Consider the following 140,794-nt stretch of genomic DNA (forward strand, 5'->3'; position numbering starts at 1 on the left):
GTACAAAGGCCAGCAAAACAAATGCGGTAAAAACTGTATCGGCATACAGTATTACAACGATGTTTCCTATTATTAAAGGATAGAAAATAACACATAAGCACACTGTTGCATCTCTGCCATGACACATGACAAGCTTAGAACAAGATCACATTCAGCATAAAGCATTATTGAACAATCCAGATGAGATGGCCGGACCCTCTGCGATCGAGCCGGTCCATGCGAGGTAATTTTAACAAAGAAAAACAAGACACATTTGATAACCCTTGTTTCCGAATGAGATTTTTAAAAGCAAGTTTTAAACTTGGATTCAGAAAATCTCTCGTGACACAGTTATGCTAGATATATTCTAACTCAATCAAACACAATGTCAACTAGCTAGAAAACAAATCGGTTGTCTGTTGCATTTTTTTCTGTGTAACAAAGCATAATGTTTACATAATTGAAAGGATACAGCTTCCATAGCTTACAGTTTAATGAGTGCGGATTGTAGATGTGTGAGGGAATTGTGGGTGGCGTGGGTTTTTATAAAGACATTCATGAGCTGTTTCATTTGTTAACTTCAAAGTCACATGCTGCTCCAACAAAAACAAAGCACTTTCCCTCAGATTTTTTTTTAAGACAAGAGACAGCACAACATTCGTGCTTTCTAATCTACGTGATGAAAAAAAAATGAAAAAAAGATAAATACTGCATATCATCTAGTTTGTCATTCTTATTCACATTCAGATGAGTGATATGTTTTCAGAGAAGATGCGTAGTGAGACAGTATGAGGAGGTGAATGTGTGTTTACATAAAACGGTCAGTTCACCCACAAATGAAAATTCGATAACACTTTATTTCGATAGTCCACTTTAGACATTCTACTAACAGTAAGTAAGTTCAACTACATGTCAACTGCTTAATATCGTCTAACACTTTATTTGGATGGGTCCACAACATACAACATACTGAGTATGAGAAACTTTACAAGTATATGTCAGCTTATTCTACTGACCCTAAACCTCCCCCCACTGAGAGTTAGTAGACATGTAACTACTAATCAATGAGAATTAGCTGACATGTAGTTACAAAGTTACTTATAGCTAGTAGAAAGTCTAAAGTGGACTATCGAAATAAAGTAACCGAAAATTCTGTCATCATTTACCTTTTTGAGACTTAAGCAATATACAAATCTCATGTCATTCCAAAACCGTTTGATGTATTTCCCTCCATGGAACACAAAACGATTTATCGGAATGTTCATGCTGAAAATTCTATGGCCTTGAAATGACATGAGGACGAGTAAATAGCAGATTTTTCATTTTTGGTGAACTGTCCCTTTAAGAACAAGAGTAAACAAAGACTTATCTGACCCTACGGGAATAAATGATTAGATACATGATTACAGTTTAGTTCCGAGTTATAATTTACAAAATTACACAAAATTATCCACCCATTCAAGGAACATAAATGTAAAATAAGGATAGCAATTCATGAAAAATAATATGACAGTAACATCTGTCTCCTGTACTCTCAGGAGGGCAGTTTATAAGTGCAATGAGAGTTTAAAAACTAAAACGTCTTTATGCAGACAAGCTGCTTTACAAGCAGACAAACAGCCGGCACCTGAAGCCTTTATATTTCACTTTAGCATTGGATTTGATCATTGATCAGCCAAAGACAGTGTCCCGTTGTAAAGACGGTAATCCAGCGACACTTGTGTTTCAGTAAGAGGTATTTTACAAACTCAGGATCAGTTTAAACGAAGCTCTTCAGAGCTACAGCTTACTGATCAGAGCTGAAGGCCATCATATCACCCTGTCTGAGAAAAAAACTTGTTTCAGTTGAAAAAAAAACAAACAAACAAAAATCTTTACACAAAAACAAGGTTCCCTAATGAGTGCACACAGAGATGAATGTACAATGTGCTCGCTGCAGCGCAACTGGCTTGTCAGTCGCTCTGTAAAAAATTGCAAAGTCCCGTTGAGTTACTGCAAAAAAGATGCAATATGTTTGATAATTCTGGTCACTTGGCCCTGAATCAATGTGCGTTTGAGTGAACCAGACTCTGCCATTCTCACTGAGCTCAAATCAGCATATGACTATCAATTTGACCCAGATAGTTTTACTGCATTAAATTCTCTTCAAATGAAAGGTTTGTCGTTTTTACTCTTCCTCATGTCATTTAAACCTACTTGTTGCTCTGTTCTATACAGTGAACAGGGACTGAGGCTGCAAAAGATCGCCGTAAATGTAGCACAGAAGTAGTTCATATGACTTGGGTGCTATTTTCCAAGTCTTCTGATGATAGCTTTGTGATAGAAACGGAATGAAACCAGAGTGCTGCAGGGATAATGTCATTTTGTAAGATAAGTATTACCAAATGAGCATTATGATTTTTTCCATTGGCTTTTGGATTACTGCAGCAAAAAGCTCAAACGTTGATTCATGTTTGGTTTTCATGCTTCATGTTTTATCAAAATAACCTTCACAAATGAACACATCTTGCATGAATTTTGACTAAATATAATCGCCTGAAGTCGTTACATAAAATATCAACGTGACCACCACTGAGTTTTAACTTGACGTTTAATCACTTGTAAGCAACTGCCTTTTTAAAGATATGCAAAAGCCTAGGTTTTAAGCCTGATATATTTCATGCAGTGGAATAAAACTGAAAATATCTTGATCTTATTTCAGGCAGTTAAACCATTTTAAGCCATTCAAAAAACCTACTGATTTTGGGATTATGAAAGCAGAAGCATTCAAAAACATGTAACTTTTCCCCCTGCAGCATTCTGTTGACCGCCGTTCAAAAGTTTGGTATCAGTAAGATTTTTAATGTTTTATGCTCAACAAGGCTGTATTTATTTAATCAAAATATTGTGAAATATTATTGCAATTTCTAATATTGGTTTCTTATTTTAATATACTTTAAAATGTAATTTATTCCTGTGATCAAAGCTGATTTTTCAGCATCATTGCTCCAGTCTTCAGTGTCACACGATCCTTCAGAAATCATTCTAATATGCTGATTTATTAATATTTTTTGGAACCTGTGATACTTTTTTCTTTGATTGTTTGATGAATACAAAGTGAAAAGGACAGCATTTATTCAAAATATAATTTTTTTCTAACAATATGTCTTTACAATCACTTTTAACATCCTTGCTGAAAAAAAAAAAAAAAAATTTACTGTCCCCAAAATTTAGAATTTTTTATTTTATCAAAGGACCCTGAAGAAAGTATCACAGGTTCCCAAAAACAACAGTTTTAACTGATAATAAACCAGCATATTAGAATGATTTCTGAAGGATCATTCTAAAAATTCAGCTTTGATCACAGGAATAATTTATATTTTAAAGTATATTAAAACTAACTGTTATTTTAAATTGCAACAATATTTCACAAATTTATTTTTTCACAAATAGATACAGCCTTGATGAGCATAAGAAACTTCTTTAAAAAACATATATACTGATCCCAAACTTTTGAACGGCAGTGTATATATGGAGTTTGACAACTGAGCATACAGTTTTAGAGCAACATGAGGGTGAGTATGACAGAGAGTGGTTGAAGTCAATTACTAAAGCCTTCTTCCGTATGAAGGCCTGAAATCAGATTACTGATCACCACATAGAGTAGTGAACATAGAGACTGATTTAAAAAAATCTGAATTGAAACAGCTTTAAATATACAAACCAATGTAAAATATTAGAGTTCCATACAGTCTATATGCAAAAACATTCTATATAAGTGTATTTTAAAGGACCTCGGCTCCTTTATAAATGAGCATGTTAGACAATGTAAAAAGCACCAACAAATGCATCATAGAAACATACAATGATATGTACAATGAATGCATCAGCTTGAATGAAAGAGAAAGTGTGGAAATCAATTAATAAAAAGCAACAGCTTTTCATGCACATGAAGAAATCCATACAGGAGACCTGAGGAGCTTCACATCTGTCACAGGTGGGACACACACACACATACGAACTGCAGGGTGTGTGTGATTCTTCCAAGCTGTTTTGATTATACACCAGCCGTCGTCTGTTCTTAAAGCAGAAATCCAGCTCACTGGAGAGGTCCAGTCTCTCAGTCTGAGGTTTCCTGAGCCGCTTGGGCTCTAGGGCTCCTCGCTGGAAGAGGTGGCCCCGTCTGTGGGCTCCGGGGAGGGGGCCGAGGCTTTGGGCTCCGTGGAGCTGCTGCTGTTTTTGTCCGAGCCGCTCCGCTCTGAGGAGCTCTGTCCATCCTGACCCTCCGAGTTCTCCAGCATCTCCTGGATGAGAGGAGGCATTGATCCAGGGATCTCCATCTTCAGAGAGATCACTCGCTCTGCACCTGCAGGAGACAGTCACTGTCAGCTCCATCTGTTTTGCTGTAGGCATCTCACTTGATTTTTTTTTTTTTTTACAAATTTAAATTTCATTCTCTAACATGCATTTATGTAGGATCCCAGCAATTTTCTGTTCAATCCGTCTTTGCTGTAATATTAGTTTAAAAAAATGTTAGCAAATAGGTGCCAACACTTATGCTTTTCTTACTTAGATTTTTTGTCTTGTTTCCAGCCAAAATGTCTAGAAATTCTTGTCTTGTTTTCAGAAAAAACATGTCAAAATTAAGTGAGTTTTTGCTTGAAACAAGCAAAATAATCTTATTTCAAACAGAAAACAACATTATTACATTCCAAAGTCAGAAAGACAATAAAGAATAAAGAGGAGCTTCAGAAGGAATAATGATCAGTTTTATAATGGCTACGATTCTGAAATTAATTATCCTGCGGCTGACTCTGGAGGGCGAAGACTTTGAAATGAGACACAGCTTCAGTCTTTATCATTAAGTAATTATGTTTACACACACTGGCTTGAAAAAAATAATAATTATAATTATAAAAGAATTATAAAATTATAACTGCCACATGAAAAAAAATACAGATTTTAGCACAAAGAAAAACAGCATTTTCAACTTTGATATATTTTGAATGCAAAAATTTGGAAATATAAATGCTATTGCATAATATTTTTTAATTATAAAAAATATCACCCATTATTATATTATTGCAAGGCACCCCAAAACGTATATGTAAATGAATTGCAAACTAACTGTGAAAGGTTGAAATAATAGGTTACAGATTACAAGTTACCCTATTTAAAATGTAATAAGTTGTGTAGCTATTTCAATTACTTTATTAAAGTAATGTAACTGATTAACTTATCTAAAATTCTAATGTTTTCAACTGTTAATCATTTTGAAACAAATAAAGCAGGAAGGTTTAACATTACAGTAGGACTCAACACTTATTACTGTCAGACTTTCAAAATCCTTCCTCACTTGAATTAAGATTATAACAATTTAATCTTAAAGCACAGACATTATTAAATAAATCAATCAAATCTGTATATGGGTGGGTGTGGAAAAAAATTCAGAAGTAACTCCCTTTGTATTCTTTAACGTTCCATAAGTAACTGTAATTTAATTACACATTTTTTTCTCAGTAACTGTAACTGATTACAATTACATTTGTTTTGTAATGAAATTACGTAATATTGTTACATGTAACTAGTTACTTCCCAATGCTGGAGACAACTATACTGTCACAACATATTTAGGACTGGGGGTCACCCCAATTAAGAATCACCCCAATTTTAATCAGCCATTCACCCGTATTTTATAAAACACATCTTAGGATTGGAGGGATGCTGGTCCTCTAATGTCTATGCCAGTCATAGTACTTTGAAAGTTCAGTTACTACGCCTCAGTGTTGACCTGATGAAGAATCAGCGTTCATGCTGACCTTTAGCACTGATACTGCGCAGGTCTGTGATCTTCATCAGGGTCTTGGGGAACATGTGTGGTTTGCTGGGTCTGCGCTTTCGCACGTAGATCTTCAGAGCCTCTAGCAGCGGTTCCTGGAGCTGGTCCACTTTTGACGGCTCTTCCAAATCCTGACGATCTACAGAGACAGCATATGATCGGAGACATTATAAATTAATAAGATATCACAAACAGTCCAGCCCTCAGAGTGCTGTTGAACAGAATATGAACCCTCTAAATGTGCCATGCTCAGTGATAAAGTGATGAAGGGCAGTGTTATCACTCTCACTTTCTGTTAGGGGGGTAACGCTAACGCTACACAAACATGATGGTTTGGGACTTCACGGTTCGGTACAGCAGGGGAAAAAACTAAATATAAAATTGCTATTTTTTTGTTGTTGTCGAGTAAATTAAACAGTGGTTTACCGAACAAATTGCTCTCTCTTTAAATAAAATAAATTACAATCAAACTTTTCTTATGGATAAAAATCTACCCCTCAGCTATGCTCTAAACTATAGGGAGCCCTTTTACATTACAAGGTTACAATTAACAACCCCAAACATGCAAACAATGCAGTTTTTAAATTAACTTCTAAATTATACAGTTTTTATTTGTTGTTGAAATCTATTCATTTACACAGTGGCTGTCATAACTTGTTTCATAAAATATTTATTTAAACACATTAATTAATGAAGACATCACTAACAGTAGTCTAATATCTAATACAGCCCAGCTGTGATGACTTCTGCTGCTGAGATCTATGAGCTCAACCCACCCTTTCTCTTAGCTTCTCCCAATTCCTCAGTAAAAGTTGCTCTCAGCCGCTTTGTGAATACGTTTTAAGAGGAAACTTTTACTGCTATTTAGGAGAATGTTTAGTGCTAAGATAAAATGTTTTGTGAATACGGTCCCTATTATTCAATGATTTAAACCTGAGCTTTAACGATTTTGGCACAGTGGGTGACAGCGATTCACTATAAAAATTAAAAACGCCACTTCATGACAAAAAGGTTGCCAACTAGGCCTGCCACGATAACAACTTTTTGTTGTGTAATATATCACCCCAGAAATAGCTGCGTTAAGTGATATTATTGTCGTTTTAAAGACCATTTTATACCGCTGAATATATAATCATAATGTAACAGCTTAATAATGCAAGAAGGCCTACACACTTCCAACTGACAACAGTCAGTAGCTGTCAAACGATTAATAACGATTAATCGCATCCAAAATAAAAGTTTTTGTTTACATAATATATGTATATGTAATATACTGTGTATATTTATTATGTATATAAAAATACACACACATACAGTATATATTTTGAAAATATTAACATGTATATACATTTATATATAATCTTATATTATATATAAATACATATAACATTTTTCTTAAATATATACATGCATGTGTGTGTATTTATATATACATAATAAATATACACAGTACATATATGTACATATTATGTAAACAAAAACGTTTATTTTGATGAGATTAATTGTTTGACAGCACTAAAAATATTAGATACCTTAACAAACTTGAATAAATAGTAAATAAATATTTTCTAACAAAAAGTGCAAACAAGTAGAAAGAAAAAAGAAAAATGCACAAAGAACTTGTATGGAGATTTTTCCATCTACATATTTTTCCCTGACCTTCTTTTCTCTGTAAATTAAGGGTGCACACTATTGCTGAAAAACACAATGCCTACTTAGCAGTCAGATGTCTGTATGCACAAAGATCCCTAAACAAGGCCATATCTGCAGATGAAACTTTTTTTGTAGAAGCATTTTTTAAATTTGAACTAGGACTGCACCACGTTATGTACGAGCAGCTGCAAAAGACACAGGCGCAAGTGGAATGCAAAAATCATGGTGACATATATAACGACCGATATACTGCGTCACCAAAAATGATTGAGGTCATGTACATATGAAGAGTTTATTTGCAAAAACAGATAACTCCGTTTTTTAAAATGCTGAAAAATTATGTTTTTTAATATGTTATCATGTTTTTATTGTGTTAGTTAGCTGTATTTTTAGTTATTTTTAACCTAATCAAAATAACCCAACTGCAGTTAGATTGAGATTAACTGGAATGCACAATGAAAAAACATGATTTTTGAAAATTGTTAAAAACGGAGTTATCTGTTTTTGCAAATGAACTCTTCGTGTATTGTGCGATTAGTCGATATATTGATCATTGCGACAGGCCGATCTGTTGTGGTGTGTGTGCAGGAGCATCACCTCCGGAGATGAGGCAGATGGCAGACAGCAGTCCCGTCTCCGTGTCGTCCATCTCGATGGGCAGGAGCTGGTTGGCGAAGGTGAACACCAGGTCTGTCAGCGGGCCGAAGCCAGCGTTGTGCATCTGTGTGCGGTTCAGCGTGAGACCGTCAGAGAACGTCATTGTGTCCTGGTCAGGGGTGTAACGTGTGCAGATACGCAGTATCTAGAGAGTAAGCATCACATCACTGTAACAATAGACCAGATTGTGTACTATAGATCAGCTTCACTTCTCTGTGTGACAAATAGTTAGGAAACTGACCCAAGATGAGCATCACCTTTCTGAGACACTGAAAGCTGAAAGTGTGTATATAGACTCGAGTATAAGAGATGGAAATGTTTGTAATGAAAAGTAATGGCCACAAATCAAAAATAAGATCTATGGCTGGACGAAATGGATCGAAAATGTTGGATTTTTTTAGGCTGAATGCTAATACATGATATACATCTCTGCTTTTTTTATATAGTGGGCTAAATGTTTCTTTGTCTTTTTATAAGTCACACCATAGGTTTGATGTTTGACATTTTAAAGTCTTTGCAGCGGGGTTGAAGCAGCAGCACAAAGTTGAACACACGATGCAGTTTGGTGCTGCTGGAAATGTAAATCTGTAGTACTTCCACTTGTGGATGCAACCTGTTCATGAAATAATTTGTTGATTATTTCGTCAATGAATCAATTAATATAATAATAATAACAAATATCATGCCACATCCTGCCCAAATGTTGTGCTCCAAACAATATTCAAATGGAAAGCATTTGCACAGGAATCTGTGTTTTTGTGGCGAATAGCCAATGATATAGTGCTTGCTTGCTGTGTGGCATCAATGGATATTCTCCATTTTTAAGTCAACTAACTGCTAAGAAATCTGGACCTAATGAAAAACATTTACATTTATGTCTGGAGGAGGACCATTTACATCAAAATTTTATTCAATTCACATACTTTTTAGAGCATAAAATGCTTAATCATCCATTTTGAGTGAGATTATAGTGTTATAGTGCATTTAACTACAATAATGCCCAACAGATGTCTGTGGGTGAGTAATTCACTTCTTGATTTGCTTTGTAAAAATTACTTTGATTAAATATTTTTATGGTGCATTATTATCAATGTGTTTATCGCTAAGTTTAGCATGGCAAAAACAGACATAGGGCAGCGCTTACAAGTAATTCATGACAACCTCACAGAGTCTCAACAATGTCAAAAGTCTGTAAAAGTCAGAGAACTCAATATGAACTCAAACAATTGACTTTTTATTGTTCTTAAGGAATTGTACGAGAAACATCTGACATAAAGTTACAAGAAACATAACTGAGAACTCCATTAAATAACCTCGGCTGTGAAACAACAGCACCTGAGCAATACAATTTAGTTCTGTGTGTGTATATGGTATGTGTGCGTGTGTGTGTGTGTGTGTGTGTGTGGTGCTACAGCACAAACTGTGGCTTGCTGACAGTGATTGGCAGAACTGTCAAGAAGATGAAACAGAATAAAACATGACTGCTGCTGACAGCAGGCTGCTCTCTCTCTATACACTACACACACACACACACACACACACACACACACACACAGAGGCACGTTTGATCCTCCTCCTCAACACAAACTCTATATAACATAACGGTGAGTTGCTATCACAGGACACACACTCTGACCTTTGGAGCTGGAAACTGTGTGTGTGTGTGTGTGTGTGTGTGTGTGTGTGTGTGCGTGTGTGTGTGTGTTTGAGACAGACAGACAGACAAAGTAAAAGACTTCACTGTCTTTAAAGGGGTCGTACTGTATAAATTTGTTTTTCACTGATGTTCACCTATAATGTCAGTCAAGGTTTTATGCACCTTTATAAAACAATTTATACAGATATTTGTTCAGTCTGTTTCATTTCCACAACAGTTATTGCATGGCTACTTATCAAATAAATAAATAAAAAAGGACAGGACATATTTAGTTGGAATTATTTAGAGTATGTTACTGTATATGCGTTGTAATGTATTGTGTGAGATAAAGAGAATGAAAGGCAAAACTGCAGTGTTTATATGTATGTTTTGTTTTCCTAGTACATCAAACTCCTATTTCAAGAAAATCCTGTTTTCTGTGACACATGTGGGGACTAATTGTGTGTTAGATGAAGGTCTATCAAGCAGTTGTTGGTCTATCTATTTTCTCTCTCTCTCGTTGTCTCTGTCATCTCCTGCTCGCCGAGTGTCGACCGCTCTCGTTCTGTCTCATTACTCTGGCTCTCACACAAACAAACAAACAAACAAACAAACAAATGTCTGGAACTCTACACAGTAAATACAAAGTACAGTGTAACCGTGGAAGTTTACTGAGAAACCAAGAGCTGAAATACTACTGCACATCATTTTATTACAGCAGACTGACCTACTGAAACACTGCATCAGCAAACCTATGAGAATCATGATCTGAGCTCAAACTGTACCACTCATTTATGAATTAGCCTAATAGAAAACAATTCAACAAACAGTCTGACATCACTAATTCATCTAAACTAATCTTACAAGACAACCAGTGACAACAAACTCTTCACAAGAAGGTTCATCCTCAAACTTGCTAAATATTCATTAGATAAGTCAAATTTTTGCAACCCACTATTTTCAATAGGAGTCATCCATTGCCTACATGCAAATTAATAGTTCAGTCTATTCCTGCTTTTTGTTTTCATTGCAGTAACTGAAGGAAGTCCTGATTGTTTTGCTAAACAGCAAAAGAAATGAATAAATAGGAAGTCTTTGTAGTAGAAGCAGTTTCTGACTGCATGCTTTCTTTCAAAAAAAGGATGCATTTTTTTAACATAATTTTGAGTCACACAAGAACAGGCACATGCAGCAAAGCTATGTAAATAGAGTCTGCAAAAAGAGGCCTTTGATTGGACAGATTGGACATTAACAAGATTTGACGATAGAGGTCACTGTTGTCTCAAGCATTGCAAATGTACAGTTCTAATTAGCAATTTGTATTCAAGACAGAAAAGGTCTAGCAGTTGAGAAATCCTGCGTTAGATGACAAATGCTACAGTAGTTCTGTTCATGTTCAGTTTGCCACCTTGACAAAAGTATAAATAATTTTCGAAGCCTTTTCTCCAATATGACAGAAAAAAAAAACCACAAATCAAAATTGCAGGCGTTTACTGTATTCATTAAATTCTGATAAACTTTTCTTTAATTACTTCCTTGTAAAATGAAAATGTAATCAAGAAATGAGTATTCAAGAAAAAAAAAAAAAAAAAAGCAAATATTTACATTTTCATTTTACAAGGAAGTAATTAAAGAAATGTTTATCAATATAAATATATATATATATATATATATATATATATGCATTCAAACTAGCAAGCCCCTGCTGAGTGACAACTAAAATTAAATAAAGAGCAAAAAATGAAGAATGTGTAACAGGATCTGGCCTAATTTAAGCTATTTATTTTTACGAAACAGCTTGTAAATATTAATTCATAAATAACACACTTAAAATGTAAATATAGTATTTAATATGTATTATATTTAAAATAAACAGTCAAGTTCTGTTTCATGCCATAGTTGAAAACTGAAACTGTTTGGCTGCATGATAGTCATGATAGTCGAGCACACACACACACACACACACACACAAATATATGCACATACCAATATGTCGAGGCAGGCGGCTTTGAGCAGTGTGATCTGATCGGCGATTGTGAGTCCAGTGAAACCAGGAACTCGTTTGGCAAACTCCACGATTTTAATAATGCACTTAGTGGCCAGTTCACTGAACTTGTCCCAGAGACCCAGATCCAGACGCACGCGGTGATCCGCACTGGAGTTCTGCAGAAGACAGACACACACACACACACACACACAGTAATAGAGTTAAAACTAAATCTTCTGTCTAAACATGCATCACTTCAAAACATACATGTTTATGGGTTGTGCTTGTCAGTGTCTTTGGCTAAGACCTAAAATACTCAAAAAATAATCAATATTCTAAGATGAGTTACAGAACAAGTGAGGCACGACTGACTCTGAGGACTCTGCTTTGAGAGCAGCTGATGCTAATGTGTTTGTTTTCCAAGAGTTTACATTAAACAGCCCATCTGTTTCAAATCAGCAGTCTCACTCCTCCAGACCTCCCATGTTCACACAGCAGTAACATCAACAGAAAGAGAGACAGAGGAATAATGCTCTTGTATTCTATATGAGCACTTAAACACTTATTGCTTGCAATGTTATTATTACTTACAATTGTTACAGTAGAGAGAAAAAAAAAAAACATTTTATGCAATAACAATAATGAGAATTGTGGTGAGAAATGTCCCATGCTGCAATATAAATTATTATTATTTTTTATTTTTGTGACCAAAATTAAATATATTGTTGAAATAGAAAATATTTAGTTTAAATATTTAGTTTCAACCCTCATATATCAACATTTTTTTTCAGGGGCAATAAAATACATTTCCAATCTTACAGTAGCCTACATTTAGAGTAAATGTTATTTTAATTGAATTTTATTTAAATGTGTTATAAGTTCATGCATGGCACAGACAACAAACAAAGTTTTTCTTCAAATGTGACATACGTGAATATATTTTCTTGGATTGAAATATATAGCACAAAATATATTTTTAAATGTAAAAAAAATATATATATATTTACATTTTCAAAAATATGAATGAATGAGGAATTTATATAGCAATTTCACTATACACCCTTTACAGTCATATGAGCGGATATTCAAAAATATACAAAAAATTACCAAAAAAGATACTGGTAGAACAAATATATTTTGAAGCATATTTTAAATATATTTAAAATCATATATATTATTTTTAAAATTAAATATTAGTATATTTATGTACTATATATTATATTATATTATATTATTTAGTATAGTATTATAAATATTAAATATATATGTTTTCTTTTGCCATACAGGGTGCTTCATTGTCTTCACTGGCTTTTTTTCTTTTGATTTTGGCATGAAATATTTTTGTGAGATTCAACCTAACGTATAATCAAAATGCTGACCATGTGCCATATTAAACTGCACATAAACTAACATTCTAAACACATTTGAAAAATCACGTGATGTTTAAAAGTATCACTTTCTGTCAATTCTGAGATATCCCAAAAAGAAATAGCCAGGATCACTCCCGCTGGCCCCGGGTTCGATTCTGTCACTAGCCTTATTCATCAAAGAGAATGGTTTCCTGTGCTCTGGACTGAAAGCCGCAGGCTGTGAGATGCACTGCGTGGATCTATTGTCTCGGGCTCAGATCAGTAAATATGATCTCTGCTTCAGAGAGAAGCATATCACAGCTGCCATTAAATCACTCTAAGAGAGTGGCGGCACATTTCGCTGAGAGACCTCACCAATGATTGGCAAACTAACCGCAGAAAGACAAGCGGCCATACTTTGATATTAAACCTACTTGTCTTCTTCCTCCCCGGGGCAAAGACGACGCTGTTTGATTTCCCTTCCAATCTCAGTCAATTACCACACGGTCATAATTCAATAGAGCCGAACAAGGAAGTAGCCAGGGAATTCTAATTTCATTTAGCAACATTTATCCTAACAAATTAGACAACTTGCGACATTAGAAAATAATCTGGCGATGTTAGAACGAGCGTAGCGGCATCGATCACACAAACAGTGCTAACAATGATGTAAAAGAGCACATGCTGCCTATGCAGCTAATATCCAGTCATCTCAAAACCACCTCCTTGAACCGAAGGCCACATATCAGCACTGTTTTATTTGATCTTTAAAGCTGCCAGGGTCATTTCTCATAACCATCACTGTCAATAAAGCATTATTCATTGTAGGACGGAAGCGCAGCTATATCTCTCTCACCCGCCTGTGAACTCCTCAATCACTGAAGGACGAGATTTGAATATTTTACGGCATAATTGGAGCTTTAACCTAATCTGAGAGAGCGCGGCTTCTTTTCTGTTGCTTACTAAAAGCATGTCGGGAACCAATCGTGTGTAATAATGAGGAACTTCTCTCAGGCTGAGAGCGAAGATAATTAGCCCCGATCCAGATTAAAGCCGTGTTTAAACACTCCTCGCTGCTGTTCAGGCAAACATCACCGCTAAGCGTTGCATATCTGTGCATTTTTGGGAGTAGGGGAGACAAGGAAAGATATAAACATCTTTAGCTTTTATCAATGCAAAATGACAGAAAATCATGCCAGCAGAAATGACTTCCTAAGCTAACATACACAGGCTTGACATTAACTTTTTTTTAAATTTTTTTTATTTACTTTTTTTTTTTTTGATTTCCAGGTTATTTTTTGTTTATATAAATTGCAGTTTTATTCCTAATCTTATTAAATGTATGTGTCATCTTTCATATCAAATTCTTACATTTTATTAATAATTTCAGTTATTATAATTAGACACTATAGGTTAATGGCATTTAGATGCATTTACACAGTTTAATGATGCTGAAATGCATTAACAATGCAAAGTTACATCTGCATAAATGTTATGAGCCTGTTGTTAATGTTAATAAGTTGTAAATGTTAATAAGTCTTTTTTTTCCTTCTAAATATACAAATAAGAAATGTTAGAGAAAAGAATGCAATGATAGGCTACTTTTACATTTGAAAATAAACCGCCAGTAGGTGGCACGTGTCTGTTTTAATGAGTGAGTCATTGAGCCATTCATTTAAACAATTAGTTCACAAATCTTAATGTTTAAGCATATAATGATATTTTAGGGAATTGTGTGCTTCTAATTTTATAGCAACAGTTTGGACAGGACCCTTTTCTATTCTAACATGACAATGCCTCTGTGTATAAGGCAAGGTTCAACAAGAAATGATTGATTTAGTCAGTGTGGAAGAACTTGACTGGTCTGCAGAAACCCAGATGAACACATCTGCTGCGACTTTAAATGTAGACCTTGAGCCAAAAACTCATCACCAAACACCAATGACTTGTACATGCACTATATGGACAAACGTATTGGGACACACCCTTCTTTAGAACAGAAAAAGGCACTTCCAAAACTGTGACAACAAAGATGGAAACATAATTCATGTATTTAAAAATTGTATTTCCACCTCTGTTGCAACAGTTTTGGAAGTGTCTAAAATGACTACCCATATGTTCAATTTCATAAGAGTGGTGCTGGACTGCACAAAACACATCACCACAATTCTAGGATGGTTGCTAAAGTATTTTAAGTGGCCTTTATTCCACTGCTATGGAGTTCTGATCGGGTCCCTCTCCCATAATTTAAAGAAAGAGTGTCCCTTTTTTTAATTAAACATCATTGATATGCTCTGAAAGTGTAAACCCATTGAGCACAATACAATCAATCAATTTTTGCATGATGCTATGGACAGAAAATCCTATAGACTAATAGGATTTTCTGTCCACAGCATCATGCAAAAATTGCAAGCGCTAAAGTCGGGTGAATTCAGGTAAAGTGGGCCATTTAAGCTTGATTGTATTGTGCTCAATGGGTTTACACTTTCAGAGCATATCAATGACGTTTAATTAAAAAAAGGGACACTCTTTCTTTAAATTATGAAATAGTTTTGGATGATGCTATATGACCCTGGTGATTGTGGCTACACCTCAGAGGACTCCCTCATCATGAAAGTTGGTAGCAAGTCCTTACATGTTCAGATTTTCATTTCTAATTCATAAGCTTGCTCACTAAATGTAAACAAATATTATTCTGACAATAGTAGTACTTGTTACTGCAGTTAACATGGATTATAATGCAAATTTTTTTCTCGTTTTAAATATTAATGAATGTGCTAGATAAAGTGGAACGGTGGGATAGAAAGGAAGGCGAGGCATGAAGTTGAATCTGGAGTTAAAAAGGACACATGAGATAAGCATCCAATTCAAAAATTGCTTTATTGATATGACTGTAAAGAGAATACAATATTGCCATCCTGTTAATTGCAAGTTTGGGATTAGTATGATTTTTAATATTTTTTTAAATAAGTCTCTTCTGCTCATTAGTGCTGTATTTATTGGATCAAAAATACAGAAAAAAACAGTGATACTGTATTCTTATTTTCTATTTTAATATACTTTAAAATGTAATTTATTCCTGTGATCAAAGCTGTATTTTCAGCATCATTACTCCAGTCTTCAGTGTCACATGATCCTTCAGAAATCATTCTAATATGCTGATTTATTATCAATGTTGGAAACAGTTGGAATGCTTTATATTTTTTTGGAACCTGTGATACTTTTTCAGGATTTTGTTTTGATGAATAAATAGTTAAAAAGAACAGCATTTATTCAAAATATAAATCTTTTCTAACAATATAAGTCTTTATTATCACTTTGTATCAATTTAACACATCCTTGCTGAATAAAAGTATTCACTACTTTTAAAAAAAGAAAGAAAAAAATGACTGATCCCAAACTTTTGAACAGTAGTGTATAGTGTTACAAAAGGCTTTTATTTTAAATAAATGATGAGCAGAAGAAACTACTTTAAAAGACATTACAAACCTTACCGATCCCAAACTTTGAACGGCAGTGTATATATTTATATACACATTTATCTGGAGTGCATGATCTCAGAATGTTTATTGGTATATACCTTCCAAATAAAACATTATATGAACATAATTCAAATGAAAATATTACAGCTGGACCTTAAAGTTAACAATGGTAATAAAGAAAAGAACATACGGATATCTCAATTACACATTTAACAAAAAGTGGCCCACTTCACCCAATATATACCCTGCAGTTAAGATGCCACCAGAAAGTTCTCTGGAATCATTGTTAGAGAACATTGTCAGTCAGAGGGCTGGGTTTTATTCAGCTTTTATTCAGATATGCGTTCCAAAAATGGATAGAGATTTTCTCCCCATGCTTGTATGCAAATGTATACAATGTTACATTTACATTACATTTTACATTTAGTCATTTAGCAGATGATTTTATGCAAAGCGACTTACAAATGAGGACAATGGAAGCAATCAAAATCAACAAAAAGAGCAATGATATGCAAGTGCTATAATAAGTCTCAGTTCGCTTAACGCAGTACATGTAGAAAGATTTATTTATTTATTTTTTTAATTATATAATAAAAATAAAACAGATATAATAGAAAAAGAGTAGAGCAAGCTAGTGTTAGAGACCTTTTTTGCTTTTGTTAATTGTATAATAAATGTGGCCCTGGACCACAAAACCAGTCTTAAGTCGCTGGAGTATATTTGTAGCAATAGCCAAAAATACATTGTATGGGTCAAAATGATAAATTTTTATTTTATGTCAAAAATCATTAAGATGATTAATTAAGAAATCCCTAAAGACCATGTTCCATGAAGATATTTAGTGAATTTCCTACCGTAAACATATCAAAACGTAATTTGTGATTAGTAATATGCATTGCAAAGAAATTCATTTAGACAACTTTAAAGGTGATTTTCTCAGTATTTTGAGTTTTTTGCACCCTCAGATTCCAGATTTTCAAATAGTTGTATCTCGGCCAAATATTGTCCTATCATAACAAACCATACATCAATGGAAAGCTTATTCATTCAGCTTTCAGATCAATTCAATTCAGTCAATTTGAAAAATTGACACTTATTTTGTGGTCCAGGGTCACAAATAAAAAGAAAACAAATAGATATAATACAAAAAGATTAGAAAAGCTAGTGTTAGTTTTTTTTTAAAGAATATAATTAGAATAGTGAGAACTAGAGTTAGAGGGTCAAATAAAGATGGAAGAGATGTGTTTTTAGCCAATTCATGAAGATGGCTAAGGACTCAGCTGCTCGGATTGAGTTGGGCAGGTCATATCACCAGGAGGGAACATTTAATGTAAAAGTCTGTGAAAGTGATTTTGTGCCTCTTTGGGATGAACAATAAAGTGACTTTCACTTGCAGAACGTAAGCTTCTAGAGGCACATAAGTCTGAAGTAATGAATTTAGGTAAAGGGGTGCAGAGCCAGTGGTGGTTTTGTAGGCAGACATTAATGCCTTGAATTTTATGCGAGCAGCTATTGGTAGCCAGTGCAAATTGATAAACAGAGGTGTGACATGCATTCTTTTTGGCTCATTAAAAATTAATCTTGCTGCCGCGTTTGGATAGAACTGGCTGTAAAACCTGCCAAGAGAGCATTGCAATACTCCAGTCTGGACAGAACAAGAGTTTAAACAAGGAGTTGTGAAGCATGTTCCAAAAGAAAGGGCCTGATCTTCTTGATGCTGAATAAAGCAAATCTGCAGAACCGGGCACTTTTAGCAATGTGGTCTGAGAAAGTCAGCTGATCATCAATCATAACTCCAAGGTTTCTGGCTGTTTTTGAAGGAGTGATGGTTGATGTGTCTAACTGGATGGTGAAATTGTGATGAAACGATGGGTTTGCTGGAACCACAAGCAGTTCTGTCTTGGCAAGGTTGAGTTGAAGGTGATGGTCTTCATCCAGCAATAAATGTCTGTTAGACAAGCTTAGATGCGAGCAGCTATTGTCGGATCATCAGGATAGAATGAGAGGTCATCAGCATAGCAGTAATATGAAAAGCCATGTTTCTGAATGACAGAACCTAGTGATGCCATGTAGACAGAGAAGAGAAGTGGTCCAAGAACTTAGCCCTGAGGCACCCCAGTAGTTAGATGTTGCGACTTAGATACCTCACCTCTCCAAGATACCTTGAAGGACCTATCTGAGAGGTAAGACTCAAACCACTGGAGTGCGGTTCCTGAGATGCCCTTTGCCAATAGGGTTGACGAGGATCTGTTGGTTAACTGTGTCAAAAGCAGCGGACAGATCCAGCAAGATAAGTATTGAAGATTTGGAATCCGCTCTTGCAAGTCTCAGGGCCGAGTCAGTGTAGCTGCGTCTCGTTCACTGCGGTAGCTGTATTACTGAAGTCTGCGAATTATGTACGGTTGTCAGAGTTTTCTGTCATCCAGAATGCTCAAGAGAAGAAAAAGGCTGAGTGCCGAGCCACTGTGGTGTGTATTTATCATAATTTGCCCACCATTACTGCTTGACTTTGTTTTTATATGCTCTCAGCATACCAGACTGAAGTAGCAAACATTCATTATAACTATCCATATCCATGCTAAGACCTGCCTGCAGAATTCAGTTAACTACATAACCAGCGTTTTTATTCTTGGACCAACAGTATTCACTCTTTTGCTTGTGTGTGTATTTGTACATCTCTCTCTTCACCTGACTGTACAACCAAAACTCATCACTCCAGTCACAGTCCTGCTATTCTGTGATGTTTCACCACTGAACTTTTTGCTCAGATTCAAATCCCTCCTGACAGCAGTTCGGCTTCAACATTTCTCACCATATCTTCATAACTATATCACACACTAAGGGTGTGTAGTGAAGCCAATATCTGTGTCTGTAGCAATGGCAATTTTATTTGTATCTGTGTCTGTATTCAAAGAAAAACAGATATGGGCGGGGCTTTAAACGAAAGTTTGTCAAAACTACAGTCAATTTGAAAAAGAAATGTAAAATGTTCCATTCATAGTTAGCAAATATGTATGCCTTGTATAATTCATAAAATTATTATGTTTTATTATACAACTTCTGTAAATGTTTTACAGAATGCTTTACTAATACTGAATTGTAAATACAAGGAAAAAGTTTTTTAGTAGAGTACATGGGTGTCATTTGTATGTCACCACCACTTTTTGTCAAATTGCAGAGAAAAGCATCCCCAATCCCTCATGCTTCATAACTTAAATCATACATGTATTATGAAATACATTTGTGCCAGACTTGTTCTGTTATGCACAGGACAGGACATCTAATTACTGTACATATTTTGGTTGGTATAGATGTATGTTTTTAGGTTTATTAAGCAATATTAAATAATATTTTGACTTGATTAAAATCAGTTAGATGTTAAGTTGCTATCAATCCATGTGCTTTTGGATAACGTTGACAGCAGGATATTTTACTGTAGATAAATATCTAAAATCACAATGCGACAGTGAGTGTAAAGTGAATGAGTGTAAACTCTATGAATTAAAATGAGAGCCGCGTTGCAGTTTCTGATGTGCAGCAGCAAGTGTGTGAATTTTTCAAGGCAACCCACATTGCATGCTGATTTCCTATAAGGGCTGTGCAGAAAAGCTAACTTGAAACTTCACTTGAAATCAGGTAGAAATAGCTCTCTGAGGTAACAATCGCAGGTCACACTTTTTGTGGTGTGTGTAGAGTGAAATCAGGGGCGTTTCCTCCGAGGAGGCAAGAAAGGCAGTCTCCTCAAAAAATTGGATGAGAAAATAATAGATATTACAAAAATAAAACAATGCAAATATTACTAAATATGACATTACAATTATAAACGTCGCTCGTTTTTATAAAGTAAGACTGTCCAACAGCGACACCCACAGCTAAAGTTACAGCGGAGGCTTGGCTCCCCTCATCCCATTCACTTTAAACAGAGACTCCTTAGCGTGACGCAACTTTACTGGGGGGTAATTGAGAATGAATGGGGGAAAGTCACGTCAAAATAAAACTTGAAATGGCCTGAAAACGTGATGACTGCGTTTTAGTAAGCATTCAGCTTGATGAAATGAAAGATGTATCTTCGTGTCTGTAACTGTTTTGATGACGATGACCCGAAAATAAGATGACTATTAAAAAGAACAGCTGAACATCAGTTCACAAATAAAAAATATTGTTAACATTGTGAACAAACAATGACATTAGCATTAACATTAACATTAGCTACAGTATTTATTAAACTTTGTTAACGTTAGGTAATAAAAATACAGTTGTTCATTGTTAGTTAATGTTAATTCACAGTGCATTAACTAATGTTAACAAACACAACTTTGGATTTTAATAATGCATTAGTAAATGTTGAAATTAATATTAACCAAGAGTACTAACGTTAAATGCTGTAGAAGTATTGTTCATTCTTAGTTTATGTAACTAAAGTAGTTATCTAATGTTAACTAATGAAACCTTATTGTAAAGTGTTTCCAAAATATTGTTCAAATTGTTACCGCCTTTAGTTATTATTTTGGAATAAATGTAAAAAAAAATGCACAAAAACACTACAAAATTAATAATAATAATAATATATACATAAACTGCCTCTTCATTTTAAAACACCACCACACGCCACTGAGAGAAATTGTTTCCTATTATTTGTCATAATTTTCAAGTTATGAGATTGTGTATTCATTAGAGGTTACTGGACCTACACTATTATTGGATAGATTTGACTGTTAATGTAACATATTTTCAAGTTGTATTTAATGCACTAAGAAGTGTCTAACAGCGCTCTGAAGATATACGTTTTGTCAATATGTATGTTAGGAATCGAACCCATGACTTTGGTGTTGGCAGAACCATACTCTACAAGTTGAGCTGCACTAAAATGTATGTGTACCGTAAATAATGTGTTTAGGGATTAGACATTTTTGCACTGACTTTCAACTGATTTATTACAAAACAATCCTAAATTAAAATTTCATAAGAATCACAGCTAATAGAAAAGTACTCTAGCACAAATAGTGCCCTTTCCTGAGAATTAAGTCAACAACGAAAGCCACACCAGCATTCAGAACAAGACACAGCCTGTTATTAAAAGATGAGTGTTTGTGTATGTGAACACAAACCATGATTACCCACAATCCATTGCAGCCGCTGAACTCCCGTTCAGAGCTCAGTTAATGGAGCAGTCACGTCAATCTGAGCCACCTCACACTGAACTAATGCTATATTTACACACACTGCAGCTGTCAGCTATCTCTACATGGAGCATACACTCGCTGTCAATAAAATCATAATAAAACCTCATCTGGAGCGGCTGTCATTCAGACAACACTCCCGTACATCTAGTGTTTACATGTCAGGGACTTTGCAGAGCTTTCTGAGACAGGATCTACATGTCAGTGTGAATTACAATACAAAGTTCCCACAAGTGTAATGAGAGATTAATGATGTTTTTTTTTTTTTTTTTAATAATACAAGATCTAAATCATAGTGAAATGGGGTGGGGGTGGGGAAATAACCCCATGACATTTCTCTATCAAAACAACATTTGAAAAATTCCCTGGTGGAAGACTGTACAAAATACTGGCACCAATAGTTATTGTAAAACATTTCTATGTTGTGCTGCTCAAAGTGTATTTGTTGTATGTGGTCAATGCTGAGTCAGAATATTTGTAAATGCTATATTTTTATAAATATTTGTTGACAGTGTTTCTTCTCCTTACATACTCCTATTTTTCTTCGCATTATTATGTCAATTCCAGCACCCCTCTGCACTATTCATAATAAAAGCATTATTGTATATGAGACCCGTGTGTGCTTATCACATCCCCTTTGACACCGACCCACACTGAAATACGTCTCGGGGCCGCTGTACGAGTTCTTTAAGTGAGTGAGTGAGAGTGACTCACCGTGGTGTACTTGCCCAGCTGGCAGAGAGAGGGAAACGTCTCTTGGTGAGCCTTCCGTATCTTCTCGATGATGGTCTCTAGTTCTGCTGTCAGCTCATAACTCTCGGCCAACTCCTGCTTTGGAATCTCCTTTTTCTTCTTATTCCTGTCATTTCGGACAGCTGAGAATGCAAAACAAAATCCAGGGTCACTCATACTTTGTGGTCTGTTTATATTTCAGTGATAATATTCATTCATATATATATATATATATATATATATATATATATATATAAATTTGAGTTGGTGCGGGACACTATAGTTAGTTTATGTAAGAGAGGATAGCAAAATAAAGTAAACTGTGACATGTTATACCAAAAAGTTCTTCATACACTTTGACCTGACCATGTTTTGCTTAAGTGTTTTTTTCTTTAATTGCTAATGCGAACTTTTTGCACCACAGACTGAACAAAATTAAGCATTGCTTGGTAATTGGCTGACCTAAAGTGTTATTATCTAATTGTGTACTTAAATTTATCAGCTAACAACTATTCAATCGAATTCATCACATACCTTTCTATCAAAGTTATCTGACATTATCAAGATGAATTTGTTCTGACACAGTTTAACTCTGAGTTCTTGTCATATTTTATTACCATTTTTTTAAACTATAACAAATAAACTGTGATAATGTGAGAAATTTTGGTTTGACTAATGACTATATGTACTGTATATACTGTATATAAATAAATTCTACAACCAACTAACTTGATTTCTTCAGATTTGGCCATAATGAGGTATCATAACTATGCTGCCTACTGCATATTTTGCCCATATGTCTTTATGTCAGGAGTATACTTATGATACCTTATTAAAATGCTGCCTAGGATGCATTTTTGGAAAAGAGCTAAAATGTATAAAATAAGATGCACAGTACACAAATGATTTTATTAATATGCCTCACCTTTATTAATAGTGTAAAACTTTCAGCAAAAGTTTTGTTTTATTTAGTTATTTATTGAAGATACAATGAAAATCTACACCTACTGTACATGGGAAATTACAGTATATGAAACATGAGCAATACAGGGATTTAAAAGAGAAAAAGAAACTCTTCAGTAATAGTTCCTCACTATTGTTATACTGTGTCAGCACTTAGTCAAACAATATCCGCAATGGAAAATTCTTGCAGAATCGAACAGAAATGGTCTTTGCAGTTATAAATATGCTTCAATCCACAGACTTCAGTAGGCTGATCCCCACTTCAAAAGAAGCATCTCTGTCAATGAAAGTGCAGCATTTGGTCACGTCACATCATATTAGAGGCGTGTTATGAGACAGCCTTGATCTAGCCGGGGCGTTACAAACACTGAAGCTTCTATCTGTTAACACTGCGTATGAATTCAATGCCACGCCAGAAACAGTGCAAGCGAATGTTGCTGGACTGTAGCGGGATCTTTACAGTCAGTGTTGGGAAAGTTACTTTGGAAATGTAATAGGTTACAGATTACAAGTTACCCTATTTAGAATATAATAGGTAGTGCAACTATTTCAATTACTCTATTAATGTAACTTATTACATTTGATTACTTTTCTAAATTTCTAATGAATGTTTTCAACTGTTAATCATTTTGAAACATTTAAAGCAGGCAGGGTAACATTACAGTAGGACTCAACACTGATTACTGTCAGACTTTCAAAATCCTTGAGAAGATTATAATAATTTAATTTTAAAGCACAGCCACCATGAAATCAGAAACCATTCTGAAATTAAATACAGATTTAAAATCAAAACAAGAAATAGTTTGATAGCTATGATACTATTTTAAATCAAATCTTTGCATAGCTATGACAGGAAACACTGGCATCTAACAATGCCTTGGGGAACAGTTAATCTTAAAAAATAAAGCATATACATAAACCCTATTCTGTCCTATTCTCTGTCTTAAACTCCTGAAACATTGGTGTCTCATATTTTAAAGCAGTCAATAAAATTTGGGAAAGAAATCAATCCAATCTGTATATTATATTCATATTTAACACCCTTTGTATTCTTTAACATTTTCATAAGCAACTGTAATTTAATTACACATTTTTTCTCAGTAACTGTAACCGATTACAGTTACATTTATTTTGTAATTAAATTACATAATTCTGTTACATGTAACTAGTTACTCCCCAACACTGTTTACAGTGATGTTGCCCAGATTTCCTTAAATTAGAACTGGGCCAAAATCAAGGTCAATAATTAAACATTGGTGAACTGATGTACCCCTAATGTGCATAACAATTATGACCCTTAAACAATTTTTACAAAAATGATACCTTTTTTGAAGAACAAATGGCTTTTAATATTGTATTTGAACTCAAACATATCCAATACTGTAGCTTTCTTTTGCACTAAATCAAAGACTCCTACAGCACCATGCTAATGTCCCACAATATGGGAACGTAACAAATACTGTGGCTTCCATCCCGTCGGCACAGCATCAAACTGCATCTGTAGACGTATGTCAAGGTCGATGAAGCACACTGCTCTATTATTCAGCTACAAGCTGGAGCCCAGTCATCGGCCAGCATTATTAATACAGAAGAGGCTGATGAAGTTCGCACTGCTGCATGAGATCATTAAGGAGAGAACACCTGGTGTTATGGAGGGCCGTCTGGGGACCGTCCTGTTTCATTAAGCCTCGGAGGGGCTCATCTTTGAAGCTGCTCTCTGCAGGAGAGGAGTCTCAGACAATACCCCCAAACAAGGCAAAGATCTTTCTCAACAACGCCAACCCTAAATCAGACCTCCGCAAACAATCCTGATGAAATTCAAAGCAAGTTCGGTCGGCCGCTGTTGTTAGTGCAGTCCCCCAGAGAGACTGTAGCAGCCATGGCTGATAATGAAACTGATACCAATTTTCTCATACATATGCCCTAGTAAAATGTACACCCTCTTCATATTTAAAAAGCAGAGGTCCTTAAAAAGATTTATATTAGATGAGATTTATTTATAAGGGCTCTAAAAAGTACTGACCTAATTACAACAAATTATTCATATGATCCTTTAAGTAGGAAGATCGTTGCATTGTTAAAAGTATAAAAAAGTGCAGACTCATATAATTATATACAGTGGATTCAGAAAGTATTCAGACTCTTCATTTTTTGGTTATATTGCAGCCTTCTGCTAAAATGCTTTCAATTATTATTATTTATTTTTTTATATATATTTTTTTATATCTGTCTACACTCCATATACACCATAATGTCAAAGCAAAAACCAGACTTATGATAGCTTTGAAATTTATTCTTTCTTTCTTTAAGAAAGAAACTGAAATATCACATTGACACATGCACTAAACTTCTTTGCAATGACATTTTAACATTTAGCTCAAGTGGATCCACTGATCTATAACAGAGAACTTGATTGCTCATAACATCATAACAAGTGAAGATCATCTGATTTTAATTAGTAAACTTGGTCACACTTTATTTTAAGGTCCAATTCTTGCAATTAACAAACTATGAATTTTGCTTCAATAAACTCCTAATTTGCTTCTACACACACACAAACATTTGTTTTTGTGAAAAGTGGGGACATCCCACAGGCGTAATGGTTTTTATACTGTACTTACTGTATGTGCTATTGCCCTACACCAACCCTACACCTAACCCTACCCCTTACAGGAATATTTGTGCTATTTCAGATTTTCAATACACTCCATTCTGTGGGATTTATAAGCGTTTTGAAAAGAGGGGACATGGGGTAATGTCCTGAAAAGTCACCTTCTCCTTGTAATACCTGTCATACCCTTGTCATTATACAAATGTATGTCCTCATTTGTCACAAAATCGCACACACACACACACTCACACACACACACACACACACACAAGTCAAGTCAAGTCACCTTTATTTATATAGCGCTTTTACAATGCAGATTGTGTCAAAGCACTTAACAGTATCAAATTGGAGGATAGAGTGTCAGTAATGTATAATGATAAGATTAAACACTCAATTTTCAGTTAAAGGCATTTCATTATTGAATTCAGAGATGTCATTGTCTAGCTCAGTTTAGTTTAAATAGTAGCTGTGCAATCAAATCGGCGATAATCGCTAGAAATTAAGTGTCCCCAACACACACACACACACACACACACACGCATTTAACACTTAGGAAACTAAAATGCCATAGAATTTGTGCTGTTGTATATGTCTGGAAATAAAATACACACATCATAACTTATTCTGAGAAATAACACTGACTGTGTAAAAAAGACATGAAGCTTTATGGGGTGAATCCCATTTCTCTGAATCATATTTGAGATATAAATCTGGGAGTAAATCTGAGTAAATTGTTTGGACATGATTTGGAAAGATATAAACCTGTAAGAGCTGAAAATGTCTATCAGAGCAAAAAACAAGCCATAAGGCCAAAAGAAGTCTCTGCAGAGCTCAGAAACAGGACTGTGTCAAGGCACAGATCTGGGGAAAGCTACAAAAAATCTGGAGTAAGAATGAAACAATCAGGAGTCTTTCTAGAGTTGGATGCCCAGTCAAACTGAGCAATCAGAGAAGAAGTGCCTTGAAAAGAGAGGTGCCCAACAACAGGATGGCCACTGTGTGGAGATCAGAAGCGTCTCCTCAGTGCATGACACATGAAAGCCTGCTTGGAAGTTGCAAAATTGCACCTCAAGAACCTCCAAGTGTCATATCTACAGAAAACCAGGTGCCACTCATCACCTGCATAATACCATCCCAACAGTGAGGTACGGTGGAGGTAGCAGGGGTGTTTTTCAGTGGCAGGGTCAGGGAAACTGGTCGTGGTAGATGGAAGTTATTTAGGGACAACTCTGTGAATGTCCTTGAGTGGCCCGGCCAGAGCCTGGACCTGAACTGAGACCGACAGTACATCCAACCTGACAGAGCTTGAGAGGATCTGCCGAGAAGAAAGGCAGAAAATCCCCAAATACAGGATTGTTGCATTATACCCAAAAAGACTTCAAGCTGTAATTGCTGCCAATGGTGCTTCAACTATGTACAGCTAATAATAATAATGCAATTGCCTCCTTGAGAAAGAAATTCCAGAAAGCAAGGTTAACTTACCATCTGCTAAACCCTGAACTCTCGGTTGATTAACCCAAACCTTGCTCACTCGACAGTTCAGTCAACACAGAGTATGTTCCTGGTTAACACACAAGACATTCTCAACAGAGCGACGAATCGACGATTCACTATGGAAACGGACACTAAGAAAAAACGCGCCATACTACTTCTCTCCTCTTCTTCTGTTCAAAGACCATTTGCATACCTAATTGTTGGTTGTACAATCATTTTTCATTAATTTTTTCGTTTGATCTTTAATCCTTGAGAATAAGAATTATATTGTTAGTTTGATACTAATTATATAATAAGTCATATCAGATATGTAATTTTATTATAGAAATATATTATAGAAAATACAGATCCATGATGTGTGAGATGATAATAAAATATAATAAATACATATAATATAATACAGTTTTTTCCAACTGCTTACACACAAAATCTTTTCATGTCACACGATTTCTGAAACCTCTCACACAAAGTGCAAAACTACACACCAAATCTCCAAAACCATAAGCTATTTCTCAGCCTTTGACTCAGTTTTCAATTGCATAAAACACTTTTTTCAAAACACTACACACAATCCTCAACCTAAAACACAAAAATCTAACAGAAAGTGACTTGCTTTCCTTTTCCAAACACAACCAATCAAAATGCTACACTTATTCACCAGGTCACACACACACACTCCTCACATGTGCAAACACTACTTGCTTAACTGATCACTAACCAATCACTGCTTTACTGCCATCTCTGATGAGATTAGGGCAACACTTGTTGATCATGTGACCAACCACGGTTTGACCTTGAGAGAGGCTAGACTGAGAGTCCAGCCCAACTTGAGTCGATTTACAGTGGCATCCATAATTAGAACCTTCAGAAATGAGAACAGGTATGCAACTATCTAATGACTGTTTTAATATTACAGTAATGTACAGTAAAATACGTATGACTGCATAGTATTGCATAAACATTTGTAACTCTAAGCCATCCATTTACTGCACTGCATTGAATGAATGAGGTTCGTTATCATGCTGTACTACATTTTTTTGTAAATTGGTAGTTTTCACCAGGCTGTTCTGGTCCAAAACTGGTTTGCCACCCATCCACAATTTGTAGTTTTGTACCTACCCTCATATTCATCTTTTCTAAATCCCATAGAGGAATTCTTCTCAGCCTGGCGCTGGAAAGTGTATGATCGCCAACCCTATGCCCGCATGTCACTTCTCCAGGCAATGGAGGACGCATGTGGGGACATAGAGGTTGCCTCTGTCCATGCTAGGAGATACTTCCCTCGATGTTTGGCAAGAGAAAACGTATCTTGTGATGTGGACGAAGTATTGTGGCAGACCCAGCCCGGAGAAGAGATGAAGCATAGCTTGGCACTGGTGACTAATGATACGCAAGTGCTATAACAAGTCTCAGTTAGCTTAACGTAGTACACGTAGCAAGGTTTGCTACAAAATTGTATAATAAATAAAAAGAAAAGAAAAGAAATAGATAGAATAAAAAAAGAAAAGAGAAGGTAGTGTTATTATTATTTTTTTTAAGAAAACAAGCAGTTAGTAAATGAAGAGAGTTCAAGTCTAAAAGGGCCAAGTATTTTTTATTTTTTTTAAAGAATAGAATTAGAACAGAGAGTGCTAGAGTTAGAGGGTTAAATAAAGATGGAAGAGATGTGTTTTTAGCCGGTTCTTGAAGATGGCTAAAGATTCAGATGTTCGGATTGAGTTGGGCAGGTCATATCACCAGGAGGGAACATTTAATTTAAAAGTCAGTGAAAGTGATTTTGTGCCTCTTTGGGATGGCACAATAAAGCAACGTTCACTTGCAGAATGAATTTAGGTAAAGGGGTGCAGAGCCAGTGGTGGTTTTGTAAGCAAACATTAATGCCTTGCATTTTTTGGTAGCCAGTGCAAATGAATAAACAGAGGTGTGACATGCATTCTTTTCGGCTCATTAAAAATTAATCTTGCTGCCACGTTCTGGATTAATTGTAAAGGTTTGATAGAATTGGCTGGAAGACCTGCCAAGAGAGCATTGCAATAGTCCAGCCTGGACAGAACAAGAGCCTGAACAAGGAGTTGTGAAGCATGTTCCGAAAGAAAGGGCCTGATCTTCTTGATGCTGAATAAAGCAAATCTGCAGGCCCGGGCAGTTTTAGCAATGTGGTCTGAAAAAGTCAGCTGATCATCAATCATAACTCCAAGGTTTCTGGCTGTTTTTGAAGGAGTGATGGTTGATGTGTCTAACTGGATGGTGAAATTGTGATGAAACGATGGGTTTGCTGGAACCACAAGCAATTCTGTCTTGGCAAGGTTGAGTTGAAGGTGATGGTCCTTCATCCAGTAAGAAATGTCTGTTAGACAAGCGAGATGCGAGCTTCTAGGATGGAATGAGAGGTAGAGTTTAGTGTCATCAGCATAGCAGTGATATGAAAAGCCATGTTTCTGAATGACAGAGCCTAGTAATGCCATGTAGACAGAGAAGAGAAGTGGTCAAAGAATTGAGCCCTGAGGCACTCCAGTAGTTAGATATTGTGACTTGGACACCTCACCTCTCCAAGACACTTTGAAGGACCTATCTGAGAGGTAGGACTCAAACCACTGCAGTGCAGTTCCTGAGATGCCCTTTGCCAATAGGGTTGACAGGAGAATCTGGTGGTTAACCGTGTCAAAAGCAGTGGAGAGATCCAGCAAGATAAGTATTGAAGATTTGGAATCCGCTCTTGCCAGTCTTAGGGCTTCAACAACTGAGAGCAAGGCAGTCTCAGTTGAATGTCCACTTCTGAAAACAGACTGGTTGCTGTCAAGGAGGTTGTTCTGTGTGAGAAGAACTTGGTTGAACACAGCTCGTTCAAGTGTTTTTGCAACGAAAGGAAGAAGGGAAACCGGTCTGTAGTTCTCTAAAAGAGATGGGTTAAGGGTGGGTTTCTTAAGTAGTGGGGTTATACGAGCCTGTCTAAATGTTGAGGGAAAAACACCAGTGTGAAGGGATGTGTTAATGATGTGAGTGAGTGCAGGTACAACTGCAGGAGAAATGGCTTGAAGGAGATGAGATGGAACAGGATCAAGCGGAGAAGTATTAGGATGATTAGAAAGGATGAGTTTGGAGACTTCTGCCTCAGAGAGTGAAGAGAGGGATGTGAACGAGTCTATGTTTGCTGGTAAGATGTGCTTGATAGATTGTGGAGTGGAAAATTGTGCACTGATGGTTTTAATTTTATTAATGAAGAACGTGGCAAAGTCGTCAGCTGTTAGAGTTGATGAAGGATGGGGAGTAGGAGGACAAAGGAGGGAGGAAAATGTTTTAAAGAGCATATGAAAGTTAGACGAATTGTTAATTTTATTATGATAGTATGTCCTTTTAGCAGAAGGGGTGGTACGGGCTGGCCTGGAAGACAAGGGGCTAAATAGTGTCTAAACAAGATGTAAGAGTGGAGCAGAAAGTATCAGTAGCACTGTTAGCATCAAGAGATGCTAACTGTTTAGGGGGAGGAAGCGAAGATGAAACCATAGCAGATAGCCGGGAGGGTGAGAGTGAGTGGAGGTTACGTCGAAAGATGGCATGTGGAGGGGTATGTGTTGTGTCAGGAACCATTTTGAGGTTAAAAGTAGAGATGTTCCGATACCTAGGCTCAGGGTATCGGCCGATACCGAGTACTGATTCAATACCTGGGTGTGTATCTGGTTATACAGCTGTATGTACTACTAGCCCTGTATGAATTGATACAATTATTTTATGGTGTGCTTCACCATATACTGTGAGATAGATAGATAGATAGATTGATAGATAGATAGATAGATAGATAGTCTGGCGAGTAAACAAAAAAATATAATATATAAAGTTTGGAAAATGGCACATCTTTTTACATATCTAAAAGTACACTCTTAACATCAGTCAGTCAAGCATTATAAATATATTACGATAATCAAGTATTATTTAATGATATAACTTTAGCAATTAGAATTAAAACTTGGTAACCATGTATGAATACATATTAGTCATTTTAACTGAACTTAAGACTGGTGGTGGTGCTTTTTTGGTTATTCAGTGTTTCTGTAAAAAAGGGGGGAACTATCAGTAATACTGATAAGATAATAATCATACTATGAATTCTACTAAGAACAATATAAAACGCACGAGCTGCTGGATTCATGAATATTAATCAGGTTGTGTGCGTTCGCTCAAAATGATTTGCTGAAATCAAAACAGGAACGATAATAGGTGAGTGCCAGTCAATGAGATTGTCGTTTGCGCATTAGTTCTGCCTACTACCGGAGAACCCGGCAGTTCTTAAAAGCTGAAGAATTCCAAAGGAACTCCGTTATTTTGACAGGAAAATACAACAAAGAATATCGTTTATATACCATGCAGAATTGATGCGCTACATGTAAGACTCTCTCTTTGTGTGTGAGGAAAAAAGCAAAGCGACGGCGAGTCATGCACTTCACACTAGAGCTTACGGTACGTCAAATACAGATGCGCTGCGCATCCATTCAGATGATCTGAAAAATAGTGAAGAAGAATTGATTTCCGATTTGCAGTGTTACGCAAAGCTAGTGCGCATAACTCTAGGTCTTGTTTAAGAAAATGGTATCGGATCGTACATGGGTTCAAGTACTCGCTGATACCGATGCCAGAATTTTTTGTGGTATCGGTGGAATTTCCGATACTAGTATCGGAATCTGAACAACCCTAGTTAAAAGTGAGGAAGAAGTGATCCGAGGTGTGCAGTGGAGTAACCAGCACATGATCAGTGGAGCAGTGTCGTGTGTAAATAAGGTCCAGTTGGTTGCCTGACTTGTGAGTAGCCGCAGTTAACACTCTCTTGAGATCAAAAGAGGCAAGCAGAGTGTAGAAGTCTGCAGCCTGAGGTTTATCTAGGTGGATGTGTAAGTCTCCAAGCATAACTAGGGGAGTACCATCCTCAGGAAAGAGAGCAGCACATCTAATTCATTGAAGAAGTTACCTTGTGGTCCTGGGGTGTATTCCAGAAAGCAGGTTATGTGACATACCCGGGTATGTTTGAGGATAAGTGAGCAGATAACCTCAGCTTTCGGTTCCAAAATCGGCGGTTACTTTCAGGGTATGTAAGTAACCATAGCAACTTGCTCTCTGAAGATAACCATTTATCTATCTTTATTCTTGGGTTGATGTTTGTTTATTTGTTTGATCTTGAATTTTGTAATGTTATATGCTAGGTGTGAAGTGTTTGTCTCCCCTCTTGTGTTATGATGGGCCTGTCCTTTCCTTTAAAAGCTGATATTTGTTCCCTGTGTTAGGTCAGTTTGGTTCTGTTAGTTTGCTTTGAATGTTTGTTGTTTTGACCTCATTATTCCCCTTATGTTAATTTATGTTAACTGATCCTTTGTTTGGGTTCAATTAAACCTTAATTTGGAACCTTCAGATCCAACAAGTCGAGATCTTTAACCACCTTACCACAGCATTTCCTCTAGGTTCAGCTGTTCTTTCTGGTTATTCTGATACTTGTCTTTTTCTTTCACCTGGTGTCATGGTGTCCTTCAGAGCACAATCGTGTGTGTTGTGGTATTATTAATGAGACATGACCAGCACACTCACTCACTCTAGAAGTGCGGCTGACCATCTGTGCATGTCCAGTATTGTGGTGACCTAACAGATGCAGCAGGAAATAAATGCAATATTTCTGAAACCCAGAATGCATTGCTGTGGAGAGTTGAGTGTCATGTTTATGTTCTGTTCCATATGACTCTTATTTTGGTATGTAATAGAGTTTTATCATTTATACAGATAACTATTATATATGGCAATACAATAAATATAATAACCATATTAGAATAATATTACGCCCACTGGAATCTCGTCAGTAGGCCATGCATGTGCTGATAGGTCTGAAGTGAACTAACCCTGAAACAGAACGTACTCCGGAGCAGGTTATGTTTAGAGAATAAGTTGCTATGGCCACTTACATACCCTAAAGGCTCTGGGTTTCCATTGTTTAGTCCCCTGTTTCGCTCACTTGCTTAGTTGACTCATTTTCCTGCGTATTTAATTCCTTGTGTTTTCAGTTCAGTTTGTTGGTTCTCATTGCATTTTGGTGTGTTTTTTTTGTTGTTGTTGTTCTTTCGCATGGTTCCTGTATTTCTGTGAGTTTTGTTTTCCCTTTATAAGAGTTAAACGGCTGCAGACAGATCCTTTTCTCACCTGGTTTGAACCCGCTGTGACACTGAGGTCCATGCAAGGTTATTACATTTTTTAATTAGTTTTATTTTAATACCATTTCAGGATTACTCTACATTGGAATGTAGCTTTAGTCAGTTTCAGTTGTGGTAATTATAGTGAAGAAGTCAGTCTAGGATTGCATGCAGTCAGTGCGACCGATCAAACAGCGGTGTAATGATGATGGTGGTCTGGGGAAGATAAAGTGCTGGCAATCTCCTCATGGATCTAAACATGGACAGCTGGAGTTCTGCTGCTCAAGCGCTCTGAGTATCTGTCTATCTTTCAGCTGTGAAATGCTACAGATAATCTCAGTGAGGTCATTACAGGCTCTTGACGGCTGCTAATACTAGCGGTGTAAATCTGCAGCCTGTCTCCGAGACAGAGAGAGTAAAATAACAAGGTGGGAGGAAGATTATGAGCTAATGGCTTGACTGTTACTCAGTTTCAGAAGTGTCTCGCTCCTTGACAGTGATACAGTCTTACAGACCTATTCACATCAAGAGAGGTGCAGCAATGTGAATCTCCAATGAAAAGTCTGATGTTTAATTCAACTGAATTAATGAAAAACATTACTACATAATTTATAACAAGTCAACTACATAATGTAACTATATGGATGTGCCTGAAGCTGAATACAGTACCTTATTCAGAAAGGCACGGAGAATGATTTCAAAATGATTTCATACTAATGAACAGAAAACCAACGAGCCATGGTTTGAATGCAATGAATATATTCTGTTTATAATCTCTTCAAAATGTGTTATTCATGCTGCAATAAGAGCAATGTGTTGTTGACCATTTAGACACTATGAGTCTTGATTTACTGATGTATAAAACAGCAAAGTAGTTCAGAAATACCATGTTTAGCTTGTTTTAAAATGTATAGCTACAAATTCAGTGTTGCTTCACCCAAAATACATTAATCAAAATAAATAACCATGATTACAATTTCAAGGGAAAATTATTGATAATTTAGGTGAAGTTTTGGTGCAATAATTTGGTGCTTTAAATATTCAATTTGAATGAACTTAATACATCTGCTCAGATCGACTTAAACATTACTTTACACGCTTTTTTATTCTCTTTTCCAATACACAGCAAACAAAACTTGCTAACCGATAAGAGTCATGTTTAGGTCATGTGCCAGTATGCTGTTGCATACGACTTGGTGGCACTATTTTGCTAAGTGACAGTGAATAGCAGAGGAATAAGAACAAACATGAGAATAAAATACAAAAACAAAAAAACCTGGTATATCACCATCCTGATATGCAAATAGATTATTATACCACTGACTTTGTGTATGTGCTCTGTCTACTTTTTCATAAGTGCCATTTTTTACTGTCAAAGTGTGAAATTGTATTTTTGTTCGGCCAGTCTGACATATTTTTGCATGCAAAAATTTGAATTTTCGTATCCAACCTTTGTGTTGGTACGACCAGGCCTTAAATACAACTGAGGTCCTCCATCTACATCAATGACTAAGACAGCTGCCACACACGTCTCTAGCTTCACTGAGACAACTACACACGGTAAGTTAAAGAGCAAGAAATGGAGGGCCGACTGTGATATTGCTTCATTTGTCGCTCTTTTGTTCAGAAGAAGAGCGTGAAAAAGAATCACCTCTATTCCTGCGGCAAATGGAGTGTGAAGTCGACTTGAACCATAAGCGCTGATGCAATCAAACAATGGTAATAATGTGTAAAATGCAAACAGCTTCAGATGGCTTGAACGGCAGTGTTTGGAATCTAAAGCAATGATGCGTACAACATGCCACGTTGGTACATTTGCAGTGCGACTCCTGAAAGAAGTAAATCACTGAAGTCCTGCTGAGCTGCAACATTTTTATCATGTTTTTACCCATTTTTCAATTGAACACATACAGATTTAATGAAATACCCAATCAATGGGACAATGATGCATCTTTAAGAAATCATCACAGACAGATTCCTTTGAGGAACTCACTGCATGGAGGGAATTATTCAGGTTCAAATAATCACTTTTATTTATTTTTTCATTACATTAGAGCAACATTATTGAACAAATTTTGCACTTTTGTTATGTTCTTAGTTATGTTAAATGGTTAAATGATTGGAGGGATATATTTTAAATTGAACTAATCTATTGACTTGTTGCAATGATTTTGAGTGGGACCTTGAGCTTTGCTTCAAACCAACCGTCAGAGATGAGTAGGGCAGCCCTACAAAACTGCTGTGACTCCACATTAGTTGATTTATACTGAGTATAAAAAGGCCAAACAATTAAAGCCCTAATTCTCAAAGGCATGGGGCAAAAAAATTGTGATTCAATGACCAAAAATAATTTACACAATTTAAAGGGATAGAACACCCAAAAATGACAGTTCTGTCTCACCCTCATGTCGTTTCAAACCTTTAAGACCTTCGTTCATCTTCAGAACACAAATTATTGATGAAATCCAAGAGCTTTCTGACCCTCCATAGACAGCAACGCAACTGAAACTCTACTTTTGTGAACATGAGGCAGAGACACGGAAGAGAAGAATTTGTTGAATAAAATCGTTATTTTTGTTTTCTTTGGAGCCTGTCCTCCAACAAAAAACGACTCTATAGGTCGTTTGTGCAAGCCCTTATTACGACCTATATTTACGTTTTAAAGTTAAGCGCCCTCTAGCGCGCGTAAAAATAATAAGTCTGGTGTTGCGTCTGTCGTCATGAAATGACGTATGACTGTCATTACCAATCAAAATGCCTGTTTATTTAAATGTGTGGACTTTTTTACACCGATCTCACAATATTCGTACATATTTTACTAGGTGGCTAATTCGTACGAATGACCACACCTAACCCTACCCCTAAACCTACCGCTTACAGGAATCACATTTTATGAGCACGTGCATTCTCTGGGATCGAACCCATGATCGCATGATCACGTAATTACATATCATCGTATAACGCAATGCTCTACCAACCGAGCTACACGAAACCCGAACTATGACGCAGATAAAACAGTACAAAACATTAATATGAAAATGTCCTGTTGCCGATAGGGGTACAATTGTAGTATACGCTCTGATGGGTCGTATTTCAGGGATTTGGACAAACGACCTATACGGGCGTATTGGTTGGAGGACAGGTTGTTTCTTTGCGCACAAACAGTATTCTTGTAGCTTCGTAAAATTACGGTTGAACCGCTGGTGTCACATGGGCTATTTTAACAACGTCCTTACTACCTTTTTGACCCTTGAACAGGTTGTGTTGCTGTCTATGGAGGATCAGAAAGCTCTCGGTTTTCATCAAAAATATCTTAATTTGTGTTCCGAAGATGAATGAAGGTCTTACAGGTTTGGAACAACATGAGGGTGAGTAATTAATGACAGAATTTTCAGTTTTGGGTGAACTATCCCTTTAAAAGCTGATAGATAAGCATGTAAAGATGTATCTGTTCACAGGACAACACACAGTGTGTGTGTAGGATGAAGGTTTTTAACACTCACACTCTTTGGACATCCCCACAGCGAAGCACTTCTGCAGCCGGCAGTATTGACAGCGATTCCGAGTCACCTTGTTGATAATGCAGTTCTTCTCCCTGTGGCATGTGTACACCATGTTCTTCTGGATACTTCTGCGGAAAAAACCCTGTGGAGAGAGATAATCTTGATTTAGCGATCCAGAACTTGTTATGGGTCTCCCCTTTTGAAAAGCTGGTTGATTAAGGAAGCTAGTTAGGATGCACACCAGCATTCAGCATTCAGTGGTTACCAGCACTGCTGGTCTTTTTAGCAGCGCAGGTCTCACAATGTAAAGTATTTTACATTGGCTGTAGCTTTCAACTTATGGTTTTAGAGTATTTCCAATGAACTGGTCTCCATTTTTCTCCATTTCCAGATGTTGTGAATCAGATTAAATTCATGCTAGTCAGACAAAGTCTGAACATTGAAAGAGACACAAATAAGATTATTCAATAAACCCTGTTCTTTGTTACAATTGTTTTGACTCATGCTTTCAACTCTTTCCCGGCTTCCTCTGCCAACCTTTTGGCTGACAATCCTGTATATCAGACAAAATACAGTATGTACTTATTTTGGATGCAAGACAAAATGGCAGTGGGATCTCGTAAAGTGACCAGATCCAACAGGTCATTGTATCACTTCAGAACATCCAGGTTAAACTAGTCGATTACTTTTATGCTACTTTACTCCACATTTTGGAATTTAAAACTTTTGGACCCCATCGACTATTACTATATGGATAAAAAACACCTAAAAGGTTCATCAAATATGTTCTTTGTGTTTCATAGAGGAAAGAAAAGTATAAATATTCAGAAAGGCATGAGGGTGAATAAATGATGCCAAAATTTTCATTTATGAAAGACCTATTTGTTGAAGAACACCTTTCTTATGTGATAAGTTTAAGTGTTAGACTAGCTGTACCCTACATGCATAATCGCAGAAGATTACAGATTGAAACAACGCTTTCAAAAATAACTCATATGGCCTAATTAAAATAACTAATTAAAAATGGTTTGATGATTTTGGCAAAGCAATTTGTAGCAGGTCCCTCTTATCGGTCTTGACACAATAAAATGAGAACCTAGAGAATTAAACATTAGGAAGTATTTTAAGTGTTTAGTGAAAATTAATTTGTCATTGCTCTGTGATCAGTACTATTCAGAAGATGATCAGTCATGAGATATGTGCACACAAACCCTGTGACTGATGTGTACGCATGTGTGTGCTTCTACGCAAGATATAATTTCCATTTGCCTTACTGATGGGGCCTTGCACGTTCATTAGGGTAGAAAGAACGATGGGTAATATATTAAACTCTGGAGAATATCGATGCTACAGGGGTCCCCTGCTTTACTTCATATAGCAATACTGACATAATCTCCCATCTCTCTGCATTATTCAGCTGGCTAAGAGAATCAGTTATTTATGGTGATGTCAGCTCAAAGCATTCCCATGCATGGATCTGTATCTCATTGATGGATGAGATGATTGGTTGTTTATTGTGATGTTCAGCTGGCGTGCTGAGCCCAAGGCTGCTGTGACTTTACCCCTGTGCACTCAGTTGGTTTCTAAGGTCAAACAGCCTGTGTGTGTTGCACGGCCCTTGAAACAAAGAAAATGTGGCAGTGAGCATGTATTTGTGTGTATTAGATTTCCCTGAGAGACAAAACTGCACAAGATAATATACTTAAAAAAAAAAAAAAATTAATCTTGAGCCTAAAGTAAATATATACTGGCGTATTTGTTCACATATAAGCATGAAGCTCATTATTAGTATTGTTTGTTAAGGCATGTGTCACTATTTACATGTTTAACTAGTTACATGTAACGAAATTACACCATTTAATTTAAAAAAAATAAAAAAAAATAAAAAAAAGAACTGTAATCTGTTACAGTTACTGGGAAAAATGTGTAATTAAATTACAGTTACTTATGAAAATTTTATTGATTTCTTTCCAAAATTGCACTGACTTGCAATTCAAGTGATGAAAGATTTTGAGAAGTCGGTCCCACTTTATATTAGGTGGCCTTAACTACTGTGTACTTACCATAATAAATTAATCATTTGGTACAATGCACTTATTATGTACATAAATGTTTTTACATTGTACTTATATTTCTTAAAAATACCTTTATGTAAGTACATCTGTAATTAATTTCTGTAATTACATTTATAATTACACTGTTGACCCATCCCTTACACCTTAACCCACCCTTAAACCTACCCATACTACCAAACCTGTCCCTAACCTTACCCGTATCCCACCGCAATAGCAGAAAAAGTGTTTTGCAATACAATGTGACCACAATAAATACATTGTACTTATTTTTTGATGCAAGTACATAGTAGGCCACCTAATATAAAGTGTGACCGAGAAGTCTGACAGTAATCAGTGTTGAGTACTACTGTAAGGTTAACCCTGAAATGTTTCAAAATGATTAACAGTTGAAAACATTTGTTACAAATTTAGAAAAGTAATCAAAAAGTAATAAAATGTAATGTTACATTAATAAAGTAATTGAAATATTTACTCTACTTATTACATTTTAAATAGAGTAACTTGTAATCTGTAACCTATTACATTTCCAGAGTAACCTTCCAAACGCCGACTATTACTTTTGCTTATTTAATTTAAAATTCTAATCTTCAGTATCCAATTAATCTTGGACCACTTGTGCTACATACTGTACATGAATGATACCTCAAAGGGGGCAGAATATTATTCGGGTGGACTCTTTTGACTTGAGCCTGTAAACAATTAAGTAGCAACCCGCCCACAATACCAGAGCAGCTATGCAGCAATGCTGTGGCAACTAAGGCTGGGTAAAATATGTTCCCTATCTGTCAGTCACTCAACATTATTTTGATGTAGTGACACAAGGGGGTTGCCCTTGTGAGCCCCAAACACCAGTGATGGTACCTTCTGCGGCACCATCCTATTCCTCAGCATGCTCCTTTCTGCCGGCTGAGTTCTCCAATGATAAAGGCAGTTCGATAAAGGTAAAGGATAAATGATAAAGGAATTTAATTCCCAGGATGCCCAGGCCATCCTCCAGGTACATGATGCCAAGGTACTGAAAACATGCACAAGGAAAGTTCCGACCCAGCTCTTATGCAGGAGCTGTGTGCAGTGACCGATCTCACCCTATGCCCAATGAAGGTCACAGTGCAGGCACTCGGTTGGGTGATGTCCACTCTGGTGGTCCAGGAACACCATTTATTGCTCAGCCTTGGGAAAATAAGGGATGCCATTCCCATGTGGGCCTATTTGGTGACACTCTGGAGGACTTTGCCCAGCAGTTCTCAGTGGTGAAGAAACAGACGGTGACAATAAAACATATCCTGCCCTGGCGTGACTTGGCCACAAGCTTCAGTGAATGACGATCCCCACAGGAAGGTGACGATTCCTTGACTGCCAGCCCTTTAAAGCATTCCTGGGTCACACACAAAATCAGTACTTATGCCTCTTATTCTCATGACAGCTCACGAGCACTCAGCTGTGGCGCACACACTGCACTCACAGTCAGATAAGTGTGATGCATCACGCCTCAACCGTCACAAACCCATCCCATTGCAGGCTCAGAGCAAGGTATGTGTCTCAAAGCCTTTACGCCCACAAAGACAAGATCTTCCTGACCCGGTGGCACCTGCTCTGCCTCACTGTGATGCACCGTAATCCAACACTGGTAAGTCACACAAACAAAAACGGTTGTTCCCTTGGTGCCCCTCATGCAAAGTTTGGGTGTGTGGTTAACGCTTTCCAATCCATCAACCTGGTTCATCAGAACAATTTGACTCTTCTACGTGATTCAGTTCACCAGGAGCCCACCCAGGCGAAGACATGTCTGCCCTGCATACGAAGATCACAGTTTTTCTGGCAAAGGATGGGATAGAGCTTGTCCCACTTCCCTGTATGGCATTCCCTGACCGAAGCTCGACACAGATGCCCTGGCACACAGCTGGTCCCAGGGACTGCGCAAATACACATTTCACCCAGTGAGCCTGATTGCACAGACGCTATTGCAAGATCTTGAAGGTTGCATCTTACTGGTCAACCCAGACTTGGTTTTCAGAACTCATGCTCTTCTCCACAGCCTCACCTTGGCGAATCCCCCTCAGGAACAATCTTCTTTCTCACGGGCAGGGCACAATCTGGCACCCTCACACAGACATCTGGAACCTCCACATCTGGTCCACCTAAGTGGGCTATCACCAGCAGTGATAGACACCATCACTCAAGCCAAAGCAATCTCTATGAGGTAGCTGTATGCTTTGAAGTTAATTGGTGCTCTTCCCAAGGCAAAGACCCACAGAGATGCACTATCAGTATGGTGATTTCTTTTCTGAAGGAAGGGCCGCAGGTGTGGTCATCCCCCTCCACCTTGAAGGTGTATATGGCCGCTAAATGCTGCACATCACCATGCAATCAGGAAGCACACCTGATTTTTAGGTTCCTCAGAGGTGCGATGAGATTCAATCTTCTCATGCCTTATTCCCTTCTTGGGAGCTCTCTTTGGTGCTGATCTGGAGGGTTGGAGACCTACGAGTGCTCTCTGTTAGCGAAGTGTGCCTTGAGTTCAACTCCAAATATTCTCATTTTGTCCAGAGAACCTTGGCCAGCTATGTGCCCAAAGTCCCCACCTTTTTAGGAATCAAGTGGTGAACTTGCGAGTACTTGCTCGTGACAAGGCATACCCAGCCCTATCCTTAGTATGTCCAGTGTGTGCTTGCTCACTTGGAGTGCAAGCATGCTCCACTATGGGGTTTGCATCTTCCTGGGCACTAGCAAATGGTGCCTTTCTACACCCAATAATTTCACAAGACTTTCACAAGATCTGAAGTGCTCCATTCTTTCTTGAGTATTAATGGGTGCAAATAGGTAAATTTCAGGCAACTGGTTGGGAGTTTCCCTTGCATTCAGTGCCTTTCCCCTCTCTGATATGATCAATGTACGCTTTTCTCATGTGAGTTCTCCATGTCCAACAAACCCTGGACCCCTTTCCATTCTCCAGCACTCATCAGTAGCCAATTTGGCAGAGGAATTTTGCTACCAGCCCACTACTCATGTTATTCCCTTTTTCAGATGAGCCGTTGTCCTTGAGTTAATTTCTTCATATGTGCTGACCTAACAGTCAGCATATTACTTCCCTAACAGTAATCTCAAATGATGTATTTTCCACTGTTTGGTTCCCCTGCAGGTAAACTCTCTGTCTTCCCCTGGGCAGAGCCTTGCTCTCCCACCACTCACTGTGGCTGCAGTGCTTCCCCCTTCTCAGGCAGGCCTCCACAGTGTTCTTTTTTCCGCATAGGAAAATGAAAAACCTTTCCTGTGGTGGTGGGACTATGCCAACTTGCTTGGTGTGGTGGGAGCTGTTACGACATGGGTGTTGTGCATTTGTTATTAGACATGCAGTGGCCTGCCTGCATCTGCATTGCCAAACCTCATAACAGTTATGGTTATGGCGGTTAGTATAGCGACCCCTAGTGTCATTCCATCGATACAACGTTGAGTGAGTGACAGATAAGTAACATCTTTGGTTACTATTGTATCCTCCTTTCCCTAATGGAGGGAATGAAACCTCCTTCAACAACATTGAACTACCCACTGGGGGCTTCTCACCACAAAACCGAACGAGTGGAGCAAGCTGCCTCCTTTTAAACACATATGTCCAATTCTCATTAGGCTTTTCTGAATCATTAGTGGTGTTTGGGGCTCCTAAGGGCAACCTCTAGTGCAGGGCTATTCAATTAACTTCATTTGAGGGCCGGATTATGGAATTGAACATTTGAAGGGGGCCAAGGGGGTGGGGGGGCCATCCCGATCTTTTTCTGGGGGGCTTATAAAATTGGAAATTATATTTAAATGCATATTCAGCAGTAAAATTCACTAATATTACCAACAGTAACATCTATAAAAGGTTAACATTAGTGCTGTCTGCCATTCAATTAAAAAAAATAATCACACATTTTTTTCTGTAATTAATTCAAAAAATGTGACGAAACGAATATTAATATATTTGTGTTGTCATATTTTCACACTGAACTTCCAAATTAATATAGAAACAATATAAAGATGGTATATTTTAAATATGTGTTTAATGGCAACATTTTTACTAGCCTGTAAAATTATATTAAATCATAAATAAAAATTTTTTCCTTTAATTTTAGCCATTAATTATAGCCATTTAATATTACAGTATAATTGAAATGTTATATTATTTTTAACATTTAATAGGCTTTGAAAAATGTAACTTTTTATAAGTGAACTTAAAACAATCTTCACATAAACTATAAATTGTATGCATAAGCTATATTGATTATTCTTTATTCGAGCTACAAAAGTTAATCAGCAAGCAGAGCAGTCAAGTGATTTCTCTTTTTCTTTAGTTCTTTGATTTACATCAATCACAATCTGCAGCAGGTTTCACTTTAAAGCAGCGCTGTTTCTTTAATAAAACCTGACGCACATGAAGCGGATGTGACACATATCCAATTTTCTGCCAGTGTTGTCACCTTGTGGACAAACTAATTAGTGCAAGAACAATTCAAAGCAAACGTGCAACCTGCGTATTCTTCTTCGGGCCGAATGAAGATGATTGGCGGGCCGGATTGGGCCTGCGTGCCGCCAATTGAATAGCCCAGCTCTAGTGTCACTACATCGACACAACGTCTCACTCCATCCATCAGGGAATGGAAGCTGCAATAGTAACCAAGAAGTTTTTTTTTTTTTTTTTTGATAAATCAAGATCATTTTAAATATCTCAATATAGATTCTTAAAATCCTGGGATGAATCTTTTATTCTATGACAGTATTTATTTATTTTTTTTAGATGTGATGCTGAATCTATGCCACTCAATTTTTTTTTACTTGGTTCTAAAGTCCAAACTGAATTGAATGAAAAAGGTGTGCACTGTTAAAAAAAAAAAAGAAAAGAAAAGAAAAGATTACTACACTAATCCCTCAAGGCTACAGGGATCCCCCTGCTGTAGAGAAGATGTCAGATTATGTTGAACTGTGTGTCCTGCTTCTTTGATAACTGGCTGCTCACCTGGCTGAGGTCCCTTCTGTAGACTTTTCTGTTCTCAGATGACTTACAACAGGTGGCATGTAAACGGCACAGATTAATGGACAAGATAATGCCAGATCTGTCTGTGTGTGAGAGGGTCTTTGATGATTGTCCAGCTCTCTGTAGTGATATGGAGATAAGTGCTGGTTCACTTCACATGGTTTATCCATCCTTAACAAAAGCGGCTAACAAAAACTGAGTGCTATACCTGAGGAGCTCTCTCAATGTAAACTGTGTCTTAACTAGGATCATTATCTTCCATCTTGTTATCTTAATGGGATACAGATAGTGTGTCTGGGCTTCTCATTTACAGATTAAAAAACGAAAGTGCCGCTCATCAATTATTTACCTCCCACCCCACCCCAGTTCTCTTCTCCATTCCGTCCCGCTTGCTCTGGCGTTTTGTGTTGTCTGAGCATTCAGTACGGGCCCAGGACAGGATCACCTTTCACTCCTAATCGCACAGACATCTTATCATGGGTAACGAAAATAGAGAGGACACAGGAGACCAGAGAGGGAGAGAGAGAGACACCGAGAAAAAAGAAAACAGAAGGAAACAATAACGTTTGAACATATTTTCATGTTCAATAGAAAATGAAAATATGAGTGGTGCAAAATTCTCGGCTGTTTTGAATCAGTGCCAGGGCATTGCTAAGAGAGGTTTGTTTGTGTGTTGCTACAGTGTAAGAAAAAAAATCTGTAGAAAACTGAAAAGGTCCTGGTATTGGTAATTTTCTGTCAGGACATTTTCTGTTAAGTTCACGTAAATTTTCTTTAACCCTTAAACGCAACACAATACAATGCGTAATTAAAAAAAAAAAAACAAAAAAAAAAACAACAACAAAAAAACATTCCTGTCATTTTGAGTACTTTCAAAGTATTTTGGCAATGTAAGGCTGGTCAGGCCCCTTTGCTGCTCTGGGCCCCTCCCTCTCTCTGAACCCTTAGAGCTTCCTAACTCTTCCTCGCCCCCCAAAAAGCACACTTCCAGGTCTCTGTGATATTCAGATGCAGTTGTTTGACTGAAGCATGTTGCTAGGTTATCTGGGTGGTTTAGTACAATACTAATAAGGCTCTTACGTTGTTCTGGGTAGTTTGCTAGGGCATTATTAGGTGGCTTTTAGGGTGTTCTTAGGTCTCTTCATATGGCTCTAGTTCCTCCTTCTGTAGAATTCAGTCAGTGTGGATTCCATACTAAATTTTACTCAAATTAAAATGACGCTGTAAGGGAAAGATTTACAGTTTTTCTAAACGGTTTAGATCACTTGTGTTATTAGCTGTCTATATCAGCAGCTATCAATAGTATATATTCATCATTCAAAAGGAGAAACCGAAACAAGGATATATGAGATATACACAGATATACAGTGCTTGCTTACCATTTTGAATATCAGATTTGTTGTTAACTTTCATTATTTTAAGCTGCTCAAGTTGTTATGAAAATATGTGCATATCTTTAAGGCCCCAAAATAATTACATCTCAGAAGTAAAAAGAATTTCGAGATTCCTGAGCAATGATACACTGTTTTCAAACATTTTGTGGCTGAGTGTTTGGATAAATATTTAAATATGAGCTGCACGTTATCATCACAGACCAATTGTAGTTTGAAGGTATTTACTAGCTGGAGAGAAGTTTACCAGAACGTTCACTTTGGTGAGCTTCAATTTTGCTTTAAGTACATCTGGGCCTTTAGTTTCAGAGGAGATGCTAAAGAGGGCTCATGTTTTGTCATTGTGAGTGGCAGTAGCAGAGTGGTGGAGTTTGTGGGATTTGTGTCTGTTTCATGTAAGAAAAGGATGTCATGGTCAGGTCCAGGGGCGTAGCCATCATTTCAAATGTGGAGGGACAGAAATGTCAAATAATACCTTTTTTTGTCTAATTGTCAGGATTTATTTTTTCTTATCTCTTACTTTTAATACGCAAAAAAATCAAATACACTGCTGAACAATAACCAATCACTTTTATTCTATAATATGTTTCCCCTGTATTTTCCTAATGACAATTTTATTATTGGTTTATATACTACAAACACTTTTCCCCATTTTTTACCACAGAACAAGGCAGAAAATATATTTTATAGTTTCTGTAATAAACGATATGTCAATTGGCACTGCATCATTCATACACTATTTATTTATTACCTGGAGATGCCTTGAAAAACATATATTAATAAACATATATAAAACCATATATTGTCGCAATCATGTGTTTATTGTCTTCATGTTTCATCAGTCAAAATGTTTCTGTTTTTTATTCAGCTTACCTACAGCGATAGCTGGCCGCTTTTGTCTATATCAGGGCTTTCCTGGCACGTCATAAGTTATTATCTCGTATGAGTTCGTTTTGGACTTTCTGCGCGAGGGCGCCCTCTGGCTTCGAGTATGAATGAAGCATACACTGCAGAATAAAACATCAGGCCATGCATAGACTATATTGTCTCTTAGAATTTAATTGTAGATGTATTCACACTGGCCTCTGAAAAGTGAGCGCACTTGCCTGTTTTATTAAAAGTGTGTGGGAGGGCATGTCCCCCGCATCCCCCGTGTATTCTACGCCCATGGTCAGGTCTTGTCACAGCTAGCAAGACAGCAAGAGTCTTGAGCAAATGAAGCCTTTTTGCCTTTGCCCCTCCAAGAACATAAAACCACAAAAGATAACAAGAGTAAGAACTGGATAGCTGTAGTCGAACAGAACCATTTTAATGGCCTAACAGACAAGAGACTGTAGGTTACACCTCCCTTGTGCTCAACGTCTCTTGCTCTGTAGGTCTCTAAGCAGCAAACCACTGAGCTCTTATCTCATTCTTGGAGAGGGTGAGCAACACAGATGGCTTGAGTAATTCTACACCCCTCACAGCTCTTAAAAAAATGCTAATGCACTGTGGCAGCCTCATGTGCCAGTCTATTAGCATAAGATAACTGTCTCATTTTAACTTGTCAACATTTAACCTTAACTGAGAATTAAATTGAGTCTCCTTAGCTATAAAATAGTAACCTCTTAGTAGTAACATTTCCCTTGTTTCCATAAATGAGCATTAGCCTGATTAAATGGCAGGTCTACAAGGGTCTAAACCTCACATCCTAGGCGGGAGATATCAGTGACAGACCCTAAAGACCTCCAGTGTCCCTCACTGTAAGAAAGGTTCACAAACAGCCCTGTCAGACTGAATTACACACCAGAAAGAACCAAAATCTCTGGACATTTTAAAGAAGCCATTTACTGCTGAAGTTCAGGGAACAATGGCGTAACATGAAACCACTTTATACTGAGTCCGTACGGCTGGATGACATGGCATTAAAGTTTGATGAAACTGAAGCGGATCGGTGGGAAAGCCTGGGTCGTAAGTGTGTGTAAGGCTTGGCACTTAATAAAGAGAGATATGGATCTGAAACAGTGCCAAATGTCTGGTCTCACATACACAGACATGATCACACAAACAGTCAGCCACACGATCATTATCATTACTGATAATAATAACTATCACTTACAATTACAGGGCATGACCTATATAATATTCGAAGCTAATTCACTGTTTTAGTCTGACAAACAAGTTCAAACAAGACAGACTTGTAAGTAAGGATAATGTTAACTCACACCGCTAATTAGTACTGTTTTAAAATCTTACCTGCATATTTTCTTAAAGTATTCTTAAAGTATAAAGTACACTAGAGAACTAATAATCCAAATAATCCAACAATGTACAAAACAACTGTATACAGTACAAAATGAAAGTAGCATAAATACTGTAATTCTCTGATTTTATTTTACATGTAATTGAAAATTGAGCTGCATGATGCAAAGAACCAATTATATTTGTAAGAAACAAGAAGTGTGTGTGTGATTCAAGGGGCGTGAAAGTATAGTGCTAGTAGCGGGTATGCTATGATTGACCAGTCAGAATCAGGTATTCCAGAGAACCGTTTCTTGCAAATATAATTGTGACTTTGTGACACTGGCCTATTTTTTTGGCCTGCTTTCTCTTTAATTGAATAGGAAATAGGAATCAAAGGGAAATTACCTGAGCTGGATTCACATTTAAGTGAACTTAATGCATGCACACTACCTGCTGAGCCACTTCTTAAATAAATATTCCTGATTTAATAATCTTATAATAGCCCGCCTGTCATCACCTCACATTTTTTCAAGTACTCCTTTTACTCTCAGATTACACGAGATATAACATAATGGATTTCCAAAACAAAACAACAAAACCAGAGGGAGCACCTCAAATAAAGGCCTGCACTCCACAACTGTGTGAAGAAGATAGCGTCTAGGAAGTAGCTACACTCTTCGAATCCAGTCTTTCAACCCACATGCTATTTCTTTCTTCATCAGCATGAGCTGTTTCTCTCTCAAATCTACAGCAAATAGTATGTTAATTAAGCTACTTCTCTCATCCCATCTTTTCTTGTAAAAAAGAAGTTTATGCAAGTTTGCCATTAGTATACATATTTTAAAATAAAAATAAGTATATTTTCAGTCTTCATTTTATACACTTATCAGAGAGTATACATATTTACAAATAAACTGTACTTGCAAAGATTTTTTTTTTTAACAATCAGTTTTTAAAAAGTATGCTAGCTTGCATATATAAGTACTGCTTAAATATAAGTACAATGTAAAAACATGTATGTACACAATAAGTGCATTGTATCAAATGATTAATTCAAATGTAAGTACATAGTAGTTAAGGCTACCTAATATAAAGTTGGACCGAAATATATATTTACAGACCTAAAGGCCTGAACAGTCCTACAGTGTCTTATTATTCTAACTGAATTTGTTGATTAAATGTCAGTATTTGACAAAAAAGATGATGCATCTAATAGGCATAAATAATAGGCATAATAAATGTAAAAAAAATGCCTGCTGATATCAATTTAAGGAGGCAAATATTGCCGTATTGCAGTGGCCTCTATAGTTTGGTGCTAATTCCACTCTGTGGGAACAATAACATGCCCTTTTTACACTTACAGTATCTGATGCTTTTAGAAGGAGGCTGCTATTGATGCTTTCATTACATGACATATTTGAGGCTCTTAATTGAATAAGGTAATGCATAAATTCTCCACGCACATTAGCTAATGAAGGTCAAGGAGAACAGTGTATAAAATTCCGTAAAGTATATTAAAGTGTAATGCAGAATTTTAATGGCCACATCAGTAAGATAATTAAAAGTGTAAGCATTATAATGCAGACCTTGCTTCTACGATGAGGCAAAACTTATAGTCAACATTTTCCTGAAAGCTGCACAGTTTAAGTTACACTGCAATTTTATTAAAAAAAAATGCTGTTTGCTGGTTGGTATTACAAATAAATTAAAAGGCATATTTCTCTGAACTATACAATTCCTTGTGAAAAAGAAGTACACTTTATACTTTTTTTTTTTTAAAGAGTACTGAATGTAATGTTTTTGGACGCATAATTGCATGTTATTTGAAATTAAATGAAAATATATGATAGTTTACATTCATTATGCAGCTAGTTGGGCTTTTTAAAGTGGGACTTAAGCACATCATTATATGAAATTTCAAAAGAACAATAGACCTTTGTCAAAGTAGCGCCATATTTAATTTTATACAGGAATGAAAATGAGGCTGTGAGGGATAGAAGTACAGTGTGTTCAGTGGATTGTACTGTTGTTTAACAACATGCCAATTGAGAAAAAAGCAACAGCAAACTTTTAGTAAACAAAAACTCCATAAACTCCATTTTGAAAGTTGTTACTTTGACTTCAGTCAATATTAGGGAGTTACCATACTATTCACATTAGAATGCTGAGCCAAATAATTAGTAAATGCTTTTGAAGGGTTTGGTAATACTTGCGTCATTACTGGTTGGTTACCATGACCCTCACTTTAGAATTAATTAGAAATTATGCATTATTCACATTAATTATGAACCTGTGTGTAGTACCTCTTAGTAGTTCTCCGGGAGATATGAAAAAAAATAGTAGTTACTGATTAGCTAATGATGAACTACCACTTTCAACTGAGTGCTATTACTTATTAGTAGTATTACTTAATAATACTTGGTAACGCTTTAGATTACAACCCGCAACGTACTGCGTAAGTAAACAGAATTTAGAGTGTAACTTTTTTTGTAATTATAGTGTACCTATTCAGTACCTCCGTGTAAGTATAAGGGAATAATATGTGAAGTTTGGGGAATAAAGGGGTAATAACCTGTAAAATTACAAATTATTTCTACTGTAAGTATTTTGAAACTAAGTGCTACCTATTCTAATATTACGTGGTATGTAAGCTATACAACAATCATATATTTGCAAGCGATTTAGCAAAAACATACACTGTGTAGGCCTACTTTTTAAACATGCTAGGTTATAGTTTCAATCCACACAATCGGTTGCGACTGTTGCGTTAGGAAGCTGATTTGACCCAATTTGGGTTGATCTCAGTAATAAAAGTAACCTGGCGGTCCTGGGTTAGGAACAGTTACCAAGTCCACGGTTTTCCCGGGGAATTTTTACCAGGGAACCCCCCTCGAAACGCGATTGGGCTAGTTTTGAGTAGCAATTGGGTGGGTTTTGTTGTGAAAACTTGGCAACCCTGGTTAGGAATGTGGAGGTTCAAACGCAAACGGTTCTGTGTGCGACGAAATCCATGTCTGCAGTGCTGAAGATGGAAACGTGGAAAATAGGAAAAAAAATAATCGAAGCGCAGACGAGGGACATTGAAACTGTGTTCGTTTAAAACTGGAGCAGTGAATGTGCTGATCAGGAACTGGAAACAGCTTGCATGGCGCTTGAGACGAGTCTATCCGTGTTTGCGGTGCTCATGACAGGAATATGTGTCGAAAATACAAGAAAACTAATCGAAGCAAAGAGGAGAGAGATTTTTGAAACTGACTGGAATGTGTTCTTTTAAAACTGGAGGGTTTTGTCCGAGTATGTTCTCACAACATTGAGCAGTAAAGCCGGGAACTGAAGTAGTCAAAATGGTGCTTGAGGACGTGGATCAAAACGGTAAAATCAAAGACGGTAAAATCCTGTCAGTTCGCCATAATACATAGTTTAATATTGACTGCGTGTTTATTGACGTGATGGTTTGGCCATAATAATTTAACTTCGTCAGTGGGTGAAGAACATGAACAAATTGTACAAAATCTTAATTTTGTTCTTAAACTTTTCAAAAGAATTTGGTTTAACTGTATAAGCTGTATAAGTATGGAGTTGCTTTGCTTTTTCTGAACTGGTGTGATAAATGTTGCCTGTTGTTACTGTTGTCATATTGTGTGTGATTTTCATTTAAAAACCCAAATTTCAAATAATATTTGAATTAAATAAAACAGTCACCATGTTTATTGATATATTACCTGATATATAATGTATGACCTACTTATAAACAATTGTTTTAGAGCAATTTGTTGTAGCTACTTACCCTGTAACTACATGGAATAAGGGGGGAACAAGCAGCACTTTAAATTTACAGCCAGCAAATGTTGTAATTACCCTGTAACTACATGTAATAAGGGAGGAACAAGTTGGTCTTAAACACAGAACAAGTGTATATTTGCACAGTAATTACAGAGAAAAATATTGCACTAGTTTTAATTTAATTGTTTGATGGCCAAACTAAATCCTTTTTTTTTTGCTATAAAAACATCACAGTATACATCCACTGAAATACAAATGTTGTATCATGCATTTTTTTCTGCGAACAGCTGGAAAGAGGTAAGCTTGTTTTAAGCTGCTTTGATGGTATATCATGCAAAGATATTTGGTGATAGTGGTGTTGTGAAGTTGCTGGTGTGACTCGACGAATAAGCTTTCATAAGGTAAGCTGAATTATAAATCATAGCAGAAACTCATTAACTCATTTCACTAGACGTCCAGTTTTGTTGTTCAGTAATCTCCATCATTTTTCCTTTAATAATAGAATGGTTAAAAATACCTAGGCCTATAATAAATTACCAGTATAAAATTATACAAAGAATATGTCTTTCTAAAGCACTCCTAAACATAAGTTTATTGTTTAGGCCATACCACGTAATATTAGAATAGGTACCCCTTAGTTTCAAAATACTTACAGTATAATGATTTGTAATTTTACAGGTTGTTACCCCTTTATTCCCCAAACGTTGCATATTATTCCTCAATACCTACACTATAATTACAAAAACGTTACGCTGCAACTTCAGTTTACTTACGCAGTTCTTTGCAGGTTGCATATCTGGTTGTTACCCCCTCATTACCCAAACGTAACATATTGTTCCCTTATACCTACACGTACATTCTTTGTAGGTACACTATAATTACAGAAATGTACACTGTAAATGCAGTATACTTACGTAGTTCTTTGCGGGTTGTAATCTAAAGCGTTACCTAATACTTACTAATTCAGTATTTTCTAATAGTACTATTCTACTATTTCTAGCATTCTAATACTAGAGTGTTAAAAGTGCATTAGTCATTTGTCCCTGTGTAGTTATTGGTTAATGATGTTAACCAAGTATCCCCCGGCATCCCCCGCGATACGGTTCTCATTCGCACTTGAATATGAATCGCCCATGAGTGAACGTCATGATTCAGAGATTCATTTTTGAGAAGACAAAAATGCCAAAGACCTCAGCTGTGTGGGAGCACTTTAAATTGAGTGAGGACAAGACAAAGGCAGTGTGCCAAATATATTTGAAACTGGCCTGTCACAGCAGTACATCAAGTTTGAAAAATTCTGTAAGTAGATTGTTGGTGTAAAAAAATTAGCTGCTTCTATCCACCATGTTAATCAGTAATTTTACACATGATAAAAACATGCACTTAATTTGCTTGGAAAATACTTGCGAATGTAAGGCAGTCAGAAAAAAAATATTTTATTTAAACTGTTCGTTAATTAAATGTGTGATGCTGTTATTGAAAGTATGCTACCGTGTTCTTTATTTATTACAGTTCGTTGAACTTCGTTAATTTGAAATAGCCTACCCATTGCAGTGTAATTACTGTGCTGCTAATTTCTGATTCGGGAGTGATTTGTTTATTAGAAAAATGTTAGGCTACCTTATTAAAATTATTGCTGTTAACAGACCTGTGTGTTTTGTATCACTAGTGCAGTGTCCGTTCTCGGAGCATATAAACCCTACCCGCGTGAGGCGCGCCACTTCCGGCTCGTGCTGTTCTGTAGTTTATTAAAAGTTTATTAATTCTGAACGTGTCGCGTGTCCATATTGCACCAAAATGCCACACTGCACTCCCTTGGGTCCGCCATGTGTGAAGTCGATTGGATGAACGGTTCTCGACATAATAAAAATGCAAACAGACACAAAGAGATTCCTGCCTTTATTGGAGAGAAAAATATGCTCAGCCATTCAGCCCCCTCCCTCCGAAGCTTCGAATATTCGGTATCGATTACTACCGAAGCTTCGAAGCTCAAAAAATGGTATTCGGAACAGCCCTAATTTCTACTGAAACCTGTTTGACATGTATTTGGAATTATACATTTGTAATGAAGTTGCAATTTAGTACATTTAACATATATTAGCTTTACATGTAATTTTGACACACAATAGTTGAAATTGCAAACATGTACTTTACATGTGCTTTAGTATGCTAGTCAACATACTAACAACATACTTGTTTTATTAAAACATAATGACTTTAAAATGTACTTTAATTTAAATCTAATTTAACAGCAACGCAAAGAGCATTTTTCAAAGGTGTACTTAAATGTGGCCAGTAATATTATATGTGACTCTGGACCACAAAACCAGTCTTAAGTGTCAATTTTTCGAAATTGAGATTTATACATCATCTGAATAAATAAGCTTTCCATTGACGTATGGTTTGTTAGGATCGGACAATATTTGGCCGAGATTAAACTATTTGAAAATCTGGAATCTGAGGGTGCAAAAAAAATCTAAATATTGAGAAAATCGCCTTTAAAGTTGTCCAAATGAAGTTCTTAGCAATGCATATTACTAATCAAAAATTAAGTTTTGATATATTTACGGTAATAAATTTACAAAATATCTTCATGGAACATGATCTTTACTTAATATCCCAATGATTTTTGGCATGAAAGAAAAATTAATAATTTTGAACCATACAATGTATTTTTGGCTATTGCTACAAATATACCTGTGCTGCTTATGACTGGTTTTGTGGTCCAGGGTCACATATTATCTGCAAGTAGTTTTCAACTACAAGTGTACATTCAATACAATTAAGCACACTTAAGCATTTGACTATGTTTTGTCAATGCATTACAAAATTATCTGAAAACATGGAAATAAAGGTACATTTCAAGTTAATCATTAATTCAAAGTAGTTTGAAAGTAAGGCTGTAAAAAAAAAATCCTCACAATTATGCATATGGCCTTGTTGTCATAAAAGCAATGATTAATAAACTGCAAAGGCTGTGATTTAATTGAATAAATATGGAAACTGCAGTTTCAAAGTGAATGAGCTGTGCTCTCTTCTGTCCTATACCCACAAATACAGTGTTTTCAGTATGTGCTCAATTCACACAAACTCCAGAAGGTATGTTTTGCTTTAAAACCACAGTATGGTTTGCCTATAACTTGCACTGTGAACACAACACACATCCAGGTAACAGAAAAGGAAGAGATGCCAGCGATTCATCCTCAATTCAAAGTGCTCTTAATCTCTCAAAGTTTTTGAAAACTTGTGAGGGACAGCAAGTTTAAAGCAAGAGAAAGACAGAGGACACATGTCAGAAAGATGCCAATGTCAAAAAGGATTACAGAGTCAAAGCAACCAGACCGCAGCAAGTCTGGCGCCTTTACTTGGCTTAGCTTGAGATGTGTCTTTTCTGTATGCATATGCATACACGTATGCTCAGCCATATGTTTCCTCACTATGTTACCAATTCAAATCAGATCTCCAACCCAATATCAAACAAAGCATGCTCATGGCAAATGATGCAAATGAGCAGAAGAGAGCCACATGCATCAGTTGTGTCTTTGGGCTCACAATCTTCTTGGCTTTATGTGTGTGAATCACCAGGCAGAGAATTAGAAATCAGATACATTATGGGGCAAAGATTTGAGTAGTTAAAAAATAATAGACACAATTTGCCACAATGACAACAGTTTACAGCAAGAACACTTAGTTGACTTACAGAGCAATCAAAATGACAAAAATGCACATCCCTCTTTTAAAAAAAGACACTTATATTAAAAAGACTTATGCCATGGTCTGTCTGAATACTGGATTCTGATTGGCCGGCAGGTGTTGATTAAATTAGTTTAACTGCACAGGTAGTTCCAGGTCAGTTTAATCAGGTTCTATATTAATGCGTTTCCTATAAACAAATCCTCTGCGCGTCAGGTGGTTCTTCGCCTCCACGTCAGGCATTCAAATCATTTAATGCACAGCTAGCCGTTGATTATCCCTTACATGCTGCATAGTGTGCAGTGTCTCATAAAACAGAAGTACATGGTATGTTTAACACTTCCTTTATTTATTTAGAATTTATTGAAAACAGTAACCTCGGAGAGTGACATTATATCTTATTGTCTATATATTCGCTGCAGGCTTCAAATCTGGTGTATCCACTCCATTATGTAGTAGTGTCTGTGATATTCACGTATGGTTATATATTTCTGTGTCTTTGTGACTGTATATCCAGGCCACACCAGCATCCAGATGCAACCAAAAGTTTCCCATGTGAGACACACATTCATACATGGCTCAATTACCTTTTTTTTTTTTTTTTCTCGACAGCATGTAGGGGTAGGGTTACAGGATACAGTTAGTACAGTATAAACTCATTTTGAATATGGAAAGTCACCATAAAACATAAAATTATGAGGTGGGGTGATTTTAGACCCTGTGGCTATAGAGCACCCTTGACTGCCTATTATTCCATGAAGTTCATCCTCAGAACAAGTTCCTTACAATGGCGCAGTTCCCAGAGGGACGTATACTGTACATGACACTAAAAGATCCTATAATCCTTATTCTAATCCTTTGAAGCTGTTAATGTCACCCATTCAAAGGCAATATGGCCTAGATATGCTTTTTATCTTCTGCTTCTTTCTTGTCACATGGCACAGAATGACTGTGAATATGGATATGTAGTCTAATAAGTCTAATAACTGCTTATATTAATCATTTTCTCAAGTAACTAACAATTATTTTGATAAATCGGTAACACTTTATAATAACTGCACGCTATGAATCATTAGTTAAGCATTAGTAAATAGTCAGTTCATCCTTTATAAAGCATTGTCCCAACATTAATAGTCATTAGTAAGCAGTTTATAAATACGGCTATAAATGCCTTGTTCTTGATTTATGAGCATATTTAAAGGCTCAGTTATCTTCCTAACAGAAAAAATAAACACACACAACACAGAGGGATACAGAATGCAAAAATAAATAAATAAATAAAAAAATTGGCATAAATGCTAATTGGCATGCATGTTAATAGAATATTAGCCATTTATTAGTAGTAATTAAGCACATACAGATGGCATCAAAGCAGCTTCACAGTGTTAAACAGGAAAATAAAAGTTCAATTCTGCTTCAAAGCAGTTCAACAGTCTGCTTTAAAGGAGCTCAACAGTCAATTTTCCAGTTAAAGTCGGTTTAAAAATGGTCATGATCAGATTACGGTAACTTTTTTTTTACGGATTGCATGATCACCAAACAATTTTGGGTGCAATGCACAGTTTGTCCTGTAAACTGTAAAAAAGAAAAACATCACCAGCTGCTAAATTCAAATCTGCGTTCGCTGGCTGGTGCTGAGCCAGAGACAGATGTGTTTTTACAGCGCTGCGCATTATAACCAATCACACACGATTCTGTTGCGCTTATGAATGCAATAACCAATCAGAAGCGTTCAGATGAGTCATCGCTGAAACACCGCTGTTTTGATCACCGCACGCCCACTGACTGAGTTCTCTGGCAAATTCTCTAATCAGAAACTGCAAAGTGCAGATGTGCATACAAATGTAAGTAAGAGATTCATTTCACAGTGTAAACAGCTTCAGTGAATAATGGGAGTTTTTGAGAGTGCTTGAACTCGCTGGACTGAAGTGAAAATGTTCTTTGTTTTCCTTCTGTACAATGAAAGTGTTATAATTAGCAACTTATAATGTTTTTATTAAATTAAATACATATTAAAATATGTATATATTACATATTAATATGTTAAATACATATTAAAATATTTTATGGCATGACACCCATATCTGGTACTTAAGTAATTAATAGATTACACATAATCTATATAAAGATGCAAAATGCATTTACTTACACGTATTTAAGAATCAAGATATTTCATGATATAGTTTGGGAATATTTCAAATAAAAAGGAAAAAATAAATAAACATAAGCCTATATCAATTATACAGTGGCATCGTGGCTGCTGTGTGTGACATGACAAGCATGACGAACTGCCCCCCTTTCACTTGTGCCCCCTGAAAAAAAAAAAAAAAAGTGCAAGACGCCGCTGATACTACAATACAAAATTATTTGTCAAATAAATGAAACATGATGAAACATTCATATCAGTTGAAATTGTTATAGCTAACTTCTAGAGATTGGAGTGATACATGAATAATGAATAATACTGAAATTAGATTATGATGAATTTTAAAAGTGTGCCCTCCAAAAGCACAAGCCAAATTATTCATATTTTTTTATTCTTTGAATTTTTCTTTTCTAAAAAATTCTATGTGTGTTATACTATTTAACTATATTTACTACATAGAATGGCCATGCAAATAAATTTGTGATCAATGCTTCTAGATTCTAGCACCTCAGTCAATTAAGATCATGTATGAGAGAGGCAGAGTCTCTCAGAAGTAAAGATGGGCAGAGGCTCTCCAATCTGTGAAAGAGTGCGTAAAAAGATTGTGGAATACTTTAAAAACAACGTTCCTCAACGTCAAATTGCAAAGGCTTTGCAAATCTCATCATCTACAGTGCATAACATCATCAAAACATTCAGAGATATTGGAGAAATCTCTGTGTGTAAGGGACAAGGCCGAAAACCTTTGTTGGATGCCTGTGGTCTTCGGGCCCTCATCACTCATCGGCATTATTCTGTCATTGACATTACTAAATGGGCCCAGGAATACTTCCAGAAACCACTGTTGGTAAACACAATCAGCCGTGCCATCTGCAGATGCTAACTAACTCTGTCATGCAAAAAGGAAGCCATATGTGAACATGGTCCAGAAGCACCGTCATGTTCTGTAGGCCAAGGCTCATTTAAAATGGACATTTTATTCAAATTTAAAAAATGTCCCAACATTTCTGGAATTCGGTTGTATAAACAGGCTACTTTTCAAAACAATTACTTATTTAAAATAAGTGTTCTTTACGAATCCAGACAATAGTTATGGGTTTTTCTTTTTTCCTCAGCATTATACAGTGGCAGCTTTAACAGGCTGCATTCACACTAATGCACAGATCTATTTCGATATATCAAATGTTTTGTCCTGCTCTGAAAACATAACTGACTGTGTCTACATCAATTTCGTATAAACGTATTCAAAAATGCAAATGCATTTAACCGCAGCCGCGATTGAGCTTATTCAAAAATGCAAATGCATTTAACCGCAGCTGCGATTGAGCTTCAGGACAAAAACAAAGCGCACGTGAAAGTCTGTCAGTACGTGAATTTTGTGCATTTAATACATACTGCATTCCAAACGGCAGAAATGAAAGCATATCTAAAGTAAAACACTGAAATAACAGCAGGTGGAAGCACACACTGTCAAGCAATGCTCGCGTGTCTCACAGCGCAAATTCTGTGCAATGAAGCCCGCCACGATTCTCTCTAGCATGCACACGTGCCATTTGTGGGCAAAAAAATACCAAGCTCAGAATCAATTCTGAAATGTTCAGAATCGTTGAAGAGAGAATCTTTATATTAGGTGGCCTTAACTACTATGTACTTACATTTAAATGAATCATTTGGTACAATGCACTTATTGTGTACATACATGTTTTTACATTGTACTTATATTTTTAAAAATACCTATACGTAGTTACATCTGTAATTAATTTCAGGATAACATTTATAATTACACTGTTGACCCATCCCTTACACCTTAACCCACTCTTAAACCTACCCATATCACCAAAACTGTCCCTAACCTACCTGTATCCCACCTCAAAGCAGCAAAAGTGTTTTACAATACAATGTGACCACAATAAGGTACATTGCACTTATTTTTTCATATAAGTACATAGCAGTTAAGGCCACCTAATATAAAGTGTGACCGCCTCTATTTTAAGCTGCTGTGTGAGAAGGGAAATATTGAGATTCACACCTGTCAATCCCAATCACTGACTCTGAATGTGTGAATATGAATATGAATGCATTGAGATATCTGCAAGAACCCGTGAAACCCGAATTAATCCTCCAGACCGGCAGATGACATTAAAGAAGATCATTTAGCTTAGGCTGAAATTCTACAGCACTAACTGTAAATAATTCAACACAAATGGGTTTGAACCTTGTTTTGTTTAGAAGGCAGACCTGGGGACAGGGGACTAGAAGGGACAGGGGAGAAAACCTGAATATTTATTGAATGGCTTTCATTTGGTGGGATGAAGGGATGAATAGCATGTTTACCTTGCAGCCTTCACAGGCACTGACACCATAGTGGTACCCCGAGGACTTGTCCTGGCAGACGAAGCAGGGTTTGTAGACACGAGGAGGGGGTAGAGGTGATGGAGGACTGGGGACCAATTCCTCTGAACTGGTGCTCTGAGTCTCAATGGCTGTTGGGGCAGAAAGAGACGACAAACATAACCGATGATTATTGAGATGAAAGCTCCATTCTGAGGAAAACACTGACTTCAGATGAACTTAAGACTTGTGAAAAGTTGTCTTGAGACTTGATTTAGCTGTTAAAAGCAATGAATACATTACAATGAAAACAGCAGGAATACAACAAGAAAAGTGCTCAACCTCTACGTAACCCATACCTGTTTGTCTTTTGGAAGTACAGTATAGCAAGTATGTAAATGCTAAATTTATTGTAGGCATACAGTTGACTAGGATCTGAAAAGAAGAAAAAACAAAAAGCCCGAAGACCTGGTTTAAACTCTGCCTTGAAAGACTTTAGTCTAATAAACAGCTCTAGTCCAAGTGAAAACCCAGTGAGCAACATCAACCTACCTGCTTTCTAAGGCAGCATGCTAACTTAAAGGGGTGGTTTACTGTTTTTTTTCTAGGCTTGATTGTGTTTATGGGGTGCAGTCTAACATGTGTTCATGCTTCGTTTTTTAAAAAACGCATTATTTTTCATATAATTTACCTTTATTCCACATCTTCTCTGACAAACGCCTCGATTATTTCCTGGTTTTATGAAGCCCCTCCCTCAGAAATACGTGATGGGCTCTGATTGGTTAGCTGGCTCAGTGTGTCGTGATTCACTAAACCGCCGAGCGTGCGTCTAAATGTCCCGCCCCTCAGCTCAGCGGCATGTGCTCCGGTTGTATTGTAAACAATGGCTTCGTCTATATTGCTTATCAATTTGAGCCCGATTGAGACGCAGAGGATATTAGTGAAGAGGATCGCGCAGAACCTGTGCAAGCACGGCTCTTAATGGTATGTTTGTTTGTTTGTTGTCTCATACTTTTAGATACGCTGTTATTATGCTACTGCTTCTGTTAGCTTTTAATATACGGTTTTATTCTGATTAAAGCTTTAATACAGTACCGCAACCGCACACCATGTATAACGCTTCTCATTGCTATGTGAAAATGTATAATTGGAACAGTTTGTTGGAGCTGATCTGACGATCTGAATGAGAGAGAGAGATGCAGAGAGAGAGAGAGAGATGCAGAGCAGGGCGACGCAAGGAATTGAGAACCGCTGTTTTAGAACATTGATTTTGAAACTTGTGAATCCATTAGAATCGTTAGAAGACAGAATCGCGATTCATATATGAATAGATTTTTACGTGCAACCCTAGTTTTCTCTTCCTCTTCTCTAAAGCAGCGCAGCATGGCCTCGCCCCCTTCCTTACATGTTCCCGAGGGCGGGGTTTATCTGGGTCCGTGATGTAACAGACCCGGGAAGTAGTTCGTTGTAGTCCCTTACCAGCCGTTTTTGTAGGCATTAAACTTCCAGAATTTTAAAAGACGATATCTCTGTTTAAATTGAACTTTCAGCGCTGCAACTTTGCAGATATTGTTTATGCTCAAACAGCAACATTACACACTAACTAACGTTAAAAAAGTGAAATTGCAATAAACCACCCCTTTAAATAATTATGCTGACAATTAAGTGACTGACTTGGAATGATCTCCACAGACACTCAATCTTGCCTTCAACATAAAGGATACATACAATGCAGCCTGAGAATTTGGCCAAAATGAAGCATTTTAGAATGACATGAATTCATTTCCAAAAGATAGACAGGCTTTCAATTTTAAACTGGCTGCATAATGATCTAAAATTCATGCATTTGGGTCTTGTCTTTCTGTTTGGCTTTTGTCTTTCCGTTTTTGCCAGGTCTTGTCTACATTTCATCAGATGGTTAACAGGGCTCTCAAGTCTCACGCATTCAGTGTGAGACTCACGCATTTCAACCAGTTCACACGCTCTCACGCCACACCTTGTATTTCTCACGCTGAGAAGGGATAACTTGTCCCGCTACAATTAATAGATGAGGGAATACGGAGGTAAGTTTTCTGCCGAGTTCATAGCTCTCTCGACTCTTGAGTTATACAGAGTTAAATGCCACCTACCAGCCAATCAGAAATTAGGATGTTGTTGTTTCCGTTTAAATTACGCGATTCTGCCGCAAGCGGGTTCGTTACTAAGCAACATGGATGCGTGCGCACATGGAGTGTAAGTTGGAAGAAAAAGATCCGATGAATGCTGTAGGTAACCCCTTCATTGATTTTTCTTTTTCAATTTTAAGATTCCTCTACGAAATCACCTGCCTGTGAAAAGATAGTGAGAGCTGATGTTGGGGAATATAGCCAATTTCATGCTAAAGTATTATTGATGCAGACAAAAAAATTTAAACCCTCTCCGACTGCTTTGCAACCAGAAGCTTTAACTTAGCTTTGGCTTACTGAAAGGAAAGTACTAGAGATGTTATAACAGTTGGTGAATCTGATAAAAGACAGACATATTTAAAAAAAGGATCAAAAATACAAAGAAATTTGGCCCCAACATGCCAACTGAACAGCAGTGCTCAATGTACATACTGTACACACACAGTAGGATTACAGAACTGGTCCTGAACATGTATGTCAAGCTCTCTGTGTGTGTGTGAGAGAGAGAGAGAGAGAGAGTGAGAGAACACATTTCAGCTTATGAATTTTTTTTTTCTTTTGTGTTTGTTGCACATCTTGATGCCTTGGTGACAGGGGTAGGGGGCTCCCATATAAAGCACTGAGGCTTCCCCAAATTCAAATTCAGATGCAGTGTGTTTTCCATGGTGGGTTTGAACAAAACCAAAACTAGAAACAGTTTGGCTCTGGATGGAACGCTATTATCATGACAGTGCTTTATGTGGGAGTCCTCTACCCCTGTCATCAGGCATCAAAATGTGCAACAAACATTTACAACAGAAAAAAAGAAACATAAGCTGAAATGTGTTCTCTCTCTGTCTCTCTCTCTCTCACACACACACACAGTTTGACATACATGCTCAGGGTAAGTACTGTAATGTATATGTGTACAGTATGTACATTGAGTACTGCTGTTCAGTTGGCTCGTTTGAGGCAAAATGTATTTTTATTTTTGATACATTTGTATTTTTAAATACATAAATCTTTTTATTTTATTAAAATTAATTTGTCTTTCATCAGATTTACCAAATGTTCTATTTGTGCTGGTCAATTATGAACAATAGGTAAAATTGAACTGCTAGCAAAAACTTGGGTGCTGCAAATATTTGAGTTTCTCCTCCCCTTTGACTTGCCCCTCCCATAACTTGCGAGCGCTGAGTTAATCACAAAATTAGATCATGCTGGCTTAACTGAATTGAGTTGGCTTACTGAATGTGCACTAGTAATGTACGTCAAGTTTTACAAGTATATTTTAAAAAAACTACTTTTAGATAATATAATATTAATAAAGTAAAAGGCCACTGAAGTGCACTTAAGAGTACATTTTCAAGACTGTTTCTGAACACACTTAAGTATTCTTTAAAAAATGCAATTACCTGAACTACCTGATTGTAATTTTGACTGTAGTGTTATATTAGTATGTTGATATTACATTTAAAGTCTTTTTACATGTAATCAACTGCAACTTAATCATTACAAATGTGTAATAACAAACATACATAGTTAAACATGCAGTTTTCAACAGAAATGACATGGAAGTACATTTTAGTTTAAAATTAATGTTTACCAAATGTTTGACAATGCAATAAATTAAGTATATTTATTTAAATGTTTATTAAAATATTTTACAGCAATTCATACCAACTTATTTGTTATTGTTGCTACAGCACATGCAAAAAGTATTCAGACCCCTTCAGTTTTGTTCAGATTGTATTTTGTAATCTTATATTTTGACTCAACTAAGATGTACTTAAGTGGGTCAAAAAACTCACTCTAAAATTCAGCTAAAGTCATATATTTTAATTCAATTTGCATTTAAGTGCCTGAAAACATTACATTCAGTTTGCACTTAAGTATGTACTTTAGTATTTCTGTAATAAAATACTAGTTTACGTATGCTAAAGTGTACTTCTTTTTCACGAGGGTAGACTCATAGTCTTCAAGTATCTTGAGTCAACCACACACCAGCAGTCCATGTAGTCAGTATCAATGGATCAGCCGGCAGCGTCAGTAGTCATGTACTGTGCTTCACTACATGCAGATTTGCTGATCAGATTACAGCACTTCACCACAGTCAAATCAATTAACTTTGTTATCTCATTCACTTGCTTCTATCCATCAGAAATTATATTTCCCCCTGCATGTTTCTAACCCAAATCATCCCAATTCAAAATCCCTTAACAAATAAATTCCTTATGACAGAAATCTGTGATTTTTGGCTGAAAGTATGGCGGAGTGGTACATAGCAGAAAATGATATACAGCTAAAAAATGTATCTCAATATTTTTCAGCCTTTTGACAATATCTGATAGATATCTTAATATTCATGTATTTGCTCAGAAATGGGTTTTCAGTCATAGATACTACAGTATGACAATAGCCTGAGCTAAATTTCAAAAGTCTTGCATTTATTTATCCTGCATTAAATTTTTTGAGCATTATTAATATAGCTCAAAATATTACAGCATAAGTTTGCAACATTAAGCTTAACAAAAAAGAAGGGGTTAGAATATGTTTTGAGTGAACAAATAAGCTAAGTATTGCTACTAAAACATTTTAATAAACATATAACAAATAGTCCTCGCCCCCCACAATGATTCAAAATGATTTATACATTTATAAGCAACAAAATCATTGCAAATTCACTGTAAATATTTAATATATTGGCCAGCCGTAGCTGACAGATATGTTTCTGAATTATTAAAGTTGGTTTATAGGAAAAGATAGACTGGTTTTGACCTGTCGTAACTTCATGGAATCATAGCTCACGGTTGATAGCCACAAATCAAACAGCAGGCTTCTAAACAGCGCTCTGTCTTTATGATCCAAAGCAACAAGACTTGCTCGAATTGATTTTTTAACGCACTTCTGAGCACATCAGTTTAGTAAACAACATTACTGAGGACAAACGACTGTCTTGTTTGAGAGAGTAACAGGATAAAGAGACTACGCTTATTGTCAGTGGATGAGATTGATTCCTCAAGCAAAGAACGCTGTGTTGTGTAGTTGTGTTTGTGAGTGCAGAATAACAAGGGCACGCTATTGAAGCTAAATTAGCCTCAGGCTTAAGATGGTTAATTTTCTGAGAGACCTTGACCAGGTATGTGTTTGCATTTGATTCAGCAGTTTAGGGGTATGAAGCTCTTTTATTTTAAAATGCCCTTTATACTTGACAACCTGCAAAACAAAGAGATCGGTTTTCTTCTTTGGGAAAACAGATGCCTTTGGAGATAATAAAAAGTCTTTTATAAGTCTTTGTTTGAATGTCTTTTTACAGGTTTCAAACTCAAATAAAACTTTCTAAAGTTTAGGGATGTCAGCTGTTGACAGGAGTGGTCTGGACCCTTCAAATAATCTCCAAAAACACAGCAGATACTTTTAGTTTGTCCAGGACTATTGTGTAGACCAGTAGACCAAACCCATAGCCCATACTGTTGTGTTTATTTAGTATAATTCTTTATAAACTATATATATATATATATATATATATATTATGTTTATGATGTAAGTTTCCCCACTCAATGAGCAATAGCTGTACTGAAGTCAGATAACTTCTTACTTTTTCTTTAGAAGTATTTGCTGTATTTTTTAGCTATTTTAAGCACAAACAAACATAAACAGCTATAAATTGCATAAAATAACTAAAAAATAGTTCATATTACTTAATTTCATAGGTAATTGGTTGTAGATTGACAAATGTTAGGTAGAATTGACCAAATTTCTCTTAGTATGTCATAAACTGTTAAATCTAGGTAGTCTTTACTCAGCACATGGGATGAAATCTACCCCATCAAATTCAGTGAATTTATGTGATTGCTTTCTAATTCCAAGACTTTCTATGCATGTAGCTGAATATTCAGAATACATAAGAGGAAGGTGATGAATCTCCATTCTAGGCTAGTTCTCTATCTATCATGACACACCAAGTTTGAAAGTGCAGAAGATTTTCTAGGGACAATTACTTTTACATGACTTCAGAAGGTTTGTTCATACAAAGTACTGTCATGAAAGATGCCTCTAGATGGTGCAGTTCTAACTCATAATCATATTATTATTCATGTCACAGCTGATTGGTTTCTTTTGGTATCAGCAGCTAATGAGCTCGCTGCTCAACATTCAAATACTTGGCTGGTGCCTGCTGTAGCAGTTGCAACGCACTTCAGAAACCCTCCACCTTCCTCAGCTCCACCTGTATAGATCTGCTAGGGGGTGATTTTATGTATGTTATATATGGGGGTTATTTCATATATGTTATATGTGCAGCAGCAGTATTTCTTACATGCTCACAGCAGCATGTTGAGGAAGTACTGGCAGTAGCAAGTCTCAGTACTTGCTCTGCAGCAGCAGCAGCAACGGTGCAGCAGATCTATTCCTCCAAAACCAAACACATTAAAGTCCTCATGAAATCAAAATGTACACATTCCTAGTCTTGAGGCGAACAATTAATGCAAGTTAATCCACTTAAAAAAAAAAAAAAGTTTGTCTTGGTAATCTTTATTCAAAATCTGAACATTTACTTCCGCTCTGGAATGGCATTCCATCTCTCTGATGGTTTGATGGCTTGGGCAAAATATCCTTAACCACGCACCTCCAACCATTGGTTTGTTACGAGCGAGAGATGGAGAGAGGAGTGATAAAATAAAACCTGCCCTCTACTCAATATACGTCACAATACTGAAATAAAGTCTGCAGCAACTTCAGTTTCACGTGGACTTTAACATCGCCATGTATATTAACATGCTAAACTCTCCGAGAGTTGACATGACAGAGATATAGTCATATGAACTTCTTTTATGATGATATTTTAATTTATTTACTAATTGGTCATTTTTTAAGGTTAACAACTCTGTTTGTATGCCTGTATATATGCTCATAGAAGAATTTTTTTTAATAAAAATAAAATTATAGTAGAGGACTTTTGATACAAGAATTCCATTATTTTCCATTATTACATCAAACTCCAGCAACACAATTCCAGACTTTTCACAAGTCCAGATGAACAGGATAGATAAATCCGGCTACAGTCTCTGTTTAAGCACACATTGATTGTGTGCAGCTGAAGTCTCTCTCTGAGTGCTTGATCTGGTCGTTTGGACAGACGAACGACTCTTATGGATCTCACATCTCACTCGTGCACCTCCCCAGTGTGAGGGAAGCCTGATTAAATTAATGAGGGCAGCTTGACATTTGTTTTCATTTGAGTCAAGACTATTAGTGCCGCGGCTTGTGGTAGAAAACAATGGTTTCCATCTGGAGAAGAGAGTCACTGGTAGTATCAATGTCAGTGCTCGCAATATTTGCTAATCTGCTTTAATCATTGAAGACCACCTCAACCATTGATGTGTCATCTACTATTAATAAGCAGCAAATTAGGAATTTATTAAGGGAAAAGCGTAGTTAATAGTGAATAAATGTTCCCTATTCTAAAGTGTCATTGCATCATTGCATGTCACACTGCACGACATAGATCTAATAAAGTTGGCTACGACATGTGTGTAGACCAGTGGTTTTCAAACCCTGGGTTGCGACCCGAGACTTAAAAAATGGGTCGCCAGGATGATTTAAAGAAAACGTATTTAACCAAGTTCAAGACTCAGTAAAGAAGCAACTAAATAACATAAACAACAAAACGAAAGTAACCGGCAGCCGCCTCAGGTCAGAATCAAATGTGTATTTGTGTTTGTGCTCTGTTTTTGCAGCGTTGTACATTGTAGCAAATCAGAGACATATCTGTTGTTCCCCTATCAAAAGCTACTCTCGATGCTGCGCTGAAAGCGCTATGGGAACATTCTTTGTTCGACCGGTTGTTGAAGCACGTGTGCCAAACACGCCAAACTTGGCTTAAATAACCTCGGTTAGGTGACGTCACTCGATTACGAACACCTGGAGGTTATAAATAGATGTGACGCGGAAACATCCTCAGGTCTTTTGTCTTCAAGGACCGCATTGTTGTGTGCGTGTGTGTGTGAGAAAAAAGCACGATAAAAAGAGAAAAAAAAAGGCAAAGCAGGAAGCGAGTAGTTATAGATATAGATATTTATTTATATATATAAAGATAGCTGCTCACTATGGCAGATCAGCAGAGGAGATGTTTACCTCCTTGTCAGAGGCAGCTCTCTGACGATGATCTCCATGCTTTCTGCTTTGAGTGTTTGGGGGAAGAGCACGCGATCCTCGGGCTCGAGGGCGAGTGCGAGCACTGCGATCTCCTCTCGTTCAAAGTGCTTCGCGCGCGGCTCGCCTTCTTTAAAAGCTCGTGGGGATCGCGTGCCGATCTGACCGAGGCGCGTGAGACGGACTTGCCCCTTTCTCTCGCGCTCTCGCCAGATCATGAAGCTCGCGTCCGTTTCTCAAGCGCCGCCGGCGCTTCTTCTGAACGGGCCGAGGAGACTTCATCTCTTGCTTCTGGGGAGGTGGAGAGTGCCACCTCAGAGCACTCCTCTCGTGATGAGAAAGCATATGAGGAGTTACTCGAGGTGGTTACTCGGGCAGTCGATTGGTTACACCTAGACTGGCCGCAGGAGCAAGAGTTCCCCAAGCGCCAGTTAGACGACAGATATCTGTCGGGTGGTCGGGGAGGGGCCTCAGCGACGGTCTCTCCCTTTCGGTGACCTCCATGACGAGTTAACTCGTTCATGGAACAAGCCATATTTGTCCCGTGTTTTTGTGCCTTCGACGCCGATCTACTCAACTATCGTTGATGGAAAGGCACGGGCTATATGATGATGCCCCAGATTGAAGAGACGCCGCGGGCTATCTCTCTCCTGGGACATCATCATCACTGAAAAGCAACTCTCCCACCAAGCCATGCAGAGTAACATCTTCATTGGTGGGGAAAGCCTTTCAGGCAGCGGGTCAGGCTGGTACTGCTTTGCACACTATGGCAGTTTTGCAGGCATACCAGGCTGACCTGCTGAAAGACTTGAGCACTGGCGGGTCAACTGACGAGAAGGCGTTTTTAGAACTTCGCCGGGCCACAGATTTGTCTCTTCGTGCGACCAAGCAGACGGCCCGTGCTATCGGCCGTTCTATGGCTGCAATGGTTTCCACGGAGAGACATCTGTGGCTCAACCTCACGGGCATCAAGGACAAAGACCGTGCTTTCCTCCTTGATGCCCCCATCTTGCCTTCCGGCCTATTTGGCGACGCCGTCAACACCGTCGTCACTAGGTTTCGGGAGGCGAAGCGCTATGAGGAAGCGTTTGTGAGGTTTCTTCCCTGCCGTGCTCAAGAGTCGGGACCGTCGACCACCCGGTCCCGACCAGGTCCGGTTCCTTTGAGGCGTGAAGCGCAGAAAGAGAGTGTGGCGAGCCGAGCACCCCCTCGTAGAGACTGGGGTGCAGCTCGCCGCGCATCACAGCCCGCCCCAGGGAGACCGGACCTGCGGAGCATCATCTCCGCCAAAAAGAAGTCCTGAGGCTGGTGCGCCCAGGACCGTGGGGGTGTGTCCCCCCAGGGAGGGGCGCGTACAGTTCCAACAGAGAGTAGAGGCTCCTTCCTGGCACCCTCAGGGGGCCGCTGTCCAATCTCCGCCGCCACTGGCGTTTCGGGGACCAGCGGTCTCCAGCGAAATGTTAGGTGTTCGGTTTCCTCCTGCCACATTTCAGGATGCCAGACATCTAACATCCCCCCATCAAAGCGAAGTGTCAAAACTAGTGCCCCTTTCAGAGAAGCTGGCAGCGTGGAAGCTACTGCCAAATATCTCTCCGTGGGTAGAAAGGACTGTAGAGAGGCTACAGGGTTCAGTTTACGTATCGGCCTCCACGTTTCAACGGCGTGGTCTCCACTTCCGTGAAACCGAACGAGCGCTTTGTTGACACAGGAGTTGCAAACTCTGCTGGACAAAGGGGCCATAGAACGTGTTCCCCTGCCAGACAGACAGTCAGGCTATTACAGCGGTATTTTCTTGTTCCCAAGAAAGATGGGGGTTGCGTCCGATTTTAGATCTTCGCGGGTTGAACCGCTACCTCAGAACATACAAGTTCAAAATGCTGACAATCAAGATGATTGTTTCTTACATCAATCAGAGGATTGGTTTGTGACTATCGATCTAAAGGACGCTTATTTTCATATAGAAATATTGCCACAACACAGGAAGTTCCTGAGGTTCGCTGGGGCGAAGCCTACCAGTATCGGGTTCTTCCGTTCGGCCTAGCCTTGTCACCCGCACTTACACCAAATGCATGGATGCAGCTCTGGCTCCTCTCGACTCCAGGGCATCCGCATTTTAAACTACATAGACGACTGGCTGATTCTGGCTCAGTCTCAGGAGCTAGCGCTCGACATCGGGATGTCGTCCTAGCTCATCTCGAATCTCTGGGGTTGAGACTCAACGCCAAGAAAAGCGTTCTCTCCTGCTCAGAGGACAACGTATTTGGGGTCGTATGGGATTCGATCACGATGCGGGCACATCTGTCTCCTGCACGCGTCGAATCCATTCTAAACGCCCTAAAGAACATCAAGCTAGGCCAGAAGATTACTGTTCATTACCTTCAGAGGGTTCTAGGTCTCATGGCAGCTGCATCACGGTGATACCCTTGGGTCTCCTGCACATGAGATCGTTTCAGTTGTGGCTCAGAGCCAGGATTTCATCAAGGGCCAATCCCCAGAGGCAAATAAGGGTTACGCGCCAGGGCTTGCCCTTTCTATGTGGTTCAGACCCGGTTTCTGACTTTGGGTCCCACTCTAGGTCCGTGCTGTCGCCGCAAGATGCTAACGACAGACGCATCCCTCACGGGCTGGGGAGCGGTCTTAGATGGCCGTCCAGCCCAAGGGATCTGGAGAGGTCATCTTCTCGAATGGCACATCAATTGCCTCGAAATGAAGGCTGTATTTCTGGCCCTGAAATACTTCCTCCAGCAGTTAAGAGGCTACCATGTCCTAGTGCGGGTGGACAACACGGCGGTAGTCTCTTACATAAATCGTCAGGGTGGACTGCGGTCGCGCCGCTTGAACGAGCTAGCGCACCAAGTTCTGCTTTGGGCACAGGAAAAGTTCCTGTCCCTCAGGGCGATTTACATCCCGGACATATGAATGTGGGAGCAGACTTGCTGTCCAGACAAGCTGTGATACACGGGGAATGGAAACTCCACCCCGAAGTAGTCAGTCAAATCTGGGAAAGGTTTTACGAAGCAGAGGTGGACCTCTTTGCTTCACAGGAGACAGCACAATGTCCCCTCTACTTCTCTCTGACTCATCCAGCTCCCCTGGGTCTGGACGCGATGGCCCATGTGTGGCCCAGACTGCGTCTTTACGCATTTCCCACGGTCGCTCTGCTCCCAGGAGTCCTGGCCAAGGTCCGTCAAGAGGGGTCTCGCCTACTGATAGCGCCCGTTGGCCGACCAGAATATGGTTCTCAGATCTAATATCTCTCCTCGACGGCTCGCCGTTGGCGATTCCGGTGAGGAGGGACCTTCTCTCTCAGGCACAGGGGACAATATTTCATCCCCGGCCCGAGCTCTGGAACCTTCATGTCTGGCCCCTGAGGGGGACCAACTGAGACATGCTGGCCTTCCAGCCGATGTAATAGAGACTATTCTGAGCGCTAGGGCTCCCTCCACTAGAAGAACTTATGCCAGTAAATGGCGCGTTTTCGAAAGTTGGTGTACGACACACCATGCAGACCCAGCTCACTGCCAGATTGTTTCAGTACTGGAGTTTCTGCAAGAGAAACTGTCCTCAGGAACATGTCCTAATACTCTCAGAACTTACGTGGCCGCCATCTCGGCTTGCCATGCTCTGATTGATGGGGTTTCGTGGGAAACACCCTCTAGTTGCCCGCTTCATTCGAGGAGCTAAGCGGTTGAGGCCGCCCACTAGAGCGACAGTTCCTTCATGGGACCTAGCTATAGTGCTTGAGGGCTTAGTGGACACCCCTTTCGAACCACTAGAGTCAGCGCCTGTCAGGCTTCTGACCCTAAAGATGGTTTTTCTAACAGCTATTACTTCTCTGAAGAGAATTGGGGATTTGCAGGCTCTGTCAGTCTCGTCATCCTGCCTAGATTTTGCCCCTGGGCTGGTCAAAGCTATTTTGCATCCTCACCCTAGTTATCTTCCGAAGGTTCCATTCTCGACCATAAATCCGGTCGTTCTCGAGGCCTTCTGCCCTCCGCCGTTCACGACACCGGAGCAGGAGAAACTTCACTTACTTTGTCCAGTACGTGCTCTCCAGATTTACGTCCACCGCACTAGCCAGTGGCGTAAGTCGGAGCAGCCAGTATGTTTTGGAGGCCGCAACCGGGGGGCGGCTGCCACTCGACAGACTATGTCACATTGGGTGAGGGATGCTATTGCCCTAGCCTATGAGGCGCGTGGTCAAGCTTCGCCTCTAGGTGTAAGGGCCCATTCAACCAGGGGGATTGCATCTTCCATGGCTTTGGCAAGAGGTGTCCCCTTGCAGCAAGTTTGTGATGCGGCAGGTTGGTCCTCTCCGCACACATTTGTTAGATTCTATAGTTTGGATGTTCATGTTACTCCGGCTCGCATGTCCTTGAGTCGACATCCCAGAGTCATGTCTGAGACCTCTTTCATGTTTGTGCGCACACTACACAACATTGGGGGTCCAGACACTTCCAGTGCGGCGGCGTTGGTATTCTCGTTCCCATAGCGCTTTCAGCGCAGCATCGAGTAGCTTTTGATAGGGGAACGTCCCGGGTTACTTGACTGTAACCCTGTTCCCCGAAAAAGCGGGAACGAGATGCTGCGCCTCAATGCCGCACTGTAAGCGTGACTGGACGTCCTTTCAGACAAAATTTTGACCTGAGGATGTTTCCGCGTCACATCTATTTATAACCTCCAGGTGTTCGTAATCGAGTGACGTCACCTAACCGAGGTTATTTAAGCCAAGTTTGGCGTGTTTGGCACACGTGCTTCAACAACCGGTCGAACAAAGAATGTTCCCATAGCGCTTTCAGCGCAGCATCTCGTTCCCGCTTTTTCGGGGAACAGGGTTACAGTCAAGTAACCCGGGACGATTTCTATAACGCAATGGCCAATCAGAGGAGTTTTAGTGAGTCAGAATCCACTCACCGTATAATGAATTTGTAAATTTGTATAATGAACAAAGTGTAGGTGATGTAGATAAGAGATTAATTGTGCTGTGTTGACGGATTGATTATAGCGGAATTAGAGATCACGATAAACTGAAATGAGTGACAGCTTTTTAAGGAAGCGCACTATGCACGCTTTCTTTGCTGTATATAGCCTATTCTCCATTCAGAATTTGAATAAAAGTTTTGTTTTGCATGCTGCTAAGAGGACCAATGTGTCGTACTTGCAACAAATGTTCGAAAGTGACATCCGCATATTCTCTCGAAACTGCAATGACATTTTGATAATCATAACTATGGACTGGACAACATATGATATGTCAGAATAGATGTGCATGAAGGCAAGCACCCTCACTAATTTCAGAGGCACCGACAGCGATTTGATTTTGGAACAGAGCATCCTTCCGGAGCTCTACGGTGGGACTCGAGACCGGTTTGTAGTGCAGTTGTCTTTCCTTCCTTCCTTCTTTCTTTCTTTCTATATATGTATATATTGTCGCTGTCGGGCGGAAACCTCCTATGTCCAAATTTTGTCAATTTCATATTTTTTCACAAATCGATGCTATTGGTCAGTCTCCACGTAGGTCTGTTATTTTTACAAATTATTAACCAATCTAAAGTGTTGAAAATAGCTTGAGAGCAAATCTCTCAACTCCATTGGACACTTCAACTGTCTGAGAAGTCTCGTAACTCCACCTCTTCTTCACTCCGTGGTTTTTATTTATGGGAGAAAAAAGGGCCGTCTACTGGCGCCAAGTAAGCCTAACTCTGTCTGTTTTTTAGACAATAACGAGTGAAAATAGTTAGGTTAGATACATTTGAGTAGGCCTGTTTTGTTAAAAATCGATAGCTGTAATGCTTCGGTGCAGAAGGAAGCCCGTGAGCCACGAAGGTAAATTTGCGAGCAGATTAGGCTAATTTCCGCCTAAGGCTAAGATTACTTTCCGCCTATTAGACAGCCTCAGTTTATCGTTTTATTTTGGTATTGCATCACTCATAGCTCTAACGTTTAAAACAGAATTTAGGAAGATGTATGTAACCACAATCATTAGCTTTGATTAGCTCTTAAAGCCTTGTCTCTTGTCAAAAGGCTCAAAGCGACCGCAGACTTTGATGAACACTGCTGGCAGCAGCGACGTCTGTGTCCGTACCATTCTTATCAATGACAGCGTAAGCTCATATCTCCCTGCTCCCAAGTCATAAATCTTGTATCTCCGATTAAACATGATTTTGGGGAAATGTTGTGTTAATGTTGATACACAACAGTATATGATAGCAATATAAGGTATAATACAAACTTTAACGATACAATGTTTAATTTTTTACTAAAAAAATATGTTTTTTTTAATTTCCTGAAAAATAATGATTTTGGAGATGCGAGGATTCCGCCCCACAGCGACAATATATATATATATATATATATATATATATACAGTATTGGTTGGTCAGTAAACGTGGATCGTAGCAGCAGACGCACTGTGCGATGATCATGCCGTATCGTAGGTTATCTGTGGTTGTCTTTAAACCTCTCTCACTGTACGACACAGGAACACCGATTAGGAGTCACGATCACAGAAACTGCCACGATTGTTTCATGAAGCCAATCTTTCGTCTGGGACAGCCGAAAACCGTGCAATGTGTTTCGGGCTTTATGTGCACACACAGAAAGGCCTATAGACTCCACACAGAAAGGCCTCAGCCAAGACTCAAACTAAGGACCTTCCTGCTGTGAGACGACTAGACATGTGCTGGTATTCGGTAATGCGATATATCATGATAATGAATGCACAAAATTGTTATCGTGTGCACTTCAAAATACAGAGAATAATTATTTATTACAAATTATTCAGAATTTTGAATGCTTTTTAAGAATGCTTTTCCAATCAACTGGTCACAATGCACAACACCGCTGTAAGCTGCGTCAAAGGCATGTGCACACTCTGATGTAAACAAGCACAGATGAGAAGTGCATGGTGGAGCACTTGAGAGATGCCGAAAGCACACTCACTCTCTGACAGCAGATGGCGCTAAACAGCAGAAATGCAGCCGTTACCCTGGAAACCCCATAAACAAAGCTGTTTCTGTTTCTGAAAGGCATTTAAATGATTTAAATAGCCATTCAGATTTCTGTATTCATCACAGTGCCAAATACTTAAATATTTAGACATAATAAGATATTTATTTTCAAACTTTTCAGGGCTTTCAGGGCTTCATTAGTTAACATAAATTGCCAATGAAAAATTATTCTAAACATTCATTAATCTTAGGTAATTCCAATATTCAATAACACTTGTTAAAATCAAAAGTTGCAATTGTGTTATTTAATGAGCTAACATGAACTAAGAGTTTTTTAAAGCTGCAGTCTGTAACTTTTTTTTGTTAAAAATGATCCAAAATCAATATTTGAGCAAGTACATAACCAGCCAGTGTTCAAAACTATCACCTTACTTTAGCCCGATTCACAACGGTTAGCTTATAATAATGTTTTCTAATTTGAGTGGTACGGGTATGTTTTCGCGAGAAATTCGAGCATGGCACTGCGTCATTACGTCACGTCTGTAAACATAAAGAAGTTGTCCCGGCTACTAGGCTATAGCACGTGTGGATCCTGCAGGTAGCGCATCGTTTATAGCCTTTTCTCACAGCAGCTGGAATAATTAAATCTCTCATTTTGATGGTGGATTGTAATCCAGAAAGGATTATTTGTTTATGAAACACATGTGAATGAAATTAAATTATATTCCAGTTTTAAATGTGCTTCTGATTACAGATAGCCTGAATTTACACAAGATTTGTATTTTAAAGAAAACCAGTTCGAAGTGAGCATAGTTTACTTTTTGGGTTAAAATAATTTCTTAATATGAAAGTCGAATGATATAACAATTAGATTAAACTGTACAGAAATTGAATTCTACACGCTAATACACACAATAGTGACGCAATGCTGATGTTGTTAATCTGAGAATAAAGTATAACAATAATAATAATTTGCATGGTTTGATGTGACATGAGCTAACCGATCTTTAGATTAAATCACCATTGGTAGCGCGATTTATGGTAATGCTTTTTTCCTCAGTTGGTCAGAACAAACGTGGCAGACTTGTTTCTTACTTGTTCAGATGACAATATACGGTGAAAATTCTTATTTGGGTCATATATTCCAAGACGTAGGCTAGAATCTGTGATTGTGAAGTACAGTAAACATCCACACCGGTGCGGTGACTGACAGCTACATATACTCCTCAAAACATTACATTCATCTGCGCTGGAGCTGTGCCAGAGTACAACCCATGCAAGCAAGATAATTCCGCAAGTAACTGCAATTCCAGGTTTTCAAACATAGATGGCGACAAAGAGGCAAAACTTACGGACTGCAGCTTTAACAAAGACTAATAACTTCTGTAGCAAATGTAGGTATTGCTCATTGTTAATGTTAATGCATTAACTAAGGTTAACTAATGAGATCTTATTGTAAAGTGATACCTATTGGTCTTTATAATTCTTTTGCACTTTAATCTGTGTAAAATGGTTAACTTTATAATTTTTTTGTGTATTGCTTTATTGTATTTAAATGTTCAGTTATTTTTGTTATAAGAAAAAAGTAATTAACCCTGTTATACTCTATTATGACAACACTTTTTTGCAACTAAATTTCAATATCGTGATAATACCGTATACCGTGATAAAAGCATTAGCAATTAATCACAACATGAAAATTTGATACCAGCATATCCCTAGAGACAACACTTATGGCAGCACATTTATAACAAAATCATAATTGTAACACTGTAGGCAAAAACACCATTTTTCCATTATAACACTGGGTTATTACACCAGAGAGAAGAAGAAAGATGACATCCGCAGAATATAAATAATCATTCTTACATTTCACTCATTACTGTTTATTTGAAATGCAATGCAGAGACGAGAGGTTCAGGCCACCTGCGGACACATGAGGCACATAAAGGCTTTTCCATTTACTCTTTCTGGTGGCAGGCTGCATTCACCACATGAGGTGCATAGGAACCTCTCTCCATTTTCTGGGCGATTAAATCTCATCGAAGTGGCTAGGCGACTTCCCGCATGCTAACATGCACAGAGCAGCCAGTAGATGAGTAAAGGACAATGACAGACAGGCCAGAAAGAGGGCAGCAGAAACGGTGAGCTGTGCTGTTAGAGAAAGTCTCATGGCTTGTCTCACTGAACTCTTACCCTCTGGCTGAACCCACCGCAGGGTCAAACAGGAAACTCTCACACCCATTCCAGACTATTCACTCAATGGGGGGAAAACAAACTGAAAACAGCACTGCTGATGCACACAGTCAACCCAGAGACAGGTTTGACTGGTCGACCGCCACGAAAAGAGAAAGAGAGAGAATGGGAATGAGAACATCAGTTCTGAAGGAATGTGCACAGGATCCTACCAATCCTGAAGGATCCAAATGGGAATTACGACATAAAACAAAACAAAAACTTTGAAAAAAAAATTCAGTTCAACCCTGAAAGGATTTCTGGTACAATTCCCAGTAGGATAAAATGATTCTGCAGGACATCGAAAGGAATTAAAAAACTTAAAACTACCATAGTTAAAGCAAGTTATGTTAATGCTATCGGCTACATTTAGTTTTACGGTGTCCATGTTACACATTACATGTACTTACGATCATAATAACAATTAAGTATGCATAATTACATGCAAGTAACCCTAAAGCCCTCATCCTGACCCTAACCTAACCATATAGTAAGTACATGTAGTTAATTAATATTACTCAGTACTTAAAGCTGCAGTCCTTAACTTTTTTGTGTTCAAAATTTATATAATAAGTGAGTACACCATGAATCCATTTTCCAAACCGTGTTTTTGGCTTGTCCTGAATCACTACGGTACACCTATAGTAAGTGTTCGTATTCGGACTATTTAGACTGGTTCGGGTAGGTACCGCTGCGGAGGAGGCCAGTACCTGCGTGATTCGTCATAGACATGAACAGAGAGAAGTAGCTCTGGCTACAACGTTCTTCCGCAACACACACGCAGTTCTGTTTATTAACTGCTAGAGCACCAAAAGTTACAGACTGCAGCTTTAAATGTATAATTACACTGTAACAAGTACACATTAAAATAAAGTACAACCATGCCATGTATTATATTTATATTTTATCTTTTAATACTATTTACTATCTTTTTAAAAATAGTATTATGGTACTATTTCTAATCTATTACTATTGTACTAGTATACTACTACTAGTATTGTACTAGTAAAATAAGATTTATTAACTACCAATAAGTGTGTCCAGATTAATAAGTGTTAATTTTATTCTTATACTTTTATTAAGTAATTTATTATTTTCAATTTGCATGTATCAAGAAATTAGGGGGTAAAATGCGACTAAAAGTAACATAGTAACATGTATTAAAAAAACAAAAAAAACAATTACAGTTTGCCAGTAAACTTTCATTCCACATTAATCTGGTAACAATGCATTAAAAATAGGAGATGAACAATTAGCACCAAAAGTGTAAATAAGTCTAGGAACAATCACAGTGTTTGTTAGTACATCTTTGTGTGTCTTCTGAAATGTGCCTCTGTAATTATGCCTCTTTTGTTCTGTATGCCAAACAAACAAAAGCAAATGCTTCCTTAGTGGTAACTCACCAGAGAACATGAGCTACTTAACAAAACTGAATGCAAAAAACAAAACAAAAAAACACACAGTATAACCACATGTAAAAAAAGAAACAGGGGGAGAGAGAGAGAGAGAGAGAGAGAGATAGAGACGATGAGAGGAGCGACAGGCATTTCCTGTTCGTCCCTGAGAGAATGTTCCTAAAGTCTGAACTCTTTATACAATTATGTGATCATAGCTTGAACAACGCAGCTATTCTCCCAAATATATTTAGTAGTGTTTGTTCAATATTTGAACTAATTGAAAATAAAGTACAGTTTGTGTTATCAGGTGTCTAGTGAGGGTGTGCTGTGACTTCTCTAAGTGATTAGACCTTTTATCTGGCAAACAATAAGACCACAGATTGAACTGAAGGAAGGTCTAAGCTATATCTAGAGACCAGAATATCATAGAGACTTTATGGTGGACTCTGATGTCCTGGGCCATCAGTAACGCTCTTGAATCTGCCCACAACAAGCATTTTGTTTATCATGGGCAAACAAAAAATCTAGTTTTTGATGACAGTCCTGTATATATTTAAACTCTACTTTAGAACGTTTAACCACATACATACAAACACATGCACTAGAAATATTTAACCCTGGGTCATTCTAAACCCTGGGTAAACGTAATCCTGGGTTATCTTGCTTCACATCTCAGACTGCTGTTTACCCAGGGTTAACAATTAATCCTGGTATTCATAAGCTGGTGTTTCACACTGTACATTCCTAAACCCTGGGTTAATGATCTTATTTGCATGTTTGTCAGTGTCATTGATTGGACAAATGCAGCATGCAACCTTTTTGTGGCTCTAGCACTGTGCATCCTCGTATAATATAGGCTATTGCTGACTGTAATAAATGGACTTTTCAGTGGACTACAAAGGTAAGAATGAAACAGGCTCTTCTTCACTCCTGACATGATTTCCTTCACCATTTAACGTTTCCACTGAAACAACATGCAGTGTTTCCATGATTGTCCACAGCATGGTGTGACACAAGCACACAAAGATGGATCTTGCTAAAACAAAAAGAAAGATGGAAAAAAATGATGAATGATGCAAACAGAGAGATGTGGAAGGTTTCAATTTAATCCTTTAAAAGCTGTTTGAAACAATGTGCAGCTAGGCTGCATAGAGCAGAGAAAGATGATATTGGCTTACTATAATTAAGATACAACAAAATGGTTTCACCTTGCAGGATTATTCTGCATATAGGTAGTTGACATTTTCATAACTCTGGTATATGAATATTTGTATAAAAAAAATACAGGTGCTGGTCATATAATTAGAATATCATCAAAAAGTTGATTTATTTCACTAATTCCATTCAAAAAGTGAAACTTGTATATTATATTCATTCATTACACACAGACTGATATATTTTAAATGTTTATTTCTTTTAATTTTGATGATTAGAGCTTACAGCTCATGAAAGTCAAAAATCAGTATCTCAAAATATTAGAATATTACTTAAGACCGATACAAAGAAAGGATTTTTAGAAATCTTGGGCAACTGAAAAGTATGAAAATGAAAAGTATGAGCATGTACAGCACTCAATACTTAGTTGGGGCTCCTTTTGCCTGAATTACTGCAGCAATGCGGCGTGGCATGGAGTCGATCAGTCTGTGGCACTGCTCAGGTGTTATGAGAGCCCAGGTTGCTCTGATAGTGGCCTTCAGCTCATCTGCATTGTTGGGTCTGGTGTCTCTCATCTTCCTCTTGACAATACCTCATAGATTCTTTATGGGGTTCAGGTCAGGTGAGTTTGCTGGCCAATCAAGCACAGTAACACTATGGTCATTGAACCAGCTTTTGGTACCTTTGGCAGTGTGGGCAGGTGCCAAGTCCTGCTGGAAAATGAAATCAGCATCTCCATAAAGCTTGTCAACAGAAGAAAGCATGAAGTGCTCTAAAATTTCCTGGTAGATGGCTGCGTTGACTGTGGACTTCAGAAAACACAGTGGACCAACACCAGCAGATGACATGGCAGCCCAAATCATCACTGACTGTGGAAACTTAACACTGGACTTCAAGCAACATGGATTCTGTGCCTCTCCACTCTTCCTCCAGACTCTGGGACCTTGATTTCCAAATGAAATGTAAAATTTACTTTCATCTGAAAACAGGACTTTGGAGCACTGAGCAACAGTCCAGTTTTTTTTCTCCACAGCCCAGGTAAGACACTTCTGACGTTGTCTCTGGTTCAGAAGTGGCTTGGTAGCCCTTTTCCTGAAGACGTCTGAGCGTGGTGACTCATGATGCACTGACTCCAGCTTCAGTTCTCTCCTTGTGAAGCTCTCCCAAGTGTTTGAATCGGCTTTGCTTGACTGTATTCTCAAGCTTGCGGTCATCCCTGTTGCTTGTGCACCTTTTCCTACCCAAATTCTTCCTTCCAGTCAACTTTGCATTTAATATGCTTTGATACAGCACTCTGTAAACAGCCACTCCTTTCAGTAATGACCTTCTGTGACTTACCCTCTTTGTGGAGGGTGTCAATGTTCGTCTTCTGGATCATTGCCAAGTCAGCAGTCTTCCCCATGATTGTGGTTTCAAAGAACAAGAGATACCCAGAATTTATACTGTAGGGATGGTCATTTATTCAAACTCAAATGTAAATATTCTAATATTTTGAGATACTGATTTTTGACTTTCATGAGCTGTAAGCTCTAATCATCAAAATTAAAAGAAATAAACATTTGAAATATATCAGTCTGTGTGTAATGAATGAATATAATATACAAGTTTCACTTTTTGAATGGAATTAGTAAAATAAATCAACTTTTTGATGATATTCTAATTATATGACCAGCACCTGTATATATATTTACACCACAGGGTGAACTGCCTAAAAGCCAACATGTGATGTGAACGTGTCAAAAATATATATACATATATAGATATATATACAGTCAAACCAAAAAATTATTAAGACACCAGATCAAATGTTTTATATTTTTTACTAGTGGGTGCAGGACACTACAGTATAGTTCATTTACGTAAGAGAGGACAGCAAAAAAAAAAAGAAGAAAAAAAGAAAAAAAAAGGAAGTGAACTGTAACATATCATACCCAAACATTCTTCATACAGTGGACTTCCAGTAAAAATGATAAAAATTTGGGACCAAAAATTATTCAGACACTTTGATCTGACCATGTTTTGCTAAAGTGTTTTTTTCTTTAACTGAACAAAATTAAGCATCGCTTGGTAACTGGTTGACCTAAATTGGTATTATCTAATTTTGTACTTAAATTTAACAGCTGAATATTTTTTGGTTGATTGTAATCCATAACATACCTTTCTATCAAAGTTATCTGACATTATCAAGATGAATTTGTTCTGACAGTTTAAATCTGTTCCTGTCATATTTTATTACCATTATTTTCTACACTATAGTGAATAAAATGTGATCATGTGAGAAATGTTGAAGGAATAAATTTTGGTTTGACTGATGATACATATACATATACACACACACACACACACACACACACACATACACTGCAAGTGCTGTTTGCACACATATTCTCTTAAAGTTAGACTCTTTGATGTACTGAGTCATGTCTGTAGCATAAATGGTGAGTTATATACCTAAGTTTTAATAGTTTAAAGGGGTTTGTTCAAATCACTAACCCTCAGTATGAGCGATTGTAACAGCAAGGCCCTCCCATCATCTATTGCATTACATGCAGCTTCATCCCATTTCAAAGTTGTTTTAGAGCTTTTTTATTCCAGCCGTACGGGCGTCACATCACAGACGCACAAAATTAGCTTGCCGTGCACACTGTGCCAATGGCCTTTCAAGTCTGCCTGTGAAGCGCTAAAGAGAGAGAAAGACAGAGAGCGAGCGAGCAGTGGTCGTAATTAGCACATATCACACTAGTGTAATAGAGGGAGGTGTATAAATATCTTGCTCTAATCTCTCCAAATGCCTCTTATGATGTTTTCACATGCTGAGGCTAAAGGGTTCAAACATAGCTAGCAGCTCTGATGACAGACTAGTGTTCTGGGAATACTGTCGTTTGGAGCCCAGCGCAAATGTGTTGTGTTGAACTGCTTAAATTATATTGGATAGGTTTCCCAAATCTGGTTGACTTGAACACAGAGAAGGATTTGGACTAGGTTATGACAAATAAACTGACAGAAGTCCACATCTCAAAACTCACTATCGGAAAGATCCCAGGACTGTCCCACACAGCATTTTTTAATTTTTAATTTTGTCATTTGCTATTAATTCATTTATTTTGTCATTTGCTATGTTATTACACAATACAGTAAAAACTGGTTGACAAGTGGTGATTATAGTGAGTAGCATGATATTTGCCAATTTTGAAAATATCCACGAACATTGTTAGCAAATAAATAGATAAAAAAAAATAGCCGCTTTTCCACCGAAATTGCCTGGAACAATTTGTCTCAGGAACTTTTTTCCCCCAGACCTGATGCTGTCTGCGTTTCCATCGCGGCCTAAAGTACCGAGAAGATTAGGCAAATAGTCTGGTGACATAAGTCTGCATTACAATGTAACAAAATATTATATCAAACAGTATTGCCTCTTTTCATTTTCATTTTAACATATTAATAGAATAATAGAATAAAGACCAAAGATTACCTGTTAGATTTACCCAAAACGAATTATATCTTATGTTTAACCACTACAGAGACATGAAGGACTAGCCGAGGTTATGCTCCTCTCGTCGGGAAACATGAGCACTGAGCGCCCGGTGATCGCCTGGAGCTCATGTCTCTCTTTATAAATAAACCACAGATTTGAGTTTTAAACAACTACATTCTCGCCTGAAATACTTTTAAAACTACATTTCATGACACAATAACAGTAATATTTTTAAAAATTATGCGAATAAATGGTGGATGAAATGCAATGCTGCATGAACTCAACCAATCAGCATCAGCACCCAAGTCCCGCTGCCGAACGTTCCAGACCTTTGATAAAGTACTACCTCGCGATCAGGGACTTTCTGAGGGGCAAATTTTTACCCAGAACTTTATTTAGATCCTGGTTCCTGCGGTGGAAACACACCGAGTACCGACCCAAAGTCCCTTGTTCCTGCAGTGGAAACGGGGCTAATTTTGTTGCTTTGGAGAAACATAATTTTTTGCTTTATTACAATAGTACTGCATATAGGAAGATGTATTTGTTTTATTAGTTATTTAGTTTTTTGTCTTGTTGCACATGTACAGGTTGTGACAAAACACATGCTGCTATCACAACAATATGCACATAATGGACAAAATTCCACAGAATTGCCCAGTAATTCTCAGAGGGTGAAAAAAAATGCAACACATTCTTTATTAAATGAAAAATGTGGAAAAACATACTGTTCACAAGAAACAAGATGCAGTTACAGACACTGCATGCTAAATATATTGTAACATCAAATCGCAATTACAAAATATTGTTGTAATATTGAATCTGCAAATCCCCTAGAGAATAATGCACAAATGGATCATGGAATTGTTTTAAAATATTTATATATGTCATGTATATTAAAAATGTTTTCAATTTCTATACATATCAATTGTACATTATCAACCACTGAAAAATCCATATTAGTCGACCACTGCTAGTAAAAGCTATGACATGAAACCACTATTATCTAGTTAATGTATATATCACTACTCAGCACTTATAGAGACCAACTAAGAACCCTGGTTTACATGACAAGAGCTATGTCTTCCACTGTCAGGATGCCACTTTATGAATGAATTAAACATTTTTTATTTTTTATTTGAATATTAATATTGATGTTATTACTGTACGTGCAGTGACACACTAATAAAATTAAAATTCAGTCAAAATGAATTTGCTTCCATACTTTGAACTGTCGATAACTTTAGGTTTTTTTAATCAGTATTATTTCTCAAAGATTTTTTCATAATTTTCGGCACTGAGCATCATGTAGATAGAGAACACTATTATATTCTATTTCTCATATCTGCTACATATGATCAGAGAGGGCAGCTGTATTTAGCAAACTCACATTTACCATGTCCGTAATTAATACGGTAAAGGTTTCCATTATTCAAAACTAATTGAAATAACTTAGCTGACCCTGTTGACATAAAATGGAATTTAAAATATGAAATATTACCATGAAAATATAAAATTGCAAAAAGGGGGGCTCATCCTCATTATCTTTGCACCAATGCATTCTCGTTCTCAATTCATTGCACCACAGATGAACACAAGCTGTTTTATCAGAGCAATTTACCAATACACACTAATGATGATCATTTTCTAATTCACTGAGATGCAAATAAACACATTTGGGTTGTGTGATTACTAAAGAATCTGTCGGACTATAGAAAATAATTTAATTACTCGTAGCTGCAGAACCAAATACATAAGACATAATGATGTGTGAAAATGCTGCCAGTTTCCATCGCATGATACCAATTTTGTTTTATTTAACTGCAGCTGCATTTTAACCTTAGTCAAGATCAAGCAGGTCTAGGGAAAGTTCAATACAGAGCTCAAGAAGACTATATAACGCGAATCATCCAGTAAATCAAATGTTATTCAGTCACATTGAGTGAATGGATTGCGGTAATCGCCTCAGTACAGCGTGAACACAGGCATCTCAGAGAGCTTGAGTGGGCTGTTGACACCGTCAGACGGCTGCCGTCCGATAAGGGCCACTTTGCTTTGATTTGTGTCCACTGAGCAAATATAGCCGGGGAAATGACAGTGAGTGTGCACTCAGTGCTATCTTCATGAGGGTCATTAGGACGTAAAAATAAATAATGTTTTTGACGGTAAAGGACCAAACAGACATTTGGATGACTTGCGCGGAGGATGTGCTTTCACAATAAATGAGCTCAGATTTAAAAAAAAACAAAAAAAATGTCATGAAGTTAGTTGTGTTTAAAAAGTCGGTTTTCTTTTCTGTGTATATCTGTGTGCAGGTTGGGGCCGGTGGGTGTCAAAGTCATGTATGTTTACAGAGCACATTCCTAAAGCTGCTGCACCGACCATAAATCACAGAAGGGAAACAAGTTCCACACTGTGCAGATATGTAGTGTACGGCTGCATCTAAAAATCTGTGGACTGTGTTTTTGGACATCATAGACATCTTCCAGGCATATATACATTTTGCTACACACCATAAAGCAATTTGGACTTGTTACAGAAGCTTTATGACAAGTAGACATTGAATTTAATAACATTCTGCTATAAATAATACTTCATTAGCCCTTTACTGATCAGACATTGGCTGATCACTAAAATGTTTGGTAACACTAAACAGTGTCCATGCTAAAAACATTATGGTAACACTTTATTTTAAGGTGTCCTTGTTACACATGCTACATGCATGTAATTATGAATAATTTATTGTTTTTATAATAGTAAATACAAGTAACCTGAAGCTAAACCCTAATCCTAAACCTAACCTTATAGTAGGTACATGTAGTTAATTAACATTACTCAGTTCTTAAATGTATAATTACACCGTAACAAGGACACCTTAAAATAAAGTGTAGCCATAATTACTATAGTAAAAACAATAACATGCAATTACAAGCAGTCACAACTCCGCCTACAGTAATGTAAAGGATGACCTCAAAAAGTACTGTAACAGTGTAACTGCAATACCATGGCACTTTTAAAAAATACAGTGCTTTTGAATGACGACCATATTAATATACCATGGTATATGTACCTCAAATAATTTTGCTACTTTTTACGTTTTGCTGTTTTCAGTAATAGTGTCATTTATCATTGTATCACAATTTGTATAATTGAAACATAATTTGTCAGGTGTGTATTTGTGTATAGAGAAAACCCTGACAAAAAATATTACCATGGTATATTGATGGTATCAGATATGGTAGATACGGATATTGTATATACTGTACAAGTTACTGAATGGTTACCATACTTTAAAGAATTCCATATGACAGCATAGCATTACCATGGTAAGTGATCAACAAAACATAGTATAACAATGCTGCAGTGATTATATCAGATACCATGGTACTCTAGCATAATACCATTGAACTACATTGGTACACAGGATTACCATGGCACTTTTTGGCACTGCTATTTAATATGAATACTTTATTAAATGAATAAGTGCAAATGGGAAATAAAGGCTGATTTATCATGAATGAAGCGTTATGCACACGAATCACTGTAATAAGGGAATAAAAGTATAGACCTACAGTGTTTGGTGCGTCGGTGTTGCCAGCTGAAGCACGCTTTGAGCGCTTTCTCCTGTAACATACATGACGAGGAACTGGACGAGTAAAACTCCAGCATGTGTCCCGATAACACATCCATACAGTCAAACATCATGCACTTTATTTCGCTGAAGAATAAAAGAATAAAATATCAGTCGGGTTGTCCTTCATTTGTTCACAGAAACTCCATCAACTCTTGGCACGCGCGGATCTCTCTCCGTTTCCACACAGTCTCCAGACATCAAGCGATCCATCCCGATCCTCACTGGCGATTTTCAGAGTAAAAACGATCGCTAAACGGATATAAATACGGTTCCGTTCGGTGTTGCGTTCCGTTCCGGTTAGCGACAGCGCTTCTCTATAATGAGGGATGATTTTGTAAATATATCGCGTTTAAACGCGCAATGACGGATTTGGTCTCCTGCCTGCGTGCAGCTCATTTCCTACTAGTTCATTCCTACACAATGAAAGATTGAGTTGCCTAATATATGCGAGTGAACTTTCTGTGAACCCTTCCGAGGCTGCTAACCTTCAAATGACCCACACCAGTGTGACATCACCAGTATTCACACACACACACACACACAGCTCCGCAACGCAGGAGAGGCTGAGAGCAGAAACACAGCTCAACACAGCTTTTCCCTCGAAAGAATATTCCCTACACATTAATATTTTCCTGAGTTACAACTTGCACTGCAGTTGGGCTAAGAGAGCAGTACATAAAATGAGTTTAAAAGTAGTAGCTTACACGTTTCCTTACATAAAAAGACTTATTACAGAAATAATATTATTTAAAAGAACATACAAAAAGGCAATCCTGCTTAGTATGGAAATACAGTATTAAAAGAGTAATGCATCCAGACATTTAATTGCATGTTAATTATAATTACATGAAATTGTATTATAGTTTAAATATATATTTTTATTCAATATAACTATGTACAATAACCTTATTTATTTGTTACCAACTTACCACCCTACATTAGTCCATCCCTACAACTTATTCTATTCAATTCAATTCCTATTCTATTCTATCTATAGCACACCTGTACATACAATTTATTTTATTTTTCAATTTTATTTGTCTGTTTTGTGTTGTTGTTTGTTTGTTTATTTAGGCTGTATACAAATGTGTATTTTTATTCTCATCTTTTTTTTAATTATCTGTGTGTTGTCTCTGTGGAAGATTGTGACACTAAAACAAATACCTTGTATGTGCAAACATTAAATTATATTATATTATCTGCAAGTAAAGTTAAATACGTAGAAGATTTAAAGTACACAGCAAGTGCACATTAAATACAATTAAGCACAGTACAGCGAAAAAGAAGAGAACAGACCAACAGAAAGAGAAAGACGAAAGAGTAAAGAAAAAAAGTAAAAATTAAAATGAAGAGCATGAGTATTGCAAAGAAGAGTACAATGGAACAAAAATCAGTCAGGTATAAACAGAGAAAGAGAAGAGATTAAAGAAGAGTAGAACAGATGTAAAGAAGGAAAGAAAAGAGTAGAACAACAAAAGTACACTAGCTCACAAAGACAAAATGCAGTAAACAGTGTGCCAACAATTTTTAGATATCAAAATTTCATTGATTTGATATTTGTTTTGACATTTTCTCTGACCCCAGGCATAGCTGAGCTGAACTTTTGTCACAGGACAGATCAATATGAAGAAATCCTGATTATGGTTACTCAATGTAAAAATGAGCCTTGCATTTGCTTAATACACAACAAACTGTAAGGAGCACACACATAGTTTTTTTTAAATTTATTATTATTATTTGGCACTAGCTTTTATCTGTAAGATATAATAAAAAACTGTCATATAAAATCTTCTATATATAGTCACTTTTAGCTTGCGCACTGAGGTTGGTAAGGCTCTCTTCTCTTTTATATATTGTGAATAAAATTAGAGTAAGTTGCAATTGCTGCACATTTCTGCAAAATGATATTATGCTGCTTCTTGCACTTCCGGGATACTTACAAAGTGAATTGTCCAGTGAGTGGCACTAAAAACGCATTCAGTTTTATCCGAAACAGATAAATGTGATTCTAGCAAAAATTTATTAAGCTGTTTTGCATAATGCGGCATAATGTTTGTGAGTGGTGCTTTCCCTATACAATTCCTATCAAATCTAAAACCTTATCCTGTTAGAGAGACATTAAGCTGTGAAGCCAAGTAGACTGTGAAAAGTAAAATTAGTTGTTACCTTAACAGTTTCTGCCAGTTCTGACATTTAAAAATACATTTTGTTGGTTTTATTATGTATTTTGTTGGTGCAGACATAATACAGCGGGTAAAATAAGTTTTGAACACGTCACCATTTTTCTCAGCAAATATATTTCTGAAGATGCTGTTGACTTGAAATTTTCACCAGATGTCTGTAACAACCCAAGTAATCCACACATACAAAGAAAATAAAACGGTAACACTTTACAATAAGGTTCATTAGTTAAACATTAGTTAATGTATTAACTAACATGAACTAACCATGAGCAATACATTTGTTACTTGTTACTAATCTTCGCTAACGTTAGTTAATAAAAATACAGATGTTCATTGTTAGTTCGTTAGTTCACAGTGCATTACCTAATGTTAACAAGATTTTAATAATGTATTATTAAATGTTGAAATTAACATTAACAAAGATTAATAAACGCTGTATAAGTGCAGTTCATTATTAGTTCATGTTAACTAATGTAGTTAACTAATGAACCTAATTGTAAAGTGTTACCAATAAAACAAATAAGATCAGAAATTAGGTTCTGTGTAATAAAATGGAATGACACAGGGAAAAAGTATTGAATGACTGAAATATATTTAATACTTTGTACAAAAGCCTTTGTTGGTAATGACAGCTTCAAGACGCCTCCTGTAGCAGAAACTAGTCGCATGCATTGCTCAGGTGTGATTTTGCCCAATTCTTCCACAGAGTCTTTAAATCTCGAAGGTTCTGTGGCCTCTTCTATGAACTCTGACCTTTAGTTCAAGTCAGGTGATTGGCTGGCCATTCTAGCAGCTTTATTTTTTTTTCTCTGAAACCAATCGAGAGTCTCCTTGGCTGTGTTTGGGATCATTGTCACCCTTATTTCATCTTCATCATCCTGGTACTGTAGGTGTTGGGACTGAAGCTAATATTAATTTTCACTGACGAGGGGCGGGATTGCTTTCTAATTACTGATAGATTTCAGCTGGTGTCTTGGCTTTCCATGCCTTTTTGCACCTCCCTTTCTTCACGTGTTCAATACTTTTTCCCTGTGTCATTACATTTTATTACACATAACTTAATTTCTGAATTTATTTGTTTTATTTTCTTTGTATGTGTGGATTACTTGGGTTGTTACCGACATCTGGTGAAAATTTCAAGTCAACAGCACCTTTAGAAATATATTTACTGGGAAAAATGGTGACGTGTTCAATACTTATTTCACCCGCTGTATATTCAGTCATATAGAGCATTATAGCTTGAATAAAACCACTTTGTTTAGGGTTTGCACATTTTCAGTTCCGTTCTCTTGGTTCTTTTTGCTCAGACCAAAAAAAAGAAGAAGAAAATAATTACGGTTCCGGAGGTGGGCGTGGAGCAAGAGGAGGGCAAGCAATGGGAAAGGGGCAAAACCAAAGGTCAGTCCAAGGGGGAGTGGAGGGTGGGAGGAGCCAGGGAGGAGCCTGAAGCAGGAGAAGCCAGGTGTTTATCCAGAGGCCAGCCAGGATGGCGGCCCACGGCGGAGTCGACGGTAGGAGGAGCCATGGTGGAGAATGGGCCGATGACACCAGGGGGCCGACTGACGGAGACTGCTCTGCTGGAGAAGGAGACCCAGGTGGAACGGGGCAGACGGAGAGCCGGGGCGGAACTGAGGATCCGGAGGGCCAAGGCGGAGCTGAAGGCTCAGGCGACTGAGGCGGAGGCGAGGATCCAGAAGACCGCGGTGGAGCCGGTGCGACTGAGGATGTAGGTGGAGCCGGAGGGAAGGAGGAGCCTGACAGAGCCGGAGGGATGGAGTGACGAGGCAAAGCCAGAGGAGTGGAGTCCCGAGGCGGCGGATGGTCGACGACTGACCAAGGCGGAGCCGGATGGACGAGGGAGCCTGGTGGAGCCAGTGGGATGACGGGCAACGGTGGAGGCGAGGGAGCTGAGAGCTGAGGTGGAGCCGATGGGTCGGAGGACCGAGGTGTAGTCGAGGACTCGGAGACTGGGAGTGGAGACAGGGGATCCGCACCTCTGGGCGGAGCTGGAGACTGGAAGTCCTGAGGCGGAAGAGTAGAGCGCATGGCAGGCGCTGACTGAGGGTGAGCTGAGGGACTGACAGGCATCAGCGGAGATGGAGGCGAAGAACTGGCTGGCTTGAGAGGAGGCGGGAGAGGGAGGCTGGGAGGGACCACAGGAGGACTTGAGCTGGACGGAACCAGCAGAGACTCTTGAGGGCGCTCTTGAAGCGCGGACTCTTGGATGCGCTCTGGAAGCGCGGAGGTAGGGAGGCGCCTTCGTGGCGCAGGCACAGGGGGGCGCTCTTGAAGCGCAGACTCTTGAATGCGCTCGGGCAGCACAGAGCTAGGGAGGCGCCTTCTTGGTGCAGGTACAGGGGGGCGCTCTTGAAGGGCGGACTCTTGAATGCGCTTGGGCAGCGCGGAGCTAGGGAGGCGCCTTCGTGGCGCAGGCACAGGGTGGCGCTTTGGAAGCGCGGAGCTGGACGGAACCAGCGGAGGCACAGGAGATCCGGACGGGACCAGCGGAGGCACAGGAGAACTGGACGGGACCAGCGGAGGCACAGGAGAGCTGGACGGGACCAGCGGAGATACAGGAGATTCAGGGCTACAGGTTTGTACTTCTCCCCACCAGTCAATCAGGTCTGTCTGAAAAATGTCCTTCAGTTCCTCTACATATTTCCCAGAGAACAGTTGCAGCTCACCCTCATTCGTAGGAGTGTGGGCGGGGCTTCCCTCCAAGCCCTCGAGTTCCACCAAAACTCCCTCGGAGACGGATGATGTTGCCGGCTCATGCACTTGGTCAGAGGATGGTAGTGGCTCATTCGCAGCGGGCTCAGGCTCTCCGTCTGCAGTGGGCTCCGGCAGTATCTCCGTAGATCGGGGCGATGGCTGGCTGGTCTCTGGCAGTGGTGGAGTGGGGCCGGTGGCAATATCATCCTCCACAGGGCCGACGGTGAAGGCTGACTCGTTGTTCATCAGCACCCACTCCACACAAGCGGCGAAATCCTCTTTGGGACCGTTCGCTGGCAGGCGTGCCTTACACTACTCGCTCAGGCTGATGATGTAAAAGACGCAGAGCAAGCGGTCCGGGAAGTGGGTAAGGCACGCCAGATCTAGAAAGTCCCTTGTATGGTCCTCCAGCGAACGGTCCAACTGCTTCAGGCATAGGAGTTGGATGCCGGGCAGGTCCATTCCGGGAAAGGACAGAAAACAAAACAAAATAAAATAATAAACAGAAAGAAAAACGCAGCTTAAGTACTTAACTGTTTTGGTCTGCTATTCTGTTACGTGACGTGTATGCTAAGGAGGCGCACAACGAGGAGTAGAGAAAACAAAGTCTTTTATTTTTTATCCACAGTAGAATTCCAGGAGCATAGAGTAGCAAAACACATTTGGCAAACGAAATAGCAGACAAGGAATGGAGGGTGAACACAGGCTTTAAATAATAAACGTAATCAAGGGGAAAACAGAAACAGGTGAGGATCTAATTAACCAATGGGGGAACAGAAGAAACTAGGTCAAACATGTAACATGTAGTTAATTAATATCACTTTAATATTAATATGAATTAATAGGTACTTAACTGTATAATTACACTGTAACAAGGACACCTTAAAATAAAGTGTAACCATAATTACTTTAGTTAATGAGTAATTTAGTTTACTTTGCGTTCACACTGCCCTTTTTAACGTAAAGATACAAAACAAAAGGCAAAAGGATAAGGTCACAACCTGATTGGACAGCTTACTGAACATAGAAAGCAATGCTGTGTGCTGGGCTACATGCAGTTGTTGCATGTTTGTGTACGAATGGTGGTATTTTTACCAGCTGAGAACTCACAAAGAGTTCATAAGCTGTAATGTGCAACATCGCTCATGATGTGAAGAACCAGGTATGCTTCATCCTCACATCCTGCTTTTATGTTTGTTTAGATGTCTTCGGTCTTTGTTGCATTTAAACGTCAGTTGAAATCCACCAGAGTTTGGAAGTGAGCTGAGATCCTCTGAAAAGTTAAGTCTTGGTCCTCTTGTTTGGTGCAGACAACACACTTTTTCAAATACAATATTTCAATACAATGTTTATTTGGTAACACTTTATTTTGATAGTGCACTTTAGACATTCTACTAACAGTAAGTAACTTTGCAACTACATGTCAACTAGTCTAGCAGTTATAGAGTATTAGTAGGCTGTCTACTTAATATCTTCTAACAGTTTATTTTGATGGGTCCACAACATACAATATACTATGTCTACTTATTGTACAAACCCTAAACCTAACCTAACAGTCTACTCTGAGAGTTAGTAGACAAGTAGCTGTAAATTAATGAGAATTCGTTGACATGTAGTTGCAAGGTTACTTATAGTTTGCATTATGTCCAAAATGGACTATCAAAATAAGTGCCAAGTGTCAACACATTACCACATGAAGCACTTTTTTAATTTTTACTTTAGTTCCCCCACAAAATATTACATAAGAGTGCTCAGTATAGCCTATTTATTCCAAAAATATATTGTGGATAAACTTGTTTTACACATTAGGCATATTAAGCGCCTAAAAAGTGAAAGTTTGTGTTTTCAGCCAGGTACTGCATGTCTACATATAGTACGTGTCATTTTTCATCCGTCTCTGCATGTGTGTGTGTGTTTGAGAGGTAAGATGTGTGTGGGTAATTTTTTCAGCCGTCTCTGCATGTGTGTGTGTGTGTTTGAGAGGCGAGATGTGTGTGTGTAATTTTTTCAGCCGTCTCTGCATGTGTGTGTATGTTTGAGAGATGAGGAGCACAGAGGGAGTTACACAGCCTCCATGACTATCCACTTTAGAAAACTGTCAAACATGGTGGTGCATTGGAGGACAGGTGGGAAAACAGCATGGGTGGACAGTCAAATACACTTGAACCTGCTTTTTCACGTGACACAAGACTACTTGAAGTTACCCCACTAATACATGACATTTATTACCTATATATGTCTAAGACTGATATTGCCATATATGTTATCTATAAGGCAAGGTTTATGTTCAACCTGGTCTCATGGCATAAACGTACCTGGGTGCACTTTTTAGCGAGACCGTTTTACGTACTTTACTGCATGTTTCGTAATATGTAGGGTTCAATACGTAAACCCTGGCACGTTTTTATTACATTGCTATAGGTACGTATTGCTGTGTTTTTATTCCGTTGCTTCAGGTACGTATTGCGGCGGTTCAGAATTCAAATATCCGGGGACCGTTGCTAAAAATTAATGCTCTATCGAGTTGGAAATATGCCCTACACCAAACCCAACCCTAAACCTACCCGATAGTGTTGACAAATGCAAAACTGATATAAAAACGCATTTGTTGATGCAGCTATTTGACCTTCCTTATAAGCAGTTTTGAACTGTTTTGTTGAACCGTAGTTACAGGATTCAAACCAGAGATCCTCAGCTCTCAAGTCTCCGTGAGCTACCAAACAAACCTACCGTCAATGAAAACCCATAGATATGAAGCTGGATATGTGTGATGCTAACGTTCAAAAGCATACGTTTTAAAATCTCCCAACATATTAATATTGTTTTGAAGTCATAATATGATATTCTTCAAGTAATTGTGCGAAAATTACGCTTTATTAATCAAAACTCTGTAAATTTGTGTGAAAAGGAATAAAAGGGGTCGGAGTTTTAATGCCTCTAGTGTTCATTTATTTTGGAAACTGCAGTGATATGTACTTATTGGTACGTATTTCGCATCTCGCTAAAAAGTGCACCCAGGTACGTTTATGTCATGACAACAGGTAGTTTATGTTAGCTAATGTAAAAACAAGCAAGGCAGACTGATTTCTGCCCTCTATGGTGTGTGCTGCATTTCCACAGATTTACATTGGATAAATGTGTGGCGCTGTAGAGCTCAGGAGAGCAGAGGCACTTGTCCCAAACACCACAATTCATGTGCACTTGTGGCCCTGTGGGTTCACAATGGCCGCTGTATGTGCTTGTCTGTTAAGTGTGTCCCATTCAGCATTTTAACTTTCAGAAGGTCGCGAGTGTCCTCAATGCACACTGAGCTGAAAGCAGAGAGTCAAAGCAGCATTACATCATGAAAGTGTGGACTCGAGGGTTTAGGGTGCGATTTGGGCCAGGGCCTTAGTTCGATTATTACATAGCCTACCTACCCGCTGAAGCCATACGCTAAATTTGAATATATCCAACTCAGTTTAGTACTAAAATACTTTAGAAACTCAAAATATTTGTTGCAAATTGCTGCACACATTTGCAAGTTAATTTAGAATTATGATAAATGCAGGATTTAGGATCCATAGAGTTATGTTTTTTTTTTGAGTGGATATGGTGGAGCAATAACCCCATCTGTAGCCATGGCTACCATCACTACCTATAAGCAGACTTATTATAGTTAACTGAAACTAAAACAATTAAAACATTTTTTTTGTTTTGTTTCATGAAATAGAATAAATGTTAACTGAAATAGTAAAATAAAATATTACAAAAACTCTTAAACTTATTTTATTCAGACAGTTCCCAAGGAAACGGTCACGTTTCTGTTTAGTTCCGTTCCGCCCTTATTTAGTATTTCCTGTTCTCATTAGTTAATCTTCATTCATTCTGATCACCTGTGTTAATTAATCATCTCGTTTGCTCCTTTGTTTCCTAATTCTTATAAGTCTTCAGTCTCGTCTTCTTCTTTGTCTTGGTTTAATGTTTTCAATGGTAAAATGTGTGTTGATGTTTATTAAAGTCTCCTTTTCGTCTACTCCATCGTTGTGCGCCTTTTTCTACAACCACAAACCGTAACAGAAACCAAGACCTATATGAAAACAATGGAGTTCGCTGAACGTTTGGACGCCCTGGCTCTTAAGGATCTCCCCTTCTACGAGTATGCCAGGGAATTCTGCCATCAACGCCGCCGTCTGCGGCTCACTCAATCCCGCTGGCCTCTCCGCTGTCAAGCCCGCCGGCTCCTACCCCAGCGCTCATGGATATGGCGCTACCCCCGGAGTTCTCGGCTACTGTCCTCACCCCAGAGGCTGCTCCAGAAAGCCCTCTTTCGTCTCCTGAGTCTCCTTTGCCTCCGCTGGTCCTGTCTAGCTCCCCATCATCTCCTGAGCCTCCTTCATCCCCTGAGTCTCCTGTGGCAGTCAGCTCCAAAGGAGCTTTTTTGGGGGGGCCATATGCCAGTGGCCGGGCCAAGGGCCAAGGCCACGGAGTCTCCTGATCCGCCTTGGCCTCCTGAGTCTCCTGATCCGCCCTAGAGGCTCTCCCTGGCTCCACCCTGTTCCTGTCCTGCACCAGCCTCCAGGGCGCCTCCAGGCATCTCATTGACGAAATAACACTGTCTCTCTAAGTAACCAAATGAATAATCTGCACATGATTCTTGGCATCATTGCTCATAGTTTTTGACACCTGATAGAAATACCAATGAGGTAAGAAAAATAATCTTAATTCAAAGGCAAAACAATGTTATTTTTCTTAGCCTGATGGCAGATATTTTTTCTTGTTTTAAGCAAAAACTAACAAAGTCATTTCGCTTCTCAAGTAAAATTTTTTCTCAGGTCAGTCAGGGAACTTACAGTAATGTACTGTACATACAGTGCATACAGCTTCAGACCTCAATGTGTGTGTGTGATCTTATAAGTTAACATTCCAAATGGAACTTATATGAAACTGATTGTTGTGTACCTCTTATTATTTATGTGAATGTGAATAAAGTACTGTATACTTTGGTAGGTACTGTATCCATACAATGATGTGTCGGATGGTAATACCATAGTACCTTCATATATTTTCATATATACCATGGCACCAATTTACTATTCAAAGACCCAAATATTTACATACAGTAGGACTCAAATAACTTCAGATAATACTATGCCTCTACCATGCTACAAGCCTAAGTATTGCCCTGGTATTGTTTCTGTTAGTGTAGTTGGTAGTTTTTGAAGATGTGTTGGTAGTCATAGATCCTCTTGAGCCTTATGAATAATAGAGCGAGTCAGTTCACTGCCCACAAACCAATACCCCACCCGCACCTGTCCGCGGGTCCCCGACCCCCTGTGTCCTGCTTGCGGTAACACTAACCCTCCACACAGGTAATCAATCCGCCTGGACATGCACCTGTAATTAGAAGGTGATAATGAATGTGTCCATCAAGATAAGGCATTTTTTGGCATTGTTTCCCAGCACCAGCGTTTTTGCTCTGCCAAGAGTTTCTGGAGTGGAACAGATGTGTTGCTGGATTGTGTTTCTATATTCCACAGCCTGTATGAATAGTTAGAATTAGTTGGAATTTGCATAAACTCTAATGAGATTAGAGAGTGGAGGAGAAGATTTTCTATTTCAATTTTGAGAATCAATTTAAATTTCATCTGTTCCTTGCACAAAGCTATCGTATGGTTTCAGAACTCTTGAAATATGGCACAGAAGTCATCTGGAGGACTTTAATGTTACTTTTATGAGACTCTTCGGGAGCTTGTCAGCTCCTGGAACAATATGCTTTTATTGTATAACAGCATGAACATTCCTCTCTCTTTTTTTTTTTAGGAAATAAAAATAGCATGCTTCAAGAATATCTTGCTTAAAACTTACCTCTTTTTTTCTAATTTCAAAATAACTATTATTGAGGAACATGTAATTCCCCAAACCAGATAATTAAAGTGACTAGAAACTTTTAGGCAAGTGTGCTGGAGCTGGTTGGACGTTGGCCCTCCAGGAGCATTGGACACCCAATGACACATTACAGGGCTCCTCTTTACAGCAACTATACAGCCTATATACATTTTTCTTTATTTTTAAAATTTTTTTTTATTATTAATTCTAAATTACAGTGTCCTCCACTAATATTGGCACCCTTGGTAAATATGAACAAAGGTGGCTGTGAAAATAAATATGCATTGTTTATCCTTTTTATCTTCCATTAAAAAAATTTACAAAATTCCAACCTATCATTGAAGTAAAACAATTGAAAGTGGGGGGAAAATCTCATTGTGAAATAAATGCTTTCTCTAGTTCATGTTGGCCACAATTATTGGCACCCAATTATTACAACGTCCTTTTCCCAAGATAACAGCTCTGAGTTTTCTCCTATAATGCCTGAAGAGTTTGGAGAACACCTGATAAGAGATCAGAGACCATTTTCTTCAGAATCTCTCCAGATCCTTCAGATTCACATGCTAGTACTTCTTCTCTTCAGTTCACCCACTCATTTTCTGTAGGGTTCAGGTCAGAGGACTGGGACAGCCATGGTAAAAGATTCATTTTGTGCTCAGTGACACATTTTTGTGTTGATTTTGATGTTTGTTTTGGATTATTGTCCTGATGGAAGATCCAAACACAGCCTATTATAAGATTTCTAACAGAGGCAGTCAGGTTTTGATTTTTTTATCTGTTGGTATTTGATAGAATCCATGATGCCATGCATCTGAACAAGATGTTCAGGACCTCTGGCAGAAAAACAGGCCCACGACATTAAAGATCCAGCAGTATATTTAACCGTGGAAATGGTTTACTTTTTAAAAAAAAGTTTTTATCCCTATTTGTACTAAACTGGTGGGTTTGCTGCCAAAAAGCTCTTTTTTCAGTTTCATCTGACCATAGAAGCCAGTGCCATTTGAAGTTCCAGTCGTGTCTGACAGCTGAGTTTGTTTTTGGATGAGCCAGGAGTTTTTTTCTTGAAACCCTTCTGAACAACATGTGGTGATGTAGGGGATGTTTGATATATATTTTTTTTAGGTTTCTGATCCCAAGGCTCAACTAGTCTCTGCAGTTCTCCAGCTGTGATCCTTGGAGAGTCTTTGGGCACTCAAACTCTCCTTCTCACCGTGCATTAGGACGATATAGATACGTCCTCTTCCAGGCAGATTTGTAACATCTTTAGTTGATTGGAACTGCTTAATTATTGCCCTGATGGTGGAAATAGGGATTTTCAATGCTTTAACTCTTACAACCACTTTCTATTTTGTGAAGCTCAACACTCTTGTTCTGCACATCAGAACTATATTCTTAGGTTTTACTCCTTGTGATGGATGATTAAGGGAATTTGGGCTCATATTTATAATCCTGTGGAACAGGAAGTCATGGCTGGACAATTTCATGCTCCTAGTCACCCTGGTGTGCTAAAAAATGTAAATATCAATGGGAATTGTCACAAATCTGGTTCGTGGTCTTCCGTCCGACTGCCACAAGAGGTTGCCTCTCCATCATATTGACTCTCACACCACACAGACTGTTATATGTCACTCCGGACTACAGTTCCCATCATCCATTGCACTGATTACACACACACACAGCTGAATGCCCTGATTACACATACACAGCTGAATCCAATCAGACACGCTTTATAAGCCTTGGACTTCCTCTGTCAAATTTTTTTAGTGCAGGGGTTGGCAACCCAGCAGTGGCACGCAAAGGGATAATTGCTGGCACGTGAACAATAGGGAAAACCGCATACTGACATATATTTTGATGTAATAACTTAGGAGCTGTAAATACTATTGAAGTGTGAGAATTAACTTGCGCTAGTCTACAGATGGGCATGCGACCGCTGCACATACTAGGCCCTTCAGATCAAATCCTCAGTGGTCTAACAGCGCTCGTCAATGTCAAAATTGCAAATCATTTCATATTAGTCAACTGTTTTACGATTTAGGAGAAATGTTAAATGATCGACAGCTATATCCAGTAATGCAAACTACTTGAATTATTATTTTTTTTTCTCAAATATGGCCATTTTGAGAATGAGAGCGAGAGATGTGAGAATTGTCTGCGTCGGTCTGTGTCTCTCTCTACAAACAATAAAGCTGAGTTTAGTTACTTAAAAAAACAGCGCTTTTAACCCCTCATTGCTGAGAAATATAATGTAGCGATTCAGTATCGATTAATAAGTCGCGTGGCAGCACTGACAAGAAGTTTATGAGCTTCTGAATGTTACTTTTTGCACAGAGTGATCTCCGTTCTTTGTGTATGTGTGTGTGCGTGCGCACGCGTGCATCAATTAAAGCAGCACATTAATATAGAATGGTGATTAAACTGAACGGTTTTAATGCATTGGCCTCGTCTCACACACACGTACAGTGGTGTTCAGTACTGTCACACTGTATACCTGTTATTCAAGAAACCTTTGAAAAGTTAAAAAACAATTTATGAAAAAATATTAAGAAACTATTTGCATGAAAATCGTATCATTTAAAAATGTTTATGTACTGTATAAATACAGAATGCATATTCTGTGGTGATACTGGCACAGTGGTTAACCAGAAAAATTTAAAATGGCACGTCATGCCGAAAAGGTTGCCGACCCCTGGTTTAGCGTATATCATTTTTCTAGCGATAGCTACATTACGGAGCCATTCCAAGTTTCGGTCCTGGTTTCTAGTTCTAGTTTAAGTCTAGTCATTTCGTATTGCCTTGTTGTCTGGTTCCTGATCTTCTGCCTGTGTATCTTGGATTAACCCTTTGCCTGCTGTTTCGGACTCTGTTTGCACCTCGCCTGGACTATTGCTCGTGTTATTGGATTACCCCTCATGTCAAGCCCTCTGGATATTGTTTGCCGATCGTAGACCCACGCTAGCCCTAGGAATATTCTTTGCCTTGCCTGTTATGTACCTGTGTTATCTGACCCTTGCCTGTTTCTTGACCATGCCTTTGTAAATAAAGCCTTGCACATGGATCCGCACGTCTCACATCTCATTCGACCTGTAACAGGAATACTTCAGAGATATTTTACTCATAAGAATTTCTAGGGGTGCCAATAATTGTGGCCAACATTAATTGGAGAACAACATTTATTTCATCATGAGATCCCCCACTTTCAATTGTTTTACTTCAATGATAGGTTAGAATTTTGTGAATTTTTTTGAGTGAAAGATCAAAAGGATAAACAATGCAGATTTATTTTCACAGCCACCTTTGCTCATATTTATCAAGGGTGCCAATATTAGTGGAGGGCACTGTATGTACTTGTGTTAGGGTCAGTGACCCTGCAGGGGTCTTCTTGTGTCTGTAAATAGATTTGATGGTAATTGAACTGATAATGTGTGACCACAGCTGGTGAGATTTCTCTCATCAGAGAGATGTTCTTGAGGCTTTGTACAGATTGCTATCTCCACTACAGAAACACAAGCATAACACATGGTTTTGTCTCACTTTCATTCTGTGAAAAGAGTTCAGCCATATCTTTGGTTATAGCTGTATTTGAAGGAAAAGTATATACAATTCATATAAAGATCATGATATAATAGAATAGAATAGAATATACACTCTCAGAAATAAAGGTACAAAAGCTGCGGTGGTACCTTTTCAAAAGGTACATTTTTGTACCTATTATGTTCAAATATGTACACTTTAAGTACTAATATGTATCTTTAAGGTACCAAAATGGACCCTTTAGGTACAAACATGTACTTTTTGAAAAGGTACCGCCCCAGTGACAGCTTTTGTACCTTTATTTCTGAGAGTGTACTGTATATGGCGATTAAATGACACAAAGATGATCATAAGGTAAGACGTGACTATATTGTTATTGTTTGTTGTTCATTCATATAGCGGGTGATGAATACATGTTCCTTCAGATGCATCACATGTGTATATCACAATGTGGGCTCGGTGTGTTTAGAGATGAAGTGTGTTGTTTGCTGTTGCAGCACATATTGATAGGGAATTAATAAACGAGGAATGTATTGAAAAATATGAGACTAAGAAAGAACATAATCAGCAATGCCATAACAAAATGATGTTTTTCACGAGTCTTTTTTTTTTTTGACAACTTTACATGCAACTCAAGTCCAAGTCGTAGACTCAAGTTTCCAGCTATGATTTACACCTTCATTTACATATCTGTGTTTTTTTTTTTTAAATAAAGAAAGATCAATATAGTGTGTTTGGAGATTATTAAATTTAAACGATAACTAAAATTCTAAAATATATTCATAGAGGATAGGCTTTTCAAGAACTTTTCAAGTAAAAAGCATCTAATCATGATGAATTTGATTCCAAGAACACACTGATGGGAGCATATTTCTACATTATACATATTTATGGGAGCAAATTTCTACATTATTTCTCTTTGTGTATGCTTTGTGTCTGTCTAAGACCTCGGCCACATGGGATAAAGCTTTTCTAAAAAAAATTCTGCATTCCAAATAACTAAAAAATGAAGTTATTGGCATTTCGACCCTGTGACACACTTTCCTTTCCTGTCTGCCTCAGCAGAAGCTTTTTAAACTGTCACACTCGCAGGCAATGAACATTTGGTTATCAAATGGGCTGCATCAGAATTTCTTCACAAAAGAATGTCAGCTCGGCCAAATGCTTTCTTTCTTTCTTTCTTTCTTTCTTTCTTTCTTTCTGTCTGTCTTGCTTTGATTTCTGTGTGTTCCATGGCTTGCCATCACTCTGGTTAAGATGACTGGGTCCCACTTTATATTAGGTGGCCTTAAATACTATGTACTTTCATTTAAATTAATAATTTGATACAGTGCACTTATTGTGTACATACATGTTTTTACATTGTACTTATATATTTAAAAATACATATATGTAATTACATCTGTAATTAATTTCTGTAATTACATGTATAATTACACAGTTGACCCATCCCTTACACCTTAACCCACCCTTAAACCTACCCATCCCACCAAACCTGTCCCTAACCTACCCGTATCCCACCGCAATAGCAGCAGAAGTGTTTTGAAATACAATATGACCACAATAAGTACATTGTACTTATTTTTTTAAGTACATACAGTAGTTAAGGCAACCTAATATAAAGTGTGACCGACGACTGTAAAACTCCCTAAACAATGCAAACCATTAATTTTTCTGGCAACATAACATCATCAATGAATGACAACATCAAACTGTAAAACATAAACATTTAATCAAATCATTTAATAATAAAAAATAAACTACAGTAATTGGTTAACTTTTTTCAATTAGACTAGACTTCCTAACTGTACTAAGAACGGTCATGTTCACAACATCATGAATCAGCTGAGCAGAAGTTGCCAGGTGTTCAGTAGGAGCCCAGTTTCAGACTAGCAGGCAGTAAACGGTACTCATTTGCTGCAAGAAGCTTTAAGAGTACCTCATGTGATGGCTCCCGTGCGAGATGTAGATGCTGTAATTACACTTCAGTATAAGTGTCTTAATAAGACATGTGTGTTTGTGTACACTCAGCGGCCATACACAGACGGCCAAATGCACAATAAGGTGCAATTTATCCTTGCTATGTACAAACCTGATGGTCTACAGTAAATTTATTCACCCATATGACAATGTAATTATGTATTACCCTATATTAAAAATGATATTGCCATTCAACAAAGGTGACATATTATCATCATCACACACATACATCCTCTGGATATATGAAGATATGCTGTAAGTTAATATAACGTAAAACACCCATAAAAAATTTCCTATACCTCTGTAAACATTTCTAAAACTCATCTCGAGACATATTTGTTTGATAAGGCCTGTGCTACTTTGTAAGGACCATTAGATTGGATTAGATGCATTTGTGGTGCTGGTATGTTATTATTATTATTATTATTATTTTTAAATCTCCTTCTCTAACATGTATTCTATTTTCTTTTTCTTTGTGTGTGTGTGTTTTATTGTATTCTATTATATTATTTTGAACTTGTACAGCACTTTGGTACACTTTGCGGCTTTTAAGGTGCTTTATAAATACATTTAGAAAATTTGTATATGTATTTGATAAAAACAACATATATACAAAAATTCTGTATTTAATTATTTTTTTAATCATACATGACTTTTATATTTACATAGATAATATCAACATGAACTGACAAATATTCTACATGACATTTTCAATATATAGGTCAATAATATTTTATATTTAGTTTTGAAATAACTTGAAATGTTATGTGGACTACAATGTCTCCAATTGTCATTGCTTGCTATGTGAAAAATGAGCATTAGTGAAAGTGACATACAGCCAAGTATGGTGACCCATACTCAGAATTCATGCTCTGCATTTAACCCATCCAAAGAGCACACACACACACAGCAGTGAACACACACCCAGAGCAGTGGGCAGCCATTTATGCTGCAGCACCCAGGGAGCAGCTGGGGGTTCGGTGCTTTGCTCAAGGGCACCTCAGTCATGGTATTGAGGGTGAAAAGAGCATTCACTCCCCCCACCCTGCCTGCCTGAGACTCAAACTCGCAACCTTTGGATAGGAGTCCGACGCTCTAACCATTAGGCCCCATTAGGATAAGTAAATAATGACAGAAGTTTCATTATTCCTTTAACAGTATATTGCAGAGAGTAAACAAGGAACACCAGTTTATCCTCCTATCATAACATAATTTCCTAACATAACTACTGTAGGAACTGTTCATTTTTTGAGGGCTCATAATTAGTTCATTAATGCTAACTCTCTCTTTTTTAAAGAAGAGCTCATAAAGAGAGTCTGTTCTCTCTCTGTCTCTCTCTAATGGACAAACGTAGCAGTCTAATTCAATCAGCCGCCCACAGGCAGTCAGTGCTGGATAACTACATCAGCGTTAAGGATCTTGATTTTATCAGAATTATAGAAAATGACAAGTGAACTTAACATGAACCAGAGAGTCCGGGTGGAATCCCAGTATTGGCATTTCTTAATCTACCCGGGTTGGTACAGGAAAATCAATAGTTTTCTGCACCAGCTCGCACTCCATCACTGCTGCTGTTCCCTCTCACGCTGCCCATCTCTCCGATCCCAGAATGAAAGAGATGATACTAAAATATAAGGCCAAAATGAAAAGATGACTGCTGTGCAGCTCCCTTAATGAAGAGAAAAGAAGACACACCTTAATTCTGCAATAAGCGAAGACAACACAACATGTGCAAACCTTTTTTTCTCAAATATAATTTCTTTAATTGTGACCCTGGGCCACAAAACCGGTCATAAGGGTCAATTTTTTTTTTTTAAATTGAGATTTATACATCATCTGAAAGGTGAATAAATTGAGATACAACTGTTTGAAAATCTGGAATCTGAGGGTGCAAAAAAAAAAAAAAAATCAAAATATTGAGAAAATCGCATTTAAAATTGTCCAAATGAAGTTCTTAGCAATGCATATTACTAATCAAAAATTAAGTTTTGATATATTTACGGTAGGAAATTTACAAAATATCTTCATGGAACATGATCTTTACTTAATATCCTAATGCTTTTTGGCATAAAAGAAAAATAGATAATTTTGACCCATACAATGTATTGTTGGCTATTGCTACAAATATACCTGTGCTACTTATAACTGCTTTTGTGCTCCAGGGTCACAATTTAGTTCTCTCCTCTTCTGTTCTTTGTTTCCCTTCTCCTCTCTCCTCACTTCCTTAAATGTTCAGTGACTCCAACTATTTCATATTTTCATCTGACTGTCTCTAAAATTTTCTTTCATTTTTCAAAGGCACCCCATCAGAGCTCCATATCACCTCCAAATGTCTCTCTTTCTCTCTCCCAACCCCCACATTTCTTTTATACTCCCCCATCCCCCAACAGCAGTGCTTTTGTTTCTCACATCACAAAATATAAACAAAGAAATATTCACCTGCTCAATACAACACAAACAGCGCTGTAAAACATCAGCGCAAGTAAGTGCAGTGCTCTCCGTTTCTTTCTAGACTCTTGTAGGTTATAGCAGCAACCCGGAAAATCTGTTGTTAGTGCCGCCTGGACTGGTGTGGGACCTGTGTGTGTGTGTGTGTGTGTCAACATGGGTTGGCGATGTTATGTCGTGACAGGAGATGATCTATAGCATGCAAGTTAATGTTCAGAATCTGACAGACATGGAGTAAAGGAGATCTTCACTGGGCATTTCAAGTAAGATTAAAAGTATTATATTTAATTTATTTTTAATAATTTTATTTATTTGATCTGAATTAAACATCATCCAAATCTTAACCTATAACCCCCGATTCTAAATATGTATAATTATGACCTGTTCTCACTGCCAAGGCAACAAAAACTGAAGCATGGTCAAGGCTTGCGTGTCACTATTAAGACCATAAAGGTATCTCTTGGGGTCACTATATTAACTAGGATCTCATTGCTTTCAACAATTTAAAACATGTAACAGGTAGATTAAGTGAGAATTTATTGCAAACACATTTTAAATGCATTACAAGCAATTTGTGGTGCATTCCATGTCTTCTAAAGCCAAACAAAATCTGTATATAAAGAAGAGACTGATTCTATTTGTATCTGCTTCTTATATCCAGTACTTAATGATGTTTCTTTCTCATGAAATGACATGTAATTTGCACAGGACTTTGGCAAAACGGAGATGGGTTGGGTAAAACATCTTATTTGTGTTGTGTGCATGTTTTGCTTCAAATATTCCCCTTGACCTCAGTGTTGCTCTTCTTCACCGTCATCATTCACTGAGTTTCAGACCGTGTTCCTCTGAAACTCAGCCATTTATCAGCGTGTACAGGCCCTCATGTTACAGCAGCTCTCTAAATGGCATTAAGATGTTTTTGTGAGGAGCTTCTCTTATCACCAACCTATTTTCCGTGCTGTCTTTTCAGAGACATACCATATCCAGGAAAACAGACTTCAGAGACACTCTAACCAAATAAAAGCCTTTTATATCCCAAAGAAACATGCACACAGCGTACAAGTGCCCTTAGAGAGATGCTTGCGTCAGCGTTGTAGAAATTAAATGCATTATGTTTTCCCCATATTCCGCCTGCCTTATCTGCTCTGCTGCATATATATTTTTAAATGCCATTTGTGGTCAAACAGTTGAATCCACAACCCGTAAATGTTTCACACATGTACAATTAATCAACCTCGCAACATGCACACTTGCAAACTAGCACTAACAGTGAGCAAAACATTGTCAAACAATAAAGAATATTGGCCTTGGGTGAGATTGCTATTTTTGCTGTTATTAGCCTGCCATCAAACTAGAGGAGCAGAAGATGACTCTTTGCTGCCAGTTCTAGTAATAGTAGGGTAACACTTTATTTTAGGGTCTCCTAATTAGTTGCTTATTAGCATGCATATTACTAGAATATTAGCCATTTATATATGGCATTTATATATCTACATGACCTTATTCTACATCCCTAATCCTACCCAATACCTAAACTTAACAACTATCTTACTAACTATTAATAAGCAGAAAATAAGGAATAAGGAGTTACCAATAGTAGATATAATTCTTAAAAAAAACAACTACATTGTATGTATGAATAAACAAACCAACAAATAAATGAATGAATAACTAAATCTTGAATACAGTACGTCCTAGAATTAAAACATTTGTCTGTGTACATTCCAACACTAAATAATAATCAACTGAGTCCTGTTGAATAACTTTGTGGGACACTACACTTTACAAATTGAGTGCAAAGCACTATTGAATATCTTTAAGTGATACTGTCTTTTGCATTGCTTTTTTCTACAGTGCAGAAATTATGCCAACTCTGCAAACATTGATGGTAAAGTTACAGCTTTAGATGTGCTCACTAAAAACATGTCAGATTCATTATCCATCATATGAAATCAAAATGGACAATTTGTATTTTTACATTTACATTTATGCATTTGGTAGATGCTTTTATCCAAAGCAACTTACAATGCAAGGCACGCATTTTGTCAGTCCTTGCGTTCCCTGGCAGCTGAACCCATAACCTTGGCATTGCAAGCGTCATGCTCTACATTTTGAGTGTTTTGCAGCATTTATTATAAATGATTTATCCATGCACATCACTTATTTGTTTATTTATTTTTAATATTTGTGTCCTTGTAATTGTAAAAAACATCTAACATTTGCATGAGCTCTCTGAAAGTGTCATTCGTTAGCAGAAGCAAAGCTGTTCTAAGTTTACACTGTGGCCCAGGTCCTTTCCAGTAAGAACTGCTGTGAAAACTGTCTCATCTTTAAGTAGTAATAGATTAGTGCTTTGACAGCTAGACAAACTGCTACAGCACAAGAATAAGAACAGCACTGCTGAAAGAGCCTAGCCTTCAATCAAAGTCCATTCACAGAATAGCTGGGCTTTGTAGGGATGCATGTTGTGCTTATTAATGAACAGACAAAGACGGCAGTTTTCTTGATTTATTTGTGCCTACCATGGAGAGAATGAGGTGGCGATGGGCAGGAACGCTATGCAGAGATGGGCTGGTGACAAATTAGAAGCCAGTGCTGTCAGTGACATAACAAAACAAGTTACACAAACACAGATTTGTTAAAGCCATCAATATAAAAATTTAATATAGAATACACAATCAAGAAATTGTGCTTTGATAACAAACCCATTGCAACAAATTCAACAAATAACAAATTTAAATTCAAATACAGTATCTAATGGATTCTATTCAGCCAACCAGAAAAACAGCTTTTTCAGACTTTGGTGCTGGTTTAACAAAAGTTTGCCAGGCAGTCAGAGCTGTCTGTGGAGTCTGTGGAGTGAGACTGAATCCCTCATTAGTGGGAGCAGATGTGATCCAGATGTTGTACAGAAAAGGCCAGGGAGAGTGTGAGATATCTCAAGGGTTTAGAACTTTCTGTCAAAATAAACCTGAAATCAAATATATGGATTTTTTGACTATCGTAGACGATTTGTATTGTTTTTTTTTGCAAACTGAGAGCAAAGTTCCAGCTGTAAACAGCCTTACACTGAAAAAAAAAAAAAAAAAATCATTGAATTTACTACATTTTTTTTAAGGTAAGTGGTTGCCATCAATTTATTTTAGCTACATTTAAATAAATAAATGTAGTTGACTAACCTTTTTAAATGTAGCTAAAATAAATTGTTTGCAATCACTCACCTTAAAAAAAATATATCTTTTTTTTTTTTTCAGTGAACTGTCTCATAAATTTAGTTTCTTATACTCAAATAGTGTTAAAAGAGTTTATTTTTCAGGCTAGACCAGCCAATGCGAATGTGCAGTCCTAAGCGTGTGTGTGAGGATAATGACTGCTTCTATGGCTCTTTTATTGAGAAGGCGGGACTATTCTGCCATATTACATGTTACACTTTCTCCCATTCAAAAGGAATATGAGTGCATGTCTTTGTACACCTAAAGTCTTTGGTTTAAAGAATGAACACATGAACACATTTCATCAAGTGACATGGACTTCAATGGATATCCCATGCTCAAGTAATAGGGAGGAGTGAACACTGGCATAGGGACCCTGTCAATCGGACCGCACTGAAACTTCACTCACTCCAAAAACTCCCAGACAACAAACCACAAACAGAAGAGAGAGAATGCAGACACCCATGCAATGAGGATGCAATAAGTAAATTGGGATGCAAATGACATTTCATGTTGACATTTTATTTGCAAAAACCAATACAATCTGCTGAATATTAAATGACACACTCGCACGACCTGTGCTCACACGCACACACACACACACGCACACACACTACAATTCAAAGAATGTGTCCAAAATAAGAACCTACAGAGAGCGTTTGACAGCAGATGAAAGTCGGATAAGATACAGCAAGGTCATTGAGGGGTGAGACTGACAGGTACAGCTCAACTCCACCAGACCTGATGCAGGTATGAAAATAACAAGTACTCAGCTCCAGCGCACAGGAAACGGTTTCGACAGCCTGACAGCATCTGCAGAAGACTGCAGGATACATGTCAGAGGTGAGGAATCGCTCTGTCTGCCATAATTCACTGGACACTATAACTGAAATCACAAAACTGAGTGAGAGTAACTTGTTCCATTCATTTACATTAATTTAAGGAATTATGGGCTGATAATGTCATGTTTTACGTTCAAGTTGTTTTGACTGGAAGAAAATGGATGCATTAAAATGTACTTTTCTCTTTTTCATTGACTCACAAAGGCAGGCAAGTTTTTTTTTTTTTTTGTGCTAGTACAACAAAATAAAGGATCTAATATTTTATCTGCTTTTAGCTATTTTTCAACAGTACTACACAAAATAGTGTGTATAAAATACAAAAATAGTTCTGCATAAGCATATGTCAACAGGTTATGTTGGTATACATTCAGCTCTAAAACTAGTAAATTATGCTGCCTTTTAAGATACCTTGTTAGCAAAATTCCTGGTCACACTTTATTTTAATGTCCAATTATTTTAATGTCCAATTATATTAACTACAACTTTTGCATCAATAAACTACTAATTTGCTTCTCATTAATAGTTAATAATGCAGTTGTTAAGTTTATGTAATGGGTAGGATTAGGGATGTAGAATATGGCCATGCAGAATATGTGCTTTATAAGTACTAATTAACAGCCAATATGTTATTAATAAGAATGCTAATAAACAACTAGTTAATAGTGAAAATTGGTCCCTATACTAAAGTCTTATAAAATTCCTGTGTTTGCAAAAACACTGTGCCTACACGGGCATATCCTTTGCAGACTATGCTAAAAGTATGAAAACGAATGCTCCAAATCCCTTTCCCTGTTATCGGAGGTAGTACAAGCATGTGTAATACATCAAAAAATACAATACCGCATATGAATAGAGGCAACTCAGTGCATCCTGGTGTAGACTACATATGCTGAATGTGACATTTGAATATGGTGACCTTCCTACTGTATAGTTGGCTATAAAAACAGTATGTGAAAAAAGTGGTATGTCCGAATTCACAGTTTCATAAAATAGTAGTGAAAAGTACCTTTAAAAGTCCACATGTAGTCCAAACCATGAAGAGCTGTTCAAATAATTTATGCGGTGCTGAATTGCTTCCTTTGTAGACCGGAGAAAGCAAAGCAACTCACTAGATTTTGAAAGCTATAGTGTCATTTTTATGCATCTGACTTCACTTACTTCATTAAACCGGTGTGAATGTAATGTGTACGTGTGATTGATTAGAACTGTAAGAGGGCAACTCTAGAGCACAGCCTCGATCAATATAATGAAGACTGCAAAGAGAGATCAGCTTCTGATACATGCAAAGACATTCAGTTTTCTCTTCAGATTTTCTTTCCTTTTATTCTGACTCTTTTGATAATGCTGCTAGTGTTTGATCAACAGCCTTTAGCATTGCCTGCATTTCTAACCGTGTATTCTTTCCCCTAGAGATGTCGAAGAAAAATCCACATTCATGCATGATTGTTTATGTATTCATATTCATATCATAACAGCTGTTGTATCAAACATACAGTGCATTCAGAAAGTATTCAGACCCTTTCTTGTTTCTCCGAAATGTTTATGTTGCAGCCTTATGACAAGATGCTTTCATTTTTTCACATCAATCTACACTCCTCACCCCATAAACAAAGCAAAAATGATTTTGTGAACGTTGCAGATGTCTAAATTAACTGAAATATCACACTGAATAAGTATTCAGACCCTTACCTCAGACACCCTGCAGGTTTTCATTAATTATATCTCTGTATTTGTTGCATTCAGCCTTCCTAGTTCCCCAGTCCCTGCCACTAAAATCACCCCTAACAGCATGATGCCACCACCACAACGCTTTAATGTTGGAATGGCATTGTCAAGTGATGAGCTGTGCCTGGTTTCCTCATGCAAATGCTTGGAATTGAGGTTCATCAGACCAGAGAATCTAAGAGTCCTTTAGGTGTTTTTTCTTTTTCAAGCAAGTTTCATGTGTTGTGCATTGAGGAGAGGCTTCCATTTGACCACTCTGCCATAAAGCATTCAGATCGGCGAAGTGTTGCTGTGATGGTTGTCCTTCTGCAAGTTTCTCCTATCTCCACACATCTCTGGAGCTCAATCAGGTGCTTGGTCACTTCTCTTATCAAAGCACCTTCTCCCAAACTTCTTAAAATTAATATTTATGGAGACCACTCAGCTCTTACGAAGTTTAAATGCAGCAGTAAGTAAATAATGCAATTTAGCATAAGGCTGCAGCATATGAAAAAAGACAACATAAAATAAAAGGAAATCCACTGCATAAATAAATTAGATATTTAATTAAGTCTGTATTTGTGAAAACATGTAAAAACTTAGTTGTGCAGACATCTGATCAAACAGATAAAACCTTGGAAGTGCAAAGTCAAAGCACGTATCTCATAGGCTTTTGGTATAGCATTCTTTGCCCAATGCAACAATCTTTGCTTTGCAGCAAGGCCAATGAAGCAAACAAACAACTGATCAGTATTGCATCATGTCAGTATAAATCCTTAAAGTTTTAAAGGCATGGTCACATTTATCATTGTTCGGTGAATTTTCACTGAATTTTCACAAGTCCAGTTATTTCAATGCAATTTGCAACTCAAAAGACAAAAAGTGAAAGCAAAGAGGAAGCCACGTTAGGTCCAAAACAAAGGACTCACTGACAGGAATTCTCCAATTGTCTTAAACCAAGACATAAGAAAGTGTCTCCCCAAAGAGATGCTTATAACACAAACATGCTCAGCAGCAATAACCATGACATACACTTTAAGTGAGCCCAACAGAAAAATACTCTTTTAGAAAATCCAACATTGAACCTACAGGGCAGTGAACTGGATTCACACCATGCTGCACAAAGACATAAAGAAACGCCACTTCAAAGCATGGAAACACCTTGAAGGGGGGCTTTTCTCTAGTGAGACGGCCAGAACAGGGCAACCAAGAGAAGGCGGACCTTGTCCTTCTGAACTCTTCATGAATCGAGACACGTCCCCTGTGTTCTGTAAACCAAATGTGTGGAACACGAGCGAGACAAAGCTATGCAATGGATCTATTACTGCTTAAACACACTGTGCAGCAGAACTCTTTGAACAGAATCTGGAGACCAGCATATACTCTTCTGCGGTTTTCAATGCATTTCTATGGGGGGCCTGACCTCCATTTCTGGGCCAACACATCAGGAATGGCCCTCAGCAGGACCCAGGCTGAGAAGCCTTAGCTGTCAACCTTAGGTCAGTGTGCATGGGAGGGCTCATATAGTGAATTTGCAGGCCCCAATCCTTGGAAGAAAGCACCAAGGTCGCTGCATCACTCTTCTGGTCCTCTAAGGCATGTCACAGAGAGGAAGAACAAAAACGGTTCACAGAGGGAATAAGCTGAAACTCACCAATGAAAGCAGTCACTGTGTCCACAAAAATTCCAGATATTGAAGAATGAGAGTTTTATTCTTATTTTAAATTCAGGAAAGATATTCCCTAGTGAAAAATAGATATACTAAAATATATGACCCTCTAACTCTAGCACTCTCTATTCTAATTATATTCTTTAAAAAAAACACAAACTAACTAACACTAGCTTTTCTAATCTTTTTGTATTCTATGTATTTTTCTTTTTATTTATTATACAATTAACAAAAGCAAAAAAGGCCTCTAACACTAGCTTGCTCTATTCTTTTTCTATTCTATGTTTTATTTATTATATAATAAATTTAAAAAAAAAAAACATGCTACGTGTACTGCATTAAGCTAACTGAGACTTGTTATAGCACTTTCATATTCTTGCTCTTTTTGTTGATTTTGATTGCTTCCATTGTCCTCATTTGTAAGTCGCTTTGGATAAAAGCGTCTGCTAAATGACTGAATGTAAATGTATTTGCAATCCATTTATTTCATGCTACGTATACTACAAATACATTCACATATTTATGTACTTAAAAAAACACCCTGCAACCTTTTGGTATACTAAACTGGTATACTTATAGTCTGCTAAATTGGAACTACTAATTTTGTACTCAATGCACTTTAATTGTGTGGAAGTAGTGTTGTAGTCCAATTAAAGATATAATGCAGTATATCTGATTGTGCTAAAGTTGAACTATTGCAAGTAAGCTTCAGATACACTTTAAATATCTTGCATTTAAAAGACGTTGTTATTCAAAGATCATACAATCCTCATCAGTAGTGACATTAAAACACATTTTAGGCTTAATAATAAATATGCATTGTGCACAAGTAGTACTCCAAATACAGTTTAATTAAAATGTTTATATCAGTAAATCTCGAGCGATATGCCAGTAAATATGTTAATAGATTTGAACTATACTTATACATATTAAATAAATGTATTTTAACTATATTACTTTTTAATTTTTTAACAGGGGAATGCTTAGTCACAACCAAACCCACCATTGAATGACTGATTGTGAGAGATATGCCAATATCTGTGTGAAAAATCCTCTGCTGTGTGTCTCGATCTGAATTATTTAGAAAAAAAAACTACAGATTTATAATGAGAACATCTCATATGTACTTTGGTTTGATCTCTTTCTCTCTGTATACCCGTGTTACACTCCACACTAACACCACACCACACATCTTAATTAGATTCTTTTGCAAACATGCTGTGACAACTAGTTCTCACTAGTTTAGAGAATAAAATACCCAATGCAAAACATCCCAATACACTATTGAGCTGAATGTCAAGCAGCGACAGTAATCATTTCACAATCACTGTGGTGAATACAGCGCTAGTTAAGCCTCAGACCGGCCACATTAGATCCCCAACTGTAATTATAAGAGTTAGATCTCTAAAAGCAGTAAGTTCCACTTCTAGATTGAGTGACTTTATCAATAATTGATCTGTCCTTCACTGCAGCAATGCCTCATTGAGAGAGAAAGGGAGTGCCATAAAATTAAGTATGTCAGTCTTAGCGGTTTTTTAACCGTCACACTTGAGTTGTGTTCATGATTTATTTTCCTCACTCCCTTGTTCCTTCTTTATTTTACACCAGGGTGATTATCTAGAAATTATGCCATTTGTGCCCAGTTTGTGCACACAAAATCAGATCTTTTGACAGAATTAACTTTGTTTAGTTTGAATTGTTATGTCTAAAATGTTTGCAATTAAAATTTGAGAGAAATGTGAGAGTGACCACTTTTCTGAAGACTGAAATAGGAGCGTCCCTCTATGGCAGTCCTCCCATGTCTATGGGCCCTTGTATTATAGTCCTGGCACTTGGGTCTGATGGTCGGAAAGCAGTAACACTAATGGTAAATTTCCAAACACATGGGACATGCAATCGTTTCTTGAGAATGACCCGGCTGCTCCAGTATATCTGTGGCCAAGTGCACATTGTAAAGTTTCAGGAGTGACAACCGCATTTAAATACGGGGGTGAATCCCCTAAATTATAATTTTGTGTGTGTATGGAAGAGAACTCACTCTCGAAATTTTGATGATTGACACTTATTTTTACACAACTACTCGATAGTAGGCATGGGCCGGTATGAGATTCTGACGGTATGACAACCTTAGATGAAAATATCACAGTTTCACAGTATCATGGTATTGCGATTACAACTCTAAAATATGTTATTTTTAAATGGAACTTTTTTTCCACTGAACACAATATATTTAATTTTTAAGAAACATATAGAACATTTTGGAACAGTAAACATGTCAAGCTAAATAATTAAAATAAATAATTGAACAAGGTTTTTGGAGACATGCTCACTTTCTACACATTCATCTTTCAGTCCAAGTTATGATGCAGGAATGTTCACCTTTCCTGGATTAAGTTTGGAGCGGTGAGGTACGAGGGTGTGTGCACATACACTTAAGGAGAGAGAGAGAGCGTGAGTGTGTTACACACACACAAACACACACACACACTGTCTCTCTCCGTACAACACTCTAACAGCGGCAAAGTTTGTTTGTTAAATGTCGTGATTTTGAACAGATGTAAACAATGGCAGGAGGCTTAATAGTATAGACGTGATACCAGCTAAATTTAATTATTGTACTAAATCGCAGAAACGTAGTACTTTAGTCTGCAATTCCCCGATCTGTGAAGTAACGTGAGGGAGGAAACTAGTTGACGTTAGTTAGTTAATTAGCCATGTTATCGGCCTCGGTAGCAAGCCAAATAGTATTTATTTAAACAAACGGTGGGTGGGTGGGTCTCTGTCTTGATCGAGGGTGAAAGAGGGAGAAATGAAGATGACACAGATATACAGGTGCTGGTCATATAATTAGAATATCATCAAAAAGTTGATTTATTTCACTAATTCCATTCAAAAAGTGAAACTTGTATATTATATTCATTCATTACACACAGACTGATATATTTCAAATGTTTATTTCTTTTAATTTTGATGATTAGAGCTTACAGCTCATGAAAGTCAAAAATCAGTATCTCAAAATACTAGAATATTTACATTTGAGTTTCAATAAATGACCATCCCTACAGTATAAATTCTGGGTATCTCTTGTTCTTTGAAACTACAATAATGGGGAAGACTGCTGACTTGGCAATGATCCAGAAGACGAACATTGACGCCCTCCACAAAGAGGGTAAGTCACAGAGGGTCATTACTGAAAGGTGTGGCTGTTTACAGAGTGCTGTATCAAAGCATATTTAATGCAAAGTTGACTGGAAGGAAGAATTTGGGTAGGAAAAGGTGCAAAAGCAACAGGGATGACCGCAAGCTTGAGAATACTGTCAAGCAAAGCTGATTCAAACACTTGGGAGAGCTTCACAAGGAGTGGACTGAAGCTGGAGTCAGTGCATCAAGAGTCACCACGCTCAGACGTCTTCAGGAAAAGGGCTACCAAGCCACTTCTGAACCAGAGACAACGTCAGAAGCATCTTAACTGGGCTGTGGAGAAAAAGAACTGGACTGTTGCTCAGTGGTCCAAAGTCCTCTTTTCAGATGAAAGTAAATTTTACATTTCATTTGGAAATCAAGGTCCCAGAGTCTGGAGGAAGAGAGGAGAGGCACAGAATCCATGTTGCTTGAAGTCCAGTGTGAAGTTTCCACAGTCAGGGATGATTTGGGCTGCCATGTCATCTGCTGGTGTTGGTCCACTGTGTTTTCTGAAGTCCACAGTCAACGCAGCCATCTACCAGGAAATTTTAGAGCACTTCATGCTTCCTTCTGTTGACAAGCTTTATGGAGATGCTGATTTCATTTTCCAGCAGGACTTGGCACCTGCCCACACTGCCAAAGGTACCAAAAGCTGGTTCAGTGACCATAGTGTTACTATGCTTGTTTGGCCAGCAAACTCGCCTGACCTGAACCCCAGAGAGAATCTAAGGGATATTGTCAAGAGGAAGATGAGAGACACCAGACCCAACAATGCAGATGAGCTGAAGGCCACTATCAGAGCAACCTGGGCTCTCATAACACCTGAGCAGCGCCACAGACTGATCGACTCCATGCCACGCCGCATTGCTGCAGTAATTCAGGCAAAGGAGCCCCAACTAAGTATTGAGTGCTGTACATGCTCATACTTTTCATTTTCATACTTTTCAGTTGGCCAAGATTTCTAAAAATCCTTTCTTTGTATTGGTCTTAAGTAATATTCTAATATTTTGAGATACTGATTTTTGACTTTCATGAGCTGTAAGCTCTAATCATCAAAATTAAAAGAAATAAACATTTGAAATATATCAGTCTGTGTGTAATGAATGAATATAATATACAAGTTTCACTTTTTGAATGGAATTAGTGAAATAAATCAACTTTTTGATGATATTCTAATTATATGACCAGCACCTGTATAGTTTATGTACAACCTGGAAGTATTTTTTAAGCGATCGGTGCTAAAACGTCATCTGTCGTTGTGATTAGTCTACGTTACCCAAAAAATTCCCATACGGCAGACTTTGTCTTTTTCGACGGGGGAAAAAGTTCCAGGGATTCACCTCCTTATCGGTTATCGCCCCATGCCTACTCAATAGTAGTGGAATACATGACTTGGAGGAGAATAATTGTTGGATAAAATCGTTATATTCTTGTAGCTTCATAAAATCATGGTTGAACCATTGATGCCACAAAAAAATATTTTACAGATGTCCTTCACTTAATTTCCAGTGATATCGCGACTTGATTGCACAAATACTATTAGAACTAAACTGAGCTGGATGATGACATCACTGAATTCAATGATGAACTGCCTTTAACTGAAAATTGAGTGTTTACTATTGTCCTTTTACATTACCGACACACTATTTTCCTATCTGATACTGTAAAGCTGCTTTGACATAACCTGTATTCTTAAAAGCGCTACATAAATAAAGGTGACTTGACTTGACTTGACTTCTGGGCATGGGAACATTTCAGTTGCATTGTTGCCTATGCAGGGTTAGAAAGCTCCCGGATTTCATCAAAAATATCTTAATCTGTGTTCTGAAGATGAACAAAGGTCTTATGGATTTGGAACGACATGAGGGTGAGTAATTGATGACAGAATTTTTAGATAAACTATCCTTTTAAACTGCCCCTATTATGGTTTTTTGAAAATGACCTTTCATGCAGTGCGTAACACAGCTCTAAGTGAATGAAAACATCCTGCAAAGTTTTAAATCTGAAAGTGCACTGAAAGTCTTATTGTTCTCAAAAGAAAGAGTCGACTCTGAATCATTGAAACGAGTCATTTTTAAAACGAATCCCAAGCCGTTTCTTGCTGACGTCAAGATGAAACATTAGCATATTGCCCCCCCACTTGTTGGTCTTTTCGCATTGGTCTGAATGAAAATGCAAATTCATTCTTTGCTACTAGGTGCCGCTTTTGGAGCGGTTTAAAATATCTGTTTCTCCGGTAATGCTGTACACAAAGTAGCACTGCGCTCACAAACACTGCTTTATCAGGCATTACAGACATGATGAAATGGAAATGAGACCAATCGACCAATCACCACAGATTAGTGTCACGCAAAGGAGGGGTTTGGAAAAATGAATCCGTTAGCGAATCGTTTGGGAGTCGATGAGCAAGTAAGGTAAAAATAAATGCATATTACAAGAGAATGAATGTATGCAAGGTAAAAAAACACGTCAACCTGTTGTTGCGGACTCCCAAAACCAAAATATGAACCTTTCATTACCCATAATATGGGCACTTTAAGTTTATTATAGGCTTGTTCTTATTTGCCCTTTTTTCATAGCAAGATCTGGCAACATCAATGAGTCAAGATGAACTTCTCACAACTCTGATACGCATTTAAAAATGTCATTAACAACTAGTTGTTGAATTTGGTTCCCTGCATACTGCGTAGAATTTCTGCAAATGCGGTTGCCACTACCTGATTTTTTAGGAGTCAGTTCGGTTGCAGAATACGGTTGTCACTCCCGTAAATTACTGAACTGTGTGTGTACAGAACAGGATTAGTTCACTAAAAAGTGAACTGACAACCAAATTTTGTGGAAGTGTGTATATGGCCTGTATGTCTTGCAGTCCTGCGGTCTAAACTGTACACATCAGAGAGGCAGGAGGTTCTCCGAAGCCTGCAGACATTTAGGCACTAATCCAAGATGAGACGATCACCATACGCTGCACACACTAATAATGCACAAGGCTAAGACAGTTACAGTGCTAATGAGTTGCAATATGAGAGTAATGAGACATCGAACAGCCAGCCAATCCTGAAGCTTCCTTTCCTTGAAGGACTCTAACAAGAACATTGTCAAAATGCTGTTAATACTATGCTCAGGTGCTTGCACACAGGTTTAGATGTTTGTGAATGATGGTAGATCATGCACTGAATGAATGTGGCCGGTCTTACCCACAGGAGATGGGCTTCCTCCGCTGTTGGGGGTGTTACGAGTCTGCGTTGGGGAGGGCAGGTTCAGGGAGCTGATGACTGATGGGAACAGGAAGGGATAAACTCCTGCTCTGTAGCGCCTCATCTGGACGAGTGTGGAACTACAGCTGGAAGCCGGGGTTCGGCTCACCGTCTTCATTCCTCGGGGAGGATGAAGGTCAATTAGAGGTGAGAGAAAGGATCAGAGTTCATTCTCTTCAAGGCAGATGCGACGTATTTCCTCATCTCCATCGGAGAAAACCTCCAGAAGGCTCTTAGCGTGCCAGGGGGCAGAACTGCATGGTATTCTCCTCCAAAATACACCAATCACAGCACATGACTGGGCCTGCTGTCACACAGTAGCATTGCTTCTAGTAGTACATTAATCTGAAACACATCAAGATTTCTGATCAGTATTTGAAGGTAATATTTGATTGACCTATTAAGGTTCTTAAAAAGTGAAGTGTGTAATTTCTGCGGCTCTAAACAGAATATTCACACACTCCTTCAGTCCCATCTACTGTCTGTCATTGTTCAGAAAATCAGGCCACTCTCCTGCTAGACAACCAAAATTAAAATAAAACAGATACCCATAAACATAGATGACCATAATACACACACCGAAAAAAAGGTTATATTTTAGAAAAGTAAAAAAAAAAAAGTTTCTCAAAATATATTTATGGTTTGGTTCAAACAATGAAATTTTATTTAAGATTAATTCAATACATCATATTTTTTTCCAAAGACAAAAACATTAATACAAACTAAAAATGTTATTTATTACAAAGACCATACAAAAAACAAAGTAGGTTGTAATTTAATCAGACATTTACTTGAGTAAATTAATCATTTGAGTAAATTGAGGAGCGAGTGTTTAGTAGTTCTACTCCCAAGCTGTGGAACAATCTTTCACAATCACTTTGTGAAACCTCAGATTTTTCAGACTTTTCAGACCAAACGCAGTTGAAAACGTACCTTTTCTCACTATGTTACTCTAATGTTTCTGTCCTTTAATTCTATAATTCTATAACCTTTATCTTTTTTCTTTTCTTTTTTGTTTTGTCCTGTCTTTGCTTTAGTTCTGGTCTCTCTGACATTGCAATGCTATTTCTACTTTATACTAACTGTTTTTTTTCTTTGCTGTATGATTGTTTACTGTTTCTTGTAAAGCAACCTTGAGGTCTAGAAATGTGCTATATAAACCATGTATTCAGGCCAGCTTGTTTTTCAAACTAGCAAAATGAACCTGATAAATTATCCCTGGGTCTTGGCAAAGGCAATACTGCTTGTAATGTGTCTGAAATAGCATCTGTGACCAATGGAAATGAAACAAAATGAAAGCCCATGCAGGAAATATGTCCACTCACTAATGTTAATGTTCTCCAATCCCTCATTCATCTGAAATGTTATTCACAACTGTAAATAGATTTTGAGATCAATGTTCCAGCATGCATGTGCTTCATTTAATGTTCGCTTACGCTTGAAAGACTGATAATCTGGATTTCATCATACACTGGTGTACAAATGAGAGATCTGAGATAGAATGAAACAAGTTAACATCAGACAAGAAAAAGTGAGTTACTTGTTATTTGGCAGATCCAAAGCAACTTGTGGTACAGTAATTTGGGATCACTGTAATTACAGTACCAAGACTGCTGTGCTTTTGGGTGCAAAGTTGACAGAGTTCTTTCTGTACATTTACATATTCTACATTTATTCTACAGGTTCTATCAGACTTCTTCACATTTACCTCTTTCTGGGATTGAGTTATCTTCATATATATAGTGATTGGTACAGTAAATGACAATGATTCCCCCTCTATGTTTGCATAGACCATTTCATTTCCTAATTTTCATCCTACTTTCCAAACCAATTCCTAATCATCTCAGATAGTAAAGGAATGCAAAACAACATGAACCTAAACTCTTGCTATCATCAGCATCAGTGCCATGCTGTCCATTACTCATCCTCAGGTCATCCAAGATATAGGTGACTTTTTTTCTTCAGTAGTACAGTAAAGAAGATTTTTAAATGGTCCTTGGTGATTCATAAAATGCAAGTCAGCAGCTGCCCATTTTTGAGAATAAAAAAAGCATATCAAGGAACATAAAATTAATATTGACTAGTTCAAAACACTAGTTTGTTTATGTAATGAAACAATGATATAACGTCTACGCAATGATATTATTAAAGCACCCAATAATGATGTAAAATGTGGATCTTAATCAACTCAAATAACATATTTTCATAAAAATGAGAAACCATAAAAACATTAATGTTGCCCATTCAGGTGCTTGGTTCATGCATACGCATATCACTGGTTAATCTGTCTTTAGTCCGAGTCCGAACTGTTCTTCAGTTCACTGACTGAGTTCAAAAAAGGTGCAGCAGCATAAGTAGAAATATTAGAAAGGGCAAGGTATATGCAATTTCCTTAAATGTGGCATAGCAACTGTGCAATAATGTTTATGCACAATGTACCCTGCAGCCTAGGGTGTCTGTGAGTACATTAACAACAACTGAGCACAAATATAATGGACAAACTATGTCAGTTAGTAATGGAAAACAATTTGAGTGGTGCTCTATGACAGTAGTCGGGCATTGCCGAGTGCAATGTGAAAACAATGTGTTCTATTTATTAGTATAAACACTAAGGTAAGGGTAACCGTTTAGATGTTTGTTACAATAAATCATTTTCCTCCGGGGACATTTTTTATTTTTTTATTTTTACCCCTCAAGCATACCACTGTTGAACCACTGAAGGGTTTTCATGCAATTGGGCCCTGGTTCCTCTTTCACAGGGGATGTCTTCTCCTCCAGCAAAGAGACACGACAAATGAAAAGGGAGGAGAGGTAACTGACGCTGGCTCGGCCCTCATACTAAATCCTGTTTAACAGAGTTATAAACTGTGTCAGGATAATAGCAGCCATAATGCACTAATCTGCAGTTAGGGTGCAGTTAAAGTGATGTGTAACCACACTTCATAATTAACAGCCCCTAGATAATACCCCAGTCTAACGGCGCAGAGACAGCGAGACAGGCTTTGCTCTTCAGTATTCTATGCATGTCCCCTGTGCACCACATTTGTAATAATGTTTCTGCCCTTGGTTAAACAAATCACAATCATATTACAAAGAATATTTCCAACCAAACCCTTTTAACCAGAGGTTATTATAGTTTTCTAATTGCATTTAATTTTAATAGTATTTTAAAATTTTACAATTAATTGTAGATTTACTTAGATAATATCAGCACAAGTATTTTTGGTAACACTTTATTTAAAGCCTTTATGTATAATGCATTTTTAAAGGGTTATTAAAGGGTATAATGCAATGTAATTGTTCATAATTTGCATTGTAATACATTATATCTTGTCGGGTTACACTTTATTTTAAGGTGTCCTTGTTACAGTGTAATTACACTTTTAAGTACTGAGTAATATTTATTAACTACATCTGCTTATTATATGGTTAGAGTTAGGATTAAGGTTTGGCTTAGGGTTACTTGCATGTAATTATGCTTAATTTATTGTTATTATAATAGTAAGTACATGCAACGTGCAACAAGGACACCTTTAAATAAAGTGTTACCTCTTATTGTAAATAACTATAAAATAATTCAAAATGCATAGTGTAACAATGAATTGATAAGTGTTATAATGTATTAACTGTGGTTACAATTGTTCATGAGTTTGTACAATCCATTATAAAGTATTACAAGGCATAATTAATGCAATAAAACAATTTTTCCAATGCATTATACATATAAAGGCTTTAAGTAAAGTGTTACCGTATTTTTTTAAATTTATATTAGTAATGTAGCTAAAAATATCTTGTTAAATATATTTATATTATAGGATTCAACTGCATGTTGAATCTCAGACACTGTGGACAAACAAACAAACAAACAAACAAACAAACAAGGTAAACACTAATTGCCATGCCAACAACACAGAACCAAATCAAAAAGTATGGAGAGAGTATGGTTTAATTTTCACCTTAGTTTTAGTTTTATTATATGATGATAAGCCATTTTCAAAAACAGTACAGTGAATACAATACCCATAAATGACAGCAATTTACACCTCCATCTCCTCTGCGTCTTTATGGGTGACTGTGTGTAACTGCATGTGAAATACGTGTGTAGTTGTCATTTGAACCTTGAGGAGCTGATAAGAGACACTCGACTCGGTGAAGTAATTCCCAGCGGGCGACTGGGAGAGTGAATGAGTTAAGTGAGTGGAACAGGGTTTGATTTCTCTCTCAGACGCTGCAGACATGAACATTTTCATGTTTGCTATATCCAATCACCTCACATGAAGCGTTGAGAGCTGCTCTGTGAGGGGAATGCATGATACAAGAAATGCCTTAGAGAAAGAGACAACGAGAGAGAGAGAGAGAGAGAGAGAGAGAGAGAGCACTCTCTTCTTTGACATGGTTGTGTTAACCAGTGCTGATAAGAGAATAGCTACAAGCTCATGCCTACTATCTGAGTGTCTGCCAAATACTCTAAATCAAGAGAGGAGGGACGAAGGGGTTTAGCGTGAGGTGAAATTGAGTTTAAGTGTGAATAAATAAACCACTTTAGCTCCACAACAAACAGTCATATTTCACATTGCTGACACTTATTTATCATTGTTTCTTTAACAATTCCCCAAATAAACTCAAATTTCATGACCATTTTATATCTTACAAACTGCGATCTAACGATATCTGCCTTTCAAACATGTGCAGTTGTGTAACTTTAGGAAAAATAAAAGCAGACACAAATAATACAACTACTGACTGAAGGTTAGAGACATTGTTGAGATCTTTTCTGAATTTCTGGAGGAGAGATACTCATGAGGTTGCTGGGGTCTTTTGCGCAGAAGAGACTTGTGCAAAAGTGCTCTCCACTGAATCTAATATGGGTGAATATAAGACATGAATTCAGGGCAGAGAGCTCTGAAATACAGTTCACTAATCACACTGAAGAACGCAATTAGATTTTGAGAATGCAATTGGGTTTTGGCATTGTTGGGATAACTTTCTGAGTCTGGTTTGCAATTGCAGCACAAGCCATTAGCTAAGAGTTAGAGCTGTTTAGGGGATGAGGAGGAAGATGGGTGATAGACATTAACTGGTAAATGTGTAATTATGGCCCAGGCCTCCTCTGCTGTCATGCCTCTCTTGTATTTCTCTAAGGGGCTCTTTATACGAATGGAACAGGTATGTTTACTGCCCTCTCCCATGCCTTAAACGAGCAGGCACAGTTAGCTCTGAAGTCTCTCAAACAAACCAATTACAGGAAGAAAACTACGACACAAAAATCTGGCTAATGCATCCAGCGAGTGCTCTGGGAACATAAAACAGCTCATGCTATCTTTGGAGGATGCATCTTGAGTGACTATTTCTTGGGAATTCTTGATGTAAGGAGGTGTGGTTGTGACCGTCATTGTCCATGTTCTTCTGGTTACCACACTGTAAAAAACAATTTGTTGAGTCAACTAAAAAAATCTTTGTTACCCCGCTGCATGAATTTTTTTTGTTATCTTGACAATATATTTCTTATTGAAACAACTTTAAATTAGAGTGGAATTAGTCCAGTTAATAAATATGCTCAAGTTGCATTGACTATTATTTCCTAGTCCAGTTAACCTAAACCATGTTGTGTGAACTAGGATTTTTTTTTTTTTTCTTCAACTTACCGTTTTTGTGAATAGTGTTTGCTTTAGTTGCCTCTTGACCTTTTAAATATAAGTGTATCTTTGGTTGTTACAATTTTGTTTATAAAGCACATACTGTATGTGATGGCAAGGTACTTATGATAAAATCATGTAATGTGTCTGAGTCTCTGATTGCGGTTTATCTACATCTGCAGTGCTTTTTATGATTTCTGTATTATTGCAGTTCTATGATATTAGATGACAATGTTAGAAAACTTTATAAGCCACTTTTATAAATATGGCTCACAAAAAAGTTTCAGTTATGGAACTCATAGACCTGAAGAATCAGCATGTGAACCTCAGCAATGCTGACAAAATATTCAGATTATTTTGATATGATTTTTGAACACCACGAAACAAGGCAGTAAAAAGTCACAACGAAAATAATTGCAAATAGTAAGAATAAAAGAAAATACTAAGACAATGCAGCTGCATAATTTATTCATGTCGCAATGCATGCTGGGAGAAAAACAACCAGAGAAAAACTAATGTTAGAGGGTCAAGGGTCAACAGCCCAACTAAAGCAAACACATATCTCCACAACGGTGACTTCAAATTTTATTATTTTCAATAAACATTAACATCTAAACCTCTGTCAATTCTTAATAAGAAATTTTTGGACGCATGACAAAAAAGTCAAACTGGTTAGTAATGTGTGAAGTTGGTGATGCTGTTTGTGGAGATGATTAAAGAGTGTTAAAGTAACACTGAAGCAGTGTTAAAGTTAATGAGATAATTATGTGATTAATTAAGTGATTAATTAAGCGATTAATTAAGTGATTAATTAAGCGATTAATTAAGTGCTGATTGAGCATTAGTGATGAACACCTGCTGTTAACAAGCAGACTTACTGAATGAAAGAGAAACACAAGAACTACAACTGACTACAGCCATAGCCTTTGATGAAATCAACTGAAATAAAAGACATTACATTTCTAAAGTTCGCAGCAGAAGATGATTTAGATTGGGAGCATATATGATCCGAGCAGACTGCAACCAACGGCCTTCATGAGATCTCGCGATAAGTGATGTTGAGAACGTGATGTTGTTATTGAATTGATTCAACACATTTTTTTTAGGACAAATACTCTAGTTCAGTCAACTTACAACTAGTTGAGACAGTGAAAACTTAAAATTTTAAGTCGAATGAACAAATTCAGTAACTGAAAGTTGTCAACATAAAAAAAAAAAAATTGAAACAACTAAACTGCTAAATAATTTTTTACAGTGTACAAGTGCTCCAAGCCTGTTTACAGCCAATCTTCAACCTTATAAGGGCTTTTATACCTCTTCTAAGACTATATAGAAAAAGGTTCAAAAATAGACCAATTAGACTGCGCTGTCTATCTCGCCGTTGAGTTTTCTAATGCATCCAGTGACAGTGTTGTGGAAAACAAGCGAGATGGCTAATGCATCTCAAGTGACTATTTCCTGGATCTTGTAACGTTAAGGGTCTGTGCTGAGACCTTTCTTTTGCTTGAAATTTCAGCTACCATCCGCAGCCCTATTTTGATTTGTCCTAAATGTCATAAATAGAGGCTTCAAGGGAGAACTGGGGCCTATTCTTCGTACGTCGCTAACTCGCTAACAAATCTGCTTCAAAGATAAAATTAAATGAATTGCTAATTACAACATTAAAATAAAAATTTAAAGCCTGTTCAAATACTAGAAATTGTGAATATAAATAATTGGGAATCATGCAAAAAATACAAAAAATAAAAATAAAAACAGTGTACATTTCATTTATCTATTATAACATTAATGTAGTTTTGTTCGCTTGACAAATTTCTGGACCTTTATAAGGAAATATGATGTCATTATGTTGATGCCTTGCCGCCAGACAATCGCTGATTGTATGAATTGCAATTGTATCAATTGCTGATCACGGTTTCGAGTATTGATACATCTGCCCTTTTCGAGGAACATCAGAATGCGCAGTAATTTTAGACAACTTAATCCAATTATTTTAATCAAATATGCAAATTCGTTTGAAGAACCAAATTAGCCAGAGATCAGTTATCAAGATTATAAGATCTAGAATCTTTCAAATCATCTCAGATCTATTAAGCGAGGTACGAAGAACGGACCCCTGGAGTTAGGACTAGTGTTTGGCTGCAGTTTAGTGCAATTACAAAGATAATGAGAAGTGTTTGGGACCATGGATGTAACCAGGGTTTGAAAATTAGTGAGGTCTTGGGTGGGGTGTTAAGAATTGTGCTATAATAACACCTACAAATACACTTTGGTGGGACATTGTTAAATTAGACCTTATTTATTGCATCAAAATTTGTTAATGCTTTACTGCAGGCTAGGGGTGGATAAAAAAATAGCGAAATAAGTTCAAATCTTTTGTTTTGGAAATAGCATAAAGATATTGCTAACCCTAAACTGCAACTTCCCACTGAAGTGGAAAAACAAGTACAAAGGCACTTAAAATAACTGGATCTGGCAACATGGCACCCGTGCCCTAATTCACAACTATCTCTCAAGCCCGGTTCACTTCGCCCCTTGCAGCAACATGAATCGTTCTCCATCATTTTCACACCACACTCACTATACAATCTCGGCAACCTGTCTAAACTGAATTTTACATGCAGACACTCATAGGAGTTTTAAATGGCTAATTAGTCATTCAGAGAACTTTGAATTTTATTTTTGAATATGAAAAATTTACTGGTGACTGGCTACTACATCAACTGATGGCCTATAAACCAACTATGAGTGCACCATTTACATCAGAAATGGGCAACTGGCGGCCCGTAAGCCATACGGCCCACAGTATCTTTTAGTACCGCCCGCTGGATCATATTAGAATTGGATGAACAATTTTAAAACATTTGAAAAGCAAGGGCTTAAATTTGGGGACGGAAAGACAAGAATTGCTATACGGATTAATATGACGATTAAACTTTAAAAGGCTACGATTTCACTGAATAAACTTGAGTGCTGCACGATAGCAATTGTCGTCGATTTGGTTGCACAGATACTATTTAAGCTAAACTGAGCTAGACAATGACATCTCTGAATTCAATAATGAAATGCCTTTAACTGAAAATTGAGAAAATTGAGTGTTTAATCTTATCATTATCAAATTGGAGGATAGAGTGTCAGTAATGTATACTGTTAAGTGCTTTGACACAATCTGTATTGTTAAAAGTGCTATATAAATAAGACTGGACTTGACTTGACATTTCAAAGCCAGCTTTGTGTACTGCGGTTACCAGGGAAACCACTATATTTCTGCAGTTCCGAAAGTGAAACCTGCTGGCAGAGAATGAAATTGCATTTTCAATAAGCCCATCTGATGTTCAAGTAAATGGAAAAATATAAAATTCTAAAATGTCATGGAAATTACAATTTATAAAAATACATAATAATTTTCAATTTATACTCAGCTGAGAGAAATCAAAATTTTGGTTTCACTTTATTTTGATGGTCCCTTTAACACATTCTATTGACTATAAGTAATGTTGCACCTACATTTCTACTGACTCTCATTAGAGTGTTAGTAGTGTATTAGTTGACTGGTAGGGTTATTGTTTGATTAAGTTGACACGTTCTTGCAAAGTTACTTATAGTCAGTAGAATATCTGTTGGGAGACCAACACAATAAGGAGTTAGTAGATATGAAGCAGACAGTCTACTAATACTCTTATGAGAGTTTGTTGAAATGTAGTTGCAACATTACTTAGTGTCAACAGAATGTTCAAAAGGGACCAATCAAAATAAAGTGTTAACAAAATGTTTCATCAATTTCTTTCAGTCATTTTTGGCCACATAATCAGAATAAAGCCCCGTGAAATCCTGAAATCATTTTGGGATTATAAACTCAATCCTGTCAAGTGAGTATACCTTTAATGACCTGACCATTTTTACCACACACAAAGATACAGATAGCCTGAAAACAGCCAGTTAAACTGCCTGACATTACATTTATTGACAAATCCATCAGTTAAAGCCAGGACTTGGACATCAGGTTGACTAATTGCTAATTTAAAATACAAGAGATCAATTACAAAATCATTTTAGCTCCATCACAGCAATGAGACAAACAGCAGGGAAGATTATAAAGTAATAAACAACCATTATATGTGAAAAATAGGATATCAGCAGTACTATCATAAACAGTCTGTGGTGCCCCAGCAGTATGTTATGGACATCTAAGCATGAATATGGTGTTTACTCAGGGCAGGGAGCATAATTACAGTAGAACAGAACAGAACATCATATCTTGCTATTGTTATCTGCACTGACAGTAGTGAGAAATCTGATCATTATCACACTACGAGTGACAAACCACTGTCCCACATAAGGCTCCTCAAACAACAGACATGCCCTAACAACATCTGAATAACGGTCCAGAAGCATCAACATAAGCTACATCTGAGGCACAAAAATAACGAGAAGAGATGAAGAGAGTTTCATTTGAGTTCAGAGTTGCGCTCTGGATCTGTTCAGGAGTATGAAATGGGAAACAGATTTCCCTTGTGAACACTGATGATTAGATCAAGACAAATGTGGGGAGGTTTAATGCAGGCAGGGAGAATAGTTCAGGGGAGACTGGGGACTGTTATAATAACAAGAGAGATTGCAGTTATTTTAAGATCCTGGGAGGCAGCTGCCTTCTTTTGGAGGCAAGAAATAAAGACAGAAACAGAGAGATGGTTTTATTATAGAGTGAAGGCCAAAGCGATTTTAAACACATAATTAACCTCACTTGTTAAGAAAAAAGAAAGGGAAAGCAGTCAAGATATGCAACGATAAGACACTCACAAATTCAGGACAAGATACATTATGATAATAGATAGAGATTCAGGATTCTGTCAACTAAAACTGGGGCGTACAAAAAAATCTGAAGTTAAGTATATAATTACTGTTTTATTCTGCTTTCTAATTAAGAGATTAATTGCAATTTTTTCAACAGTAAAAAAATATCTATCTATCTATCTACAGTATATCTATACGGTGAAAGTGAGGAGACATGTTCGGTTCACTTAATTTTGTCGTGGCCATGACATGTTAACTCGTGGGAACGTTTTTTCGAGGTAACGAAATACACTTCTCGTGGCCATGACTTCTTATGTTGAGGGAACAACATACTTTTCTCATGGCCACAAGTTTAATGCGTAAACAAACCTGCGTGACCATAGCAACCTGGGAATATATGGATAAAACATTTTTATTAACATTTAACATTTCATTTACTATAATAATAATAATTTTTTTATATTTATTGTTATATATGCTTATTTTCCCTTTCAATTTGTGTATCGCTTTACCTACTTAACGTTCTGTATATTAGCCTATGCTATTATTTGCTACCATATATTTTGTAAATACTGTAAACGCCTGACAATTATGCCAATAAAGTTTTGACTTTATGATTGTATTTATGCCTGTGTGATGATAAATGAGCGTGTTGTGTTTTCATTTACAAATGAAATTAATGATTGAATGATTCAATGAAACACTACAGTATTTATAAATATAGTCTATTAATTAGTCAAAATAAAATGAAATATGTTAAATTTAAACTGCATTCCAGTAAAAATTCCAATCAGCATAATCAAAGCTTTACTGGCATGTCGAGCATTTACAGTAGGCTATTGTTTACAAAACTATTCAGAATGTTAAGTAAGGGAAAAAATGAATATAAACGAAAACTAACATAAAAATATATCCACTAATAATAGCCTAATAATAATAACAATAATAATATACAAATATTACGGGAAAAGACAATCCGTTAATGGTCTTCTGGAATGGATAAAAATGTTTTCTTGTAGGCCTATTTTATTTTATGTACTTTATGTAACATTTATTCATAATAAACTTCATTTGAATGCTGTCTACATCGCATGCAATACAGTCCGGGAGCCAAGGCCTATGGTTAATATAATAATCTGATAATGTAATAATTTCTATAATGATGAATATAATAATTTCTTAATTCAAAATATAATATTAATAATACATCTCTGATAATCCCGGGTCGCGATGGTCACGCAGGTTTGTTTACGCATTAAACTTGTGGCCACAAGAAAAATATGTTGTTCCCTCAACATAAGAAGTCGTGGCCTCGAGATGCTATGTTGAGGGAACGACATCCATTTCTGGTGGCCACGACTTCTTATGTCGAGGGACAACTTCACATTGCGTGGCCACGACATATGTTTGTTGTTACCTCAACAAAACAATCTCATGGCCACGACATATTATCATGTTCCCATGAGTTAATATGTCGTGGCAACGAGAAAATTAAGTGATCTGAACATGTCCCCTCATGGTCACCGTAAATCTACATACAGTTTTGTGAATAATGTATTTAGTGTGTTTATCCTCAACACTGTCAATTTTACGCAGTGGGGTTGTAAGATTATCAGTGACCTAAAGGTGTTTCAAACAAAAACTTGGAATATTATGGCTAAAATGTCACTAAGATCATCTTCTTGATTACTGAACTTGAATAAAATCAATATCACATTTACAATTGTGCTGACACTTGGAAAAAGCAGTGCTCTTGATTGAGTGATATTGCTTAACTATATCATGTTATGAATATAAAAAAAAAACAGATACTTACATTTTTACACCAATTCAAAACCATGATTTTTGGGGGTAATTATGTTAATTTTAGTGGAATTTCTGCCCCAAGCCCCTGGTTATTTCCGACCAGTAGCAATGTCATATCAGTGACATTTTTGTGACATTAAACCCAACCATATCATATGTTTTGAGCACTTCTATTTATAATATGTATTAAAAAATGTGATGCTTGCACATTCACAAAGCTCATGGAATGTGTCTACTGTATATGCATATGGTGATGATATTTTTGTCTGCTTATTGAAAAGTATAATACTATTACAATAATTGTAATATTCCCCTATTCTTTATTTAGACGTGGATAGATCTGTGGTGGGATATAAATAATCCAATTTGGGGTGAGATCTACAGAACAGGACAAAGCAATCCCATAAAAGCACAGATGGGAGTGGAAAGTTGTATGGGTGCTCTATATACAATACTGACACAGTGCATCCTCCACCAACAGTTAATATATTATAACCAAATTGTCTAAAATTATATTAAACATTGCAACAGACATTAAGCACTAAGTTTAGTGCTTTTAAATGTGACAATTTCTATTAATAAATATATTTAGTGTGATGTGTTTTTGCTTAAAATAAGTATCTACTAAAAACATGTACAATAACCAAAATGCTCTCACCATGAGCAAAAAAGTGCACATTTACCGTATTAATACATATTTGTGTTATATGCATAAAAAAATATAATAATGTAATATCGCTTTGGGGAGATTATACAACATTAAGTGAATTCCCATATCTGGACTTACAAAGTAGGTGTAGAATCCTGAATGGCCAAACACGGTTACTGTGATATGTCAGGACTGTTTTTTCCAGTTGTAAAATCATATAATAGACCTCTAGCTGTGCAGAGAGCTTGTGCTTTATACTGGGCCATGGACTCCAGCCAAAAACAATTTAACTTTATTCTCTCTGCTGTTTAGTTTTGTTTCTCTCCCTATATCTCTCTTTTTAAGCCCACTGTTCTTGATCCTACATCCATCTAATTTGGCCCACCTCAGTGCTCAGACCATTTAAGGCCAAGACTTGATGTTTATGTGCAGTCGGCGATGTTTGAGCATGTTAAACTGAATTTGATGTGTTTGTGTGGTAGAAGGTTGATTTTTATCCTGGTGCAATTTTATTTATTTATTTTTATTTTTTTTAAACTTAACAAAACCTTGTGGAAAGATTTACAAAAGTATCAGCATTTACCTCTTTGCATAGTAGTGTGTGTGTATGCGTGAAAAGCCACTGTATGAATACAAAGCCTCATTTTCATTAACTCCAATAAAGAATTCAAAACTGACTAATGACGATGAAGGTTATTTTTCCTCTGCTTTCTCAAGAATTCCAGTTCTTTATGAATGAACAAGTCCTAAATACAAGATACTTCCTAAACATAACTTTTAAAAAAAGTTTCCACAACTATTAACTTTGAAATCCACTACAGTATATGCAAAATTGATTGATAATTGCTGAACACTTTCAATTAGTAGTCGACAACTTTCAGAACAAACCTGACAAAAAGGAACACTGATCACATTTACTGTGACTTCAAACAAACAAACAAATACATACATAAATAAATAAACACACTAAACAGATGTTTTATCCTTAAATTCTAAAGGAAAATTAAATGTACACACCCTCATAATTCCCCATGTTTTGACCACAAACAAACAATTATTCAGGTGCAAAGGATTATGGGTCTCTCCCTACCCCACCCATAGTGCTTCACCAATGGGCATATTCAAGAACAGGTGCACCAGTATGTGTTTCGAATGCTTAGTCTTTAAGACCAAATTCAAACGGTCCACTTTAAAGGTGAATAATATTAAAGGGGTCATGAACTGAGAAATAAAAATTCCCTTGATCTTTTGACATGTAAGAGGTCATTGTACTATAAAAACATCCTGTAAATTTCAGAACTCAAAACTTTCTCATTAGTCTAAAAACAGTTCATATTGAAGGCAGTCTGACAAAACGACAGCTTGTGGAATGCTCTACTCTATGATGTAATAGTGTGGATAAGCAACGCCTCCACAGAAGATCAACGCCTGCTTCTACATCACTGCCAGATTAGCCCCACCGACCTATTCTTCATCACTGCTTGTTTAGCCCCGCCCACCGAGAAATCACAGGTCTACAGAAAATTCAAACGATAAAGATGCTCTGAAGACAAGACGCTGTATTAGTGCCAAGTTCTTTGCATTGCCTTCCTTCTGATCTTAATGTTAGAAAAGAGTGGATGAACCTTTTTTTTAATGAAGTGACCGCATCAGTAAGAACTTGCTCCTTTGTTCACTTCATTTTACTGCAGATTTGTTTACAAACAAGTCACAATTCGACGCTGGATTTTATTAAAGATTGAAACTAAAAGACAATGTGTGCCAAATATATTGGATCCAACAGTAATGTCGCAAGATACAAGTGTGAGTAAATGTTTTCATTACGTGAACAATGCTGCTTTGTCTGTTATTGTTTAATATGAGTATTTATGCATTTTTAACCTAAATCACTGCAGATGTAGGCTGTCAAACATACACAACTATTAGCCAATCATAGCAGTGAGTGTTTACTTCTGAATCTAGAATCATCCACGCCTATTCAAACAGAGCGTTCTGATCAGGGGGTCAAAACACAGGACCGAAAATAACTTATTACTTCTAAATTGATGTTTTTTATTTATTTTATTTTTTTTAATGTTGATAATATTATAAGGGGACCTCAGAGAACAGTACAAAATAATTAAAAAGGCAGTTCATGACCCCTTTAATGTATAATATAATGTGTAATATATTATTTTATAAATACATTCCATAAGCAACAGGAGGTGTTCTGTTTTTGTACACCTGAGAATCAATGATCAAACTGAGCTCCTCAGTAGCCTGTCCTTTCAACCTTCACCATCACCATTATCACTCTAAACTTATATGAATGCTTTAAATGATTGACTTACAATATGAGCCTATGGTGAAAGTGTTCCAGAGGGTTTAAAAGCAAAAATGTGTATTATTTGAGCTGTACAAAGCATAACTGTCCTTTTGAGGTAGGACTACTTTTCTTAGTGAATTTCTGGTTATGCATTACAATTCTTACGGATGGAGCTCCATTAAAAAGTCCTTTATGGATAATTCCATAACATGCCTACCTGGTATGCTCGCATGGATATCATGTGCAAAGGATTAGTGTTCTGTATGCAATGGGCATGCTGTAAAACATGAAGGACGACTTGAAAATGAATTTATTTCCTTTAACAATTTAGCCAACAATTTAGTCAAGCGATTGAGGTGATTTAGTGGGCCCACTGCAAAAAGCTGTTCAACAATGCAGATGGACCCCAGATATTCTCCAGCAATGACTGCAGGTTAAAACCATCACACAAAGTTTATCTTTTTTTCTCCAAATCCTTCTTTCCCCTTCCATACTTTGAGTCGCAACACTATCTGTACCCCCACCCTCAAACACATGCACATACTGGAACAGCACAAAAATAGACCTTCCATCCACAATGTAGTCATATTGTTTTCAAATAGGATTTGGACCATGTAGAAAAGAGTGCTATTTATCTGCCTCTACCAGCTATGACTGTCTGGCAAACTGCCAAGAAAAACACAAGTGTCTCCCAATCTTTAGATCACTGCTGGCATTAAAAAAAAAAAAAAAAACCTTCCTAATGACTTGGACTGCTGCACAAAAGTGCCCACTTGAATCAAAACATTTTTTCACTCCCTTATTAGGTCAGACATACTTTTGCTTAATGCTGCAAAAACAGAGATATTTCCTTGGATGAGCATGTAGAATTTGAATTAATAGATGTAATGAGAGAAGAAAATCATTGATCCTTCATGACTCCACTAAATAAAAGCTCCACACAACAAATATTTGATATATCTCTCTTATCAAAAACAGTGTAAACCTTCATCCTTACTTTCGTTAATTATCATTCTTCCATCCTCTTTACTAGTTACAACTGTTTATCTCTCCTTTTCCACCCTCTCCCTCCAACAACGGATTATGGTCTTATGCGGCCCCAGGAAGTATTTGATTATACAGTATGTTGTTTACAATTATTTATTCAACTATTTTGTCAGAATACACAGCTAACTTCACTGCATGAAAAGGGTCAAATCTGATAATATCTGGCCATGGCAAACTGCTGTGCAATTTCAGGTTTCCCGGATGTATGTGGAAATTACCTAAGCCAAGTTACACAGATCAGTACATTTCCAGAAATACCCACATACTCCGGTGTGCACAGACATATACAGGAGTCTGTGAAGTTTCATGGACATATACAGCTGAAACACTGCTGGTTGTGAGGACTGGTAGCTGTCATACCTTTCATATGTTAATGAAAAGCAGTTAAGGATCTGGAGGGAGGGGGTGAACCAGGGAAGTTTCACAAAACAGCCTCAAAATAGTCTGAATATTACTGAACTCAAATATAGCTAGCCTTATTATTTTTGACAGAGCCATTAGAGAACATGTCAATGTATGTTTTCTAATTTAAAGGCATTCTCTCTCTCTCCAGTTTCTTTCTTCTTTCCATATTATTTCACAGAAATCAAGACTTTGTCTTTTACTGGCGTATCAGGAGAAGTGGTTTCTCTAGCAGTATCTCCGAAAAAAGTCCTAAATACAAAAGCCCCCACCAAAAAAAGTCAGTGTGTCATATAAGGTATGATGTGTATAATTTCCTGGGCAACAGTGGAACTGTTCAAAAGTTATGTTTAGTCAAAACTAGCAAAGAGTATATAAAATTATAATTATAAACTACACATGGACAAACAATACTTTCATAAGATAAAGAAAGAAAGTGTGTCAAATAGCCCTGATCGCCCATATATTTAACTCTTCATAAATTATCCCCTCCCACTACCACAAACACACATAAGCACACACACACCCCACCCCCTACTACAAAAACTTTTGTGTTTGACCTGATCTCAAGTCACACTTCTTGAAGACACCAACAGCTACAAACTGAAACATTTGTAAGCTTGTACAGTTCTGGGAAGAATCCACTTCAACATCATACACAAACCAGGAAAGACTGATTATTTATATTGTGTAAAACTAATAATATAATATAATATAATATAATATAATATAATATAATATAATATAATATAATATAATATAATATAATTAATATAATATAATATAATATAATATAATATAATATAATATAATATAATATAATATAATATAATATAATATAAAAGCCAAAGAGAGAAAACAGTAAGTTTAGAAATTGACATAATTAAAATGATTATTTTCAACATTACTATTGTTTTGCACTTGCTGGTCGACATAGACAAACACAGAAAGAGCATAGTGGAGGACAGAAATGGTGGAGCTCAAGGTAAAATGAGGAAGATGTTGTTGATGTGAATGCACACAGGATCTACAGTGAGGAATAAAGTCTACTGGGACACTTCATTTCATGTGTTATTTACTGCATTTGTTTGAAATCTTTAATTCAAAGTAAATGTTGTATTTTTAAATGTTGTTTTCTGTCGAAATAGTTTTCTGATTGTTTCTATGTTTTGGATACTATTTTCCCATAATAAAGACAACCAATCTTTAAATGGCCAGGAGGGTGCTTTATGCGGCCAGCAGAAATCTACTCATATGACTTTTGAACAAGGGAAACTTCACACAATGTATAAACAACATACTTCTGCAATGGTCAAGAGATCTTTCTCTCAAAATTTTAATTCATTAACACTTCAAAATTGAGACAGTTGCAAAACTACAGGATAATGGAGTCATTTGACCACTATTAAAACATACAGGTCGATTAGCATTTTCATTTTCTCTTTCAGTGCATAAATGTTCTCTGAAAACATTGCAATTGTTGAAAGAAAAAAAAAAGCAAGGGTAAACAGCCCAAATAAAGCACTAAACTAAACACTGATCACCATGATGGTGATAACAAAATATTTTCAAGATCAGCATCTAAACCTCTGTTAATTATCAATAAGAACTTTTGTACACATATGAAATAGATAAAGTCAAACTGGTTAGTAATAAAAGAAGCAAGTAATGCTGTTGGTGGAGTTGTTTAATCATCCTCTGCTGAGATCTTGAGAGTTTTAATGTTTTCTTTTATTTCAGCAGGTGTTTAGAAGTTTGACAGAATGTTTCTGGAACATCATGCTAACCTTTAAATGATGTTCTATGAACATTAAGGAAACTGGACACTTTTATGTTTTTTTGAATGTTACAAATCAGCATTCCTAGAATGTTGAGTTGTTAAAAATTAAGCTGAAAGAATATTTTAGGAACATCATAGTAACCTTAAAAAGCGTTGTACTGACATCAAGAAAACTGGATATTTTTCTTTTAGCATTTTAAAAACTTTTAACATTTCCATAACCATACAGAAAGTTTTAAAAATGTTCTTAGAACAAAAATTCATAAGCTTGGCAACTCTTGAGGGGACAGACTGAGCTCTTTGTGAGCGATTACCGCTCAGAATGCTTCTCTGTAGCCGGTTGCTCTTTGAGGAGGGCACCAAGGCTTGCGGTCCTCATGGTTCGGGTCCAGCTTCTGCTGATGCAGAGCAGAAACTGTGGGCAGATTGTGGGGATCGCAGATGGATTTAGCAGAGAGGTTAGAGACTAAATCTCTCTCAGGGATCTAAAGCATGTCCTCTAGTTTATTCTGCCCTGAGTGAGGGCCCGGTGCTGCAGCTATCTAGCTCTGAAGAGATGGACGTGCTTAACATCAAGGCAAGGGAGATCAAGGAATCGCCACCTCATCCCCTGCATACAAGGAGCTAGTGGAGGTTATAACACATGCCATGGCCAAGTTAAACATTGACTGGCCGGCCAAGAGCCAGAAAGCCCATCAGAAAAACAAGCTGGATGAGTGTTTCCTGCCTAGCACAGCGTAGCCTCCATCAGAGGCCTTCAGTTTTTTTCAGGATCTCCACACTGAGGTGATGTGATCATCAAAGAAATCATATTCTTCCTGTGTCTTTAACCCTAGCCAAGTCTTCAGCCAAGTATGTGCAGAGCAACCAGGCCATGCAGAAAAAATTGCCCTTAGTTGGTATGGCATGCACACAATGCTGCATACAATGACCTTCTTGCAGGCATACCAAGTCAACCTGCTAAGAGACCTTGAAGAAGATGAGGATATGGGCCCAGGCACTATTAAGGAGCTTAGTCGGGTCAGAGAGAATGGGGATCGGGGCAGCACTCTCAGCCAAAGTCTTCTGGGAATAGGGCGGATCATTATTTCCAAGAAGGCTTTGGCTAAGCGGTCCTATTGCCATTGGCGTCAGGCCTCTGAGGACAGGCCCCTCCTGGAGGAAGTGGTTCACACCTCATTATACAATGCCCACTTCCTCTTGTTGCCCTCAGGGGACCATTTTGTAGACCAGGGGTGCCCAACCCTGTTCCTGGAGATCTACCTTCCTGCAGAGTTCAGCTCCAACCCTGATCAAACACAACTGAATCAACTAATTGGGATCTGAAGGAGCACTTGATAATTACAGACAGGTGTGTTTGATCAGGGTTGGAACTGAACTCTGCAGGAAGGTAGATCTCCAGGAACAGGGTTGGGAATCCCTGTTGTAGACCATTCGGTAGTGTGGAAAATTTTGCCAAATTTGTCTCAATGGGTTCTGCCAAGGAGGATGGGCCAGATGAATTGAACATTAAGACAATACAAGTTCAAAATGTTAACTTGGGTCTTATCGTAAGACAAATCTGGTTTGGTTGGTCATGATTAAAGTGAAAAAAACTGGATGGATGTTCTGAGTGATGCTAGTCCACAGTCTGACTTGACATAATTTTCCTGTTTAAGGCTGTAAAACTGCTTTGACACAATCTGTATGGTATAAAGTGCTATATAAATAAAGGTGACATGACTTGACTTAATAGATCACAAGGATGCATACTTCCATATATCCATCCTTCCACAATACGTTCCTTCCTTAAGTTCCTGAGGTTCGCTTTTAGGGAAGAAGCATATCAGTATCAGGTTCTTCCCTTGGACCTGGCCTTGTCAACCTGTCCTCTATAAAGGGCATGGATGCAGCTCTGGCTCATTTGCAACCCCAGGGCTTTCGTGTACTAAACTATATTGATGACTGGTTGATTGTAGCTCAATCGGAGCAGACGGTGGCTCAGCATTGAGATATTGTCCTTGCCCATATAAAACAGAGGACCGTTTATATAGGTGTGGTATGGGATTCGACCACAATGCATGCATGTCTGTCTTCTGCTTGTATCAGATGCCTTTGTACCTTGGTTATGTGGAAGAAGCCTTGGTTCTTGACCGTGTTGGGATCGAATAGAGACTCTACCCCAACTTGTTGGAGATGATTACTTTCTCATTCAGTCATTTCCCTTTCATCAAATCATGTGAAATAACAACAATAAAATTTATTCCCAGTTGTAATGCCCTCCTTCATTTCAAATATTGGACCAGGAGAAGCTGAACTTGCTATGCCCAATCAGGGCATTGGATGCTTACATCCACAGAGCTGCCCTTTGGCAACAGTCAAATGATGAGAGTCCCCAGCAACTAAGCAGAGACTGTGGGCTAGTGGATAGTCAAAGCTATTTCTCTTGCATATTAAGTCTGTAGACAGCCTTTACCTATTGCTGTTAGGGCTTCACCCTCATGTCATTCTATACCCGTAAAACCTTGCATAGACATCAATGCAACTGAAATGTTTCCAGGCCCAGAAACGCAGTAAGGGCATCGTTAGAATAGTACATGTGACATCAGTGGTTCAACTGTAATTTTATGCAACTACAAGAATCATTTTTGTGTGCAAAGAAAATAAAAATAAAGGCTTTATAAAAATAAAGTATTCTCGTAGCTTCGTAAAATTACGGCCGAACCACTGATGTCACATGGACTATTTTAACGATTTCCTTACTACATTTCTGGGCCTGGGATGGTTTCAGTTGCACTGTTGTCTA

General features: G+C 37.6%; 1 protein-coding gene across 3 annotated transcripts; it reads right to left on the reverse strand.

The window, feature by feature from the left end:
* Positions 1 to 3,974: 3,974 nt before the first annotated feature.
* On the reverse strand, positions 3,975 to 119,744 carry LOC131526318 (retinoic acid receptor beta-like). 3 transcript variants are annotated; one of them, XM_058754560.1, is made up of 8 exons: positions 119,531 to 119,744; positions 59,862 to 60,010; positions 37,209 to 37,350; positions 22,456 to 22,616; positions 11,730 to 11,906; positions 8,048 to 8,252; positions 5,778 to 5,936; positions 3,975 to 4,324 (listed from the first exon to the last, which is right to left on the reverse strand). In XM_058754560.1, exons 1-8 carry the CDS (start codon positions 119,706 to 119,708, stop codon positions 4,110 to 4,112), a joined length of 1,386 nt encoding a protein of 461 aa, XP_058610543.1. In that variant the 5' UTR covers positions 119,709 to 119,744; the 3' UTR covers positions 3,975 to 4,109. The 3 variants fall into 3 exon arrangements, with proteins under 3 accessions (XP_058610543.1, XP_058610544.1, XP_058610545.1); XM_058754561.1 differs by lacking the exon at positions 119,531 to 119,744 and adding an exon at positions 86,937 to 87,380; XM_058754562.1 differs by lacking the exons at positions 11,730 to 11,906; positions 119,531 to 119,744 and adding an exon at positions 86,937 to 87,380.
* Between the last annotated feature and the right edge of the window lie 21,050 nt (positions 119,745 to 140,794).

This window comes from Onychostoma macrolepis, chromosome 19 (assembly GCF_012432095.1).
Source record: "Onychostoma macrolepis isolate SWU-2019 chromosome 19, ASM1243209v1, whole genome shotgun sequence".
Classification (NCBI taxonomy): domain Eukaryota; kingdom Metazoa; phylum Chordata; class Actinopteri; order Cypriniformes; family Cyprinidae; genus Onychostoma; species Onychostoma macrolepis.

Coding starts and splice junctions, on each gene's coding strand:
- LOC131526318 (XM_058754560.1), bottom strand. CDS start 119,708: ATGAAGACGGTGAGCCGAACCCCGGCTTCCAGCTGTAGTTCCACACTC. Junction 37,351..59,861: donor GTGCCTGTGAAGGCTGCAAG/GTAAACATGCTA, acceptor CTCTCTCCACAG/GGTTTTTTCCGCAGAAGTAT. Junction 5,937..8,047: donor CATCTGCCTCATCTCCGGAG/GTGATGCTCCTG, acceptor CTGTCTCTGTAG/ATCGTCAGGATTTGGAAGAG.